This window comes from Euleptes europaea, unplaced genomic scaffold (genome assembly GCF_029931775.1).
Source record: "Euleptes europaea isolate rEulEur1 unplaced genomic scaffold, rEulEur1.hap1 scaffold_35, whole genome shotgun sequence".
Classification (NCBI taxonomy): Eukaryota; Metazoa; Chordata; class Lepidosauria; order Squamata; family Sphaerodactylidae; genus Euleptes; species Euleptes europaea.
This window is the reverse complement of record NW_026612296.1, coordinates 1-130,994: the sequence shown is the minus strand read 5'-3', so window position 1 is coordinate 130,994 and position 130,994 is coordinate 1. Positions and strand designations below refer to the sequence as shown.

The 130,994-nt window shown below is 43.8% G+C and overlaps 1 protein-coding gene across 1 annotated transcript; it reads right to left on the bottom strand.

The window, feature by feature from the left end:
• Positions 1–24,679: 24,679 nt before the first annotated feature.
• Positions 24,680–115,465, bottom strand: LOC130493145 (cotranscriptional regulator FAM172A homolog). The gene is made up of 4 exons (XM_056866866.1): positions 115,403–115,465; positions 110,120–110,236; positions 104,743–104,827; positions 24,680–24,822 (listed from the first exon to the last, which is right to left on the bottom strand). Exons 1-4 carry the CDS (start codon positions 115,463–115,465, stop codon positions 24,680–24,682), a joined length of 408 nt encoding a protein of 135 aa, XP_056722844.1.
• Positions 115,466–130,994: the final 15,529 nt, after the last annotated feature.

The window sequence follows — 130,994 nt, the reverse complement described above, 5'->3', positions numbered from 1 at the left end:
TCATGGGGGCTTATTTTTGAGTTTTGAGCATTTGAATGGGGGAAATGTGCGTCTAGAGAGTGGCACATCCAAGGCAAACCCCTCGGTGCATAAAAATGGCCTGAGTCAGCAGGACTCAATCGGCTGAAATCCGAGTCTTGTGGCTTCGGTGGCGCTGGCTTGTGGCTACAAGGAGGGCAAAGGAATCGCCTGCTAGATTTGCCCCCTCTTCTGGCAACGAGTTCATTTGATGCAAGGTGCCACCTGTAGAGGGGGTGGGAAGCGGTGGTGTCGGATGAGGGGGCCCCCGGTCTTATTATCTGTGCATTTCCCATCCATGTCTCTAGGGTGGAATAACTGGATAGAAAATCACTGGTCGGGCCTGGTGGAATAAATGGTAATACTAGAGGGGGGGGGGACTCAGAACTACTACAGCCTAAACGTATGCAGGATTACTCAGAAGTAAGCCTCATTGAACTGCATGTACCCGCTCCAAGATCGCAGCCTTAGGCTGGCGCTTTAAGAAAAGACGCACCTTCTCATGGCTGTGAATTGCATTTGTGTGTGGGGGGGTACGTCTTTCACACACACACACACCCTCCGCGGCTCACGTGGTTCCCATTAGAAACACAAAGCCATAACATGGAAAGGAGCAAATCGCTCTATAAATATAATTGCGAGGAACGAAGGCAAATTAACAAAGAGGACCGCGGGAAATTGGATCTCTTCCCCCCCTCTCCCCCCCATCTTGATCTCTTCCCCCTCTCTCTCCCCATCTTGATCTTTTCCCCCTCTCCCCCCATCTTGCAAAAGAAGGATAGCGTTAAGGATCACCAGCCTTTGAAAGCATCCCGGCCCGGGCTGACCAGGGGCTCCCTGGTAGGAACAGCCAGCGAGGCTGTGTAGTGAGGCCGATCCCCCTCCCCGGCAGCAGGGCTCTCGGCCGGCAAGAGGGCTCTCTCGGCCTGCTAACTTCAGCGTAGACACCGGCCCGGAGAGGGGAGGACTTCTGGAGAGGCGGAGGAGCCCTGGCTGCTGCGCCCCGTCCCGGTGTGTTGATTTAGGAAGACATTGGCCGTATCTAACGTTTAAGGCTGATCATATCGCCGCTCGGCCAGATAAAGGCAGCCTCGGCCAAACCGTGGGGTCAGTTATCGATCTCTCCGCTGGAGGAAAGGCCGGCGGGAACATGTGTGTGTCAGAGAGAGGGAGAGAAGCTGCGAACATAAAACCTTGTTAAGTGCCTGAGCCACCGCTCGCCTGAAGACCTTGAGGTTCCTTCGATCTGGTCTCATTGATACCTCTCCCCCCCCCCCCCCACAAACACACACACACTGGCCATTTATGCATGGGAGGTTTTGCCTTGGATTTGTTGCTATCTAGATGCACATTCCCCCCCATCCAAATCCTCAAAACTCAAAAATAAGCCCCCATGCAGAGTTTTGAGAATTCAGATGAGAAACATTTGCATTTACAAGGCAGCAAATCCAAGGCAAAACCTCCTGTACATAAACGGCCTCTGATGCCCTTATAAACCGATTCACAGCCGTTTGAGCAAAAGCCCTTGAGACGAGTCACCTATCCGTGGGCAGGGTGGGATCCAACCGGCTTCCGTCCAGCCCTTGGAGTTTTTACCCTGGAGAGCCGCTGCCGGCCTGAGTAGATGATACTGACTTGGATGGACCCAGGGGCTGGTTCAGTAGAAGGCCCTTTATGCGTCTGGCCAGGCCCAGATCAGCCTTTAGGGGTTCTTATGGGGCAGCAAAAGAAAGTGGGTGGGGGTCTGTTTATTTTGTGGTTCAGGGATCTTGTGGCTGGCCCCCGGCCTGCCTTGACAACTAACAGAGATATCCAGATCACTACTAGGCCTCCCTTCCTTTGGTCCTGCCACGTATGGAGGAGAACCCGGCTTCTGGGCAGCTTTCCCCCCCCCCCATCAGGGTCTTCAGGGGGCGTCCATCCCACCCGGCCCAAATCGCTGCCTCCCCTCCACTTGCCCTCCGTCCACGGTGGGGGGGCTGCTCAGAGAGGCTCCAGGGGTTGGAAACTTCAGCGCCTTTCCCGAAGGGCAGCCGGAGAAGGAGGGCCCTGGCCGGCCAGCTGCTCTGGCTCGGGTCTGGAGAGTCTCCCAGGGAGCCTGCTCTGGGGTGGGTGCTCGGACCCGTCTGGACGAAGGGGAGACGGGAGGGGCGATTCTCTGGTCTTAGTTGGGTCCTTTTGCCTTCTGCGTACTCTCCTTCCAAAGTTGTCTCCCCCCCACCCCTCGAATTGAATCGCTGGATCAGGGAGAGCTAAGCGAAAAAGAGAGGCGACTGGGGCGAGGAGGGTCTGCGTGCGTGACTTCCATCCCAACACCAGAAAGGATCCCAACTTTCCCTTCAAGGCTCCACTTTATAAACTTGCCGGGATGAAACACACGAAGGTTGGGACACACACACGCACACAAAGATCCTCGCCTCGCCTAAACGACGCCCACAAAACGGGTCATTTTCTTCTGGCAGCAAAGCGTACAAATTAGCCCCCCTTGACAGATGTTTGTCACTTAGTAACTTCTCTCCCAGTTCTCCCCCCCCCTTCGCCTCTCCTCTCCCCCTAAGCCCTTCTTTGGGGGCTCGCTTTGTTGTTGTTTAAAATATGCAGGCCTCTCACGAATGCCGGTCACGAGTCCAAACCTGGTGTCCAACCTCCCTTCTGCAATGACCCTTTTATAGGGATTCCCGATATGTCTCAATCTGCACTTCCACTCCCCGGGCCGGCCTTCGGGGGGCCACGGCTCCCTGCTCCCATAGAGCTCGGCCGCCAGGGCCGGCCACCTAAGGAGGAGGAGGGGGCCAGCTGCCCCCCGCCCCAGCCTCGTCTGGGGATGAAATACAGCAAGCAGGCAGGCAGCCAGCCAGCACAGGAGAAGGCCGCCTGCGAAGGGAGGGGGCCAGCCAGAGACAGACGGTGGGGGGTGGGGGCAACTTGGATGTCTTGGCTGCTGGTCCATGGCCTGCGACTACCAAGCAGGCCTGGCTAGCCAGGGCGGAGCGACTGGGCGAGGCACAGCTAAGAGAGACCCGAAGGAAGGCGACAGGCGGTGCCCAGAAGGCCAGCTCCAAAAGTAAGTGGCTGCTGGGTGTTCAGCCGGGGTCGTCGGGGGTGGGGGGGACGCATCATGCCCACCCCCACTGCTTGCAACCGATGGTAGAGGAGGGGGGACTGCGCAAGAGGGGGAGGGGGGACTGCGCAAGAGGCGAAGTGGGAAGGCGCATTTGACCCCAGGGGACCTTCTGAGAGAAATGTAGGGCGGTAGGGCGGCAGGCCGAGAAGACTGGAGCCTGCCTGTCGGAGAGGCTGGCCTGGGGGAGAGAGAGGCTATCTGGGCTCAGGAGAATGCAGGCGGGGGGGATCCTCGCTGGCGAGATGCCCAGGGGCCACTGGCCTGTTCCGGGACACACCTGGTCAGTTTCAAGCGGCCGGGGGGGGGGTAGGGGCCGGCTTTGAGCTCGCTTGGGTCCTTCATTGGCCGTTTATGCCATGGGAGGTTTTGCCTTGGATTTGCCACTCTCCAGATGCACATTTTTCCCATCCGAATTCTCCAAACTCAACAAGAAGCCCCCCATGCAGAGTTCTGAGAATTCGGATGGGGAACATGGGCATCTAGAGAGGGGCATATCCAAGGCAAAACCTCCCGTGCATAAATTGGCCAACGTTGTCGCCTGTTGGGGAACTTGCGCGGAGAGCGACTTTGGGACGCACAAACGAAGGAAATCGACTCCAGCGGCGCCGATCCCCCTGGATCCATCCCCATAAGATCATTCCCAGGCGGGGGAGGGGGAGATCGAGAGAAAGAAGCGACGCGCACCAGCCAAGTCCCGAACAGACTCTTCTTCTCCCCCCCTCCCGGTTGTCTTCTCACCGCCCCCCCTGGTCGCCCTTCCCAGCTGAACTTCCCAACTGCTGAGACACAGACGGGCTCTCCCCCCCCCCATCTCCACCCCCGCTCGCCCAGTCCTTCCCCTGCCAGTGACGTCAACCGCGGGCCGGCCTATCCGGGCGAAGGGGCGGGGCCCCCCTGCGCTCTCTGGATCGGGACCGGCTCCAAGAAGGAGGCTGCCCGGCGCCCTGGAGATGCCCCGGCCGGCCCAGGCGACCCCTCGCCCGGTGGGCCGCTGGGTCTGAGTCTCCCACCCCGCCAGGGGCGGCTGGAGAGAGCCGAGGACCGCTTGGTCTGCGCCCAAGGGGAGGCGCGCCAGATGGCTGGCGGTGGGGCTGCCGCAGCCGGCCAGATCCTGCATATAAACCGGGGGGGGGGGTACAGTCGCCTAAGACCCGTTTGACCTCTGTTCTGACGCGCATAGTTTCACGTAGCTTTAATTGATAAAAAGAAAGCAAGCCCTTCCCCCAGAGTTCTTCGAGACGGATATCCCAAGCATGCACACACCCTGCCAAGAAATGCTCCTCCGCGGAGTGATGTATAATAAAGAGTATCTGGATGTCTTCCTGGGATTAAGAAACCCGAGCCCGACTCTTTTCCAGTCAAAAGGAGGGTTTGTAAGTGGGGAGTTGGCACCGGTAGGCGGTGGACCCGATCCACGTCTCCTTCGCCCACCCAACCACCCACCTCGATTCCCAAGGCACATTTACTCCTAAAACCAAGATCAGGCCGAAAGACCGTAGGCGTCTGCATCATCCAGGCATGTTTATTCATTCTATTTGAACAAATCTCTGGGTGTCTGTTTATTAAACTTCCACCGATGTCTGTTTATTAAACTTCCACCGATTTTACGTTTGTGTGTGCGAGCGTGCGAGAGTGTGTTTTTTTCCTGACCGCAAACATTGCGGAACTATAAATATTGCATACTGTTAATTGTTATGCCGGAGAAGGCTCCGTTCCCTCCCCCCCCCCTCTCTTCGCCCTCCCATGTATTCTGGTCCCCGTGTAACTCAGTGCAAACAAGAACCTTTCTCAAACATATTAGTTAATGGGGCGAAAAGAGACGGGGGGGGGGAGGGGAGAGAGAAAACGCTGGGAATTCTTACACTCGATCACTCCGGAGGAAAAGAGAGGCTGGCTGGGGAACCCCCGCGGAAAATAGCCACCCCACCACCCCCGAGCAGCTAAAGAGGGCTGCTCCGAAGGCAAGGGGTTGGTGTGCAGCAAAACCTCTCAAGGCTTAAAAAAAAGCGCGGGGGGGGGAGACAAAAAACGATGCCTGATTCGTGTGATCTTGGCGTGGGGAGGGCGGCCAGGGCCTTCAGATCTGGGGTCGGTTCTTTCTGTAACCTCTTTTCAGAGAGAGAGAAAAAACACACACGTATACTAGGGCAGGCCTTAGGAAGGGGAAAAAAATATATCTCCACCAAGCACTTTCCCCCCTTGTCTGCAGGTGGTTCTCTCTCCCACTAGAACCTCCCCATCCCCTTTGCCCTGTTTTAAAGCAATTCTCTCGTTTATTTGATTTTGGTTGCTGTTGCAAAGCGCTCCCACACACACACACCCATGTTTATTTTATGGCTGAAAGATGTACTTGGATTGCGCTGCGAAGACTATAACGTGCCCAGGCTACTAGTCATTGAGCAGTGGACAGGACCAGGCTGGCTTCTTCCCAGCAGAGCTGGTCATAAAACAAGATGTGGGGAGCCTGTGTGTGTGTGTGTGTGTGTGTGTGTGTGTGTGTGTGTGTGTGTGAGAGAGAGAGAGAGAGAGAGAGAGAGAGAGAGAGAGAGAAAGAGAGAGAGAGAGAGAGAGAGAGAGAGAGAGAGAGAGAGAGAGAGAGACGAGGGGGGGAAATTAACATCTGCTTTTCTAAACTAAAATATGTCAAGGAGCTTTTTTTATTATGATGATCATGAATGCTTTCCCTCATTTGAAAAAGAAATATGTAGAGATAAACTGACATCCACATGTATCGCGTATTTATAATGGCGTTAGGATTTAAAGGTAGCTATTCATTGCATAAGCCATTTAGAACTGACGTTTTAAAAGCTACTTAACCTCAGACATCCTTGAATCTTAGCGAAGGATTGCCGACGATATTATTTAAAGAGGAATTTGCTGTAATTTAATTGCATCTCAAGGCGGAACCGAGGCGCGGGCCTTCCACCTTCTGCGGGGTTTAATAGCATTTTAACGGGCGTTTGATTCTCTCCCCGGCTCGGATGCCGTTTTCCGAAGGGCCACCGGAAAGCGGTGCCCGGGTGGGTGGCTGGCCTGGTCGCCTTTAGGGAGCCGGCCTCTCCCGTTTCCCCAGTGTAGGAGACAGGGCGAGGGGGTAACTGGGTTCATTGGGGGGCTTCACGATTTCTGCCCCCCCCAGCAAATGTCAGATGGGGGGCTCGCCCCTTCTCACTCAAATTGCAACTCTACCCCCCCCCCTCTCCAAGCCTATCCATAACCCTTCTATGCCGACATGGTGTCTTCACACTGCCTCCTCCCGCAGGGCCCGATCGGATTCTCTTCCTTTAGCCAAATGCCTGGGACTCAGTCAAACCACAGAGTGGGGTAGATTTGGGCAGGGACAGAATAAGCGCGGCTTAAATAGCTCGTGGATCGGGCTGCAGGCTTTTCAGCTCTTCCCCTCCCGGCAGCCTTTTGAGCACCGAGGAGAAAGGCGGCCTCGGCTTCGGGGGGGGGGGGGGGGAGCGTGCCACGTAGGCCCAGCCGCCTGGAGGAAGGGATCTGTCACCGGCGAAACGTGTTTCTTTTGCCCCAGCAGCGAGATCGGATCTCAGCAGAAGGCCTACAGAACAGATGGGCTGCTTGCCCCGCCGGTGGCAGACACCGACGGGGGGGGGGGGGTACCTTTCTCCAAGGAGCACAGGCGAGGTGCCTTCTTGCCATCGGGCTTCAAGGGAGCGATGAAGGAGAGGCCTTCTCGTGCGTAAAGAGGGGCATCGGCGGAGGGGGCTTCGGGGGCTTAGCTGCCTCCTCTCCAACAGTCCCAAGCGCACCAGGCGCAAGCAACCCTGCCGGTTCCTGTGGAGCTGGGGTTTTTTTTGGGGGGGGGGGAACCGGACACAGGTTACCGGCCGGAGCCACACCCAAGAGAATCCCCCCCCCGCAGGGACTGAAGCGGGGCTGCCACCCTTCACATGGGACGTGTCCACGAGACAGGAGAGCCGGAGACAGGAGAGCCGGAGTCACTCCGATTCTGAGCTCCAGCTTGTGAGAGCGTCTTAATTGGGCCCCCAGTCCCGGCCGTTTGGGAGCCTGGTCCCAGCAGGACCGGTGCCTGCGTGGAAGGGATCCCCCACTTCCAGAGAAGGCCAGAGTGAAAGCTTCCCCCTCCCCGCCATCTCCCCAGCTGCTTGAGGGCTGTTTGGGGCCGGTAGCCGCCGAGGCCAAGCCAAGCGTCAGGAGGAAGTGGTGATCTTTGCTGGGTCCTCGGCCCCCCTTGGCTGGAGATCTGGGGGTGGGGAGAGCTGGAGAGAGAGAGAGCTAGAGAGAGGCCGCCCGCCCGCCTGCCAGGAGAGAGAGAGAGGGGTGAAAGCAACGACCCTCCCTTCTCTGAGTGACAGGGCCCCATTCAAAGGGCAGCCAGAAAGAAATGCGCCTAATGTGAATGGGGTGGGGCGGCGAGCGCGGGCTTGGCCCCTTTGGGGCAGGATCCTGGCTGCATTTCCAAGCGCGGCCGGGGTCCAGGGAGCCGTCCCTTCTCAGTCAGAGGCGCGGGGATGGTCGCTCGGGACCCAGCGCTCTTCCCGAGCCTCAGTAGGGCCAGCTTCTCCCAAACCCCCCTTCCCCAGGGCCGTCACGTCTGAGCCGCTCCGGCCGGCCGGACAACAAGTGGGCCAGGCCCGCGGGGGGTCACCCTTCATGCTGGAAGGGGGTCTTTCTTTCAGGCCGGTGCATTTAGGGGCGGGAGGAAAGGGCATCTGGTACAAAGCTCTCCTCGGCCTCCCTGTCACATCTTCACTTCTGCCTGGCAAAAGGAGAGCCCTCCCCTCCTAGGCCGGCCTGTAAAGTGATTAAGGGAGGCCTCTGTGAGAAATGGGGTGGGGGGAGCCGGACCCCGAGCACATTCACACGCGCAGAGCCGCTCTCTCGGCCGGCCCTTTCAATAGCTCCTCTGTTGCCCCCGACAATCGGCCAGTCGCTTCCAAGCCCTTCCAAGACGCCTGCTTTAATATAGCTGTGGCTTGCCTGTCTAAATCGGTCGCCCCCCCCCCCCCAAGTTCCTGACCCACAGCTCTTCCGGCGCTTTCTCTCCCTCTCTCTGCCTGCCGCTTGGCCCCCTCACCCCACCCCACCCCGGAGAGACCCCGCGCCTCCTTCCCTGTGATAAGACGCTCCGAACTTTCTTTGGCAAGGGGGCGAGATGAAGCGCGCAGAGCGCAGATCAGTGCGGAGAAGCCAATGGCCTTTTAATGAGGACTAAAGGCAGCCCAAACGCAGATGAAGCGCACCGTCAAATGCGGCTTCAAAGTGCGGCCCGGTCCCTTGAGATCAGCCAGGCCCGAGTCTGGTAATTGGGGGTTTACAGCGCAGAGGTAAGGCAGCGTGATTGGGGGGGGGGGAGAGAGAGCGAGGGGTTTATTTTGCTTTCCAGATGAGCGCTGACTCCTCAACAATTGGTTCTGTTTCACCAGGGTGCAAAAAAAAAAAGCACCCGAGGAGATAAAGGGAGGGGGGCCTCTGCCCGCCCCCGCCCCTCTTTCAAAAAATCGGATTTTGGAGAAATCTGAAGGATCTTGGTCCCTGATCCCTGCCTCAATAGCACTGATTCTGAGGGGTTGCAGTGAGATTTCTCCACGCGATGTTTCTTGTGTCTTTTCCTGAGCGCAGCTTCTCAGGGAACTTCTCTCTGTGTCCCCCCCCCCACACACACACACACACAAACCAGGTTACAAGAGCGATAAATTCAGGGAAAGGGGGGGCAGAAGACAGATTTCCTCATCGATGTGTAATAAAGTTAAAGGACCCCGGTTTGTCAGGAAAGCGCTAAGTAGAAAATAAATCTTCGGGTCTGGGGAAACAAAACCGAGCGACGCTGGCGTGTGTGTAAATTTACTTTTAAGCGCAATAAATCAATGCTCATTTAAACAGCTGGGGAACCCCGTGGAGGAGCGGGTTTCCCGGGCAAGGCGAGCTGAAGGATGAGGCGCAGGGTGGAAGGAGCTGGCCGATCTCACACACACACCCTCCATGTTCTTCAGTTTGTCAGTGAACTTCAAAAACTGCAGAGAGCTCCAAACGGCCCTCGGCGATGCGAAGGGTCCCCGGCCCGGCCCTTCTTCCCACGGATTCCACAGGAGGAAACCTTCAGACCCCCCCAAAAGAAGAGGGTGTCGGCGGCAGAGCCGAATCCTCCGTTTCCATACCGTGAGGCAGGACTACAAATCAGCACCCTTGCAACTCGCGACATATAGGTATATCGAGAATGGAGAATTTCACTCTTTATTCAATGGCGTTTTTAATTGCCTGGGAAAGACACCGCCGGAAAGATCTGGGCAAGGCTGTGGCATCCGCCGAAACCTTCCAGTGCTGAATTTCTATAATGCATATTTCCAGATACGTTAGGCCAGCAAAAGAGGGGGGGAAAGGAACCCTGGCTCAATAAACAATATTTCGAAGAGTAGCCTTCTCCCTGGGAGATGTTTCAAAGATCTCAAATCAGTGTGACAAGAGCGATCCCTGACATTTGGGCTTCTCTGGGTTTGATTGAAACTCTGCAACGAACGTTTTCAGGCAGGTGCCAATAAAGAGATCTCAGGGCCAAAGGTGCGGCTTGTTTCTCTCGGTCTTTCTCTCTCTTTCCAAATACACGTGGGGACGATTTGGATGACGCCTTTCTAATGCTTCCTCTTTATTATGGCACCTTCGAGGCTCTTTGCGGAACGGCGACCGTTTCTTTCCAGCAAAATCATTTGGTGTCTTTGTTTAATTTTGCAGAACTAATGTAAACATGGCTTTCAAAAAAACGCAGGTCTCGTTTATTTGGTGTCTTTCTCTCTCCCTCCCCCACTCCCCCGTTTCTCACCTTCTGGCTGGGTATCCTGAAAGTTATATATAAAAAAAGAACTCTAATCAAATAGCAAAGAAGATTGAATATACCCCCTTGCCTTTGTTTTGCAGCCCTATGAAAGACAAGAAAATACACATTGGAGGGGATTGTTTTCCTTGAACGACAAAGCCATTTGAAATCCAAGTTTGATCAAAGACGCGACTCCTATTTCAGGGGAGCGTTTACACTCCCATATTGGGTGATATCAGCAAATCGCATTGTCTGGTGGGGTTGGGAGATCCAGGGTTACAGCGAAAGGACGGGATGTCCTTTCCGTATTGCCCATGATGACTTCACCACCAAGCACACCCTCTCCCCCCTGCTTTCCAGATGCTAGGTGAAGATAAGGAGCGCTGAAGGTTATTGCAGGCCAGCCAGGTGGATGTACCTGGGTGTATAAATACCAGAGAGGCCGGACAGAGCTCGATTAAGGATTGCCTTGATTAAGGGAAGAGCTGGAGAGTCTAATAAGCCGAAGAGCCAGCAAGGGAGGGGGACAGGAGAGCTGTTCCTCCAGAAGCAGACAGGGGAAGGGGGGAAAGGCTTCCACACTGGGTGTGGATTGTCTGCTGCTGGGGGGGGGAGAGAGCTCAGTCCAGGTGAAACTGACGAGGGAGTGTAAGTTTCCTGCTCCGTCTCTCGCTCTCCTGCCTTTCTCGCTGACTGCCCGAAGGGTCCTCTCTGACTCCTCGCCTTTGATTCTCGGTTTGTTGGCTAGATGGCGCTGTCTCTCTCAAGACATTCCCATTCAGCGCTGAAACGGCCCTTTTCGCATATTCCCCCCCCCTTCTCCCGCCACCGCCACCGAAATCAGATTCTTGCTCTCTTCTTTCTGGGGGGGGGGGGGGAATGCATCGTAGCTCCGGCCAAGAAGTGCTAATAAAATAATATGAAGAATTACACAGAGCCTATCAATATCCCGGTTAAAATAAAAGGCAGCTCAGAAACAAAATGTGAACTGTGGCGTCTCTACCCTGCCAATTCCTGTTGTAATCATGTTGTAATCTACTTAATGTCGGGATTTTTGTTTGGTGTGTGTGTGTGGGGGGGGGTGTTTGGTGGCCAGCTAGTCCAAAATGTAGCTAATTTGTGTTTGGAAGGGTCAACAAAAAATCGGTGATGTGAAACAAGTTCGCAACAGCGATAGCGCAAAGTAAATACAATGGGGAGGTCCGGCTTCTCCAGAAATAGGACTTAGTCGCATTAAGCTAGCCTCCTTCTCATTCTGTTACAAATGGATCAAAACAGTGATGAGAGATTTAAAGTTTTTAAAAGTCATAAAAATCAAAGACAGGTCTTATCTGGTCTTTTCTAGAATTTTGATGCTTGGGGGGGGGTCTATTCAATATTTCCTGAGTTTTAATTTTACTCTGCAGGAATTACCCTCTGTGCTCCAAGTGTATTCATTTAATTCAGAAAACCGTTTTGGAGTTTGAAAGACTTAGCAGTTTATATTGATTATATGGTTAAGGCATTCATTCCATGGCAAATCTCTCCCCAGAAAAGAACTCTGGACGTTCTATTAACACAATCAAGTCAAACAGCACGAGCATTATCTTTATCATGCTTATAGAAATATGAATAACTATATTTATAATGTTTTAAAGGACAGATGGGGTGTGGAATATTGATAATGGAATTTGTAGGGGAAATTTGCTGCACTCTCCATTCTGACTCAGTTTCTCCTAAATTTACGATCTTCTTCTGGTGGGGGGATGAGTTGGTTTGGTGTGACTGGTAACATTTGATAAATTACATGGTTATTATTTCATTTTCTCCCTTTTATTTAGAGCCTTTGTAAAACCTCGAAGTGTTAGGCTGTAACTAGGAGGCGCTGAAAACCTAAGGCGGAAAATTTACAACTTGATCAGCTCCAAACCACACACGCATAGAAGCACACACAAAAATGTGCTTCTGTTGCAGACAGATGTTCCGGATTAAGTTCAGCAAACGCTTCTTGTATAGCGCGGGCTGGAAAGCCGATAATGAAAATCTGAAATGCTGTAGAATTTGGCTCTGGGGTTGCAGTTCCAGTTTCACCTACAGAGACGCTTCCCTCTTCCGCAGAGGGAATTTTCGCTGCCTCGCCTTATCTTCTCTTGGCTGGAGTACTAAGACCACCTCGGCTTTGATTCGCTTCACACACACATGCACACTCTCTTAGCAATTCAAATCGCCCAGGGATCTGTTTCATTAGCAGCGGGCAGGTGAGAGCTATTCGAAAGAGCCCGCTTGGAAAGCAGAAGAATCTCTTCCCCCTTTGGCGCGCAGGCAAAACTGCCCTTGAAAAAAGGTGCCGAGCTGGTCTGTTGGATACTAGGGCACCCCCCCCCCTTCCCGCAGCACTTTGCTTGGGTAGCATGGTTATCAGAGGAATGGAGCTATCAGAAAGACATATTCCGGGGACTCTCCCGCATCGAGATCGATATTACTTTGCAAGGAGCCCAAATTATCAAGATTAATAAAGTGGAGGAGAGCGTAACTTGTTGTCCTTCTTGAGTTCACCTATTCTTCCAAAGTTCATTTTCATTTAAAAGAATGGAGACAGGTCCTCTTGAAGGAAGTAGAAAGCTACAGCATTTTAACAAGGAAATGTATTTGTCATACAATATGGATGGATGGATGGATGGATGGATGGATGGATGGATGGATGCATACACTGGGGCAGAAATATTATGGCAGCAGAGCTAAGAAGTAAGATCTCATGTCGGCCTCGGTGCTTCCAAATCCTGCCTAAAACCGACCATTCTTGACAACGTTTGATAAAAACCTCACTGACCTGAAGGACTATCACAAGGATTCTGCAATTTTATCTCAGAATATTACCTGAAAAGCTGGTTATTTACCCCCACAAATACCCCATGGGCATTTGGACATTTATGGGCACCTCTTGATTTCCAGAAAGCTCTGCTGAGGAGTCCTTTGATATCTTTAAGATATACACAAAGCGCTTCCATGTAACTATATAGCCCAGGTACTTTTGACGTTGACAAATGGCCAAAAGACAAGAAAAGTAATTTCGAACGACTTTGAAGGGTTACAGGAGGTAAGAGAGGGAGAAAGAGAGGGAGGAGGTTTTTCCGATCCTGCCAGGAATAAGAGAAAAAGAACATAATCACACACACACACACACAAAGCCGAGCTGGGAGAATAATTGAGAAGGAAATCATTGAGAAATACCATTCCCCCATGCTTTGCTGCAATATTTTGCATATGACCCCTATTAAAACTTATTTTTTAAAACTACTCCTCATAAATGCATAGGAAAAAACTGACCCCTAAACAGGAGCAAAACTACCGGAAGAAAGAGGAATTCGTAGCAACTGAGGCATTAAGATTTAGTGTCAAATTGGAAACAAGGTATTATCCGTAAAGCCGGCGGGGCAAACGCTTTAGGAATCCCGAATGTGATCAAAGAAAGGAACAAATGTTTCATTTCTAAGCAGGCAGCCCTCCTAACAACACCCCTTTAGCGTCTTGCTTCTCAATATGCAAACATCTTAACTGCATGTCGGCCAATTTGTTCACTTTCAAAACGCAAAGTCAGGGAGAGACAAAATTGCCTTCGCCCATCACAACAACGCCAATGACGAACGTGAATCAACTAGGATCAGACTGCAAAGGGGCTTTGCTGGGAAAAAGGTTCTAGAAAGGGCATGCCAAAAGTTCTGCAGATTCAACAGGTTGCCGAATCAAAGTTCCCTCCTGGGGATTCGGCTGTGGGGTCCCGCTCGCAAAAACGAAAGCGCCTTCCGCCCTTGCCCCGCAGGCTGTTGGTTGATTTTTTTGGGGGGGGGGGAGAGGGGTCCCTTCCCTTGACGTTTTTTTGTGACAGCCACGGAAGAGTAAAGAGAGTGGATCCGAGGGATCCCTCTGTGTTCGTACTCCTTCCTCATGTGAGAAACGAAAAAGAAAATCTGGCGACAGGTGGGAAGAGAAGGAAATAATTCATCCCGGCGCTCAAAACGCCGGTCTAAGTCGGGAGACTCGCCCGTTCCTCCTTTAGAACTTGCCCGGGAAACTGCTGCGAGAAAACGAATCATTTCGATCTTGCAAAGAAGCCCTTTTCATAAGCAAGCCTCGTCTCAAAGATTAGGCAGACAGATAAAAGGGACATCTTTGTGCACAAAGCCCTGAAACGCACACCTAAAGAACCGTTTCGCGGAGTCCGATCCGATCCCTTTGTAACTGTGGGGTGGTCGTGGGGAGAGACTCGCCCTTGTAAAGCCCCGACGCCGTTCGAAAGCAGTTGCTTTCCTAGCTTAGAAGTTTGTAGGGGCTGCAACTTTTGTTAGTTGTTCAGTTGGGGAGGGGGGAGGTTAAACTGAAACGCCGGACATTTTTTTTAAACTCCCCCCAACACCTCCTTGATCACTTTCCACGATTCGGACTTGATCAGAGGAGCGAATGTAAAAGGCTCCTGATCACCGGCGCGCCAAAGGCTGGGAGCGGCGACGTTTTTAATGAGCAACAAGCATCGCGTTGGGTTTTAACAGCGAACACGTAAATAGCTTGACTTTACAAGCTGTAAAGGCTCCAGGTTGTTTGCTAAAACGACAGGGATGTGATCAAAGAGAAAGAAACGAGACAATCAACCTCCCCCCACCCCATTTATGCATAACCTAAAAGAAGAAGAAAACGAGCAGGGCTTAAAGTCCCGTCGATCGCAGCAGGTGGTGCGACTGGAAGGGACGAGGTAAAGTTATGGGGCTGAGGCAGAGAATCCACGACCTTTGAGCAGAGGGGTGACGGACGGGGGGGGGGAGCGAGGCAGGGAGGGCTGTCAAGTGAGTTGCTGTCAGGCTCTTCGCTTCTTAGGTGGGGCCGAGGCTCCGGGGTGCCTCTCCGGAGGCCGCAATTAACCAGCTGTCTGGGAGTAGGATTGCGCAGAGTAGGCGCGCATCAAAGAAGGAGTGAGAATCGACTTTGCTACAGGTCAGGAGGCTCTTGGCTCGCCCAGCGTCGCCTCAGCGCCAGGCAGGCGGCGGTGGGCTGGCGAAGGGGAAGCAACCGGCGCGCACCCTCACGCACAATGGGCAGAGCAAATGGGAAAGCCCTTGAACAGACCAGCCAGTAAGCCAAGAGTGGGCATTTCTGGAATCATGAAGATTTATGCATGGGAGGTTTTGTCTTGGATTTGCCGCTCTCCAGATGAGCATTTCCCCCACCTGACTCCTCAAAACTCTGCATGGGGCTTATTTTGAGAATTCAGATGGGGAAAACGCGCATCTGGAGAGCGGCAAATCCAAAGCAAAACCTTCCATGCATAAACGGTCGGGGTTTCGTGGGTAACAGAAAGTGGAAACGAATCGGGGGTGGCGGCCGAGTGCGGGTGGATCAGGCCGGAAGAGGGTGGGGAGCCCGAGAAGGAAAGAAGGAAGGAAGGAACTGGTAACTCCCCCCATGGTGTTAGGGGGAGAGAAGTCATCCGTGGGCCCCCGTGTCAGTTTCTCTGGGAGCCGGGTGCTTTGGAGCAGGCGGAGGGAGAGGCGCGTTTGGGGCCGAGAGGGAGCGCAGAGCGAGGCGCTGTCCATGGTGCTACCGGGAGGGGACGGAGCAGATCCAGCTCGGCTTCGCTTTCCGGAGCTCCCGGCGAAGCAAGCCCTGCTGAAATCAGGCTGTCCCGGCCTCGATTTGCCTGACAAAATTTGTCGCCCCCACCCCCAACACAAGGAAAAGTTGAGGCGCCTCCTCCCCCTTTTGCGCAGCTCCTTCTGATTTTTCGGTTTTCTAAATTCTTCGCAATAAGCCAACTTTGGAGGAGGAGGAGAAAAATCATTCGGAGAATAACTTTCCACTCTAATTGGAGCAGGTGGAGAGAAAGCTGAAGGGCTGAGTCGATACCATCAGATTGACTTTCCAAATTTCAGTCTTTTTTACCCTCACACCTTCATGGGAGGTTAAAAAGGGAAACCCACAGTCTGATCCTGGTGCAAACTGATATTTAAAGAACAGAAAATGTAGAAAGAGTATTCTATCGGGATAGGTCAAGATTGCCAGCATTGGGGCGCCCTTGCTGCGGATTCCCCCCTCCCTTTAAAATGGCCTTAACGAAGTGCAAATACGTTGTCCTGAACGAAAGCATGATCAATGAGCAGTGATTAGATTATTATTCCTCACTTAGTTCTTCGTGTCCCATTTGAAGCTCCCCTGCAAATTGTTGCTTTGATCCCTACCAAAAGGACAGGACCGCCACACAGCAGCCGAAATCCACCTTACCAATTAATAGGATGCCCGTTAGAGGAATTAGTGCAAATATTGCTGTAAACCTTTCAGAGAAACTCTGAAATAGTAGGAGGGAGAATGTGAAACAATCATGAGTTGCACACTCATGGAAGAATTAATCTCACAAAAAAGCAGAGCGGTGAAAAAGTCACAGCTGTTGACACGATATTATTCACTATTGGTGTTTGCAAGAGACTTGTTAAAGTTGCTGTAGCAACACTGTTTTAGTCACAATTGTTTTAGCTACATGGAGGCAGAACTGGGCGGAAGGAAGAGTGTTCAGCCTTCTCGGAATCCAGGAGATCCGCTTTGCTACAACAAAGACATCTCCAGTATTCTTCGGTCATCTCAGGGAGAGGTGGAAATTACCTAGCCGGTTCGGAGTTATGATCCAGCGCTCCCCCGAACGGGATCTTGAAAGCAGAAGTTGAGTATTAGGAGTGGGTGGGCTGTTGGGGGGGGTGCAATTAGATGGGGGGAAACATGCAAATGACAGAGAAGCAACGGGGACCTTTGGTTTAAAGTTTCAAATCCCCCCTTCCAAGGATGAAGCGAGTTTGTCTCTGGACGAGGAGTACCCAACCTCTATAAACTCATTTAGACAAAGGCTCTGCTGTCAAGGGGAGCGACCTGATCCCCCTTTCTCGGCCGGAGCCTGCAAGAGGCAGGTAACCCGTTGCAGTCGAGCTCTTCGCAATCCATAGGCGGCCCTTTCATGGCTGAGGACTTGCTTGTTTATTCTCCTTCAGTCCCAGAAGGGAAGTTTTTTTCCCCTTCGAAAGGAAAACCAGGGCCACTTATGCATGGGAGGTTTTGCTTTGGATTTGCCACTCTCTAGATGCACATTTTCCCCATCCGAATTCTCAGAACTCAAGCCTCCATGCAGAGTGCTGAGAATTCACATGGGGGGAAAGTGCATCTAGAAAGCAGCAAATCCAAGGCAAAACCTCCCATGCATAAGTGGCCTTGCGGGTCTTCCAGTTAGGAGTGGGGCAGGCTCGTCCACCTGGATGGGGCTCCTACCTGGCAAAGCCATCATGGGCCGTCTCTCTCTCCCCCCGCCCCCAAGACTAATGGGACAGAAAGCGAGCAGAAAGTCTCTGCCTGCTCTTCACCCCGGGCTCCGACCAGCTCGTAGCTTTTTTTTTCTATGCGGCCTTGGCCAAAGAAGCGCACGGAGAAGGGTTAGGAAAGAGTCCGGGAGACTCCAAGAAAATGCCCTCCAACGTCTACAAAAGACGTCCAGGGCGGAGCAGCGACTCCCGATACGGTCTCCTAAGAACGGGGCCCAGCAGCCCTGGGTTTGCTCAGGCCGCACTGAAACCCGCCGCCTTTCCTCCTCCTAAAAACCTAGAGCTACCAAGCCAGCGTGGTTTCATGCAGCGTCGGAGTTTCCCTTTTTACATTACAACCTGGGGGGGGGGGTCAACACTTTCCCCCCAGTTGTCCTGCTGGCTCCTGGTCAGCCCCAAACCCACCCTTTCCTCCAACAACCCACGTTTACCAGATTGGAAATGCAGACTTCCTCGGTCCTTATGGCAACATGAGATTCTTAAGTATTGATGGGCCGCACCGACCTATTTTTTGGGGAGGGGATTTGAACAATATTTACAATTTATTTTAAATACAGTGTCTCGCCAGATCTCTCTCACCGGTACTTCTTAACCATTCCCCAAGGCCCAAATATAAATTATCTGGGTACGGTACAAACTCACAACACACACGAAGCCTGAAAAAGGGGGGGGGGAACTATTTTAATTCTGAAATGACAATAGCAGACCATACATAGGTTAAGGGTTTGCAGCCCGGTCCGCATTCCCCTGGACCTGAGAAAAGTGTACCCGTAACCCCCTTCCCAACCCCAGTTTGGCTCCCCCACACAGTGACCCTGCAAGAAATAGAAAGAAAGCCCCATCAGCCGAGTAACTCCGCCAAATATCCCACAAGCCTTCCCAAATGCTTTGGCCAGGAGCTCAGGCTTTTCGTTCTGGCAGCAAATGCGACTTACAGAATTTGGATCCAGCAAGTGGGGGAAATGCCTCCGAGCTCCTTTTTGGAAATCAACTGGGAAGTCACGCTGGAGGGTTTCTCTTTCTCGCCCCCCACCCCATCACTCCCCAGATCTCCGCGTTAATCTCTAGTTTTCCCCCCCTTCAAACAGAATTCGGTTACAAAGAGCTTGGAAAGATTTTTTGTGTGTGCCTCCATTCAAGAGGCGCCGCGTCTTTAATTTCCTGAGGAGTAAAAACTCCCCAAGAAACTTCATATAGCTTCTTAGGTTTTGCTTAGCATACGTGATAAAACATTGATTGTCGCAGTTTGGTGACCCATGAAATTTGGGGGTTAGTTTTCTCTTCAGACCAGAGCATATAATTATGCAAATAAAGAGCTGTCACTGATCTGGTGAAATGCTCACAAACACACGCAATCCGAAACTGGAGAGAAACGTGAAAATGGCGTGGGGGGGGAGGGGGGCCCGCTAGGAGCAATGGCCGCGTTTGCAAAGTTTGGGGAAGTTCGTTTTTCACACTTTGGGGACTCGGTCGACCATCAAAGCGGCGATTCTGTCAGACCTACAGTGGCCATTTATGCATGGGAGGTTTTGCCTTGGATTTGCTGCTCTCTGGGCGCACATTTTCCCCACCCACATTCTTAAAAACTCAAAAATAAGCCCCCATGTAGAGTTTTGATAATTCCGATGGGGAAAATGTGCATCTAGAGAGCGGCAAATCCAAGGCAAAACCTTCCATGCATATATGTCCTGTACAGAGAGCAACCCACCTTCTTTCGCAGATCTTGTTTTCATTATTGTTATTTTAAATTCAGCCGTAATGGAAAAATGAGCACTGGCATACAAACGATCTCCTTATATGACAGTTTTTTAGTTGTACTTGAGAATCAAACAGGGAGGGAGAGGAAGAACCCGGATCGGGCTGCTTTGGAGAAAAGAGATATTTAAACGGTCCCACTTCAGTTGGTTAGGAATCCATGTTACATTACTTATTAAAGCGAAGGCGCTGAGCTGTGTAAACGGCCTGGCTTGAGTCCCCCTACTGCTATTTCATCAACCCAAACAGATTTCCCCCTCCCAGGAAAAGAACAGAGTCTGTGGCGGGGCTCTCAGCCTCAGTTACCCATCTATAAAATGGGAACAGTTTAAGGAACAACCTCTCCAGGTGCTGGCAACATATAAACAAAGCTACGGAATCGGTGAAGTTATTTTTGTGACTGGACAACTGGTTTAAAGTCGTTGCAAGTTTCAGAATGACACAGGACTCCTTCTCATGTAAAAGGAGATGCCCAGAGGCAGATAAACTCATATGTGCGCATTCAGTTTAGACTCCCCCCCCCCCACGGAGGGCATTCTAGCCTCACCTTTGTAATCTAAACCGTGGAGGTAATTCCACTTTTATTTAGTTTGTATTTTGGTGTTTTCAGTATTCGTTTGCCCCGATTAACAGTTCTGAATAACTGGGAAGCTTGTTTCACCTTTGAACTACTGATGGGCATGATAAAAACATACCACCTCATCTTGGGAGTCAACGTGACGAAGGGAGCTTTGACTCTCGAAGGCTCATATCCCGAAACTCTTGTTGGTCCTTAAAGTGCTCCTGGGCCGGAATCCAGCTCTCCTGTTGCAGATGAACTCGCCCGCCCTCCTGAAACTATCCGTGTGTGTGTGTGTGTGTGTGTGTGTGTGTGTGTGTGTGTGTGTGTAGGGGTGGGCCTGCCTTGCTCTGGTTCAGCGAGTTAATTCGGTCCCAATTCGGAGAGGCTTTGGGCACTTTCACACATGCTGAATAATCCACTTTCACTCCACTTTCAATGCACTTTAAAGATAGGCCATTTATGCACAAGTTTTTTTGCCTTGGATTTGCAACTCTTTCGATGCACATTTTTCTCATCTAAAATCTCCAAACTCAACAATAAGCCCCCAGGCAGAGTTTTGAGAATTCAGATGGAGAAAATGTGCACCTAGAGAGCAGCAAATCCGAGGCAAAACCTCCCGTGCATAAATGGCCTTTGATAGTGTGACAGTACTAAGACTTTCTCAAGACCAATAACTTTCTCACGAGGGTGTCTCCTCCCTACTCCCGGACCCACCTCGCTGCCCCGGGCCCCCTCTCCGCCGTCCCCTGGCTGGTTTACGGCTGTGGGGGTGTTTGGCTATGCTGACAGCGGAGGCGGCTCATTCCAGACCTTCTGGCTGCCACAAGAAGCCACCCGGATGCGAAAAGCCCAGTGGTGTGAAACTTTAAAACCATCGATCCAAAGGAATCAATTAAACCAACATCCATCCCTCCGAAGTGTGCTTCAGAGCCATCACTGATACTTGGCGTTGTTGTTTTTTCCTTCCTCAGATCAGGGGCTGAGAGGAAAAACTGAAAGGTATTTGGGGGGGGCAATGTTCATCGACTGGGGGGGAGTTACCTGCCTTCTCTCCCCCCCCCCCAACAGCAGTTTACGATCACCGTTGCTAGTGGCTTTATCCTCTCATCCCTATTCGCCCTCTGCGGGGGAAGGGCTCTTCCGAGGCAGCAGGGGGAGGGGAGAGATTCAGCAGCACCCTATTGCCTAGCCTCCAAACGGGTCATGGCAGAGAACGAAGAGAGAAGAAGAGTTGGCTTTTATATGCCGACTTTCTCTACCACTTAAGGGAGACTCAAACCGGCTTACAATCGCCTTCCCTTCCCCTCCCCACAACAGACACCCTGTGAGGTAGGTGGGGCTGAGAGAGTGTGACTAGCCCAAGGTCACCCAGCTTGCTTCATGTGTAGGAGTGGGGAACCAAATCCAGTTCACCAGATTAGCCCCCGTCCGCCGCTCATGTGGAGGAGTGGGGAATCAAACCCGGTTCTCCAGATCAGACTCCACGAGAATTTCCACTGGTTTGCCTGGCGCAGCCCTTGGTCCGCTGCCCACCTCCACAAAGATCAAGGGACCTAGGATCAACACGCTCCATTAAGAAGCATTCAGTCGGGGCTGGGGGCAGTGGAGGGGGCAGCTTGACCCAAGCTCTGCCAGGCGAGCCTAGCTGACAGCCAGCACAAAGGAAGCGGCCCAAAGGGCGCCCCGTCCCATGGAAGGGCGCCCCCTCCAGCGCTTAGCGGAATGAGCCCCTCCCCCCAGACGCTGCCCCCCAGTATCCTTTTGCAGAAGTATTTTCAGGAGAGGCATCTCTGGTCAGTTAACTGGCAGGCTCTGAGCGGCCTGGTTGGTGTGTGAAGCAGCCTGCAACTAAAGCTCCGGTGTACGAGATCTTATGAAGCCATAGGCTGCAGTGAGAAGAGCAGCTGGGCGATAGATGCCACAGAAGAGTCGCTTGGAGGCTCTTTTGAATAAGCCTGTCCACCGGATCTCCATCCTATGGGGTTTAAGCCGAACAAAACTGGTGGGGACTGAATACTGTTGTCCTGGCCAAGAGGCTTACGGCCTGACCGAGGAAGTCAGGAAGGTTCCAACTCTCCAGGCTTTCCACAAACTATGCAAAACAGAATTATTCCAGAGGGCCTTTTTACGCAGCTAATAGGGTTGCACTGTACAAAATAGTTCACAGACTTACTTGGATAAACAATTAGGGACTGTGGTCTGTGGTCTGTGGTCTGGGGAATCAAACCCGGTTCTCCAGATCAAAGTCCACCCCTACAAACCACCGCTCTTGACCACTACACCACGCTGGCTCTCCATCTGTGCTGGGCCATCCCCTGCAGGTTGTGTCTTGTTTCTTCTGACCCAGCAAGAGTGGAGGGAGCCCATTGGACTGCTGCTCCTGCCCTGGGGCAGCCAACGGTCCTTAGCTGCTGGACTCAGCTTTCCTCCTTGCAAACCAGCAGCCACCTGGGGTGTGTGTGTGTGTGTGTGTCTGCACTTCCCCAGTCCCCTTGGCCAGACCAGACACAAGAAAGCCACACCTGCATCTTAGAAGAGAAATAATCTTTTATTGGTTCGGTGTAAACAGAAAAGAGAGCACACTCCCCGTCCCCCCCTGTGCTTTACAGTTCAGTCCAGAAGCAGCAAGGGAAAAACAAACAAACAACCCCAAAACAAAACACAAGCAACGGCAGAGTAAAAGGGTGTGTGTGTGCCAGGACCAGCAAGAGGAGGGTGAACATCTCTGGCCAGAGGCCTTTGGAGAGGGTTGGCACCTTGCAAAGCTCCCAAGGCTTTCCTAGGGGTCCCAAGGAGGTCCAAGGGTCGCCTCTTCCTTTGGTCCAGGAGAAGACAAGGATTTCCTAACTATGATGGAAACCCAGGGAGGAGACGGGGAAGACAACACCCCCACACACACACACCGGCCAGGGCACTCTACCCCGGGAGCAACATAGAGGCATGATGCCATGGAACAGTGACTGGGGGGAGATCAGTGGCTGGAATGGCCAGGGGTGCAAGTGTGGGATCCAACTTCAGTAGGAGAAATCTTGCACGCCTACAGGTAGCAGGGCATCAGCCCACCCCCATTTGCACAACACCCAGCTCCAGCACATCGTGGTCCTCTGGGCTAAAGAGAGCTCATGCCCTGCGGTTCCCAGGAACAAGGGCAGAAGCGTCCAGCCAAAAGGTGATGCGCTGGGCTGAGGATGTTGCCAATAGGACTGGAGCGCCTTGGCTCTGGGGAGTGGCCGGCCAAGATCACAGCGATGCCTCTCCTGGCCCTGAAAAGTGGGGCTGAAGCACATCGGGACAACCTACCCTGGATGGCAGTTTCCAATAAAGCCAAGGCCCCACCTCCCGCAACCCACCCTCCACTTGTTAAATTGCAGACAGCCCATTAAAAGGGGATCAGTCAAAGCAAACCCTTGCCTTTATTTCTCTGCTCGCTTTACAGGTGAGGCCCCGAAAAAAGAGATCCCGTTAAGGGGACCTCCCAGAAAGGTCATCTTCCAGTTAGTATCCCAGCCCGCCTACTCGGGAGCCAGCCAAGCCACAGGCTGCAATCGCCCCATCGCCTCCTGCAGGAGCCGGCCTCAAAGGGAACGGGCATTGCCAAAGTGCAACTCTCCACGGGAGGCTGGATCGTGGCCAGGGCTTTCAGCTGGGGGCCTGTCCAGAGCTTTGAGGCGGGTGGCAGGTGTCCCTGCCTCCACTGGCAAGCAGGTGGGGCTTCATTTCCATTCTGGTGAAGGCAGGAAGACAGAATTTATTTAATGTGTCGATTCTTGGAAAACATTCAGTGACAGACTATGGGATTTTAGGCCTACCTCGGACATGAAAAGAGCCACGCGTCATTAAAAGTGGCTGGAAATTGAAAGAAGGTGAAAATGAACTCATCTGGCTAATAATAAAAGTTCTTAGTGATGGCAGTGATTTTTTGTTTTGTTTTTGCTATCCATGTTTTTCACAGTGTCTCCAGGGGGTGAAACGCCCCTGGCTTCATTCAGGTAGAACTCCCTACCCAACGAAATTCAAGGCAGCGATGCGCCTTCCCAGCGAGAGAAGCGCTCCCCCCTCAATGTGCCCCCCCTTTCAGCAGGTGAGGAGATGCTCTGCAACACCCCCCCCCCCAATCTCAGATAAGGAAATGGCTGGGGGAGGGGGGGACACACACTGTCAGGCGCACTGTCTTGCTACCATCCAGCATTGTAAAAAAAATCATTAGGAAACCCATCGGTCACAAAATAGATATTCTGGTCGAATAAAAAATAAACGTTCCAACCAAGTAGCAGAAGCAACCCCCCCCCCCAAAAAAAAAACACCAACACTGGCGTTTGATCTACAATATATTTGTCGCTAAGGCGTCTTCCTAATTTTAAAATGACTCAGCAACCCGCCTCCGGAAGACCCCAACCCCCAATCCCTCCCCCCCCCAAGTAAAAGAGCGCTCAGTAGAAACAGGTCTGGGTGCAAAAGGAAGTCCTTTCCAGTGTCCAGATTTGCAGGAGCCTCGACGCCAGCCCGGGGCCCTTAAAAAGAGGGAGGGAGAAGCCCCCGGGGGGGAGGAGGGGGCAATCAGTTCAAAAGCCTAAAAGGGGACCGGGGGGAGAGGGCCCGGCCGGAGAGCTCCGAGTCCGGTGTGTGTGTGGGGGTTCCCTAAAGTAATGCACGACTAAGTCGAGGCGGCTCCGATTTGGTTTTTTTTGGGGTGGGGGTGGGGGAGGCAACTGGCGGCGGGACGGGGCCGGGCGGGCACTAGGACCCGGGCGGCGTCCCGCCACCAGCTGGGCGCCGGCCGCTGTCAGGGCAATTAGAGCCGCACCGGGGCCGCGCGGCGCGCCGCGGCTGTCAGCCCTAATCTGCGCGCTGACGGGCAGCCGGCGAGGCGAGCCGCAGCCCGCAGGAAGCGCAACCAGCGAGCCCGTATTGCTTTGACAGCTGCGCTCGCCCGGAAGTAATGCAAAACGCTACTTGGGTGTAGACGCGGCGACCCCTCTGCTCTCGGGAGAAAGCAATCTAATGAGGGGGCCGGGGCGGCCCGCCCCCCACGCTCCCCCCCCACCCCCGGCCCACCCCCAGCCGCGCGCTCCCCCTCCCGCCCGCCCGCCCGCCCCCTACAGCTCCTCGTAGCGGATCCTCTGCGAGCGCCGCGTCGGAGCCCCTCTGCCCGAGCTGTGCTTCGCCTCCAGCGCCTCGCCGAAGAACCGGAAGGCCGACGGGAAGCTCTTCCACGAGGTCAGCTCGTGCCTCTCCGTACCTGCCGGAGAGAAAGAGCAGCGCGTCACTGGCGGGTCCCGGCCTGGGGGGGGAAGGAAGGAGGAGGCGGTCGCTCTCCCCGCCCTCTACGGCAAGCCGCGGGGGTCACGCCCAGGAGCCGGACGCCCGCCGCGGGATCGCGCGGCCTTTCCCTCACAGCCGCTCCCTCGCGCGCGCGCGCACACTCCCCCCTCCCCCCCGTTAGCTCCTTGGCAAGGGAAATGGCTCGGAAAGGCCGTCCGGCTCCTGGGCGTGACCCCCGCGGCGTGCCGTAGAGGGCGGGGAGAGAGGGGGGGGTCACCAGTGACCCGGGGGTGTCGTCTCCAGGGCCTTTTTGCGCCTTAGCCCCCCCCCCCATGGCTAACCAGTTTTGAAAAACATGTAGAGGAAAAAAACATGTAGGAAAAATAAATAAATAAAAGCACAAAACGTTTTATAAGACGTTGCAATTAATTCTCTTCTGGCTCTGTCGACTCCTTAGGCCGCGCCCTTTCGGAAGGCCGCTTTCACGAGGCACTTCGATCGCGCTGTATTCCCCCCCTTTATTTAATATACAAATCCAATGCCTCTGTGACTGACATAATGCCTTTTTTACTAAGCGACAGGGACCCCAAGGCTACATCGTCAGCGGCAAGATGTGTTTCAGTCCTTATATCCCTCCGACACTAGATAGATGCTGCTCGAGATCAATGGATCAAGGAGCTTCTAAGGCAGGGGTGGGGAACCTTTTTTCCGCCAAGGGCCATTTGGATATTTATGACATCGTTCGCGGGCCATACAAAATTATCAACTTAAAAATTAGCCTGCTATATTTGGTCAAACGTTTAGCCAAGAGGCACCACCGGAGATGGCTCTCCGGAGATGGTCTGCCACGTAGAGCGACTCGCTTTTGAGCGGATCGCCAGGCTTAGATCCTTCTGAGCTAAAGATCTGCCAGGACCCACAGAGGGCCAGACCAAATGATTTCGCAGGCCTTATACGGCCCCCGGGCCTCATGTCCCCCACCCCTGTTCTAAGGGATAAAAAGGGGGAAAAAAGGAAAGGTTACAATTAATTCTGTCCCATAGCACTGTTGAGGTACTTACCTTCAAATTAAAATATATATATATAAATTGCCAGTTGCATTTCCCCCCCTAAGAAACTAATCTGTTTGAAACAGTGCCCCTCAGGCCAGTTCTGCGCCCCTCTGAGGTCTGCGCCCTAGGCGGCGCCTAGTTCACCTAATGGGAGCGCCGCCCTGGTCGTATCCACCACCACCACCACCCCGCCCCCACTGAGCTCCTTCCAAACCAAAACTCCACCCTGCCCAGGAACTGCCCCCAAACCTCCAGGAGTTTCCCATGCTGGAGTTGGCAACCCTACCTAAATCCAGACAAAGCGCAAGGGCCCGCTTTAAAACAGTCTGGGGTGCTTCCTCATATCTGAGCGCAGCCTCAAGGGCGGGATGTGGTTACGCCACAGCATTCTGCACATGCTCAAGACACTGCCCTCCTAAAGGGGGGGTGCTTCCTTGCCTCAGCCGGGAGAAGGACCTCTCTGATCAAAGCTCACTATTCCTTTTTTCTGCATCTTTCCCGGTAGGATTAATGATCTTCATTGACTCGTGTTGTAGGGGGAAAGATGCTTTCAGATCTGCATCCTTGCCTGTCCCTCACTCCCCAGGTTAGTCTCCCATTTTATTAGGATCGGAAAGGGGGACCATGTTGATCTGGCCTCAGCAAATCAACAGGCCAAGCCAGGCAGCGTCAGATCCAGCATAGGCACCTGCTGAACTGGGCTGCTTTAGGTGACCAGATGCGGAGGAAGATAGGGCTTATTTTGGGCAGGTGCAGACTTTCTCCTGACAAGTTGAACCTACCAAAATCCCATGTATGCAACTACCAAAGATACAGGAGTCCAGCCATCCTGGATTTTGAAAGAGGCACATTTTGGAAAGCTTAAAACAAATTTCCAGCAGCAGACAGGTATATGTTTGACCTCAGTTTAGGAAGCCAAACACAGCTTTAAGCAGAAGTGGTCCTTTTCTCCACTCTCTCCTGTAATAGCTGCTTAATTAAATACTTTCTCTGGGCTTTTATATATTTAAATACATTCTCTTATCAGTGATTTCACTACTGTGGGCCAGAATTCAGTAAACCAGCAGTGATTTTGCATAAAAATAGCAGATCCCCCCCCCCCCGCAAATTGCTGTTTAAAAAGCACGTGCCCGCCCAAGGAGTCTTCTGCAAAGAATTATGCACTTATAGTTCATACAGATATATGGCTAAACAACCTACCACTTTATACACAGTTCTGGTACCTTCACAGTCTGTATTCCAGAAAAAGGAGAGGGGTGTTCTGTTTTTGTTTTTTTCCTTAGGTTTCCTCTGTGTCACAGTTATTTGGATAAGGAGTCTCCCCCACACCAAAAAAAAACAACCTTTCACTACCCTGCAGTCTTTTTATTAACCAAACAGCAGCATTATATAATAATACTGTCCCCCCCATCCACACCCACTCCCTGGCAACCAGGTGCCCTGAAAGAGTTCAGAGCCCTTCGGAGATAACGCAATTATGCAGAGATGCTGCTGGGAAGCCTCCAGATCCCAGGCTCCTGTATGATACTTTAACATTGTTAATGATAATTCTCCACTCTGTAATAGTAGGTCATTGCTATGGTTACTCTACAATGGTGCAACACTTTGCTTTCCCCTTCAGCTATTCGCTGAGACCTGGTAACCACATTTGTTGCCTAGCAACAGTTTTGTGAGAGTATCACAATCTGGGAGTTACAACAATAAAGGACATGATGGCCCTGGCCTACCCTGAAGGAGAGCTTGCCTGACGGGTGGTTGGGTGTCTCTGGGATAGAGGAGATACACACACAGACACACACACACACACACACACACACACACAAAACATAACTCTGAGTCCCTGCTGGATCACAGCAGCGATGTGATATCAGCATACAATGGCAAAGCTTCCCCCATACAAAACCAACTTTCTTACTGCCCCCACAAAGAGATTCCCTCTCCAGAGGCAACCACCACACAAAGACCTGTCCACAGTTTATATACCTGTTTCAGCGGAGACATGCTTTGCAAATTCACTTCATGCATATATCCCCCAAACCCTTTTAACGCTTAAGACTGGCCACTTGAAACAAGGATAACTCTGCGCTTTATAAACGAGACAATCGTACATAAGCACCTTTTGCACAAAGAGTTTACATCACAGCCAAGGTCCTGGAGGCCTTCTTTTGAGAGCTCAAAGAATTCACTGACGCACAAAGAAAATGACAGATTCTGCTTTTGCAAAGGCACCTCAGCTGCCCACAGACACGTCTTGTGCACATATCTTGCACGTCAACACATGGTGTACCTTTTGGCGTACAGACTGTGAGCAGAAAGGCAATCAAGTGCCCTACATGCTGTCCTTTTAAACAGTAGTAGCGACACATTTTTCTCCCGGCTTTTGATTCCATTTAAACAGACACCATCAATAATCAATGTTCTCCATTCACAAATCTGCTTCATGTGCTATTCCATTCTGCACATTTGCGTGGTGGGGCGCTTCTCTGGACAAATGTTCTCCACACCTTTCCCCACCCACAGCACAAGAACATTCCCCCTTCCAGTTGTTACAGACCTCTTAATCCCTTTTCTCCCAGTATACGTTCATTTGCAAATATGGGCTTATGTATATACGGAGTTATTTGCAGAGAGAGTTGGATGCTTCGCTATTTATTTGAGACATTTTCCTTTTGTGAACAGCCATCTTCCAGCTACACATGACAAGAAAATAAGCGAGAGAAGCTATGTGCTAATTGTGCTCCTCGTCTTTTTTCCTTCACTATATAACCTATACTTTGCCTCGGGAGAGATCATCCTCACTCTAGCTTGTGTTACCGAGACTATGATCAACTTGTTAAGATTTCCAGCAGCAATACTCTTATGCCACCCTCTCCAAAACCAATTCAGGCTTTTGAATCTAGAGGGACCTGATGATTCAATGGGCTAAGGCAATTTGAACTCCCTCTCCTCATTGTCTCTTACTAGTAACAATCTCACTGATGGATGAACAATTTCCCTTGTGGTAAAATCACTTCGACGGCTTTTTACTTACTACAATTATGATGATCTTGTTGCTTGACTAGGATTGCTATGAAATCCTAGCACTCTCATCTTGTCAAGTATAAAGGCTGGCCCTTCATAACATTTGAGATGCCAGATTCTGCTCATAGATATTCACAGTCAACTGTCAAGGAAAAATAGGACTGTATTTCACAGCATGCAAAGATTATGACCACCATCTGTGGACGTGTCCAACTGTTCCCTTGTTATGCAATGATTTCACCAAATGGAAAGAGGTAAAAATAGAAGTCTGGGGTTGTTCTAACCAACAGTGAGATGACATGGGCATAGGACCATTGGTAGGGCAGTTGGCTGATTCTTGGAATATATATAAGGAGAAAAAATCTAGCTGAACCAGATAACACAGCTTGGGTATGAATATGGTCAATAAATGTAGATCCCCAAAACAGTCGCATATCCTCTGAGTCCAACCTCCTTCCCCCACAGGCCCCAGCCTGAATGGAAACTATATGCAATCCTGCTTTCCTTCCAGAATGCCATGCTGCCAGCTGCACTCTGCTACCAAAAACTAGGGAAGCAGGAGTGCAGCACGCATGCACACTCCTGGCCTCCTACCAGTATGGGTTATTGGGACGGTGCTGGTTTTGTAACCTGCGTCAAGTTTTTCCTGCATCTGAGGGGGACCCCCCTGAAGGCAGGAATTTGCTCACACTGTCTCCCTAGGCCTGTTTTGTCACCCAGAGCATCTACATGCAGTATACTCATTTTACTAGTAGCGGAGGTAAAATTAAGGAGACATTGGACTTTGGCTGCAGATTTCTAGGGACCAAGATGGAACCAACCAAGGCAACATCTAATTGGTATCCCAATTACTGGCTATAGGTTTCTATAGAGCAGCTTCATGAAACATTTGTTGGTTGGAAAAAGGAGGTAGTAGATGTCTATGATCAAAGACACTGATTACAATTTAGTGAGAGTTACTAAGAAGCATAATTGGGAGAGGCAGCTATTAGTATAAATTCTTTGCCAAGAGGCAGAATGGCTTGAAGAGAAGAAAATATGGAATATCTGAAATGGGTGAATAAAAACTGTTTAAATTTAATGCAAATGCACTGAGTAATGTATAGAATAACAGCCCAACAACTTTCAGAGATAAACCATAGGGGAATTAATCAGAGGACCATGATGTAATAAGCAAGTATATTAAAATCAATGAGTGGGTGAAGGCTAGAACATCCTGGAATATCCTAGAGTTAATTTTTCTCAGTTGCACCAGAAGCATAAATAGAAATATTACATCTAGTTTCACAAAAGAGTGCTCCAAGAGATGAGGATAGAAAACAGCTGCTTTGGAAAAGAAAGAAAAATTCTGAGGTAGCCAGTTTAAAAACGGGAAGTAATATTTAGGCAGGCAGTTTAAAGAGGAAACTTGAAAGAATGCAAAACAGTTCCAAATTTGTCAAAAGTATTACAAGGAATTGCAAGGCTTTTTAATACTAAGTGAAAATAAGTAATAATGACAAAATTGATCCATTAATGAATAAGATGAAATAGATTTTTTTATCTAAAAGGAGTATGATGGTATACAGTTTTAATATCAGTCTAATAATAAAAAGTAATACTGACAAACAATGAAGACCTTTTCAATATCACTGTTGAATTAGGGGGAAAGAAACAGATGAGGGAATACTTAGAAAAATTTAATATACAAATCATCAGGTCTGGATGACAAGCATCACAGAGTCGTAAGGGAATTAGTTAATGAATTTGCTGAACTACTGGCAATTATTTCTTAAAACTCATGCAGAATCAGGAAGATACCAGAGCACTGGCGTGGGTGGGAAACAACTATTGTATTACCTCAAAGTGAGAAAGAGAAGGAGGGAGAGAAATTACTGTGCTGTAAATTTAACTCCTGAAAAAAAATAACAGTGCAATCTTAAAAGGAAAAATACACATACACCTACAGATTAATGAGAAATTTAGAAATAAACTGAAGCAGATCTGTCAATAATTGTGTCAAGCACACTGGTTTTGACTGAATTACTAAAGACAAGCAAAGGATTATCCGAACGGGTGGTGCATGCATGCTTTTCCTGATATAAGACAGGCCACGCTGAAGTCATAGACAAAGAATTGCTGCTTTTATTAACCGAGGAGACCAAGGAGGTTCTGTTACCTGCCTGTTGTCAAAAGGCAGAGCTAGCAAGCTGTTGCATTCCAAGCAGTATAACAGATTGCCAGGGGCTGGGGCAGGATTCCCAGGACCGGAGAGTCACAGGCAGTGATCCTGAGCCAGAGAACCTAACATGTAGCAGTGGGAGGCATACAAGGATGTCCCTGCCTGTGATGGTATGATGGCACTGATCAGCCTATGTGGGGAAGGAGGAGAGTGATTAGAATCACCCACCCACTGTGGGTGCTGTTTTTTCAGAGTTGCCACAAATAGCACCTGCTCATGTGACTGTATACTGAATGTGTGTGTGGGGGGGGGGGTGCAGGGGTGCTACACTCCTTTGCATTTGAGTGGCCCAGTTCAGAAAGTGATCTAATGATTGTTCATGTTGAATCAGACAAGTGAATTTGAATTTTTTTAAAATTATTTTTTGCTCTGTACATGTGCTAAGCTTACAACTTACAAATGTTTTCTCAGCAATAAGGAGTATTGAGAATTAGCTGTACCACACATGATTATCCTAAATTTTGCTGTGCCGCCACAGAGATTTGTACCAATTGTTGCATCAACGCAATGAAACTCACTCCCAGATGGCACCAATGTCGCAGGCGGAGAAGCCTGTGCATGTGCGTAGGGGCCAGAATTTCAGAAACCTACAATGTCTATATTGAGATCAAGGGGACTATTTCCACAAGACAGGGATTCCATCAAAATTAAATGATAATTGTAAATACTGGTGTAATGGGCTGGGTTATGTGCGTGGAACTGCAAGAAGGAATGGTATTAGGCTCACATCTTAAAACATCATAATCTGGAAGCATGAGAAAATTCCACATTAATTCATTAAATTAATTAGTAAATGAGATATTAAATGAAAGGTAAGGCAAACATTATAAGGATGGATAAATTATAATGAGGTAAATTAGACATTAAACAGCAAACTGCTAAGTACAATTTGGTGCCATATTTCCTGTAATGGTGATAAAAAATGTGTGCATCAAGCAGATATTAGCCAATTTTCTTGAAATCATATTTATACTTGAGCTTTTCTGGATTTTTTTTTTCCAAACCAAGGAGAAAGAAAATCAACATATTTGGGGGAGGTGTGGGAAGCTGTTGACATTTTATTATATTTTTATTTTTTGGAGAAAAGCCGCTCCTTAAACTCCTGTTCCTCATCTTGAAAAGTGAGCAACTTCCTTTGATTCCAGGAGCAGAGTTTAGAACCTTTATAATTTACGCATGAAGTTTCTAGCTGGGCAGGTCTGAGACTCCTTCTTTGGGTATCTACCTACTGTGCAGGACAAAAAAGCTCCTTCCATGGAGTTTACAAGCTATGTAGAACAATGAGTTCTTCCTGTGGAGTGTTCAAGATGTGTAAAATAAAGGTTTCCCCTGCTGTGAAGAAGTGAAGCAATTTCGGTATACATCTACCTCTGTAGGGAACATGTCTAGGTTGATACATTTCATCTTAGATATTTACCAACCTTGCTACCAATTTGACCAGGTTCTGAGAAGACCAGCAATTTCAGGAGACTTCTATGACCATAATCTAAATCCAGTTCAGTTGTTTGCACTTTATTTGCAAGACAAACCTACTTGGTGTCATTGATTTATGGGAGAAAATGTCCTAGTTCAGAAGATTTTTTTAGTGTTGGCACGAATGTGGCGTACATCAATGATTTTTGTGTGTGTTTTGATAACTAGTCAACCATGAAGACAATGACCTGGTCAGAAAAGGGTTAAAGGTTCTGAGAATATTAGTTTTCAGAGAAGCAGTAGAAGTTTGTGACACAGAGAATTTCCCCATCTCCTTTCCCCCTCAAAATTCCTTTTATTTTGCAGTTCTCTATTTTATCTTCAGAGATAGAGGTCTCCCCTTCAGACTTTATGGGGTTCACCTGTGAGCAGCCCTGTCGAGAACCCAAGACAAGTCCTTTATACCCATTAACTCGCCAGGGAAACTATTTCAGAGTTTGATACCTGTGATATTAAAAGCCCTTTAAGCCTTCTGATTTCAAATGTGAAGTCAATGATCGCCGTACAGCCAACTTGCTTCAACCCAAGTACTTTCTCTCCCCTTTTCTATTACATTCCTCCCAGTTCATTTTTACTAAACTAAACAGGCAAAGGTTTTAAAATATCTTTCCATGATAAATCCTGTATTTCATAATCTTGACTGCTCTCCTTTGCACCTGTTCTGCCTTGAATTAATCCTTTGTAACATGGCTGATCGACGCCGGACACACTTCCAGGAGTAACCATGAGGTGGCTGTCCATAACCTTTAGCTCTGTGATCTATCCACCACACTCTAACAACCGCTTGGGAATCCAGGGAGGCCAGGGAATCCGGCAGGGCTGAGTTTAACATATGGCTGGAGGTTACAGATGAGGCCCTCCATGTGCTGAGAGCAATCACGTGGGTCATACTTGTCTGCTTTTAAACCATACAGCCACTTCGCACATTACCATTTTCACTCACATGTGCTGGAGAAGTTAAAGGCTCAGGAACAAGGGGGTGAGGAGGGCATTTTGGGGGCAAACGGAGAAAAAAACAACCTTCTTATGAAACTCTTTAAGAATGGTGAGTAAAATGCTTTTAAGACAAAGTTTCAAAACGTTGTTTAAGCTATACTTTATTACTTCAGTGTCTGGTAACGATGTAACACCTACACAAGGCAACCTACAGTATTAGGCAACTACTATTGTGATAATCTCTCTAGTCCTCTCAGCTGCCTCTGATTCCACAATGTCTTCTGCAGCATGTAAACAACAACACCAACAGGTCTATATTTACAGTGGATAGCCGTGTAAGTCTGTCTGCAGTAGTAGAAAAGGGCAAGAGTCCAATAGCTGTGGCTCACAAAAGCTCCTACCCTACCAGAAAATATTTTTGTTAGTCTTTAAGGTGCTACTGGACTCTTGCCCTTTTCTACTAGGTCTATATTTAGAAAGACATACATCAGAGCAACAAACAAGGTAGCATGAAAGAATAGACCCATGCAAACCTTCAGCTTTTTGGAGATGGAAAATTCAACACTGCAAGCTGTTGATCGTGTACTTCTTATAAATTAATGTGTGGGAAACACAACATTTTTCATTTTAATCATGATTCATGTCTGTCATTGTACGTCTTTAATTATTCATAACCCCTGATCCAACTAATCATAAGTATCCTTTTTATATTTTATATTTTAATTGAATCTTTAATTTCAGTGTTTCAGTGTTTGATCACCTTTTTCTTACTGTGCTCTCTTACAGATTGTTTTTCTCGCCATTCTAGGGTATTTTGGTCACCGGGCCCTTTTCATGGAACAGCTTACCACCAGATGGACTCTGAAGGCTGCCCAGAGAGCTTGCATCAGTTCAGGGGGCCTTTGCCTGAGATTGTTGGTACTGTACCTTTGTAAAGTTGTATAGGAGGGCTAAGTAGGATGTTTTATTGTATAAAAACAGTTAATAATTGTCACTTTATGATACCTTTTTTGCCACTTTCTTAACAACCTTAAAGACGGGATATAGATTATTTTAATAAATATAAATAAGTACATCTTCACAAACTGATTCTGGCCACTGTGTAAACAGACTGCTAGACTTGGTCTGATCCCACATGGCTTTTCTTATGGAGAAAGAAACAAAATGGTAGTATTTTAAAGGATAGGTTGCTGTATTATATTACGTGAGCTGATAAGGGCTGGGATAATAATTTTGTCTGCAGTTACTCTAAAACATTTTGTGTGATCATATAATACTGACTTAAATGTTATTATAATGTTTACAATATCTAGATTTCACCGTAGTCCATAGTACTATGATTGTTCAGCTGCAGGCAGATTCTATTTTATCTCAGTTGGAAGGAGGGATTGTTTCTTGAGGTGTGTATACACATCCCACCGTAAGTTCTAATAAACAGGTGTTGCAGGTTTCTGTATTGTTTCTATTTCTGGTAAATGTTGACTGTATAGAGAGAAGAATAAAGAGATCCTTTTGTTTACTACAGTGTTGATGGCTTCTATTTCTCAGTGGTTATTTTTATTTGTGTCCTATTCTCCCAACTGGTAAAAACTAGGATATGTTTAGCTGCTCCAGCTGTAGCACCAGAATATTTGTAATTATTGTTTGGATAAAACTAAAGCATTTATACCTTTAGATTTTGTAATATACCAAACAGTTCTCTTTTATGTGCTAACTTATATATAATGCTTTTTTGAGCCAGTGTGGTGTAGTGGTTAAGAGCGTCATACTAGTATCCAGGAGACCCAGGTTCAAATCCCTGCTTGTGCAATGGAAACTTGGGCCAGTCACAGTTTCTCAGCCCAACCTACCTCACAGGGGTGTTGTGAGGATTAAATGGAGGTGAGGAGAACGATGTAAGCTGCTTTTGGGTCCCCATTGGGGAGAAAGGTAGGGCGCAAATGAATTAAATGAATTAAATAATGCTTAATGTTTTTTTCCCTTAAAAGAATGCTTTTAGAGCGGATTGAAATATATCCAATACTTATTTTCCCAACTCCTCCCAGAGTTTTGTGTTTGAACAACCCACCAGAATGGCCATCACCTTCCCAATTCTTTCCACGGCTTCAAAAACTTTGAATTTGCTACTAGCATTTGCACAATTGTGCATTCAATGACACATACAGGATATGGATACATATGACAGGGATCCAGGACTGGCTGGGCACCACGTGTCATCTGAACTGGTCTTCAGCCTGACCACAACAGGAGTTAACAATAACATAATACACAGCAGGGCTAGATCCAATAAAACTAGTTTGCGTGAAACAGAATGTAATGCCTGAATTCTTCTAAAGAGAAATTTGCTCCTTGACAAAGGCTCTGAACCGCTGAATCCAACAGTCGTGCCATAGGCCTGATTGACTCTGACCGTCTTCTCAAAATGAGTATCTCAAAGAGAAACCTCATTCCTCTTCGTGGTGGAGCACTGCTCATGTGGATATGCTGTTCGTGTGACCCAGATAGTAATTCACAAATGCTGTGAATCACGCAAATGTGGGGCTCCAAAAAGGGATGTCATGCATGTGCTACTGTGGAGGCACCAGTTAATATAAATGGTGCCTCTGCATGCAGGGTTGCCAACCTCCATGTACTAGCTGGAGATCTCCTGCTATTACAACTGATCTCCAGCCAACAGAGATCAGTTCACCTGGAGAAAATGGCCGCTTTGGCAATTGGACTCTATGGCATTGAAGTCTCTCCCCTCCCCAGACCCCTCCCTCTTCAGGTTCCACCCCAAAAACCTCCCGCCGGTGGCAAAGAGGAACCTGGCAACCCTATCTGCATGAGTTCTGTTTCTTTGCAAGACCAGCAGGGGCTTGCACACTGCCAAGGAAGTTTGATTGGGGGGCACCAGTAAGCGTGTTATAGGGTGTGATGAAGTCACATGATTGGGACTCACTCAGAAAGAGAACACTGGGTAACTTCAGTTTTTCAGACTTCTTGGGAACTGTGTGGGTGGGTTTTCTTTAAAAGCCACAATGCTATAACCACAGTCAATTAATTCACTTATGGCTCTTCAATGAAAAGCAAAAAAGCCCAGAACCAATAAGGGATTTCAAAACCTGTCATTTATTCCTAAATCTTTAAAGATATATTTACAGTTTGATTCTAAAACCTGCAGTAGCTACTATATGCATGATATTATGAGCAGTCACCTTGATGAAGTGCATCGTGGTTTAAAACTTTTGCAGATCAGGTTGTTACATAAGGCATAACAGAGATATGATCTTTAAAATACTGAATCTTGAGAAATGTGACCAAATTACAGGGCCAAATGTATGGTTAGAATTAGATGTCATATGTGAAAATATCTCTACAACACTTTAGCAGCATTTATACTTTATTTGATTTTTGTTAAAACACTCAGGGCTGTTTAGCTTGGAAAGAAGGCAGTTAAGGGGAGACATGATAGAGGTCTGTAAAATAATGCATGGTATGGAGACAGTGGACAGGGAGAAGGTTTTCTCCCTCTCTCATAATTCTAGAATGCGGGGTCATCTGCTGAAGCTGGAGGGTGAGAGATTCAAAACAGAGAAAAGGAAGTATTTCTTCACACAACACATAGTAAAAATATGGAACTCCCTGCCCCAGGATGTGGTGTTGGCTGCCTACTTGGAAGGCTTTAAGAGGGGAGTGGACATGTTCATGGAGGATAGGGCTATCCATGGCTAGTTGTCAAAATGAATACTAGTCATGATGCATACCTATTCTTTCCAGGATCTGAGGAGCATGCCTATTATATTAGGTGCTGTGAAACACAGGCAGGATGCAATCTGGTGAACCAGGTTGCTTTCCCCACTCCTACACATAAGGCCAGCTGGGTGACCTTGGGCTAGTCACAGCTCTCTCAGCCCCACCTAGCTCACAGGTTGTCTGTTGTAGGGAAGGGAAGGTGATTGTAAGCTGGTTTGATTCTCCCTTAAGTGGTAAAGAAAGTTGGAAAATAAAAACCAACTCTTCTTCTCTAACTATTGAAGTCAGTGGGCTAAAATGGTGTAATTGAGCTTAGGACTGCATGGTCAGTTGCACACACTCACAAAAAGAGAATTTCAGCAGGTGCTGCTTCTCCTACCATGGCAATGCTCTGACAGAAGAAATGCCATCTGATACAATGCTACCTTTTTTGCAAATATCGTGTTTGTATGTAAAGTGCCATCAAGTTGCAGCCGACTTCTGGCGACCCACTAGGCGTTTCAAGGCAAGAGACTAACAGAGGGGGTTCAAAGGCATAGAAAACCTAATGACACCAAATCTGCCCACTTTATTCAGCACCTTGTTTTAAAACCAATCTGTCTGAAAACGCTGTGCTTATTCTTGTAAGCGTTTTATAGCTTGATAAATACACATGGATCGTTTATCCTTAAAATCAACTTAAACAATTGGTAACCTAAGTTCATATTAGGTATAGACAGACAAGATAATATTTCATTTGCACAGTTCCCCAATCAAATGAAATTATGTACAGCGTCAGAGACCATCTGAGCATCACCCAGTCACTGCTTGAGACATATGGGGAGGGGGGGATACTCACAGCAGCAAAGACAATGGCACAAAATGGCAGCTGCTGTATAAAAGGGACATTAGCAAAGATGATATTTTGAAATGCTACATTGTATGTCAAAGGGGAATTTCTTTAAAGACAAACACAATGATGAAAACTAAGGTCATAAATAATTGGCAGATCAAGGACAGCCTTGAGAACCCTCTTTGAAAACAAATGTCTTGCTTTTCTTACGTGGCAGGATTTGAATTTTGAAGCAGGATTTTCCTTGAAGATAATAGCGGCATTGTTAACCAAAAAAAAAGGGTGCTCCTGGAGTATTGCTTTCTGTGCCGTTACAAGGGCAAGTCTGTGGCCTTCATAATTGAGAGGGGGTGTGAGAGGGTATTTAATGGTGCACTGATATATATTTAGAAGACGAATTCTATCCCGATGTCAGATCAGCATCAAATGCTTCGTTCTAGTCGTGCCTGTATACATCTATAAGCAGTGTACCTGCTCCTGTTTCCTCTCTGTTTCTTTACTGACGCACATCCCACACAGGGCAAGAGATCATGTTCGTCCCACGTTTCTTTGAATCGTTTTCCTTGCAGTGCCGCAACATGGAGATTCACAGTGTACCTTTAAATTCTCCAGATGCAGACAAATAAAATAAAAGGCAGCTGTGGTTTCGCCTGTTCCTTCCTCCTCTGGCTCTATCACCTACCCCTTCCCTGGCCTGCTAGGCAGCTGTCAGGATCCTGCTTTTTATGACCCGTATGTGTGTGGGAGAACGGCCACAGCTTTGTCATCTCTTGCAGCACTGGGGCATTTAAAGGTACCGTATGTTGCAATGGGATAATACCATTTGTATATGGCATGCTTCTTGGTCTGTGCATGCCTTGCACCGACATCGCAACTCCTCTCATCCTTCTTTATGCATATGAAGTATGGGAGATTTTCAACTTTAGTAAGTCTGTTTAAGTCCCTTATATTTGGAAGTCTATACATTGGTAACTATTTTAAAAAAGTATCTGAGAATACTGGCATGTATCCAAACATCTTCAGACTTTGCAGAGTGGGACTTTCCTGCTGCAACCCACTGAGCCGCGCACACACCCCGTTTCATTCCTGGGGGGGTCATTGGATCACCAGGAACAACATAGAAGCAAAGTGGGGTTCTGCAATGAGAAGGGGGGAATCAGTGGAAATTACAGCCCACTCTTCCATAAACAGAATCGCTATTCCCTTGGAAGAACTGCATGGTTGGGTATTTGCCACAGTACACAAAGTACTCCATTACGAGTAATGTGCTGTGGGGTTCATAAATCCATTCATGCGTACACTTAGAATGGGTGACTTTCTTACTTCTAATATGTCTTAATAATGACACTTGAAATATGAAAATATACAAAAGATTGGCCACACAGAATACAGCATAAAACATAATAAAATTTATCAAAGTAAAAATGGTACTTTTCAAGATGGAGATATAGTTAGGCAAATCATAATTATGAGATAATTTATAATCCTTAACATTTACTTGCACAAACTGTCTCTTACTGTTCTTGCATACTCATTTAGCAACACTGCATAGACAAAACGTCAATGCTCAACCTTGAACATCTCAATAGTCCAAGTAACTATTTATACCTTATATACATTACATGGTAAAGCAAGATATGATCTAAGCACACGGACAAAACCATGAAGACAGAGGCATCTTTTTTAAAGCACCTTTCCAAATATTGAAAAGGACTAGTTTGCAGTTTTAGGCCCCAGAAACCCTTCAGAGAGAATCAAAATGTACATTGTGCCAGTAACAGTTTCAGCCATAGGAAACGTAATGAAGGCAAAAAACCTGAGGACTGAATCACCACCAGGTCATTCTCAACATTATGGTCATGCCAGGCACATAGGCAGGAGGGCTGTGGGGTAGGGTTTCCCTGGAGAAAAATTAATAAGAATCAGCCTTGTTTATTTACAGGAAGTCCTTACCATAGAGATCCTGGCAATTCCTAGAACTACCCAGGAATGGCAAGGTGTAGCTCTAGGAATTGCTGGAAACTCTATGGTAGGAACTTCTGGTTCTAGCATAGAGTTTCTAGAGCTAGCCTTTGTCACTTACAGCAACTCCATAATAAGAACTTCCTATAACTAGACAAGGCCTTATTTTTCTTTTAATTTTTCTCCTGTAGAAACAATGGTGGGCAACAGGACCTGGGGGCAGGGGATGCTCTGCCCCCACTAGGGGTTGGCAACCCTATTATATAGCCTGATATGCCCTCATATTTTGTCAAAAGTCAAAGTTTATGATCTATGCCAAATTAATGGATTCTGTATTCCCCTTGAAGCCCCCTCAGTCCTTGATGACCAGTTCTCATACATGCTAAAAAGTGTTTTTCCAGTAACCAACTGTCCTCAAAGCATTCAGCCTTGAGTAGTATATCATGTCTGCTAAAACCTTCATTTTAGCAGACATAAACCCTATCTCCACCCACACATATGCTGTGGGATTTTTTGATGGTGCTCCTAGCAAGGAGCTACATAATTTATTATGGGGTACTTTGAAAACTTGCCTATGGTCCAGTCCTCACAGCTTATAACTTAGTAACAACCTCTATCTAGGAAAACCTTGAGAAAATTTACGTTTTCCTCCTCTAGTGAATCAAAAACGCAGACCTGCTTGGATTGACCTAGCAGCTTTCAACTTAGCTATAGCCAGATGGTAACTTCATAAACATTTTTGTGAAAACCAAACCCTCTAGTAGCTGAAATTTGTAACTTGCAAATTGATGTCCTTCTAAGAAACATTTTGTGCCACTGAGGACAGATTCTGAACATTAAAATTTTGCTCTTTTTATAGTTCAGATGTAACTATTCTCTTGACTCACAATTCCATAGTGCTTCAGCAAGTGCCTCAGTCCAAGCTTGGTAGGTCTTGGAGTAAAAATACCCTATCCACAAATGATGTGCAGAGAAAAACTGATATTGTGTACAGGAGAGTTTGTACTGGCGATTTAATACATATCCCCTGGACATATTCTTCTAGATTAGTTTACCGAAAGATCTAACCCAGGGATGTCGAACTCAATTCTAACCCAGGGATGTCGAACTCAATTGTTATGAGGGCTGGATATGACATAAATGTAACTTGGTTGGGCTGGGCGATGCCTCGCCAGCCCAGATCAAAGGGGGGATAACTGCCTCGGCTAGCTTGCATGCCGGATAAGAGCTCTAAAGGGGCTGGATCTGGCCCGCGGGCCTTATGTTTGATACTCCTGATCTAACCAACCATACTGTGATAAAAGCAGGTTGTGTACTAAATCACATTACAAATGGAGAGAGAAACATTACTTTTGAATCATTTGAATCATTAAATAAGACCCCATGTCATATTTGTCATTTTTAAACAGTGTCATGATGGAGCAGGGACATTGCTGCCCAGTGACTTGAAAAATTCTGCTTTGGATGCTCGCTTCTGACAATATGCTGAGGTGTAAATATGCTAAAAATATGCTCACATTAGACGCTTACTAGGGTAAGCAGTACTGTGGGAACCTTAAACTTATAAAAGATTGCAGCATCTCTTCTGCCAACAAAATTTTGTAAGTTGTCATGTATGCCTTCCGCCCCCGTTCAAAACTACTTGCTTACTGTGATGCCCGGGACAGATATGTAATTTGGGGTAGCTTTCCAGAATTTCTCTCTCCAGAAGGCCCATCTTAATGATCGTATCTGATATACTTCTACAATCATTATGACTACTCCACTTCAGTGATAAGAATCCTCCTTTGAAAAAGAAAGCATCGAGTTAGCTCTTGTACATTCTCCCAAATTGGTATACATTATCTACAAAATATATTCATCCTAGATATATAGTTCTGCTGTTCTAGCTAGGGCAGGATAACTTTGTTTTTCCACCAAAGAAATTTACATCAATACAGTGAATACCGAACATCTGTTTATTAGAGCTGCGGTCTTTGCTAATGAATATTACTGGAAATGCCAGATGATGGTAATCTAGTCTGTGATTTTATGGACAGTGAACATTGCTGTGGGTCAAGTACTGAAACAGTGCAATAATAAAGTTAATAACCTCTACCAGACGAACGTTACATCTGAGTATCTCTTAAGAACATTGCTTCTTTTAATGCATTGCCTTTTGAGATATATTACTTATCATTGTGAAGCAGAAAGATCCCTCCCAGTATTTACAGGAATCAATACAACTGGGCCCATTATAATCTAAACAGGCACAGAGTGAGCAAAACCTACATAAAACTGCAGCTCTGCAAATTAATCTGTAGTTTACATGAAATGTACAAAATGTGTACTGCAGAAGCACATAGAAAACTATGGCTCCTGTAGTTAGATGATGGAGCTATAATATATGAGTATTTTTGTCTCATGAATTTATCCTTTTAGATTCTAATTTCCAATGTATCAAGAACTTTTCACGCAACAATATTATTTGTGCCTCTTGAAACACATTAAAACCTTTTAGATGTGGATTGCATCAAATACAGTTAAAAATGGAAATTAGCACATGTGGCTGAAAGCATTCATTGTATTAATCCATTCATTAATCACAATTTTAAAATGGGGATTATTTAACTGAAGCTGTACTTTGTGAAAGGGTGTTTTGTTCTGATGGCATTGTCATATACAATCTGTTTGCATCTCTGGAGTCAAACAATGTGTTCAAGCTTGTTTTCTAAATGGCAAATTCTTACCCGTCAAAGGAAACTAATATTTTGATTGCATATTAGCAACTGAGTATTTTATCTGAGATTTGATAAAGAATCTAAAAGGTGACTGAAGTTGTCCTTTTTCTGGCAGTTTCAGTCTGGAGCATGTAAAATACAAATAACTAGAATACTCTGGAAGAAGGCATCAGTTGGAGTTTTAATGCACAGTACATCATGATGACTGCATCAAAATTAAAGGAATTGCCACAATTGTGGTGGGCCTGTTTCCCCTTCCAGTGGAAATAAGCATTCCAAACATGAAACATGAGAATCAAGACCCAAGAAATAAATTGGTGAAATAACAATAATTATTTTAATACTTTCCCCATGTATTTTCAGATACCAAGTGGTTTGGTTCCTTGCTCTGGCCAGGATTTCCTGGGTTATTTCTGACATCTGTTCCCTGAGAATGGTCAGCTCAACAGGGTTTATAGCCTTTTGAATATTCAAATAAATTCCTTCATGAACTTAGCCTACTGTAGAGCTGACTTGCCCTTGCCACATCTGAGTTTCATTAGATGCCATCATCATATCAGTGGGATACAATGTGCTAGTAGTATTCATAGTGCTGAACATAGAGTTTACAACTCCTACTGGTGGATCATTAGATATAAAGATTTAATACCTTGTACTGTTTCAGAGGGTAGTCATGTTGGTCTGCAGTAGAACAGCTAGATATGAGTCCAGTAGCACCTTAGAGTCCAACATGATTTTCGGGGTATAAACTTTCGAGAGTCAAAGCTCCCTTTGTTAGATACCTTGGACCACGTTTGAAGCCGACCAAACTCTTAAAATCGGCTCCTTTTCTTACAGGATTGTTTTTGGTAACATTCTCCATTGTTTGATAAGGTTGAAATTCGGTTGAGTATGCCACATTTCAAGTCAATATTTTTTTTGTCAACCGCCTGATGAGGATCTTAAAGAAGCCTAACTCTTTTATACCTTGGGAAAGTCCCCTGAGTCTACAGTAGGGTTGCCAGGTTGCTCTTTGCCACTGGCGAGAGGTTTTTGGGGCAGACCCTGAGGAGGGCGGGGTTTGGGGAAGGGAGGGACTTCAATGCCATAGAGTCCAATTGCCAAAGTGGCCATTTTCTCCAGGTGATCTCTGTCAGCTGGAGATCAGTTGTAATCGCAGATCTCCAGCTAGTACCTGGAGGTTGGCAACCCTAGTCTACAGTCTCCTTTACTGTGTCTGAGGATGGTCCCATTTTGCTGTCCTTCTGACACAGGACTGCCATGTTTACTACTGGAAGGAGTGACTAAAATCTCAGGTTTTAGTACAATTAAAATCAAAAGATTGCGATGAATAAGTTATCTGCTAAGAATTACTGAACGGGAATCCTATATAATCTTCTACTAAGTGTATAATATCCAGCCACAATCAATCTACAACTACTATATTAGCAAAACACTCACGAAAAGCAGTTGTGTTTAGCATATAGCTTTCCAGCTGCCTAATACCCATGGTTCAGTTTTTGTTCTACTTTCTCTAACAAGTCCCAGACAAGAAAGTTTTCCATTTTATATTTTACAGATAGGTTTGGAGTGAGGAGTATGCTGCCATGGAAACAGAATAATGTCTGGAGGGGCCAAATGTGAAATATTCTTTGTTTTGAGTTTCAGCCAGTATCAATTGCTGATGCCATAAAGGGAATAAGGCAGATTTGTGTGCTGCACCCTTTCCCTTGACAGGTGCTGAGGGCCAGCAGAGAAGCATCTGAAAAATTCATTGTTTTTCATCAAGAGGCAGAGTACAAGCTTTTTGAAAGAATTTCGGTATACTTAGGAAAACAATTCCTGATGTTCACCTTCCTATGTATCTATTATTGATATTAAACAAAGGCAAGCTGCGGATAATTGAGTCCTATATTGTCACTATGTCTGACCCACATTGGGGCAGTAAAACCTTGGTGGGTAAATGATCTTGAGTGAGAACTTCTACAGGAGATTTAACCCAATCAAACCTGAAATGATGGCCACATGCTATGGAAAGCGAGCAAAGGAAGGATGTGGCCATTGGCCCGTATTGCAGTTGTAGAGATCAGAATTCTTGAGTCCATTGTTGAAAGTAATTGTACTTGTTTAACTTGGACAGTTTGCACATATGAGGTTTTAAAACTGCAGGTTCTTGGCCATTCTTGGCTGCTCAGGCATTAGATGTGGTCTTAAGAACTGTCCTGATTGATTAAACTAAAACTCACTCAGACTAGATTTATGTCCTCAGCAGTGGAAAGACACAGCTGAAAGCTCACAAACAAGTCAAAAGGTAACAGTTCTGTCCTGTAATCCCAGCCTCTGGTGCCCACTGCCAATGACTATGGAGAATCTGTTCAACTACCGTGGTGAATGTTAGTCCTATTCTTCAAGAACATTCAGAAACCAATGATTGAAAAACATGAATTACGTGTATAGGAAACAGTAAGAACACAAGAACCTCTGTGCAGGATCAGACCAAAGGTCCTAATCCAGCATTCTGTTTCCACATGGGCTAGCTGGATACCTATGGAAATCTTATAAACAGGGAATGAAAGCAATTGCTCTTTCTTATTATCTATTCCTTGGTGCTTGAAGGTATACTGTCTCTGAATGTGGAGGCTCCTTTAGCTATTATGGCTGATTGTTGACAAATTTATCCTCCAAGATTTTGTCTAATCCATCAATGCTTGTGGCCATTACCACACTTTCTGGTATGACATTTTGTAAGTTAATTATGCATTGTGTGATGAAATCATTTTCTTTTATCCATCTTGAAGTTACAGCCAAGTAGGTTCGGTGGGTGACCCACATTTCTAGTATTATAAAAAGAGAAACATTTTTTTCCAAGTTATCTCTACACATTATTCATAATTTTATACATCTCTTGATATTCCATTTAGTTATTTCTACACACGGAGGCTAGATTTAAGTTGATATTACTCTAAATCATCATGGCTAACAAATAAGATCACTCATGGAGTTTGGTAGCCACCTTGGTGGCTCTAATAAGGGCAGAAAGGTGAGGTATACATTTTGTAAATAAATAAATCTAAACAACATTGCCAAGAGGAAAGAGAAAGGAAGGACAGCAAATCTATGATGTGAGCACTATAAAAACACAAACTTTAAGAATAATTTAAATGCTATAATCATCATGTGTTCAGTATGAAATGCTCAACTTTCCAATCAGTATTTTTAATCTCTGTCCCCCCCACCCCGACTAAGAACAAGATGAAATAGTTCCAATGTGTCGCCTGTTTTTGGACAGCCTTCTACATCTTTATTTAGATCTCATGCCAAAATGACTAAGATGCTTTGCACTGACAGTTCTTAGTGGTATGATAGTTACTATTTTTGGTAGCCCATTGAGTGTTTGCTAACTGAACATTAAAAATATGATATGCCATATGTTACAGTTTCATTTTTGCTCACTCTACATCTCAGAAAAAATCCTCAGAAAAACAGACTTTTTAATGAGGAGTAAAGACCACGGATCACAATACTTGATCTGAAGGTGATCAAAGTCTTATATGTGCCATATCAGTTAATAGGTCCATAGTATTAAAGGAAGCATCAACTGTCTCTTATTTGACCCTCTTCTCCATGTGATACCCCAAAATTGGTTTAAATCACCAGGATGACTACAATAACTACAAATCTGTATACCAGTTCAGATATGCTAGGACTTAGTCAACCTGAGGTACTTAAAATGGTTGGAATTGCTTGGAAATTTCCCTTTAAAAACGTGAATCCTGCCCTGCTTCTTTTGCAGTTCCCCACAGTTCATAAAAACATAAGAAAGGCCCTGCTGGATCAGACCAAGGCCCATCAAGTCCAGCAGTCTGTTCACACAGTGGACAACCAGGGGCCTCTAGGAAGCCCATTTGTATCATGATGTTGGCTTACTCATTATATGATCTGCGTTTGGGGCTGAGGACAGGAAAAGGACTCTAGGACCTGCCAACTTGCAGGAGTTGAGTCTGGAAATTGCCACTCCTGTGGAGTGGCAAATTTCTGCTCAGTTACACAGACGTTGTCCCACAGAAATCAACAAAATTTTAGCATACATAGCTGGATGCAGAATTGCAGTTTTGCCAAATAAATTCAGCAGAAAATTTTCCTGCCTGCAAGATTAAAGCCTCTATTCCAGAAAGGAGGAGTGGTTGCAGGATTCCCTTTCCTGTACAGAGCAGGCAGAGGCCTGGAAATGTGGAAAAAGGGAATGGACCGATGGCATGAGTAGGAACGAACCAGTGAGGATTTGCCTGCCTACAATTCTTGGCAAATGCTTGTTCGTAACAAAATAATGGTACCCTTTGCCATTGAGGGAAGGCCAGAGAAGACTTGACTATCTTTTTCTAAACCTCCAGACTAAATATCGGTATAAACTATGGGGAGGGATTCTATATGACAACAGATGGTTTCTTGTGACCAGAAGACTACCAATTCCATGGGTTCTGCTGTAACCAGGTTCACAAAATGGGTCTCTCCTGTCAAAAATATTGTGTCTTTACAAGGAAAAATTGACAACCAGATCTTTCTTGATTAAAAAAACAACATAAATCAACAACTGCTTTCTCCGTTGTGGCTCCCACCTCATGGAATGGTCTGCCCAAGAAGCTTATACCCCCCAAACCTTGTTGGTCTCAAAGGTGCTACTGGATTCAAATCTAGATTTTCTACTGCAGGCCAACATGGCTACTCTCCTAGGGTTGCCAACCTCCAGGTACTAGCTCCTGGTATTACAACTGATCTCCAGCCGATAGAGATCAGTTCACCTGGAGAAAATGGCTGCTTTGGCAATTGAACAATATGGCATTGAAGTCCCTCCCCTCCCCAAACCCCGCCCTCCTCAGGCTCCACCCCAAAAACCTCCCGCTGGTGGCAAAGAGGGACTTGGCAACCCTATACCCTCCTGAAACTATATTTGTGTATTTAAAAATATGCTCCTATGAAACAATATAGAGCAGAGGTAAACTGTATAAAGGAGGTTCAGGTAAGACAGGATGCGTTATAAACATTTTAATAAACAAATATGTGATACCCAAAGAGGCTATTCAGTACCCTACATGAAAACAGATTCTAGGCATTATACTTTTTTTGTCTAAATGCTTTTAAACTGAAACAATGACAGTGAAGTTTGCACAGTCTGTTTCTTTTTACAGGAGAGTGTATATCTGTAGCATATTATGGCTGTAATCTTCATACTACTGCTTTCAGAAGTCAACAACGACATTTTAAAATAAGTTGACTGAGAACTGTGGCCTTTAAATAATCACATATATTTGAGTTCAGTTATGATGGTGAATAAGATCATTATACACATAAAGAAATCTGCTTGCTACCTACAGTGTTTTTATTTTGTCATATAATTATATTATGTACATCTCTTCACAGATGTATAAAATATATTTTCAGGAAAACTGCCACAAAGTGTTGTTAATATGTTGAAGATAGTGGTATATTTGTGTACTAGGTACTATAATCATAGATGTGAAACATATTTGTATTCATAGATACCTGCCAAATATTCAGTTTTGTTACTGTACAAACAGGTTGATATTATTAGAGTGAATTGCCACTTAACTTATCTGATTATTTTTTTCAAAGCAAAAAGCCTTACTGGGCTTGTGGTAATCCAATAGAATTTTTAATTTCTTCTTTTTGAATGTGGCCCCCAAACTGCTTTGAAAAGAAAAAGACCTCCCCATGGCCTGATGAGCACTGAATATATTCCAGAAAGAATGGATTGTTGAGGGTAGCTGCGTGCCAGTTTAAGGAAAAATAGGAAGGATGGAGGAAAGTTAGTCTGCTCAAGCCCTAAGAGTGTAGACAATCTTTAAGGGGGATATTTTGAGTGGTGGAAGTTTCCAAACAGTTTCCCCCATGTGATTCCTTGTGGGCCCCCACTGTCACTATATCTAATAATGAACACCCCCGTTGTGATCATGAAAGCAGCAAAACCAGGCCACACAGAGACTAGGGATTTCTACATGCTAGGGACTGGGGTAGCCTGGCGACCGAATATGCTCGAGGAGCACAAAAGGCTGAGAATGGATGAATGTCACTTAAAGGCTGCAAGAAGAAATGAGCCTGCTCAGACCCGCAGGTTTACAGTGGAAGATTTGGGGAGGTGGGATTTCCAAGTTGCTCCCTCATGGGCCCTCAGCTTGTCACTCCTAATAACAAACTTGTTGGTCCCATGCATATCAGCTGGCAGTGAAACGGGCCAATCGCAAATGGTAAGGGTTTTCTTCAACCTCATGAGTTTTCTTGGTATGCAGGCATATATTTATTTTTAAATGAAAACAAAGAACACCCCCCTACACACACACACACACACATTCTGTCATTGTGTCATATCATACTGAGCATCCTCCAGGAACGATGGACTGCTGAGGGCAACTGAGCATCAGTAAGAGTGGGGGAGGAAAATGGGTTTGTGGGAGGCTTGTTTCTAGATACGAATATGCCTTGTGAGAATTATGGGGCTGCAAAGAGGAGAGGCAGGCTTGCCACCTGTTCTTTATTCCAAATGTTAATTAAAAAAACTCATGGGGAAAATGTGCTATAAATGCAAAACTTTAATAAAAGTACTTGGTACTTCGCAGTTGCACCACTTGAAGTCAATGGGCTTAGAAGTGGGCAGCTCTGCTTTGGACCGCTAATATATTAGAAGGGTGACATTTTCTCATAAAATGCAGTTAATATTTCAACATACCTAAACATACTTTTCTTACAGTCTTACAGCAATTCCTTATTTTGGAGCTCTTCAGGAGGCAATCCTAAAGAACAGTGACTCTTGATTGAATCCTAGACATGGCTTCTGGATTCAACTGTGAAACCTGATGAATTACATTAAGAGCCAGCCTAGATGTTAACAGTACTGAACTGGAAAGAGGCCACATGAAAGGAGCTCCCATGCCGATCAGATAAGATGTAACTACAACCACGAGGATTTCTGTGTCAGCCTTCTAACACACCAGTTACTTATGCTTACCCTGAACTGGCTTCTGCTTCGTTAGTATGTGGGCATGCCCATGACATCATAGTAAGATTACATACTGTGCCTGTGTAAAGTGCCTTCAAGTCGCAGCCGACTTATGGTGACCCCTTTTGGGGTTTTCATGGCAAGAGACTAACAGAGGTGGTTTGCCAGTGCCTTCCTCTGCACAGCAACCCTGGTATTCCTTGGTGGTCTCCCATCCAAATACTAACCAGGGCTGACCCTGCTTAGCTTCTGAGATCTGACGAGATCAGGCTAGCCTGCAACAAAAACCAGCCCATGTAGCAAAGGTTCAGCCACTTTGACAAGTAACTGCCATTCTAATTCATACCAGCAGTCCTAGCAACAATGTGACCAACACCAACAAAACATTTCCATACACCAACACTTTGGACTACACCACATAACACATGTGCAAGAATACAAAAGCACAGGCATTTTGGTGCAGGAATTACTGCCATCTCTAGAAAGAACTTTCATCTTCTTGTGCCAGTGGCTGAAATCTGGCCTTTCCGCAGAAAAATACGGCAAGAATCAAAACGCCCAAAGAGTTCTGCACTGAATTCTTCCATTCTGCCCAACAGGACACGTTCAAGAAATAATTGAAATCCTGCAACATAAAAACAAAAGTGGGGCATTCCCCCCCCCCCCAAGAAACTAGTTGGGTATTTAAAATATCAAAATAACTAGGTATCAAGGGAATGAAATCAATTTCAACCTATTAGCACTAATATAATTCCCAGAGGCAAGTTTTTAAAAGCAAGCAAGCAAAATGGTTCTGTATTTGAATGCCAACAACAGAGCCAAAAGTGTGTATCAATAGGAATACAGGGGAAAGATTGCAAAGGGAGATATCAAATTAGTACAAAACAATTTTACCAATGTAGAGAAAACAGGAGTTTTAATACTTATAAATATACGCAGACATGTTAACAATATTCTTTCTAGCTATGACCTTGGTTACCAGCCATTCAACAGCAGGTTGGTCCCAAATGTCTACACTGAAGCTGACCTGACGGATCAAATCCTGTGGGTCTTAAATTTCCATTTCACAAGCTTAGTATCCTATCTCATTGATGATCAACCTTGTGTAACTAAAAGACAGTTGTAGCTTAACAACTTTACTTTAGTGAGGATAACTGGGGCTCTGAAAATTGCATTAGAAAATGTACTTACAACACAGCTGCTAATGGGCCTTAATGATTCTTGATTATGTTTCAATGAAAGACAACTGACTAACAGGCTACTGATCTTGTAGATCAAACAGCGTTTTCTACTGCCTCTATGAAGATTGCAGCTGCTGCCTATTTCTCATGCCAGTACAAACATATTTACAAAATGGACGGATGTACAATAAATATCTCAAGTGACAGAACCTAACACTGTAATATTTAAAGCAGCTCAGCATGATTCTGTAGCAACACTAGCAATTCCACACATTAAGACAACAAGAACCTTGCAGTGCAAACTGAAATGTCTCTTCCTTGCTAGAGGTTGCAGAGAGTGATTTGGTCCAATAATTCATGAAATAAAGAGAGATTTCAAATATGGTAATTTTAACACCCAGGAGTGGACACTGCCATCTCACAGATTTGTATGGGTTTTTGAACGTTTCTGATAAAAGAGAGGCATTATTAATAATCCAAACAGTCACAATATGGATTTTGTTCAAACATTCTAAAAGCATGCCATTGGCAGAATTTTATTTTAACTCTGTAGACTACAAGTAAATAACGATAAGGCATCCTAGGCTGTCTGATAATCTTTGACAACAATTCTAACAGTGTCATTGTGGCCACTGGAGAAACCGGCATGTACTAAACCCTGACCCACCGAGCCTTTTATCTGCGTGTGTACTCTCCACAGGCCAAGCAAATAAAGGCCAACTGATAATTTACACATGAATGAACTTTCTCTGCAGAGTAGGCACCAGAGACATTTCTTTTCTCTGTTACTGAGAGAAAAGCAGCCAGGTCTGAGCTTGTCTCACCAGAAATCATACAAGTGAAACAGTGATATGTTCGAAAATGGCAGATCAGCAAAGGGAAACTGTTCTGAATGCCTGATAAAAATGGCAGCCACAAAGGACTAGAAGAATATTTCGCTTGGAACAGGGCTGATGGTAACAATAGGTCTTTATCCTCCTCCGAACAGGTAGTACCTTACAAACTGCAGTGGAGATACAATCCTGATAGAAGATTACACAAGATACCTGAATGGGTATCTTTAAGGAATTTAGTCTGCACTTTAATGAAGAATGAACCAGGAGCTCCTTGAGATCTAACGGTCATTATCAAGACCTCAGATGACTTGCAGAAAAAATATAAATCATTCTTCTTGGCTCGTTATTTATTTGGATTTTGAAATGCTGCCCTGAAATGTTTACAATTGGTTACAATACATTTTAAAAAACGAGTCACAAATAACATATTAAAACATGTAAAAACATGTAAAGCACAACTCTTAAAAATCTCAAAATACAAAAATATTTACTAGCCCAATTTTTTTTTTCCAAATGCCATTTTGCCTGTGATCACTAAAAGTCTATCTGGACAGAAAAATGTTCCACACCTTCTGTAAGATGCTATAGCTGAAGGGAAGGAGTGCCTAAACACGGCATCCGCCATCCAATATTTTGATGTACATGCTCTTATGCACAACCTTGTCTAAAAGCCTCATCTACATGCTGAAAGTGTATGTGCTGATGACCAGAACAGGACCATGTGAAATCCCAGGTGAGGATTACACAGAGGTGATGAGCCATGCCCATCATCTTCAACCAAGAATGAATTCCGGGTCTTAAAGGCTGCGGCCGTGGCTAAGGCATAACAAGCTGACACTGAATCCAGACAGGACAGATGGAATGCTGCATGGGAAGGCTGATGCTTGGGAATGTTTGGATACACTAGTGGTGGAGGATGGAGTGGACTTGGCATGTGCAAAGCACATAAGCAGAGTCCTGCTGGATCAGACCAGTGGTCCATCGAGTCCAGCATCTTGTTTCACACACTGGGCAATCAGTTGCCCTGGAGGGCCAATAAACAGGGTATAGAGGCCAGTTCTCTCCAGCGTGGTGTAGTGGTTAAGAGTCAGCGTGGTGGTTAGGAGCCAGTGTGGTGTAGTGGTTAAAGGCGGTGGTTTGGCGCAGTTGACTCTAATCTGGGTTTGATTCGCCACTCCTCCACATGAGCGGCGGAGGTTAATCTGGTGAACCGGGTTGGTTTCCCCACTCCTACACACAAAGCCAGCTGGGTGACCTTGGGCAAGTTACAGCTCTGTTAGAGCTCTCTCAGCCGCACCTACCTCACAGGGTGTCTGTTGTGGGGAGGGGAAGGGAAAGTGATTGTAAGCCGGTTTGCGTCTCCCTTAAGTGGTAGAGAAAGTCAGCATATAAAAACCAACTCCTCTTCTTATTTCCTAGACACAGCCAACCTGGCTACACTAATCCATGGTTTTGTAACCTCATGGTTGGATTACTGTGACCCTCTCTATAGTGGAATGCTCTTGAAGACAACCCAGAAATTGCAACTGGTGCAGAATGTGGCAGTTTGATTGTTGTTAGGGGCTGGCTGCCAGCAAAACATCTTGCCTAATTCAAAACACTTTCATTGGCTGGTAGTTGATTTCTCAGATCAATTCAAGGTGCTGGTTATGATCTATAAAGCCCTTCATGGCCTGGGATTCACATATTTAAAGAATAATCTTTCCCCCGTATGTCCCTTTGCTTCAGCTAGAGACCTCATATTGATGAGCGTTCACTAGTTTTTTTCTAGCTATCATCAGAGACCTAAGCAAGCTCCTCCCAAGGCTCTCTCAGCCTGGATGTTAGTTTCTCGAGTGTCCTCATAGTTCCTTCCCTGGTGATGCTTTAATTAGCTTGTCTGGATGGGGGAGGTCCTTTGGGATACGCAAGATGAGAGAAAGCAGAAGAATTAGAAAAAAGAACTGTTATGCAGCAAAATGAATCAATGCGGTCTTCTAGTCTACACTTGATATCTAGATATAGTAATTACCTTCTGGCATGCCTGCCCAACAGCTCTCTTTCACAATGACGCTGTCCATTATCTATCCAAGATGAAAGACACTGATTTTCTTACTTCCTGTGTCTCCTTAAATTTCTTTCTGCCCTCCCGCCAAGTTTGGCAAAGATATGGCTTATACTACAGATATAATAGAATTGTTGTTATAGATATGCTGGTAGCTAGAAATAGCTATCGTTATTATATGTTAGAATCAGGGAAAATGTAAATAAAAAATTGCTACATCTATTGTAAATATTGTAATATTTCTTTCCAACAAAAACATCACAATTGGTAAGACATCTATTTCCAATTTCCTAGGAATATTTACAGCCTCTATCTCCATAGGAAAGAAGAAGAGTTGGTTTTTATATGCCGACTTTCTCTACCACTTAAGGGAGACTCAAACCTGCTTACAATCACCTTCCCTTCCCTTCCCCACAACAGACACCCTGTGAGGTAGGTGGGGCTGAGAGAATATGAGTAGCCCAAGATCACCCAACTGGCTTCATGTGTAGGAGTAGAGAAACAAATCCAGTTCACCGGATTAGCATCAGCTGCTCATGTGGAGGAGTGCAGAATCAAACCCGGTTCTCCAGATCAGACTCCACCGCTCCAAACCACCGCTCTTAACCACTACACCGGCATGGCAAAATTAGTATGAGTTTGTTAACCAGCAAAAAGCTTGAAGATTTGTGTGCTCCAAATTCATACTCATTTTTAACACTATTTTTATAGTCCAAAGACTGTGACAGAGAACGGACAAAGTTTGTATTCTAAGATTTCTTATTTTCTTATGTGCTGCAGAATGTTCTGATGTGACTTAGGTCATGTAAGTGATACATGTAGAAGAAGGATGAGTAAACAGTATGAGAAAGCCAGAGTTTGGTTTCAGAAATATGAGCCTATGTCTAACACTAGTTTTCCTTTCATGTCAGCTGGTGAGGCCATGCTGTTACCATCCCATTTCATAATGATGCTTGACTTAGCTTGTCTGGATGGAGCCAATGAGGTGGATCCAAACAACTTTTTCTCTCATTATTGCCCATTTCCCATCCTTAATACAGCCCCTTTCCTACATGGCTTTTGTCTACACAGGCCTCATGATCCCCAGCACAATCTTTTTGGGTGGCCTCCCTTTTTTATAAGCGGAAAAGCTGGTTAGATCCACCCCAATGCTTCTTACACTTAGCCAGCATTGCACCATAGGACCACAAGCTTTCCCTATTTGTGTTCCTATTTCCCTTTATACACCTTGCCACTGACCCTACTTACAAATAACTGCAAGGTCAGCTACCTCTTCACTTTCATCTCACATCAGGCCAACAGGAAGAGCGGCCTAGGCTCAGATCAGGAGAGGGGTATGCACATGCTGCAGAGAGACCAGCCGGAGACCTGGTATCCATAAATGAATGAACCAATAAATATGGATTTGTAAAAGTTTTTTTCCTTACTCTTTCTTGAAGTATTACAGGAGAATTAATCTGTGTGATTAGTAGACTAGTTTGCTGACAATCCCACAGTGCCTTTTAAATGGGATCATCTAAAACATGTTTGGTTTATGAACATTTTTTTGTAATGGATGACCTGTCTATCTCAAAGCTCCATGGTATCATATGTCCTATACATTACCACAGCCCAAATGACTCTTTGGCTGCTAGACTCTATTAATAAGAGCTAGGCTGTATTAATCTATTAATAAAAACAGAGAGTTCTGTTTCAGAAACTAGGTAAAAGGAAGGTATGTCTATTATGTTGTTGATAAAGATTGCTAGGACCCAACAGATTAGTACAAAGGCTTTTAATGAAGGCTTTTAATGAACTGGTTACATTTACATAATTGTACTGAACAATTCAGTAGTTAAAAGTCTGAATTTCATTTGTTTCCCTCAACATCCTGTCTTTGGTGTATGTCCAATAATCTAGCCTTACATTTTGTGTGACGTTTATGTGGGAGAAAATAATGGAACAAATCAGGTGTTGTTCATATATTCCATATGTCTAAAAGCTTTTGCTTTTGAAAGTTTTCTTATCCTCTAACACAAACAGAGCTTATCTCTGTGCCTGTCTGATATCTTCATTGAACAGCTAATTATTCAAGCTACACAGAAAGGCCATTCCTGGCTTGGCATATCCCAAAAACATACTTCACCTTCCTGTTAAGCTTTCTTGAGAAGATGGAAAAGGCACCATTTATAACAAGCTAAGTCTCAAATATAGACATTTGGCAGAAAAGAGTGGCGTGATGGGGAAAGGAAACTAGTTAAAGAGGACTCTATCACTGTTCCATGTGACAATAACTATCTATCGCAACACTTTACCAGTCATAAACTATTGAACTGACTGAACTATGAAAAAAAATTCTGGAAAGGGGTAACGGAGCACTGCATAGTTGTTATCTCCACTAACTCTGCTGAGAATCTAATATGATTTTTAAGGATGGAGAGTCATAAGTGCAAAGTTATAGTTTGTAGTGGGTGGGGAGACAGAAGAAGGAAGGTTATCAGTCCCTCCTTTTCCCCTCCAGTATTCATATAGTGAGCATTACAGAAACCTGGCGGAAGGGACAGAACCAGTGTGGTACAGTTATTCCTGGATACAAATGCTATAGAAATGACAGGGAAGGGCATATTGGGTGGGTAGGTGTTGCTATATACATCAAGGAGGGCATAGAGTCTAATAAATTAGAAACCATAAAAAGGGCAGACTCATCCACAGAATCCTTGTGGGTAACAATACCGGACCCCAAAGGTAATTTAGTACTGGGGGTGTTCTATTGGCCCCCTTAACAAAAGGCTCAGGTTAATCTAGAGATGGAGAATGAAATCAGAGACGCATCCAAAGGTGATGATGTAGTAAGAATGGGAGACTTTAACTACTCTCATATAGACTAGATAAATGCATGCTCCAGTCAAGCCAAACAGTTAAAATTTCTAGACATTAGCAGTGACTGTGCCCATGAACCCAACCAGAGGGGAGGCGATCCTGGATTTAATACTAAGTGGTGCTGCCAGCAACTTACAGCCCATTCCTGAGCTGGCAGGGTGAAAGTCCTCAAGGGCCCACACTGGCATCCATGCTGCTTGTGCTGGCACCTGTGCCATGGCACAGACACCGGCATTGGGGTGCTCATGCCTGCCTCCCTGCGCTGCCATGACAGCGTGACCCATCTCGGCACAGGGGGAGTTCCGGGAAGGAGCTGCCTTTAGGCGGCTTCCTAACCCCCCTTCAGTCCTCTGGTACAAAGGCTGATCTTAAGGGACATGATCCGTATCATCGTTAGAAGTTCAGCAATTTCCCATTTGAGAACTCTAGGATGAATACTATCTGATGGGATCTGTGCTGGCAGTGACATCCCAAGAAAGGGATCTTGGGGTGGTAGTGGATAGCTCAATGAAGATGTCAACCCAATGTGCAACTGCTGTGAAAAAGGCAAATTCCCTGAGAGACCCCACTGAGACGTTGAAGGGGGGAAGGAAACAAAAATATAAATGAGCATTTCTGTATTTATCAGCCTTTCATTATTTGAGGCCTTAAGTTGTAACTTACTTAGTTTGTGCATAAATCTAGTTCTTCAAACCAGAGTGCTTTTCTAGTTAGGATTGCCAACTCCAGTTTGGGAAATTACTGAAGATTTGAAGGTAGAGCTTGGGGAGGGCGAGGTTTGGAATAATCTGGAGTTCGCCCTCCAGAGCAGCCAATTTCTCCAGGGGAACTGATTGCTGTAGTTTGAAGGTCAGTTGTTATTCCAGGAGATCTCCGCACCCCAGCTGGAGGCTTGCCTATCTATTTTTTCCTCATCATAGAGTACATGTCCACACACATCTAACATTAAGGGAAAGAATTTCCAAGTCTGAAAGGGCAACTGTGAGAAAGCCTGAAGGTCACAACCTCCTACAAAGCTTACATATTTATTGCTTTTTTTAGAAAAACCTGTTGCTAGTGCACATGAGGAGGGAGTAAGGGCCCCACCCTCCTGCCTCTCTTTGCATGAATGCTGAGAGGAGCAACAGGAGGATGGCAAAGGCCACTTAATGGTGGAGAGGATTCCTTTCTATTGTAGGCAGCTTCAGATACTCTGGCTCCACCCCATGCGACTGTGATGTTCTGTGACTACTTGTCACATGCTTGCCATTCAGTGGATCTCATGCAGCCACCTGAGGGTTAAAGGTGGGTCTCGGGTCTGAAATGTTTGAAGTCCATTGTTCTAGATGAGCTATGGCAAGAGTTTCAAATAATCAGAAGAGCAGGTTGTTGAAATTCTCTATTAATCTGGGAGGCAGGGATATGGAGGATGCCATCGGTGAGACATTGTTACGTCACCTCCATGGGAGACCCGGAAGTGATGTCACACCTCTCTCCTAGAGAGGCATGATGTCATTTCTGGGTTTTCTCCAGCAGTGATGTAACATCATTGTACTAATGGCTATTTTCACTTTATTTTTCTCCTGCTGGCTGCTGGAGCAGTGACAGGCAATGGGAGCTGAGATGGGAGACCTCCTGCCTCCAGTGGGCAAATGGCAAGCCTACTCATAACTATTCCTCTAGTGAGTTGACAGGTTTTGGATACTAATTTGGGAGCCTTCAAGAAGGAAAGGAACACACCAGAAATAAAAAATACAAAATGTAAAGCCAAGAAGGTGCAGTCGTTTCTACTGCAGGTGGATCTATTTAAATGCTATTATAAAATATTCCTGCCAGAAGCTATACATACGGGGGAACTCTGAGGAATCTTACAAATGATTTTGGGACCACAAAAGTGACACTCATCTGATGAGATTAGGTTATAAACCTCATCGTAAACCTACAGGCCTTTTTTCATATGTCATAACAATAAATGAATGAATAAAAACTTCACAGACGTAAAGTTTCTGGCTTTAGAAAGAATTTACGATCCTAATGGCATTGTTATTGATAAAAGAAGCCCAATTCATCCTAAAACAACACAGTATGCACCCTAAAAAGGTTAAATGATGATCTTGAGCTTGTTGAGATATCTTTGCTCATTCTATTATCTTCTATTATTTTCTTTCAGCCTCTCATACTGATTCAGTGACTATTAGCAATCATATTTGGAAACACATGTTCTCTATAAATGTCTCATCAGAAGGAGATACAATATCTACCTAAACATTGAACATGTGAGTTTCTTCTTTGGGTTAAGGATAAATAATATGTTTTTGCCTTACCTATTTTAGAGATATAGGCCTCAATAAATATAAACAAATTTATTGGCAGTATTGGTTTGTTTTGTTAAATGTAGGAAGCAGTAAGTCCTGGGTAATTCATGCAAGTCTTGTGATTTGAAGTTGCTGGTGATTGCTGCCAGGTCTGGACCTGAGGAGTACTCCTTCAAAGGCCAAAACAGCCCTGGAAAGAGGCTTGCCCTTCCCTCTGTCTTTTATGGATAGAAACTAAGTCTTGAAGTCTGGCAATATTGATGTGGTTGCCTAACAATGGCCACTGCAGTGAGCATTTGTTTCTTACAGGTGCTCCCTCTATTATTTTGGTTGTTTTTTTTTAATTCCTCGATTTATTTTTTTTAAGATTTCAGATTTTTCTGCAAAACTGGGACTTTTCTCGGGGTTGTAGAAATATCTATCTTGTCTGTTCATGGCTCCAATCTCTAGATTTAAGTATCCACAGAGAGATATATTGATATCTTTTACAGAGCAATCCTAAACTGTTATACACTATAATAAGCCCATTGACTTCAATGGATTTATAGCGGTGTAACTCTTCTTAGGATTGCACTTTTAAACATGTCTACTTTCTTTGTCTCCTCTCTGATTTTATCCAGTTAACTTTCACCTTTCCTTTTCTTTTTCAGAAAGACAGCCTCAAAGAACCATGGTGGTTCCAAGTAGAAGTCCACCTAGGACAAAACGTATACTGAGTCAGCTAGATGTCTCCTCTAATGTATTTTGATTGATATTTAGTTAGAGATTTCTGTTTTATTTCTACCTTAATTTGTTTTTCACATTCCTGAAAATATATATTAAAGTTGGAAAGATATGGACATCTTTGTAATTTCTCTCCAAGCTGATTATTGCCAAGTCTTTTTTCCAGTTTAGAATTGTATATCATGTTTCTACTGGAATATTACTCCCATTCTGTATTTAATCTATATTTCAAATATTTGTATGAAATCAATACAACACAGCTAGATTAAGGAAAGTAAACATAACAGGATAAAAAGGACCTTAATATAGAACAAGTAGACTGGAATTACCAATTGGGATATCCAAGTGTTTAGAATTTAAAAAAGAGTTTTTTTATGTGACTAATGGTATTGTCAGGATGCTTCACAATGATGATGGTCCCTTGTGGATATAATTTCCAGGTAGAACATTGCATACACCCTGATTGTATACCACAATGCACGGGACAGTCTGTTTCATGAGAACCCATCAACAATCCTATGACATGGGCATGCAACAAAATAGGCAAATGTGCATTTGCCTTATGTGACTGTTAGTTAGACAGTCGATATGCAAATTCCTATACAGAAGCTGCATCTGTGAAGGAAGGTCCTATACCTGAAATGCCCCCCAATCAAAAGGAGAGTTATGAAAGGGAAGGATCAATTAGGAAACAGTACAAAAACGGGATGCATGAGGATTAGATCGCAAGGTTGAGACCATCCAGCATGGGGATAAAATGTGTCTGCTCAAGTTCTGATTGCTAACCACAGCAAACACGTTTGGGCCTAAAATGCTGTGTATCACCAGGTTGTTCTCCACACTGGAAACCCACTTGTTTTAAAAGAAATAAATACAGGATTCTTCATAAGTAAGCATATTTAGGGTTACATAAGAACATAAGTTACATAAGAAAGGCCCTGCTGGATCAGACCAAGGCCCATCAAGTCTAGCAGTCTGTTCACACAGTGGCCAACCAGGTGCCTCTAGGAAGCCACTAACAAAACGAGTGCAGCAGCACCATCCTGCCTGTGTTCCACCGCACCCAAAATAATAGGCATGCTCCACTGATACTAGAGAGAATAGGTATGCAGCATGACTAGTATCCATTCTAACAGCCATGAATACCCCTCTCCTCCATGAATATGTCCACTCCCCTCTTAAAGCCCTCCAAGCTGACAGCCATCACCACATCCTGGGGCAGGGAGTTCCACAATTTAACTATGCGTTGTGTGAAAAAATACTTCCTTTTATCTGTTTTGAATCTCTCACCTTCCAGCTTTAGCAGATGACCCTGTTCAGAGAGAGAGAGAGAGAGAGAGAGAGAGAGAGAGAGAGAGAGAGAATGCACAACATAGAGCATAACTTTGACAATCTAAAGCCCTGTCCTCTAAGAGAATATTGGGAAGATTCAGTACACTTATGATAATCACACCTGCATTCCTTTTCGTTACTCTACCTTACTAGTTAAACTGCACCTTGGGGCAGAAGATTCACCTAGGCCTTCATCGCTGTTCTCCTTCTTGAACCAGGTCTTAAGCAGAGTTTTAGTTGTCACCGTTCACTGAGAATCCATAGGATAATTTCCACACTATACAGAGCCTTTCGGCCTGCCGAACTACAGTCATGAATTATTTCTTCAAATATGTTTCCAGCGTGACAATGCTACTTTATTTTATAAGATGTACTGGAGCTGAAAAAACCCAGCAGGGTCAACTGCAGTTGGCAGCTGTCCTAGAAAAAAATAATAAAAGGAGCAGAAGTTGTGCATGCACCATCAGTAACACCAAGTGCCATGAAACAGTTGTCAAAGATGAAATATATGTTTGCATGGAAGGGACAGAATAGTCCTAATGGAGAAATATTTTAAAAGATTGTCAGGCAGGGGATATTTTTCTTCTTAATAAGGATTAAAAGACAAAGTCAGGAATGTGCCTGTGGTCAGCTGCTCTAAATGCATGGCTAGGAAATGAATGAATGCACAACTGTGGAATTTGTGTGATTCCAGCATGTAGGACCACTTGCTTTTTAGTCTTCCCTCCTTTGATATTACTGTTCTCCCGTCTTTAAAATACTCAAACTGAAACTTGCAAATCCACACCCCACTTGTTTGTAGGCAGGCCTACAAATTATACAATTTGAAAACTGGGAAATGTTTCACACAGTACGACGGAAACATGCTAAATATTGCTTTTGTAAGGTGAAAATATATCTTGCAGCAAAAACTGCTCGAGGTACAATTCAAATTAGTTTAAAGTGCAAAATATTTGCATTCAATCTGATTTAGATGTTGGGTGAAAATAAATCATTGAGAAGAAAATGTTCTTTCGACTGGCAAGGTTCCTCGCTGCTGTTTCTCATCTTATGACGCCAAACTGCATGTTTCTGCTATACATTTGGCACAATATGGGCACAATGCTGGGGTATCAAAGCCCTCTAAACCTACCCCCAAAATACATAGTCTGTGAAAAAATTTGTTTATGTTACATATACAATTTATCTACAGCAGTCTTGAACAAATGATGAAGAGATTTTAAAACAACAGCAGGGTTATTCATCACATAATGAGAGGTTTGTTTTGGGAAACAGAATATAAAACCATTTCCTCAAGATATTTTGTGTTTAGCATAAAATATTTAAAATGTCTCATTCCCAAGAAATCTGGTGGGAGTTCATGACAGATGTGTTAAACACCCCCCCCATTTTTATACAACATTATTGTGTCTAATTAGTTCAGTTGATTTACCCATGACAGTATGAAACTTCGTAAGAGGAAAGAAAAAGTGGATCACTGTATTCGAAGCAGAGAACAGTCTGCAGTCAGATGAAGAAAGGCCCTGATTTTAGGTGTTTTACAACAAAGTCCTCAAGTAGCCCACAGAGTTTTCACTTATTTATGCACCACCATATGATACAGCCTCTTGCCTGTAGCATTACAAATCACAGACAGGCTTGATACAAAATGTTCTCCAGGTGTTAGCAGACCAACTGTGCCACTATTTCTTATTTATGTACTGTCTAGTAATAGAAGACAAATAGCGATAGATGAGGCAAAATGTGATTAAAGAGGTTTTCAGAAGTCCAGAAGGGAGACACAGTTACCTCATATGACCCTTTCTGTAGTCCTGGAACTTCATTTGTTAAGACGAATGTGAAATAAAAATGTACAATCATTTATTTACAAGCTTGCAGCTGGAACTTTAAGTTCTATTTTGTCCCGAGAATTCAGGCCCTCTGGCAATGGGACTAGAAAAAAAAGTTGTTCACAATATTCCTTAAAGTGCTTTTCCTGTTTTCTCCCAGCAATGTTAAATGGCTATAAATGGGGAACGCAGTAACAAGATAGAATATATAAAGTTAACACACCATGTAACTGTCAGAAGAAACAAAGATGGCGAGCCAACATGGCACTTGGAAATATTGACCTGATCTACATCAAGAAGGAATAAAATTAAGACGAGTTAAGTTTTTCTTTAAAAGTTTCAATTAAAACAGAGACACTATTTCTTTCACCTGATTGTAGCCCCATATGGCAAGGTCAGCCCTTTCAGTGAACAAACAGCTCAGTCGCCTCCAGTGTAGCTGTTATCTTCCTCAACAAGGGGAGACATTTGGCACAGCCTAAAGCTGGGGCATGAACCCTGGCTAAGCTTAAGACATTTATCTGACAGCATCAGCTGACACTCCACAAACACATTTGCTCTCCATGACCCCAGAGCATTTGTGATTAATCAAAAATGTATCTTGAATCTTGAGAACAAGCTACAAGCAGGCACACATACAAAAAAAAAAGAATATGCTCTCGATCTCGCTTATCGACTCAAGAGGTATATTGAATTTAGAAATAGCAAATAGAATAAAATGATCAATATGTTCTCACTTGTCCATGGAAGAGCAAACTTTATCCCTCAAGCAACAAACATTGATCATGTAAATGTTTCAGAGCTGATTTTTTTTTTTTAGTTTAAAAACAGCAAAAACATGATTGGGGGGAAGGCAAGGAGGGGAGGACTAGAGAGGCAAGTTACCCATGACAGTGCTGAAATGTGCAGAAATAGTGCTGGAAGATATGTATATGCTCGTGAGCTACTGCTGAAGTTTTTTGTGTTGTTGTTTTTTTTTAAATCCAGCTATGTACTGCTCAAGCACAGGTTTTTGTAGGCAGTTGCCAAAAGATCTTAATAAAACATTATAAAGGGGATTTTAAAACTTAATGAAGTCACATAATCTGCTTCAGAGAAAGCTCCCTGACTTAATTTAAATGAGACACAGTTATAACATATCCCCTATGCGCTGTTTACAATTTATAATTTATGTGTCTGTTCAAAATATGCTCCTTTCTGCAGTCATCTGCTAAGTGATATGATTAGCATTTGGAGATTGTAATATACTACTTTTCAAAAGTGAGATCAGGCTTTCAGTGTTTTCATTTACTTTTTCAAAATAATACTGTACGTAAGTAATTAATAATGAGAAAAATATCACGCACCGTACTCAGGTTCGTTACAAAAGGGATACAACTTTATTAATACTCTCTACAATGGCAGTTATTCAGTCTCACTTTTTTTGGAATTTCCTACTGCTTAAGCTACAAGCCTTTTTGTGTTGCTACACAGTTCTTCTCATTCTAGCAGGAATTCATGTATGTCCTTTGGTCTCTGTTGACAAGACAAACAAACTTTCATAGCATGTGCTCTCCATAAAATGGTGGTACTAATTAGAAGATATAAACTCATGCTGAGGCATAATATGAATTGGCGTTATGCATCTACTAAGCTCACAGCAGTACTAGATTTATGGTGCCGATGCCTTCAACTAATATTCAGCTATCATCCTCCCCCCACCACTACAAAATTTCCAATCTACCCGGAAATAAGGAAAAAGCGACTCTATGACTTAATGTAGCTGAATCCAGTCTCAGTAGTCCACAATGTAGTAATCTGCAATTTAAAAAAAACAGCTTTAAGAGATTCACTACCGTGGCTTTTCTGCACTGTAATGCTGAAGAGGAGGCCCATACCTGAAGAAATCCAGTACTGATGCAGGAAAATGAAGTGTCAAAGACTATTGGAAAAATTAAGGGATTTGTCTGGTACCTCAGTCCAAAACACAGTACCCCAGATCCAGGGGGCCTGTTGCTATGCTTACACAGTGCCCCACTTTCCCTGCCTAACAGCTCTTTCACCTATTGGGAGAGAGGAAAGGAAAGATATTTGAGTCTAGTGCCCCCTCTCCCTCCCCAGCCAACAGGTCACTGGTACTTAGGATAGCCAACCTCCAGGTACTAGGTGGAGATGTCCAGCCAACAGAGATCAGTTCACCTGGAGAAAATGGCTGCTTTGGCAACGAATAGGGTTGCCAACCTCCAGGTAGTAGCTGGAGATCTGCTATTACAACTGATCTCCAGCCGATAGAAATCAGCTCACCTGGAGAAAATGGCTGCTTTGGCAATTGAACTCTATGGCATTGAAGTCCCTCCCCTCCCCAAACCCCGCCCTCCTCTGGCTCTGCCCCCAAAATCTCCCGCCGATGGCAAAGTGGGACCTGGCAACCCTATTAACACACTCCCTTCTCCTGCATCCAAATAGTTACTCTGCAACGCTCTGCAAAACTCAGGAGTTTCAAATGATTTCTGATTAAGAAATTCTAGTGAATCTTGATGTGATTTTATCAGACAGGTATTACATGGGCCCCTGAGAATAACAGATACTAAACACATCAATTGAAATCGCTTGTTGTACCAACCTCTGTTACGATAAACATGCATCTCCTGATGAAGGGTTCTGTGTAAATCAAAACCATCCTCCTCCTCCACCAATAGTATCTGGCCTAATGAAGATACCTATTTTATTTCTGTACATTAGTGACGCTCACAAAATGTTCATGGTGTATATACAGGTTGCATGATGGTCGCTCCCTACGTGCTTATCTTACAGAAACTGACATGAATCGAAGCAGCAGACATCCCAGCTGTATGTTTTGGCATCCATGGTGAAAATGAGCAGAAAATCTAGCTGTTCCATATCAAGAAGTATTTTTACTAGTGCTAATGTGCCTTAAATACCTTGTTCCACAGATGAGTGGTCTGGCACCTGCTGCATGAGAAATAGCCAATTACTGTTCAGTGCCTCTAATTTTCTGATTCAATTAGCATGCTTCAGAGCTTTCCAGTTTAATTGCAAACTACTTCAGTTAGCTCTCTGATTAATCATTGCCCATCTGCAAGCCATCGGAAAACTTAGTGGAACAAATTTGTGTACTTTGGAATGCTGGGAGCTTAGCAAATCAAACTTGTTTTGGTATATAAAGCTTTAATTTTGTTTGCCCTTTTCAGCTGCACTTGTAAGAAGCTCTGTACTGATTAAACAGGAAGTCCAGACAATAATATGCTACATTATGCATATAATTACTGTAAATACAGCCGAGACTGGAGAAACATCATTTAAGGTTAGGCACTAACATGTATGGAGTAGGGGGTCAAGACAACACATTTGGAACCAATTTCTCCCCATTACGAAAGAAAATAAATAACACAAAAACAATCACGCTTCGCCACTCTAATACCTGTACTCCAAGGGATGTCTATTATTTTAAATACATGGAATGATAAATGATTCTGACTGCTTTTAGCCTATGCATATCTGTGTACAAGCTCCATGGATTCGGGAGAGCCATGAACAAGTAAGGCTTTGAAGGTTTTGGTCTGTGATGGAGACTCTACTTCTAGTTAATCATAGCATGTCTCCTATTCTATGCTTTAGGATAGGCAGTTGGTTTTTATATCCCAATTTTCTCTACCTTTTATGGAATCTCAAACCAGTTTACAATCACCTTCCTTTCCTCTCCCCACAACAGACACCTTATGAGGTAGATGAGGCTGAGAGAGCTTTAGGACAGGCACTGGAGACTCTACTTCTAGTTAATCATAGCATGTCTCTTATTCTATGTTTTAGGATAGGCACTGGATTTTGGCTTCTGGCAAAGTGTTTCCCAAGAAAAGTAGGTTTAGTATTTTCTGGCTTTCAGAGCCAGAAGATAAAGGGGCAAGCCATAGAATATTAGGACAGAATTCCCACTATAAGCACACATACATCACAAGAAGAAAAAGAAGAGCTTGTTTTTATACCCCGATTTTCTCTACCTTTTATGGAGTCTCAAACCAGCTTACAATCACCTTCCTTTCCTCTCCCCACAACAGACACCTTGTGAGGTAGGCGGAGCTGAGAGAGTTCGGAGAGAACTTTGACTAGCCCAAGGTCACCCAGCAGGCTTCATGTGTAGGAGTGGGGAAACCAACCTGGTTCACCAGATTAGCGTCGTTCACTCATGTGGAGGAATGGGGAATCAAACCTGGTTCTCCAGATTAGAGTCCATCGCTCTTAACCACTACTCCACGCTGGCTCTCAAAAGGCAAAGTAACGCCTCAGATCTGGAATGAAGAAAATGATGGGATCTTTGTAGTTGCCTTTTTGATGGTTGACATTTTAAGTTATGTTTCCAAAGAGTCCTACACAGGTTTGAAGGTTAAGAAAAGTGCCCCACAAAACAAAGGCTGAGAAAAATGTAAACTGCTACATTTGAGCAGATTTATAGGCCAACAATGAGACTTCACAATCCAGCACAGAATGGAAACAATACAGATTAGGGCTTTCTATGCATACATCAGTGATCACAAACATACCCCAAAAAGGAATTAATATTTAATTACCTATGAAGTGGCCAATATTTTTTCTTTACCAACTCCAAGTCATGTGTTTCCTGTATTTCTTGTAATATGTTCCTTTTCCTCCTTTTTTTTTTATACAGGATGCAATCCTGATCTATGCTGGGAAATGGTTTGTAAAGTACAGATTGCAGCAGTGATAGAACTGAGATCTACTTCTTCTTTCTGAATGATTCCATTATATTAAATGCCTGTGGGCGAAGTCAAAAAGTGAATGTTTGTCAATAAATAAGCTAGTTTTCAGGTAAACTTACAGATAGGAAATTAATGGTTCTGGAAATGGAGTCTGCTGAGAAGCCTACAGTGCTACTTCAGCGCATCACAGCAAACAATATAGGTAGAACTGTACAACCCTTTAGCCAACACAAAGAGAAGGATAAATATTAAGAAATCCATCAAGGTGGAGATTTTATTTATATTGTAAGTCCCCTTGAGTTCTGCAAGGTAGAAAGACAGTTAATAAACATTTTAAACAGAGTTCAGTAGCACCTTAAAGACTAACAAAAATATTTTCTGGTAGGGTAGGAGCTTTCGTGAGCCACAGCTCACTTCTTCAGATACAGCTAGAATGTATCTGAATGTATCATTCTAGCTGTATCTGAAGAAGCGAGCTGTGGCTCACGAAAGCTCCTATCCTACCAGAAAATATTTTTATTAGTCTTTAAGGTGCTACTGGACTCTTGCCCTTTTCTACTACTGCAGACAGACTAACACGGCTACCCACTGTGAATTATTTTAAACAGACAAACACATAAATAAAATAGAAAAATGACATGCATTAGAAGAGGTGGAAAACTGGGAAATGCTTTGGCAGGACTGTGAAAATGAAATTCCTTACTATAAATTCCTATTCTCTATGACTTCCACAGGTGGATTGCCAGGTCCCTCTTCGCCACCGGCAGGAGATTTTTGGGGTGGAGCCTGAGGAGGGCGGGGTTTGGGGGGGGAGGGACTTCAATGCTATAGAGTTCAATTGCCAAAGCGGCCATTTTTCTCCAGGTGATCTGATCTCTATCGGCTGGAGATCAGTTGAATTAGCAGGAGATCTCCTGCTACTACCTGGCAGTTGAAATTCAAAATATGGCACAAGACAAATATTTCCAAAATAGGAAAATAACAATGCAATTCTTGCTATTAGAAGAACGTATTGAGAACAAATAAGATACAAATACACTTCTGGAGCAACAAATATGTGACAATGGGTCAAAATTGATCCCAAAATAAACACAAAATATAAGAATATACCAGCGCAAAGGCTCAGTTCATATCAAATACATTGTAAATTGAGTTCATAGATATTGCATCACATGGCAACGGAAACATGATGTGGTACAATGGAAATCCAGTATAATTCCATTTCGTATAAACTTTCTCAAGTCTTTAGTCTTTTCGTGCAAAATTCTGTAGGGAAATGCATGAATCTATAATGTGCCATCCGTTGTAAAGTGCTAATAAATAGAATAAATATATAAATATATAATTAAAACAACATACCATTCAACGCTTAAAGGAGTGTACCTTTCCTATGTCTTTGGACGGCAATAGTAAGACGTCTGAATCACACAACGAGCCACGTCATTAAGAAGGGTCTCAGAGCAAGCAAGTTCATTACTGTAATACCACTAAAAGTGGTGCCCTGCCTTTTAAAGTGCCACGTGTATTAAAGTTAAAGCTGCACAGTACTATTATAAATAACTCGATAGGTCCATGAACGTATTGAGCCCATTAGGTATTAGGGAATTAAACATAAATATAAACATAAATATAAATATAGAGTTCAATTGCCAAAGCGACCATTTTTCTCCAGGTGATCTGATCTCTATCGGCTGGAGATCAGTTGAATTAGCAGGAGATCTCCTGCTACTACCTGGCAGTTGGCAACCCTATCCACAGGGCACCCTACAGAACAATGGAAGAGCCTCTCCCCTTGGTTCAGGAGGCAGAGTTCAACTCCAGGAAAACTCCTCCTACGGGCGAGCATAACCTAGCCCCCACCCCCAGACTATATTGGAAGAGCAGAAGAACCGTCTCAGTCCTTGAAGAAAGAGCAAAACATTTCCAGGCGTGACAAGAAATTTAACCCGTAAAATACGAACTTTTAAAGAGAAAGGGGAAATCCCCCTCCTGTCCCTAGGTCCATTTTGCAGATCTAGCGATTATATTCTAACTTGTGGGGAGGCATCTCATTCCCCCCACTATTTCCTCTTTACCTTCCCTGAACCCCCCCCCCCAACTTCTCTCCTTTTCCTGCTTACTTCTCTCCTTCCCACCCATCAGTAGGGTTGCCAGGTCCCTCTTTGCCACTGGCAGGAGGTTTTTGGGGCAGCGCCAAAAGGAGGGTGCGGTTTGGGAAGGGGAGGGACTTCAGTGCCACAGAGTCCATTTGCCAAAGCGGCCATTTTTTCCAGGTGAACTGATCTCTATTGGCTGGATATCAGTTGTAATAGCAAGAGATCTCCAGCTAGGACCTGGAAGTTGGCAACCCTACCCATCAGCCAACCGAGATTCATCTGCCTCTGTCTTCAGCTTTCCCTCCTTTCTTCCCCTGGTAGCCTTCCCCTGGGAAAATTATGACCGAGTTACGCAGCGGTGGCCACTAGGCTGGGCCCAGTTGCACATTAGTGGCTGTTGGACCAGTTGCGCAATAAGGAAACTGCAACGCCTTGTGGGAGTCAATTCATTCCCCCTTGTATCCCCATCCTCACACTATTTTTCTTTCCCTGGTAACCCCATAGCTTTCACCCTTTCCCTGCTTCCTTCTTTCCTCCCCACTCATCAACCATCCTTTCTTTTACCTGCCCCCCAAGTCTTCAACTGTACTTATTATTTATTTACTTCATTTATACCCCACCTTTCTCCACAATGGAAACCCTAAGCAGCTTAGGTGATTCTCCTCTCCTCCATTTTATCCTAACAACAACCCTGTGAAGTAATTTAGGCTAAGAGTGTACGACTAGCCCAAAGTCACCCAGTGAGCTTCCACAGCAGAATGGGGATTCAAACTTAGGTCTCCCAGATACTAATCTGAAACTTTTAACTGCTGCATCATATTGAGTTTTGTGGGGTGTCTGCTGTTGAACAGTAGCAAGCAGCCACCCTTACTGAGTAATGCAGATTGCATGGTAGCAAGTCCTGGCTCTGAGATCCTTTTGACCAAAAATAATGGTTACCAGAAAAGAGGCCACTACACCACTACACCTCTACAGTGTGGTGTAGTGGTTAAGAGCAGTGGTTTGGAGCGGTGGGCTCTGATCTGGAGAACCAGGTTGGATTCCCCACTCCTCCACATGAGCGGTGGGGAGGGGAAGGGAAGGTGATTGTAAGCCGGTTTGATTCTTCCTTAAGTGGGAGACAAAGTTGGCATATAAAAACCAAGTCTACTTTTTTGTCCCTTTGAATGAAGAATCTCAAAAAAGGATGATTGCCTTTGTATGCCAGATGTCTTGCCTTGGGGCCATACAGATGGTTCCATTTGATGCATGGTGACCTGTAGGGCTGCTGGGGGCTCAAAAATACTGCTTATGCTTGACTGTGCAGTCATCTTTCTTAGTAATAATTAGGAATTTCTTTTTTGTCATTGGCCTCAACCCAGATATCTTCTAAAGGATTACCTAAAGGTCCAGAGTCAGCAAACCTAGTGCTAGCTAACCCTCTTTATTTTTATCTGGCTAAGGGCTGTAAATAAATTATCTATCTAGCTAACCCTCTTTGTGATCGGAGGCTGACATTAAAGCTACAGAGCCGCATGTTTCTTCTGGCCACAGTGCTGGCTGTCATGACTCCAAACTGAAGCTGGAAGGCTTCCTAGGAAAAAAGAGCTACAAGAGATACTGAATGGAAAAGTCTGCTTAGTCCATCTGTATGTGGCTTAGACTACCTTGTTGATAGGGTTGCCAACCTCCACGTACTAGCTGGAAATCTCCTGCTATTACAACTAATCTCCAGCTGACAGATCAGTTCACCTGGAGAAAATGGCTGCTTTGGCAATTGGACTCTATAGCATTGAAGTCCCCTCCCCAAACCCCGCCCTCCTCAGGCTCTGCCCCAAAAATCTCCTGCCGGTGGCAAAAAGGGACCTGGCAACCCTACTTGTTGAACAGTAAGTTGATGGCCAAGGTGCAAAAGGTGACTGTCGAAGCCTTGGAGGTTTGGCAAGTGTTGCTTTCATAGAATCATAGAGTTGGAATGGACCACCAGGGCCATCAAGTCCAACCCCCTGCACAATGCAGGAAATTCACAACTACCTCCCCCCTCCACACCCCTAGTGACCAGAAGATGGCCAAGATGCCCTCCCTCTCAGCATCTGCCTAAGGTCACAGAATCAGCATTGCTGACAGATGGCCATCTAACCTCTTCTTAAAATCCTCTAGGGAAGGAGAGCTTACCACCTCCCGAGGAAGCCTGTTCCACTTTCGTTCTCTCCTGACAAGGTCATTGACCAGTGCCTTCTTCACCCACTGGGGATACTTCATGCATTGTTGTTTCTGGTGCCTTGTTGACAGTGGCCCAAAAGCTGTGCTGCGATCCTGTCCATGCTATGCATAAGAGGGAGTCAGGATCTGCATCTTTCTCAGGCAGCAACCAGCACTTGTAATACTGCAACACCTTCAGTTCAGTTCAGTTTATTAATACAGTGATTGCCAGCAAAAGAGAACAAACATACATACTGCAACACCTTGCTGCTTCTGATCACTGCTTTGGGCTTGAGGAAAGGAATAACTGGTGGGACAACAGCTCAACAGGTGCAACTTCTAATAAAATGATGTTTAATTAGGGGCAAGCACAAAGCTAGGAAGGGTCAGCCCTTTTTAGTATTTGGATGGGAGACCACCAAGGAATACCAGGGTTGCTGTGCAGAGGAAGGCACTGACAAACCACCTCTGTTAGTCTCTTGCCATGAAAACCCCAAAAGGGGTCTCCATAAGTTGGCTGCGACTTGATGGCACTTTACACACACACACACACACACACACACACACACAGTAAAAATTGGTTATATAAATATCAGATGGGTGAAACCTGGCTGGGTAGTACCACCTGTGAAAAGGATTTGGGGGTTCTGCTGGACTACACACTCAATATGAGTCAGCAGTATGATAAGGTAGTAAAAAAGGTTAATGCGATGTTAGGCTTTTAGCAGATTTCGGCAGGTGTAATGTCAAGGTCATGCAAGGTAATCGTTTTGCTGTATACTGCTTTGGTTAGACCTCACTTGGAGTACTGGGTTCAGTTTTGGGAACCACAGTTTAGGAAGGATGTCCAGCAGAGGGCAACAAAGCCGGTGAGGAGTCTGAAGACCATGTCCTATGAGGAGAGGCTGAAGGAGCTGGGAATCTCTGCACTGGGGAAGAGATTATCGTGAGGTGATATGGCTGCCACCTCCTGATACCTAAAGGATGCCATGTGGAAGATGGGGCAGATATGTTTTCAGTCGTGTTGGATGACAGGGCATGGACTAATAGGATATAAATTACAGCAAAGGAGGTTTTGTCTAAATTTGAGGAAGAACTTCCTGATGGTGTGTCTGACACTGGAACAATCTTCCTTTGTGAGGTTTGCTGTTGTAAGTTTTTAAGGATCAACTGGATACTTATTTGTTGGGGATATTACAGCTGTAGTTCCTGACTGGCTGAGGGTAGGACTATATGAACCTGGAGGTCCCTTCCAACTATGAGATTAAACAAACAAACAAACCTATCCCTAGCTATGATGCATTGGGAGTGGGAGAAAGAGGATAAAACCACAATTTAAATAGAAATTTAAAAGGAATTAGAAGGATGAGCTACATGGAACTCTGCCTAATAGGCTGAGATGCTCTGGGAGGACAGGGGGAGATCATTCCTTAGAGGGGGAGACCATTCCTTAGTCTATGGCTGGAGCCTTCCTTTCCTCAAAAGATGTAGATTATGCTCTGAAAGGGAGAATGTGTGTGATAGTAAGAGAGGACTGCATATTGGGAAAGGTGGCAAACAAGAGCAGGAGCAGGACTAACCAAGCAGTTACAGGGCTGTTAATTGACGATTAGTAGAGAAACAGTTTGCAAGGAAAACAGAAGTAATGAGAACAATGGAGGAACCCATATAATGGAGACTCACCAGTCATGAAAGAATTCCTACACAGAAAGCACATGTAGAAAACACCATGCAACCAATGTGTACAATTATCGTATGTGACAACTGAATATGGATGCCTTTTGCTTTGTGTTCATGCTGATTCTCTGCGGTGAAGCTGGAGGCAGCACTTGATGAGATAAGCCAAGGTTTGGCATGGTCTGTATTTGTCATCTGGCAATGTCTTATAACACTACAGGAAGATAAAGTCACACCAGTAGGTAGAAAAAAAAAGGAACAAAGTGCAAGGTAGAATCTTCACGGCCGCGAAACTTCTGTGGAGGTGCTATGGCGCCACCGCAGCCACGCCATTCCCAGCCGCTGCTGGTTTCAGGAATGGGCTGTTAGTCACCATGACCTGATAAGTATAGCAAGGCCAGCTCTTGTTCATCCCATACAGGGCCAAAGATTACAGTCTTACAGGCCATTCCTGAAATTGCGGTGTGCGGAGTTGGCGGGGAAGAGGCACGGTGGCGCCTCTTCCTATGCTGAATCATGCACGCTGCAAAACCAAAAATAGCCATTTTGCGGCTTTTTTTTTTTTTTTTACCGGGACCTTTTGCCCCATAGGGAACAGTGAGGCTGTGCCTGCTAAAAAGCAAGTGCAGCACAGCCATTACCAGTGCCAGTGGCGAGGGCCAAAACGGGATAGGAGCCTCTCCCGGAACGCCCCCCCTACGCCAGCGGGCCTCTCTACGCCGTGGCCTGCAGAGGGGGGAGGTGCAGTTCCGCGGCACTTGGCCGCTGGCGGGACTGGCCTCACCACCAGCGTAAGTGCATGTAATCGCGCAATTACACACACTTATGCTGGCGGCGAAGTCACGCCACCTCCAAAGAACTTTCGTCCAGTTCTCAGGAATGGACTGCTAGTATCCATTCACCCTCCCTTCTCATTAATAAGCAATATCAAATAATGCAATTTCTTTTGCTGTCAAGTCACATCTGACTTATGGTGATCCCTGTTGGGGTTTTCAAGGCAAGAGACATTCAGAAGTGATTTGCCATTGCCTGCCTTCGCATCACGACCCTGGTATTCCTTGGAGGTCTTCCATCCAAATACTTGCCAGGGTTGACCCTGCTTAGCTTCTGAGATTTGACGAGATCATGCTAGGCTGGGCTATCCAGGTAATATCCAAATATTTATAAATCCTATTAATGGAAAACAGAACCTAGAGAAATGTGGGTTTTATTGAATGTAACATGATAATTACTTAGTGCATGCATAAAGAAAAATCAAGTGCATACTGTATACTAATTGTTCAAGTGTTCACTGTAACTTCTGAACAGACTATAGACTACAACTAATGAACTGAAGTTCTGTACATTAACTAGCCTTTGGGAAAGATAAAAATGTAAATGTGCCCAACTTTCTGAAAACATATTTCTTAAAGAACATTCATTTATGATCATAAACATGTTGGTGCAAACATGCATTGTTCCGTCTTCTGAATTGCAAAACATGGATAATGCTAGGAAAATACAGTGAGCTGTACCCAAATGCAGAATAGTAAGTTGTAAGATTGCTGTGAACACAAACACTGAGGAGAATAATGTGGTAATAGATCATAGTGAGCTGTGATGAAGACACCTCTCTGTGAAGTTGTATATGACCAAAAAAAGGGGGGGTTGATTAGCCAGTAATCCCCTGGATTTATCCAGCTTGGTCAAGGACTCAGACACGGAGCATTTGGCACCCTGTTTTGATATGCTTATCATATAGAAACCAAATGCTACATTACTGTGGTATTTGATGTGTTATGAACAGACAAAACTCAACCTTTGATGTGCTTTCTATTTTAAACCCCCTAGCTTTTGACAATGGAAAGTGGAATAAACCACTCAAGTACCTTATACCAAACAAGGGAGGTGAAGGGACCCATCAAGGGAGAGAGAGCAGCAATAGACCACATACAGCTAAATATTTTGAAAGCTGGATGCAACAGGAACTAGTAAAATAAAATGGCATATTATGAATGCTGCCTAATATAGAAATAGCTACAGATATATATAAACTGATTTGACAACTGGCTTTGATAGCGGAATGTGTGCAAATTTCATATCAGTTTCTCTGGCCACAGATACTGACTTTCTTTAGGTCAGACAAAGAGGGACCAGGAAGCAAAACCAGGTAAAATCTGAAAGTCAGATCCCATTATCGTGACTTCTTTTAAGCATAGCTTTGTGCAGACGACTGTATATTTCAATTTCCCATATATAAAATCAGGATACTGAAACTTACCCCATGGATATATTTCGTTGCAATAAGAATTTTTCTGTACATATTTTAATTAATCTGATCTTGTTTCCACTCATGTCAATGACAAAGTTCATATTTTGTTGGGCATTAGGACAGGTACCTCCTTTGTCATTTTCAACTGCGTAGGTTTAACGCAGTTCATTTAACAAGTCAGTGCAATTTTCAATCTACAGATACAAACTTCACTTTTGTTCATGTGAAGCTGACAAGTCTCCCAATAGCAGACTAAAAGCCCAGGGCCGGTGTTAACATGTAATGAGCTGTTTGTCTAAACTGGGCCTCAGTCTAGACTGTGTTAAAGGTCAACAAACAGTTAAAGGTCAGCGGACAAATAGTGCTGCTTTGGAGTTCAGCTGCGGTAATATCAGAAAACAAATCTTTACCATTTGTATGTATTACTTCCAAATTATCTAAGAAAGTAAACAATAACTTCTTGAATTGCCTCATGACAGTATGGCAATGTAACTGCTTGTAAATAGATAGTATTGCACCTGCAGTTTACAAATGTACAGACTGAAAATGTTAACTTAAAATTAACCAGCAGAGCAATTTTCATTGAACATTTTCCACACCTGTAAATCTTTTCATCTTAAGAGAAAATTAGTTCCTGCTTCTCTGTGTTTAAGAAGATGACTATTAGCGGTAGATGAATATCTATTTGTGAATATCCTGTTGATTTGAGAAAATGTTATACTAACATGCCCCATGTGTTATTTCACCACAATTTGCATTGTTATAATGGGTTATTGACGTCTTTTAGGTTTAAAGGACTAAGGTAGTATTCAGTAATGACTCTGTGCTACAAGTTTATTGCATACGCCCAAGGTTCATTCACCCCAAGCCATTTGGTCAATAACCAATTTTTATACTTCTATCTCCTTCAAAATTCCAAACCAATAATCCCTAGTGCTTTTTTTAATTATTTCAGTATCAGACTAACATTTCCCATGGAAATCAATATGGGTACGATCTATTAGCCCAAAATCTGCAGCACTGCAATGCAAACATATTAAAAATATTGATTTCACAAGCTACTGATGTTTTGATTGACTTTAATGTTTGTAAGCAGCAATAACAGAATTTCAATGACTGAAACAAAGTTTTGATTAAAATTATAGATTTTTTTTAAAAATTGACTATTTTACTGTTTAAAGGGTATCACATGCTTTACTTGTCTGCCATAAAATGAGCACAGTGGTAAATACATATCTGTAAATGTTTTAGTCTGCTATATCATACACAACCAGCTTTGAATAGCTTGTGACATTTCCTTTCCAGTTGGTTTGATGTCCAATGCCAAGTTTTACTAGGCACGTTTTTGTGTTGTCTTCTTTCTGTTGTTCCCTTGGGTTTCCTAATCCAAAGTGGTAAGGTTTGGCCTCATTACTGTGCCCCAATCAGTTCTCAAAAAGACTGGGAAGATTTAACAAAGAACAATATACATTTTCTAGAATGCTACATTTTCTATTTGATGACTTCTTGTTGCAAAAGGAAGTCTATGAAACTCTTTGGCTAGTGCTTCTAACAGTATTTTTGAGAATGAGGAGCTTTTCCATTATCTTTTTACATTGTAGGAAGATCTCCTAGAGAGCCACAATTCCTAAAAAGTTACCTGCTTCAGCATAACGACGATGTTTACATCTAAGGGTCTGAACCTTATTTTAGTCACTACCAGTGACTAAAAGTTTCTACAGTGTCCCAAGAGTGGTGAATTACGCACTCTTGTTCTACTGTAGCCAACATACTACAATGATTCCAAGTTCTTTAACTCAGTTACACTGCCAACCGTACATGGCAGGAACAGAACATTTATATATGCATGTATATAGGTAGAAAAAGAAAATTAATGTGGCAGCTGCTTCAAAGTACAAACCACATGCCAACCACAAGCTGCACAAGGCAATGGCCTTGCAACGTTACTGGAACACAGGGCCATTGCCACACTGGAGAATGGTCCTCAGAAGAGCCACATATGGCATGTCAAAGAGCCGCACAAGGCTCTCGGCCACTGAATGTGTATCACTGGTATAAACCAACTTCCAGGGCACTCTTAAGCAAGTTCACTTGCTTGACTTCAATGGATTTAGAAGGCTGTAACTCTGCTTAGGATTGCATTGTTAATGAAAAGTATAATCCCTGCACTGTCCTCATCCCACTCTCCTGTTATGCTAACCCGTTCAACAAGCTGTCATCTCCAACTGACTATTTCAAATTGACAAAGCTCAACTGTCACATCTAACTGATTCTGCTTCACAGCACAGCTCCTGTTGGTTGTTGGAGCCTTGTACTTACTGAGTACTATGTTGCTGGGTGGTTTTTACTCTTCTGTCGATCATGCATATGTCAGAAAGGGATCTTCAACTTGTACTGCGGCCACCTTCATAAGAGTAAATCATTCTTGATATAACTTTGCCAGCCTCTCTATAAACACTTCTAGAGAAGAAGGGTCCATACACTTTATATGCGATAGATAGACAGACAGACAGACAGACAGATAGATAGATAATACACTCACAGCCACCTTATATTAATCCACCTAACTCTGCATTCCCTATTCTGGTCATGGCCCTGAAAACCTTTAACCAGAAGTGACAGACGTTGTCACATCTGTCATGGAACTTTTGGCACATAAGCCATGCTCAATTCTACTGCATCACAGTCCTTCACACCATAAAACAGCACAGCTATACTGCACGATTCCCAAGTTATTTTGATTTACAGTATGGAGACCAATATGAATCTCCTCACTCAATCAGAAACAAAATGTCTGCTCTCATTTCTTAAATGAGATACATTATAGTTTAATCCGTGTTATATTGTGCAATAAGACATGTCCACAAACTATTAATAATCTACTTAGATTATAAAGACACATTAGAAATCACTGTCAGGCATCTTTCCCATAAATGGAACCTTGGATACTCACCAGGAGGGTTCCTTCTGCTCTGAGGTAAGGAGGGCATCTTAATCTTGGGTGATTCCCACTGGTTGCTCGGGAAGGCAGGACTAATTTTGTCACCCAAGATCAAGATGCCCTCCTCCTCAGAGTGAGAACTCGGTATCAAACAGGAAAAACTACCCTGTAATTAAAAGAAACTATATACAATTCGGAAAAACAACCCTTTCTGATACCAAAGTAGGTGGCTTGGACACCTGCACTTACAAGTCCATTGTGAGTGTTAAATTCTATCAAGAATTACTACTTTCAAGCACGGCTGGTGATTTAGTACAGCAGTACTTAAGAAACCTTCAATCAGACAGTTCTATCACCACACATTTTCTAAAGCATCCCTACTGTCAAAATTCACAGGACTTTGGAGAATCTAACCTTTGGAAAGGTTAAAAATGTCTGAAACTGCCTTTTGATCACTAAACATCTTTGTTTAAAACAAAATTTCCACTTGTACGTTTGTGTCAGAATTCTTGCCTCCAAGTTCAGTTTCAACGTGCTCAGAAACAATTGTCTAAAAGAAAATTAAAATAAGGAACGTTGCCCTCAACATCATGTGAGTGTCAATTCATTACATTAGAAAACATTCACAAAAATATTTAAGTACCAGTTCATTACACTATGATTACTTTCGGGCCCAAAAGATCTATGTAAATGAACATGCATATTATACCCCACTCTGCAGCAACTTCATTGGCTGCCCATCAGTTACTGGGCTGAGTTCAAGGTAACTGACATATAAGGCCCTTCATGGCCTTGGACCCTCATATCTGCAGGACTGCCTCCCTCCCTATTCCCTGCCATGACAGCTTCATACATCTGAGCTGGGTATTCTGCAAGTATGCCCTGAAAATGGGTGAGATCAACAACTGCCTGTACACATTTTATTTACTTTATTTATATCCCGCCTTTCACACCAATGGGGGGGCCAACATGGCTTATATAGGGTTGCCAGGTCCATCTTCACCACCGGCGGGAGGTTTTTGGGCAGAGCCTAAGGAGGGCATGGTTTGGGGAGGGGAGTGACTTCAATGCCATAGAGTCCAATTGCCAAAGCAGCCATTTTCTCTAGGTGAACTGATCTCTATCAGCTGGAGATCAGTTGTAATAGCAGGAGATCTCCAGGTAGTACCTGGAGGTGGGCAACCCTAGGCTTATATCATTCTCCTCACCTCCATTTTATCCTCACAACAACCTGGTGAGGTAGGTTAGGCTGAGAGTGTGTGACTGGTCTGAGGTCACCCAGCAAGCTTCCCTGGCACAAGCGGGGATTTGACCCTGGATTTCTCAGATCCGACATTTTAACCACTATGCCACACTGGCTCTCTACACCACACATGCATTCGTGGTTGTAGCCCCCATTTTATGGAATGGCCTGCCTGAGGTCAGGATGGCCCCCATACTTCTAGCGTTCTGCAAACCATGTAAAAAGAAAAGGCATTCAGGAAGACACTTTTACAAAGGCAATAGGACTATGTTATGATGCAATGGTTCAAAAAGGTGATTTAATAAAGGGAAAGGACTGTAGGCTATGCTACTGTGTATAGCAGGGGTCCCCGACCTTTTTGAGCCTGTAGGCACCTTTGGAATTCTGACAGTGGATGATGGACGCAACCTGAAAATGGCTGCCACGAGCAGTGGAGCGAACCACAAAATTTCAGTGAGTGAAGTCATGCATAACTCTAATAGTAACTCTTCAACATTTCAGGCAAAAGCTCTGTTTAACAGGATTTTAGCATGAACTCACAGTTTAAAAACACTTCTTTGCATATACACAGTCTTAAGTCTTACAGTGAAGATTCTTGTGCTGTAGCAACAGCTGCCACCAAAGCACTGTAAAACAAAACAAAACAGCCAATGAGATCTCCAATGGCCAATCAGAAGCCATGTTGGACAAAAGCCTTCCCTGGCCCAGCCCACTTTCTAAAAACACTCGGTGGGTGCCAGGAAAGGTGATGGTGGGTGCCATGGCACCCCCAGCCACCATATTGGGGAACCCTGGTGATTATATTATCTGTTTGCCACACGTATTGTCTTGCTCTCACTACATTATCTATCTATCTATGTAATTCCACCTTTTGCCATTGTTAGCATATAACGTCTAATACTTATGCTTTGTTTTTAGATTTCTGTAGTCCTAGTCCTATTACTTCACTTCTCAGATGTCTGTTTCTATTGCTTGCACTGATTTATGCTGTGTAATCCGCCTTGTCCCTCAATGAGTAAGGCAGACGATAAATAAATATATAATTTATAGATATGCTGATGGGCTCAGAGCTAGTGGGATCATGGAGGAAAGCTCAATGAAAATTTTGACTCAGTGTGCAGCAGTGATGAAAAAGCAAATACTATACCAGGATTATTAGGGAAGGGACTGAAAATGGAACAAGCAGAATCATAACGCAGTTGTATAGATCTATGGAGCGGTTGCATACTGTGTGAACAGACTGCTGGACTTGACGGGCCTTGGTCTGATCCAGCAGGGCCTTCTTATGTTCTTCTGCATTTGGAATACCAATAGGACTAGTCATTCAACTCATGTTGTAGAGCTGCACAAGATGCAGAAAAGGACAATCAACTTGAATTTTGAACTTACCTACAAGGAAAAGTTGAAGAGTTTGGGATTGCTCCATTTATTAAAAAAGAGGACTAGCAGCTACATGATAGAGGCTTATAAAATTATGGATGGAGTTGAGAAAGTGGACAGACAGAAACTGCTCCCCTAATACAAGAAGTCAAGGGCACCCAAAAGTTGCCAGGCAGTCAATCTGGGGACAGCAGAGGAAAGTGCACATAGTACAGAGTTAACTTACTGAATTCACTGCCACAGATCTAGGCAGAGACACTAGTTTAGAAGTAAAAAAAAAAAAAGAATTACCGTATTTTTCCGTGTATAAGACGACCTTTCCTTTCTTTCTAAAAATATTTAGAAAAAAATTGGGGGTTGTCTTATACACGGAAGGTCCCGCTCTTTCCCACGCCCGTCAGCTGATGGGCAGGAAAGAGAGTGGGCAGGGAAGAGCTCGGTTGCCCTGGCCAGCTGGCAACTGGCCTTCCCAGGGTCCCCACTCTCTTACCTGCTGGTCAGCCGATGGGCAGGGAAGAGAGCGGGTCGGGAACAGCCTGGTTGCCCTGGCCGGCCAGTGGCTGGCCTTCCCATGGTCCCCGTTCTCTTTCCCGCCCGTATTTTTTCATACGCCCCCATGTATAAGACAACCCGATTTCTTAATTTTGGGTTAAAAAATATAGGGGTTGTCTTATACATGGGGGTGTCTTATACACTGAAAAATATGGTAGATAGATCTATAGAGGAGAGGTTCAGCAAGACTATTAGCTATGATGGCTAAACAGAACATCTTCAGAGACAGTGCATCTCTTCACACCAGTTCCCGGGGTACAACAACGGGGGGGCGGGAGGGCATTGGCTTCCATCTCTTGCTTATAGGTTTTCTGGGGCATATGGTTGGCCAATGAAGAAAGCAGGATGTTGGGCTAAATGGATCTTTGCTCTAATTCCACAGTTTGGTTCTTATATTTTAGGACCAATAAACGTATCTAAAGATACTTTTAAAATCCATTCAAATCTCATTTTCTTTACTAATTTTACTAGAACTTGTCCACTAAGCTTTAAACTCATGCCTTTATTTAGTTTCTTCCCCGATCTCTTTCTCCTTTGCCCTTTTAACCATTTCTCTCTCATTAGCTCCAGAAACTGAAACATATTTGTGTTGTAGGTCACTTTGGGTCTCCAGTGAGGAGACAGGTGGGGTATGAATGAAGTAAAATTTAATTAAATTAAAATTTCCATAGATTCTCTTTCCAGGTGAAGCCCCCTGATGCTACATCTCATGGTGTTCCAAAAGGTCTCCTGAACTCCAGGAGCAGCTTTTCTTATAGGATGAAGGGTTGCAATAGGAAGGAGAAGGTGAAAGAGCCTCCTTGCAAGGTCAGACCTCCACCAAGCGGTGCTTCTGGTGCAGACTATTTTTATGCTTTTTTTATTTTGTACTGGGGTGAGGGGGAAGCATATGTCCTTGTCTTTTACTCTTTTCACACACTCAGTCATGCCACACGTACAGGTTCACACCAACTGCCTTACATTAATTCATCCAGGAATGAGTGAACTTTGAAGAGTGACGGAATAAAATCAGAAGGAAAGCGGAACAGTTTTACACAATACAACCCTTATGTCAGAACACAGGTCTTTAGTTTTATTTGATTGTCCTCACATGGATGACAGGACATTTTAGGGAATAATCCTTATCCTTTCCTGGAGTTCAAAATATCACATCCATGAATCTTCAGTTCTGTTTGGGAGCTCAGTGGTTTCTCCATAGCATGTTCTGACAGTAGCTGCCATCATAGCTCATTATGGTCATCTGATTAGATGCACTTTTAGATGATAGATAGATAGATAGATAGATAGATAGATAGATAGATAGACAGACAGACAGACAGACAGACAGACAGACAGACAGACAGATGGGAAAAAGTGGTCTGAAAACACCCACACACCCACATATATATAATTGAGATAGGGTAGAGTGAGAGAAAAAAAGTGGTCTGAACATGTGAAGCTGCCTGACCTGGGATCAGAACAGTCCTGCTGGGCTCTACTGGAAACAACCCCCCACGATCACAGGCAGAGGTCTTTTGTAGCTCTGCCACCTGAGACCCTACAGGTGATGGGGATTAAACTGGAGACGTTGCATGTGTAAAGTATGTGCCCTCATACTGTGTTTATGGGCCCTCCCCATGAGTAAACCACGTTGGAAAGTGTTGCTGGAAATGACTGAAGAGAAAGCTTGTGTCATGCGCACAGAAGATGTGATTGTGCTCGCAAACTGTCTCTCTAACATTATAGGTTTTTAAGATACCGGATCAATTATTTTACTTTTGTTGCCATAGCCCTGTCTGATTTTGAATTATTTCCTCTTGTAATTGAAGTTTTTTTCACCCCTTCAGAGAATTAAATAAATGCGGTTAGAAAACGAACTATTTGTAATCTGCTGAGGGGATCTCACTACATTTCTTCACACACACAAATGACTCTAGGTACGGATTTTTCCCTTTGCACCTTGCTGTATGTAACAGAGCAACATAATTAGCCACTGGTAGGTAGTGTTTATGTTAGTTCTCAAAAGGTTAAGAAGCTGATTATAACTAAAATCAGCTTTGCCTGGGGCTTTGGTGACTCTGGGTAATCAAATTAGACAAGGAGGGCACAGTGTCACCTAACATAAACCAGTGGCACTTTCCTCTTTACTTTGACCTTTATTATGAGACAAGGAAGTCAGAGTTTATTTTATTCCAAAGAGTTTTTAAAGCTTCGTTTCTAATAAACTCTTTATGATAACAGTAGCATCCATCCCAATGATTTTAATAAACGATACAGTATGAATGGCCAAAGAAATTGGAATGATGTTATGTCTGTTCCTCCCATCCCTAGATAGGACCTTTTTACTCTTAACAAAAAGCACCTGACTTTAAACATTTGAATGGGCGGATCCACCTATCCCACTGAACTGCTAGCCCAACATCCTGTAACGATTCATAAGCACTGTGGTCAATTTGCCATATCTTAAAGAACGCATAACAAGTAACAGGATCAGTCTTCGAAAATACTATTTCAAATTGAAAATATTATTTCAAATGACAGCATACAATATTTATTCTGTTATTTACATGATTTTTTTTAATGCCATCTTTCCTCCAAATTGCTTAGGGTAGTATACAGTATACAGAGAGTCTCTCATGTTGTCCACAGAACAACCCAGCAAGATACATTAGGACGAAAGACAGGGCTGCCGAGGCCCAGACAAAGATTCCATCCAGGCCCCTCACTCCAGATGACCCTGATTCAAACTAAATATCATAACAAAACAAATGACTTGGCTTCCTGATGCTATCAACAGAATAATGATTGTTCATTAGCTAAGAAACAGTAAAGGAAAAAAAGACGAGGTTATTAAATAAAACTTTTTATTTAATGTATGGTTTACACTGGGCAAAATGCTATAGGATATGGTGCAATAAAACAGCAAGCAGAATCAGAAATACTCCTCAGCCAAGGAGCCTAGCTTGAATACACTTGAGTACACTATAAATTAAATACACTATAAATTAAATACAGATGAGACCCAAATTACCTAGGAATAAGGCCCATTGACTAAAGTGAGACATCAGTCTCTCTCAAAAAGTACTCAAATGAAAAGATTCTTTAAAATATTTCTACTCACTCAAAACAAAAAAGCAAGCTCACAGCAAAGTTAAAATACTTAATGGGGAAGGAAAATTGGGGAGATGTGGAAAGTCGGTTGTATCTTCCATGGAGAAGAGGCACATTAGCTGAGTCCCCAGATGGTTTTACTTTTTTGTGTGTAATGGCACAAGTTTTTGTTTGTTTGTTTTGCCACAGCAGATTAACATGGCCACCACTTTAGAATCGGTCTCTACCACTATTGACCTTCACAACTACGAAATTCAGCTTCTGCCAAGATTTCACTAGGGCTTAGCCCAAGAGTTTGTTTTCAGCACAAGCAGAGTCCTGGAAGAAAAATACTTTTGGGCATGCACAGAATGCCTTCCCCTCAACCCTGGAAAACTGCAGTCTCCTTTTCCGCCCACACGCTTTAATCATTAAGTAGCATACTTAAATAAAACTCAGAAGCAGTGGAATCACTGAATTATTTTTTAAATCCCTCTGTAAAAATGAGGATAAGCATGGTAGCTTTCATAGGAATAAAATCCATGAGAATAAATTTCTCTGAAACCCTAGCTTTCATTAAAAACACAAATTTCTATCCCACTGCAGAGATATAAGGAGATCAGCATCTCTCCACAATGAAAAGGGCTGGAGACATACTTTCTTTTTTAATTCAAAGAACCTAACACACATGGGCCTCTTGAATTTTGCCCCCCCCCCATCCTGCCCTTCCCGTCACCCTGATGGTATCACTTTAATATGCTCTGGTTAGATCTCACTTGGAGTACTGTGTTCAGTTTTGGGCACCACCGTTTAAGAAGGATGTAGACAAGCTGAAACGTGTCCAGAGGAGGGCAACGAAGATGGTGAGGGGTCTGGAGACCAAGTCCTATGAGGAAAGGTTGAAGGAGTTCGGTATGTTTAGCCTGGAGAGGAGATGACTAAGAGATGATACGATAACAATCTTCAAGTACTCGAAGGGCTGTCAAATAGAGGATGGAGCTAGGGTTGCCAGGTCCTTCTTTGCCACCAGTGGGAGGTTTTTGCGGTGGAGCCTGAGGAGGGTGGGGTTTGGGGAGGGGATTGCCAATTGCCAAAGCGGCCATTTTCTCTGGGTGAAGTGATCTCTATAAGCAGGAGATCAGTTGTAATAGCAGGAGATCTCCAGCTACTACCTGGAGGTTGGCAATCCTAGATGGAGCAGAGTTGTTTTCTGTTGCCCCAGAAGGTCACACCAGAACCAACAGGTTGAAATTAAATCAAAAGAGTTTTCGGCTAAACATTAGGAAGAACTTTCTGACAGTTAGAACAGTTCCTCAGGCTTCCTTAAGAGGTGGTGGGCTCTTCTTCTTGGAGGTTTTTAAGCAGAGTCAAGATGGCCATCTGACAGCAATGCTGATTCTGTGAACTTAAGCAGATCATAAGAGGGCGGTCAGGAAGGGATAAGTCCGTGCTCAGCTCTCATGGCCCTTTCCTTTCCTTTTATCCCTTAGAAGCTCTTTGATCAATTGATCTTGAGCAGCATATATCTGGAGGGATATAAGGACTGAAACAAATCTTGCCACTGACAATGTAGCCTTGGGGTCCCTATCACTTAGTAAAAAAGGCATTATGTCGGTCACAGAGGCATTGGATTTGTATATTAAAAGGGGGGAAATATAGTGCGATCGAAGTTCCTAGTAAAAGTGGCATTCCAAAAGGGCATGGGCTAATGAGTCAAAAGAGCCAGAAGAGCAAGGGCAGATCCTGTCTGAGTATGGTATATTCAGAACTCTGCCCTGCATTACCATAGAAGGGTTAGCATTCAATCGAGCCAAGCAAAAAGCTCTACAGAGACGAGGAGTTGTTAGATAATATGTATAGGCAGGCAGACCACGTGGAGGGGGTATTCTGAAGAACTGGGATGAACAGACCCGACGAGCACGAAAAGTAGTGCTGTTATAATCGAGCTCTTTAATGCGCTTTTTAATTTTGGCAAAAGCTTCAGTTTTCCCAAGATCTGATAACATATCCTGCGAGAAGCCCCTCATGGCCCTTTCTTACATGCCCAAGGTAATGCCGATCAACACTTTAGAGTCCGGAAGCAATTTTCCTCCAGGCCTGATTGGCCAGGGATCCTGGAGGGTTTTTTTTTTTTTTTTTTTTTGCCTTCCTCTGGGCATAGAGCAAGGGTCACTGGGGGACTGGAGGGGGTAGTTGTGAATTCCCTGTGTTGTGCAGGGGGTTGGACTAGATGACCCTCGACATCCCTTCTAGCTCTATGCTCCAAAAGGAAGTGGCTTGGGTCAGATGTCATGGTTTAATTAAACTAGTTATGGTTAATATGATTGCCCAAATACAGGTCAGTCTACTAATGCTGATTAATTAAGGAATAGTAAAGTAGGAACTGAAATCATTATTTGAAGTTGACTTATTAACCATAGTTAGTCTTAACTAAGGTTTTAGGAGACATACATATTCAGACAGCATAGCTCATTCCCCAGTCTTCTTTGCAATGCAGGAGGGAAACTAACCAGGCCTCTGCAGGTTAAAACAGTAAAGGCAACTAAGGCAGTATTTGTCGAGGTAAACCAGGATTTGAATGATTGCCTAAGACCCAAATCCTGATTTCACAAATAATAACAGTTAAGTCAACCATGATTTCATATTATGCCTGAACTGAGCCATTATCTGGCTTAAGATCATCTAGTGAAGCAGAAAACATTTGAACCTGGATCTTCCCAGTCTTTAACTGCCACCTTGACTACTGCACCATACTGTCTCTATCAAACAGAGTTCCTATTTTTGGATAGCATAAGAGCATCCACATAAAGACCACGGCTTCTTCATCATCCAATAACCAATAGAAAACTGTATAAATATGTCAGATAATGCAGAAGCATTTCTAAGAAATTGTACTTAACCTACTTGAGACAGTTACCGCTCTCCATCTTTACAACAGTTATACTCTTTGAAGTCAAATAAAATAAAAATGATGTATTTAAAGATGTTTAATAAAGTATAGAGGAGAGCTTCATGTAGGAGGAAATTTCCCACTGTGCTATATCCAAACTACATTTAAATGCAGTATGCAGCACTTGTCGCTTCCTTAATCTTTGAACACAAAGGATATAAAAGATTAAACAGAAAATGTACATACAAAAAAGTAGACTAATTTAAAGAAAACACCTTGAAGGAACATATAGCTTCAGCAATGTTATGCACAAATGTAAAGGGGGGGGGGGGAATTGGCAGCTATTGTTTTCTTCCTTTACTGTTCTGGTGTTTTAACAAGTTCAAGGGCTGCCCATAGACAACTTATCTGGATAGAGATCACAGAAGAACAAGTGAGAACAAACGTTAAGTTCTGCAACTGCAAATATAGTTTGTCAGAAAAATGCTGGTCCCTTTTAACTAATAAAGAGTGGCAGACATATGTTAGCAGAGCCACATGGCTGCAACTAGTATATAACAGACTTAACAAATTCACAAGCAACTGGCCTGTCTTGTCAGAGCAATGGACCACATTTCTGTTGTAAGTGGAACAAAAAGTATGCTAAGTTTAACAAAAGGAAAAGGCACATGATGCCCTTCTGTATTTTCAATTTCTCAAATGGTTTTGCCGTTCATTTATGGTAGGGAAATGTATTCTTTTAAGCAAAAACAACAACAACCCTCAACAATGAAGCAAAATAAATGAATTCAAAGATGTTGCATATGGCTCTCTAACAACAATTTGTTTCAAACACACTGACATTTTGATTGTATAATCAGCCAGCTTGAAAGTAGTTTTTTATCTTAAAAAAACACACACAAGCACAAACCAAAGGCATGTTCTTTAGACAGAACATACCCTTGCTGTACATTTTTTTTACATCCAGCAGAAAGCCCCTGTGCACTTCCCCCCTTTTTATGTCACTTTTAAAGAGACAATATCTTTTTCAACGGAATGCATTACATTCATTCATTGGCACCTATTACCAGTCATTCATCTGAAACAGTTAGTTAACAGCCACCAAGTTTCTGGTACTTTAAATCTTCATTTATTGCTTCAGCTCTCCATTATGTGAGCAAGCAGATTAGGATGTAAAAACCCTCCGAATGAGGTAGGAGTGGTCATGAACCAATAGGTCAGCGCAGAACTGGGCCACGGCTGCCTTCTGAGCTCAGCGGGGTGGAACTAAGTGTGGCCAAACAACAAGCCGATTGGACTCTTGCCAAGAGGTTCAAAATTGCTGACTGTTGCCACATTCTTTCAATTTTAATAGAACAGGCTGGCTCAAGCATTTGCTAGCGCGCCAGCTGCACTTGCAGAGTAAAAAAAAAAAGACACAGAAAAAGAGTACAAATTAAGCAAAGACATTTCCCTTCACATAGGATCACTTCTTTTGCCAGTAATTTCTCTTCATTGCATCGAGGGCCTGTAAATGAATTAATGGCACAGCTCCAGGGACCATGTCACAGATCTCTGCTGAACATATAAACGGTTCCATGAAGCACACTGAAAGGATCTCACTTGTTCCCTAACTTTCTATTAACATGTCATTTACAAGACAAATTTTATTTCAAGATTAATGTTCCACCTTAAAAAAGCTGAGGCGTAAAAATTCCCGATCAGAAAATAAGAATGGAACCATTTTAAACATTGAATAATATTAGTACCACAATAAATTACCATTTCAGTACCTTCTTAGTACTGTCAAATGCAAAAGTCTCTTTACTGCAGATGAATGGGTATGCTGACAAAAAAAATCACATATTAAGACTGAAACAACTAATTGGTGTAGCTGATGAACTATATTTGGTTTTAGACTGATGTGTTGGGATGACCATAAGCGAATGCTCTGGAACTCTCGAAAGGCCGGCTCCCACGCAAGTCACACAGATGTGTCCGTTTCATCATCTCCGTGCCAAGTTTGACGAAATAGAAATTTAATGTTGGCTTTCCTTTCTGGCTTATATCCAAAGCCAGCAGACAGTATGAAATTTTAAGCTATTTTACACTGAAGAGGAATGTCCTCTTCCTTCAGGCAGTTCAAGAAAACCCATTCATTAAGGGCTTGAAATATGTAAATGTATTTAAATTTAATTTAGGGACAGATTAAATTGTGTAAAAGTCAGTTAGTTTCCTCCCCCCAAAAAAGTGTAATCAATTGATAGCTTTACCTAACATACAATCGCCTCCTCAATTTTTTTCCAGCTAATAAGAAGAAAAAATTACAGCAACAAGTGATTACCGCTGACCAATTATCTTCTAATGCTAGTTCAGGGGTGCACATCAGTCTGTCATTTTGAAAGTCAGCTGTGGTGGCAAATCACTACCAACAATTATACAGAACAAATTTAGAAATCTGTTTTACAAAATGCATACATTAGAACAACACTGAGTTTAGCAGCGTTCTGTCTTTTAAAAAATCATGTTACCAATAGCATCAACTCTGTCTCAAGACTTACTGAAGACGCACTGCAAATACAAGTTCTCTGGTCATTTCTTCAAGGAAGATATTATTTATCAAAAGCTATGTGATCATATCATTTGAGGGAAGATATCATTTATCAAAAGCTATGTGATCATATCATTTGAGGGCTAACCTTCAGTGGAATGCAGCCCTGACACTTCTCACGAGACGTTTCGTTACAGTAGACAGACGAAACTGCAAAAAGAGTAAGACCCACAACAATTGATCCTCAAGTTTAATGTGTTTAAATTGTCACTTTATTACTTGCATATTTAATTTAGAATTTAGTTTGGCATTTAGAATAATATTTAATTCAAACAGTGTTTTCCCCTCCCTTTAAACAGAGGGTAGGAAGTGGATGGATATAACTTAGTGAAGCTGCTAAGATGAGTTGTTGGCAGGGTGAAGTGGTAGGTTTTAGTAATAGCTGGAAGCTGTAAGTGGTTCTGCGCTTTGAAGTCAGTACGGCTTTGATGTAGTACTCCCCTAGTTAATCGCAAGATAGTCTTGAAAGAAAAGATTTTCCAAATACTATTCTTAGTGTCACTGCTTGAAAAATCCTTGTATGATTTTTTTTTCCAGTAGTGATCTTCAAATCTGGTCTCAGACAGCTTTCTCCTCTTTCATTCTCCCACTCTTTTAAAAGGCCTTTAAAATTTAAATTGTAATTAAAGCCAAACCTCATTTACTTGGCTGTGTATTACTTTGTAAAAGTGACTTCAGGCAGTAGGCCTGTGGTGCTCAAACACATTCAGAAAGTGTATTGCTGGGACCCAGAGAGTGAAAAAGTAGGAGGGGGCCATAATTTCTTGCACATGTTCTCTCTCTCTCTCTCTCTCTCTCTCTCTCTCTCTCTCTCTCTCTCTCTCTCCCTCCCTTCCCTCTCTGTGTGTATGTCTGTCTTGAAAGAGTCCCCAGTCTTAGGAGAATGCATCACAACTAAGTAAAGTGAAATATTATTAGGAGGGAGACAATACAGGAAAAACACTCTTACCTTACAGTTGTATTAAACTTTTAGTGAAGGCAACCTATGACTTACAGACATGTGTGAAACTGACAAGAATTAAGACTAACTTGGGAGAAAAATCAAATTATTTATAAGTGGTAGCTGAAAGCAGTATTCATTTCTGCTGCAGATAACATCAGTGCCATGCCGTTGTGAAGCATAAACGCCTGTGAAATCATACAATTCTGTATCCTTAACAGTTTGTTACAGCTTGTTCTATACTCATTGTTAAACATCACCTACAAATCAGACTGCGTGGGGTAGCAAACAACTGTTAGTCCAGTGGGGGCAGAATGAGAACGTTCGAGCAGTTAAACGATAATCTTTTATCCGTGCTAAAGGGCTGATCATCTGGGCACATTTGTACATGAACTCTAAAACGAAGCTGCCATTCACAAAGTCCTATGCTCATCTAAACAGACGGGAATAAAGAACATGGCATGTGATCAGTGAATTATGAGAGAGCAACACCTCAAGGTTAGAGGTCGCTGAAGATTTCAACAAATCTCACTAGATATGGCAACAGATTAAGCAAGGAGACAGATTGCCCTCCAACCTCAACCTGTTAAGACCTTTGAAGTCTTATGGTGACCCCTATTCTGCTCTTTCATATTAGTTGTTAGTTACACTAATTACAGCCTAATAGTATCCTGGTGCCAGACATTTTTTTTTTCAAAAGCCAACCAGTGAAAGAATGGCGACTGCTCTAGCCAAATTGCACTGTGCATATCACAAGCACTCACCCCCAGCTTTTAACAGACCTCCTGAACATCATCGACAACAATGGGAATTACGGGAATAGCATTGTTAAACTTTGTATAGGATACACGTATCTCGCTGCAAGAAATCCAACAAACTATGTTTATATAACAGCTATGTAAACGCTCAGAGGAGGTTTTGTTCTAGCACAATGGGAAGTTAGGGGGAATTTCTCTGAAGCGCAAGGTAGTTTTGGGATGACAAATTATCTTGAACCAGCCATGGCTTCGATCATTTGTGGTCTGATATTTAGAAAGAAGGAAAGACAGTAGTTTCATACTGAAAGACAAAATGATATGCTACCTTTGAATACAAATCGTAAGGAAAATCTATCTTTAAGAACATTGGAAAGAGGGTGCTGGGGCACTACAGTGGCTTGGGTTCAGATGCAATGCAAAGCTACGGTTACATTAAGAACATAAGAACATAAGAAAAGCCCTGCTAGATCAGACCAAGGCCCATCAAGTCCAGCAGTCTGTTCACACAGTGGCCAACCAGGTGCCTCTAGGAAGCCACAAACAAGACGAGTGCAGCAGCACCATCCTGCCTGTGTTCCACCTCACCCAAAATAATAGGCATGCTCCTCTGATACTAGAGAGAATAGGTATGCAGCATGACCAGCATCCATTCTAACTAATAACCATGAATACCCCTTTCCTCCATGAATATGTCCACTCCCCTCTTAAAGCCCTCCAAGCAGGCAGCCATCACCACATTTTGGGGCAGCCATAACCACAATTTAACTATGCGTTGTGTGAAAAAATACTTCCTTTTATCCGTTTTGAATCTCTCACCCTCCAGCTTCAGCAGATGACCCCGCGTTCTAGTATTATGGGAGAGAGAGAAAAACTTCTCCCTGTCCACTCTCTCCAAACAATGCATAATTTTAGACCTCTATAATGTCTCCCCTCAGCTGCCTTCTTTCCAAGCTAAACAGCCCTAAGCCCTAAACCGCTCCTCATAGGGCAGTTGCTCTAGTCCCCTAATCATTTTGGTTGCTCTTCTCTGAACCTTCTCAAGCTCTGTAATATCCTTTTTTCGGTGTGGTGACCAGAACTGTACACAGTATTCCAAGTGTGGTCTCACCATAGATTTGTACAAGGGCAGTATGATTAAACTAACCATAGTTAATCAATCATCTAAATATGGGCCAGTACACAAACTATGGTTAGCAAGGGTCCATCGAGCCTGGATCTGACAGTTTATTGACAATTGTTAGTCTTAACCATGGATTTGCATAATGCACAAGCATGGTACCCTGGCTTAATCCTGGTTTGTTTTCCCCCATTGCTTTGCCCCTATCCTAGCTACAGAGACTCCTGGTAAGAGCGGTTCAAAATAAAAACTGCTCTCGACTTTAGCCAATTCGCACTACTGTACAGCCCCCTGTTGCTACTGTGACCACCAAGACTCCCATTCCTTTGCATAAGCCACCCATACAAGAACCTACCGTTTTGGCCATAGAGTTCCCCCATCCCTTTGCACATCATTGTGGATTTTATTAGTTTATTTGCTTCATTTATACCTTAGAGTCATAGAATCATAGAGTTGGAAGGGACCACCAGGGTCATCATGTCCAACCCCCCACACAATGCAGGAAATTCATAACTACCACCCCCCACACCCCTAGTGACCAGAAGATGGCCAAGATGTCCTCCCTCTCATCATCTGCCGAAGGTCACAGAATCAGCATTGCTGACAGATGGCCATCTAACCTCTTCTTAAAAACCTCCAGGGAAGGAGAGCTTACCACCTCCCGAGGAAGCCTGTTCCACTGAGGAACCGCTCTGTTAGAAAATTCTTCCTAATGTCTAGACGGAAACTCTTTTGATTTAATTTCAACCCGTTGGTTCTGGTCCGACCCTCTTGGGCAACAGAAAACAACTCAGCACCTTCCTCTATATGACTTTCTCTCCAGTCCGGACTCAAAGTTGCTTGCATCACTGTCTTCTCACTGTGATCGTGTGACTGGCCCAGGGTCAACCAGCGAGCTTCCATAGCAGAGGAGGGATTTGAACTTGGGGTCTCCCAGAGCCTAGTCTGACACTCTTACCACCAGATGTGGCTTATGATTGAGTAAACACTTTGGGCAGCATTTGGTACACCCAGGTGGGTAAGGCAGGGAGTTTTGGCTGCCTCCTGAACAAACAGCTTGGATAATTAGTGGATATGAGGAAGAGGGCAAGTCTGAGGAAGTTCCTGAGGATACACTGGACCCTGCAGTACTTCATGGAGCTCTTTGAGGATCCTCACCTGGAGAAGACACCTCCTTTTTTTGAAGAATACTAAACACTGTCTTTCTTGATCAGGGTAATGGAAGTGCTACACTAGTGAGCCAGGCAAGCCTGGGTGAAGATAAAGTTCAACACAATCAACACTCACTTCTTTTTCTCTCCCAGTCCTTCTTTCCCAACCCACCTATGCAATTTTGATACGGGCCCAATCTCCACCAGAGTATGCTGGCATAAATTTATGCTGGGGGGAGAAAATAATGTTCCCCAAGCCCTCCAGCTACCCCTACAAAAAAAGGCTGTCTATCAGTCTAGCTCCAGCCTTTTACTGAATTCATTTTAGTTTTTCCCTGGAATACTAAGATGTGGCCTAAAACCTATGCAAAACTTTGTGAAGATCTATGCTAAATATGCTTGAATATGCTTTACTTTTATTCAAGTCAAATATGTTCAAGTTAAATTGACTAACCGAGCAATCCTGAAGGGGGCCCTGGAGCTATTCAGGAGCCGGCATGACCTCTACACTGGCATAAGTGCCAGCTGTACTGACAAAGGTGGCACAGATGCCGGCACAGGGATACTTGAGCGCCGGCACTGTCTCTCTAGCAGCGTTTTTCCAGCTCAAGGCCTCATGCCGGCGTTGATGGGAGCATTCCTGGGGCATTCTCAGGGGCAGAGCTGATGTTAGTCAGCTCCCAAAGCCCTTTTGGCCTGAGAACGCCCCTTTTTGCAGATGGCTACTTGTGCCTGAAAAATAGCTGGCATAGCCCTGTGAAACCCAATGGAAGAGTTTCACAGGGTTTTGTGCAGATCGCCACTTTTTTATTTAGGGCTGGGAAGCCTCTCAGGAGGCGGTACAGCTGCGCCGTCCCTGGGAGTCCTCTAACTACCCCCCCCCCCCGGAGGAGTGCTCTGCCCATCTGCACATTTCTAAAAATGTCTTCTTTCCCAGCAGAGGTGAACCACAGTGCACTTCTGGGGAGGAAGAGGAGCAAGAATTACTTTTGTGCTGGTGAAAGGTGCATGCTGAAGACTGAAATAGTCACATGGAGGCAGGGGTGGCTGAAGCTGTGTGAGAAGAGCCCATGGGAGGTGAAGGGGAGAATGCTGGCGAGCTACAGCACGCATCTAACAGAGGCCCTCACTGCCAGCCAATAGTAGGGGTGGATGATGTGCTTTGCCCTCAACTGGGCACTGTGAAGCAGGTTGAAACACTGGTTGCATCTCAGGTAGGGAGGAGAGGAAAAGAATGAAGGTGAAACCAAATGATAACTGCAGCTAGAATGGTCTTTGCTAGGCAGTGGAATAAGAAAGCCTCCCCTAGGACACATGATTGGATATCAAAAATGAAAGAGGTCTATATTTTAGTAAAGTTAACTGCTTACCAAAAAATAACGATATTAATAGTGTAGACCTTTTATGGACAAGAACGATTCAAAGAATGGAGATGTCCATTTCATACAAAGTTATAGTTTTGGTTAAGTGAGAAGGGGTTACTGATGCAGAGCTGTAAAGTACTTTACGTGATTTTATGTGATTATGCGGCTATTTGTTTTTAGTTTATGTACGTATCTATGGTGGCCGTCCATTTTTATTAATATTTTTTTAAAAACAAGTGAAGGTGAAACCATGATTTGCAAAGACAAGCCAGGATTCAGTGATCATCTGTGTGTTGAATCTTGGTTTCCCAAACTAACCACAATTATAATTAACCATGGTTTTGCATTACATTTGAGCCAATCTACTGGGTCCTTCTTTTGTCCTGAGTAGAACAAACAACAGCCTTTGCTTGTTAATAACTCCAATGATGCATCTGACGTAAATTTTAATTCATGATAAAAACTTTGGCCAATTAATCACACTGACTAATCATTTAACATTTGTATACCTGTTAACAAGGGAGTGGAAAGATGGATTAATTGGTGGGGGAAATTGTCCTTCCAGACATTAAAAGAATACTAATATTAATAACCAGGACAGTCAAACAGAAAATCCTGGATATTCTTAACAGGATCCAAGAGCTACTTTAAACATGCACAAGAGCCAGCAGATGCCCAATGGGATTATTTCCTCCTTGTTTTTCCTCTTTGAACAGCAGTTCCATATGCCATGTCACAAACTGCATCTGAAACTCTGCTGAATTTCAAATGTAATTTGCCGATCTGCATAGGGTACTGCTATTCAACACAAGTTCACAGTCCATTGGGTTTGCAGAACTAATTGCATGGTTCTTTGGGAACTGGCCAACAACGACTGCTTCTTCCTTTTTACATTAATTTTTAAAGCAATTAATTTTTAAAAAATTATTAAATACATTAACCATTGCAAGAGTACACAACTCTTTCATTAAAAAACAGACTGTACAACACCTGAGACTCAGGCAAGCAAATGGCTGAATCCATACCACTTCCATGAAAAACATTTTAATCCAATAAAAATCACCTTCTGATGGAAGGATTAGAGGAATCTGGTCAGAGATAGTCAGCCTCATAACTATCAAGTTCTTGACGAATGTGATTCCTTATCCCAATCAACTAGTAGTGTGATTTAGCATAACATTACTTCATCTAACCGTGTAGACTACTTTAGATATACCGCTGACAACAGCTTAACATCAAGGTTCTCTGGACCAGTTCTTCAAGAACACAGCCTTCCAATTTGGTAACAATACCATTGGTTCAGAGGAGATACTGAAAAGGAATCCAGGAATAAATGTCCAGACTAACAGTGCATTCCTGAAAGGAATGCCTGCGCTGGTCTTTGGAGGCAACATGGCTGCGCTGCTTCAAAAGGAGGTTTCGGCCCTGCCAGTTCCAGGTTGGGAAATGCCTGGAGATTTTGCAGTTGGAGCCTGAGGAAGGCGGGATTTGGGGAGGGACTTCTTCAATGCCATGGAGTCCAATTGCCAAAGCAGCCATTTTCTCCAGGGGAACCGATCTCTATTGGCTGGAGATCAGTTGTAATGTGGTATCAGTGCAGTGGTGTTTATTTTGGTTGCTTGACCTCCAGGTACTAGCTGGAAATTCATGGATATTCATGGAGGAGAGGGGTATTCATGGCTGTTAGTTAGAATGGATAATAGTCATGCTGCATACCTATTCTCTCTAGTATCAGAGGAGCATGCCTATTATTTTGGGTGCGGTGGAACACAGGCAGGATGGTGCTGCTGCACTCGTCTTGTTAGTGGCTTCCTAGAGGCACCTGGTTGGCCATTGTGTGAACAGACTGCTGGACTTGATGGGCCTTGGTCTGATCCAGCAGGGCTGTTCTTATGTTCTTAAATCTTCTGCTATTACGAGTGATCTCCAGCCGATAGAGATCAGTTCACCTGGAGAAAATGGCCGCTTTGGCAACTAGACTCTATGACATTGAAGTCCCTCCCCTCCTCAAACCCCGCCCCAAAAATATCTCCAGATATTTCCCTACCCGGAGCTAGCAATGATGCTCCAATGCTTTCTTATAGCAATACATTGCTATCAGGTGAGTGTTGGTAAGGGATGAAAATTCCTTATAACCAAGGCAGTGTGTGCATGTATTGTGTGTGTGGGGGGGGGGGGGAGGATGACACAGGGAAGGGTCGTCCACCATTCACAGTCCAGTCAGCAGAAAGCAGGAGGAACCAACAAAAGTGCAGGAAACATAATACATGAGACCAAATGTGACTCAATATCAGTTGTTAAAAAAGATCAGGGTAAAAGAGAACCCAAAAGAATCAGGAAGAAAAAGTGAACACTAATAGGAGGGGGGGAACTAATGGTTGAAGAGAATGTGTGGAAGCCATAGGAATAAACTGAAGCAGTTTGAGGCCAGAACCCACACGATAACGCCTATAATATCAACAGATAACGAACGACCAAAATGGTTAGTAATGCTAGCGCATACAGTTTTCTCGTGTTTAGTTTGGCTGTTATGACATACAGCTCACAAGCTGAGAACATATTTTCTGGGCCAGGAAAAATGCCAGATTGCATAGCTGGAGACATCAACACAGCATTAAATGAACCCAGTGTGGCAGCTAACAATTTTTAAAAAGCTGCCTGTAGATTCAGCTCTAACCTCGTCTTTTCTTAAAAGTATTTACACACACAACAAGATTTTTGTTCTAAGCAAGTTACTGTTTTTTTTTTTTTTTGTAAGGGCAGTCCAAACACAAGGAAATAATGGGAAGTCATTGATGTGATCAGAGTGGTTGACAACGCTGGTTAACATAAAGTGACAACAGGGTTCGCATATCACTTCCACAGAAAAGGTCAAGCCTTCCAAACATAGAAGCTTCCCATCATATTATGAGTCCTAGTGTGCAATCATGCTTGCAAGGAAAAGCATCTAAAATGGGGAGTTGCAAAAACTCCACCTGATATACCTAAGGCAGTGTTTTTTTTCTCTCAGTAGTAATAATGACTTTCTTGCAGCCCACGAGACATACAGCTAATTCACACTTGCAGTTTCCCAGTCCACCAATCCACCTTCAGATGAAGTGTGAACCCAGCTGCTCAGGAGTAATTGTCCCCTAATTCTTAGCAATTTGCACTTCATTAATGAAGTGAGAATTAACCCTTCCTGCCACCTTGCTGAACTGCATGCGGATCTGGCTCCGCTTCTGGTTCCTCGGGATCACTGAGGTGGAGCGAAACTGGCCATTTTTGTACGTTCTTTGGGAAGAAGCACAGAACAACCTGCTAGAAACAGTATTCCACAGCAATGGGTGAGTGTGTGTATGTACAAACAGGGCACAAGGGGAAGGGGATGCTTAGTGCTTAGGGACAACAAAAATGCTTCCTGACAAGGTGTTAAATGTGTCCATTTCTATCAAAAGAACTGTAGGCAGGTAGTCCTCAGATAATATGCTTTTGACAAATGAACAGAAGTGTTAGGATCTGGCTGTTTTGTTCTCACAGTATAATACTCAAGACTGATAGTATGGTGATCAGAATCGGCAGGCAGAACAGAAGGAAGGTAAGCACAGTACAAGGGGCACGGTGAAGTAAATTTCCACTCACACTCAAGGATAGCAAACCTAATTTCAGAAGCAAATATGACAGTGTGGACTGGACCATCTCCTATGTTGTATATGCAGGCAAAAGTACCATGTAACAGAATAGAAAGTGTAAGCAGGGAATCTGCAAGGAGTTGCAGGTATCACTTTATATTCCCCATATCCCCTTCCCCACACTATTTTCTCTTTCTTTCCTCCTGGCAGCCCTCATATCTGCTCCCTTTCCCCTGCTTCCTTCTCTCCTTCCCACTCATCAACCAACCTTTATTTTATCTGCCCTCTGTCTGGAGCTTCATTTATTATTTATTTACTTCACTGTACCCCATTTTTTCTCCACAATGGGGACCCAAAACAGCTTACATCATTCTCCTGTCCTCCATTTATCCTCACAGCAACCCTACGAGGTAGATTACACTGAGAGAGAATTACTGGCTCAAGGTCATGCAGCAAACTTCTATGGCAGAGTAGGGTTTTGAACCTGAGTGTCCCAGATCTTAGTCTGACACTGTAAACAGTACATCACACTGTCCATCAGCTTTTCCTTCTTCTCTCCTGTTGGCAGCCTCTCCAGAGAAAAGGCTGGTAAGGTTGCAAAACTTGTGTGGTAGCAAGTTGCTCGGGTGAGTTGTGTGGTGGCCACTGCCAGGCCCAGCCAAGTAATGCAAGTTGTGTGGAGGCTGCTTCTGGATGCTGGCAAGTTGTGTGCCATCAAGTCATCTGGTAGCCACTATTGCACCTTGGTTAATTGCCCAGATTTCATGGTACCAAGTTGCCCAGTGGTTGCTGCTGGGGCTGGCCCCAATGAGTCCTCCCTCCAAGGTAGGGTGGAAGGTAGTGGGAGTGGACTGGGAGGTCAAAATAGTCCTGCAAAGGATCCTCCTCCCACCTTTCATTGACAAAACTAAGGTCTGAAGGTTGGCAATAGTGTGGTTGCTTAGCAACTTCCACAATCGTCACTGAGATCTCCTTTCTTAAAGGTACAGGCACTGTTTCTATTACTTTGAGTGGTTTAATCCCCATTTTATTTTTTTTAGATTTCAGATTTTTCTGCAAAAATGGGGCTGTTCTTAGGTATGTAGAAAGATCTGTCTCGTATGTTCATGGCTCCAGTCTCTAGATTTAAATATCCACAGATGGGGCCATGTTGATAATTACATAAATTGATTTTGTGGATTCAGCATGGAATAATGCTGCATATCATACTTTACTATTATTATTTAATGACAGGTCATCATTCAGTTAGCTGTGTGTTCACACCTGCCAATTATTATAAGCCTTTAAAATTAACTTGCACCTGTGCAATCAGCCATTTTTAAAGCTTTTTTTTTTACATTACTCTGATGCAACTACACTGGCATGGAATGCAAAAATGGTTTGTTATACGTGATCCTTTAAAAAGAAGTGCAGAGAACCAAATGAGTGCCTCTGCTGAGAGACAGAGGTGGCTATGGAGGCAATCTGAGGCTAGCGGCTAATGGACATACTTTGCCTGCAATGGCTAGTAGCATGCCTCTGTGCAGCTTACAAGCAGGATATAAAACCATTATGCCCGGAGACTGTACAGTCCATACTGTGACACTGGAAAGGCCTTGTAGGATGGTTGTGAGTTGTGAGTTTTCTCCTGTTCCTTCCCAGCATCTGATAATTAAAGAGGCAAAGAGAGAAGGTGTGTGTGTTATGTGTGGCTGTATGTGTGCACGAGAGAGGGGAGACTTGTCATTTCTCAGGCTTTGATGTCATTAGGGTTGCCAACCTCCAGGTAGTAGCTGGAGATCTCCAGCTATTAAAACTGATCTCCAGCCGATAGAGATCAATTCACCTGGAGAAAATGGCCGCTTTGGCAATTGGACCCTATGGCATTGAAGCCCCTCCCCTGCCCAAACCCCGCTCTCCTCAGGCTCCACCCTAAAAATCTCCAGGTATTTCCCTACCCGGAGCTGGCAACCCTAGATGTTATGCTTCCCATTTTTGTTTTCTAGAAAGCCTTCTAGTTGCTTAGTCCATTGATCATATACTACCTAACATGTGTGACTTCATCTGAAGTCTTTGGCTTGGCTCACTTTCTTAAAGTATGTGCCTGGCATAATGATTACTTCCTGATTTCCAGTTGTGGCACAGTTGCAGTCTAGATTGTGCTAGACTGATCTACCATGGCCATATATCATCTCGATGGTACTGCTTGGTGAACAGAACATTTCCTCTAGGCTCTGCCTCCTGACCTACCAGATGTTTTACCTCTTCATCTTGACTAGGGGCACCAACTGGCCTGCAGAAAAAAAAAGTCCTGTCCCTTTAATAGAGGCTTAATGTGTAGAAATGGGCATTTGAAGCTTTTGATGGTTGGAGATAAAGAACTCACTCTGGTAAATAACATCCCATTAAGCCTCTATTTTAAAAAATGACATTTTTTCCCTGGCCTGTTGGCAACCCTACCCTTGACCTACCAGGATGTACATCTTGATTTGCTAGGCTTTGCTTCTTGACCCTTAACCTTCAATTTCAAAAGCATTTGGCATGTGGGGGTAGGCTACCATTAACTCCCCCCCACTAAATAAAAAGTCCTTTGGATTAATGAAACTAGGTTCATGTCTCTGAATCTTGGCCTTATGATTTGTGATCTCATTAGTGAATATTTCATAATCATGCTTAAAGTTCCAGGATCTTTGTTTGGTAATATTTTTGAGTATAGCCTTTATGCCTATATTAATATTTTTTTCCATTTTGCTGCTTGGTATCGTATTGCATGAATGTACATGCACTGAGGAACATTTCTATAAATGCCCAGTTTACACAACTCCCATTAAACTTTACTTCATAACTTTTCCTTATACATTGACAATTTGTGTGCTTCTGTGCTAAGCTAATCAGAACTAGGGATAAAAGGAGTACATACAACAAATCAGTGGAAATCATCAGAAATAAGTAGTTGGAAAAATAACTGGGGGGAAAAGAATAATATAAGCAAAATATTGTCGAAGGCTTTCACGGTCAGAGTTCATTGGTTCTTGTAGGTTATCCGGGTTGTGTAACCGTGGTCTTGGAATTTTCTTTCCTGACGTTTCGCCAGCAACTGTGGCAGGCATCTTCAGAGTAGTAACACTGAAGGACAGTGTCTCTCAGTGTCAAGGGTGTAGGAAGAGTAATATATAGTCAGAAAGGGTTGGGTTTGAGCTGAGTATTGTCCTGCAAAAGTATTGTCCTGTAAGTATCAAGATAATGTGCTAATGAGGGTATGGTATGTTAATATGGAACCATTGTATCCTGAAGTGATCTGTTAATGTGTGTAATCCAAAGCTAATCTGTATGGCTATTGTTGAATGTTGTCTTTGTCTGGAGGTTTTTCAGGGCAGGAAGCCAAGCCTTATTCATTCTTAAACTCTCCTCTTTTCTGTTAAAGTTGTGCTGATGTTTATGAATTTCAATGGCTTCTCTGTGCAATCTGACAAAATAGTTGGTAGAATTGTCCAGTCTTTCAGTGTCTTGGAATAAGACCCTGTGTCCTGTTTGTGTCAGTCCATGTTCAGCCACTGCTGATTTCTCAGGTTGGCCAAGTCTGCAGTATCTTTCATGTTCTTTTATCCTTGTTTGTATGCTGCGTTTTGTGGTCCCGATGTAAACTTCTCCACAGCTGCAAGGTATACGATATACTCCTGCAGAGGTGAGGGGGTCTCTTTTGTCTTTTGCTGATCGTAGCATTTGTTGTATTTTCTTGGTGGGTTTAAACACTGTTTGTAGGTTATGTTTTTTCAAAAGTTTCTCCATCCTATCAGTGACTCCTTTAATAAATGGCAAGAATACCTTTCCTATGGGAGACTGTTTTTCTTGAGTTTTCTGATTTTTGTTTGGTTCAATGGCCCTTCTGATTTCATTCTTGGAGTAGCCGTTTGCTAGCAGTGCGTGATTTAGATGGTTAGTTTCTTCCTTGAGAAACTGTGGTTCACAGATCCGTCTTGCACGGTCCATTAATGTTTTGATTATTCCTCTTTTCTGTCGGGGGTGGTGGTTGGAGTTTTTGTGTAAGTAGCGATCTGTGTGAGTTGGTTTCCGGTAGACCTTGTGACCTAACTGAAGGTTTGTTTTACGGATGACAAGGGTAAACTCCCATTTCTTGATACCCTTGTCATCCGTAAAACAAACCTTCAGTTAGGTCACAAGGTCTACCGGAAACCAACTCACACAGATCGCTACTTACACAAAAACTCCAACCACCACCCCCGACAGAAAAGAGGAATAATCAAAACATTAATGGACCGTGCAAGACGGATCTGTGAACCACAGTTTCTCAAGGAAGAAACTAACCATCTAAATCACGCACTGCTAGCAAACGGCTACTCCAAGAATGAAATCAGAAGGGCCATTGAACCAAACAAAAATCAGAAAACTCAAGAAAAACAGTCTCCCATAGGAAAGGTATTCTTGCCATTTATTAAAGGAGTCACTGATAGGATGGAGAAACTTTTGAAAAAACATAACCTACAAACAGTGTTTAAACCCACCAAGAAAATACAACAAATGCTACGATCAGCAAAAGACAAAAGAGACCCCCTCACCTCTGCAGGAGTATATCGTATACCTTGCAGCTGTGGAGAAGTTTACATCGGGACCACAAAACGCAGCATACAAACAAGGATAAAAGAACATGAAAGATACTGCAGACTTGGCCAACCTGAGAAATCAGCAGTGGCTGAACATGGACTGACACAAACAGGACACAGGGTCTTATTCCAAGACACTGAAAGACTGGACAATTCTACCAACTATTTTGTCAGATTGCACAGAGAAGCCATTGAAATTCATAAACATCAGCACAACTTTAACAGAAAAGAGGAGAGTTTAAGAATGAATAAGGCTTGGCTTCCTGCCCTGAAAAACCTCCAGACAAAGACAACATTCAACAATAGCCATACAGATTAGCTTTGGATTACACACATTAACAGATCACTTCAGGATACAATGGTTCCATATTAACATACCATACCCTCATTAGCACATTATCTTGATACTTACAGGACAATACTTTTGCAGGACAATACTCAGCTCAAACCCAACCCTTTCTGACTATATATTACTCTTCCTACACCCTTGACACTGAGAGACACTGTCCTTCAGTGTTACTACTCTGAAGATGCCTGCCACAGTTGCTGGCGAAACGTCAGGAAAGAAAATTCCAAGACCACGGTTACACAACCCGGATAACCTACAAGAACCAATAATATAAGCATTTATGTTTATTGATGTCTTAGAGGTATAATAAAATAAAAATAAACCAGTGACCACATTTCAAACAAAAGGTTTACTACTACTGATTACCAGTGTTTGCATACCTGCAGAGACACGTGGGCAGTCTGGTAACATGGATTCAACTGATGTATCCAGTGGTTCTGAACTCGATACCCAGTTACAACAGTTCTGTAAATTTAAGGAAGACAATTTTAATCAATATTACACACACACACACATATAGAAAGTCTTAGTGCCAGAGTGCAGGGGCTCAGGCACAGGGGTCCCAATACAACAGCAAGGCCATAGCTCACATTATGGGCAAAAGCAGCCATCAGCAGTGATATATTTATGCATAGTGTTGCCAGTTCCCCAGAGAGGGATCCCCAGCTGCCCCTCTTGTTTCCTGCCACCGGTCAGAGTGGCAGCAAGAGAACATTTTTAAAAAATGACCAGCAGGCCAATGGTGGGACATCACTTCCAGGAAAACCTCAGAACTGTTGTCACACCTCTCTAGGAATTGTTGGAAACTCAGTAGAAAACCATAGAGATTTTGGCTATTCCTAGAAAACAGTGACATCACTTCTGGGGGAAACCCGGAAGTGATGTCAGTCATCTCTAGGAATTGCTGGAAAATCTGTGGTTTTATCAGTTTCCAGCAATCCCTAGAGAGGTACAACATCAAAAGTGATGCCACGGCCACTTCCCCACGTTGCTGCTCCTCTGGTCTCCCATCATGCCCTAAACCCCAACACAAAAGTGCTGCTAAGGGATGCATGTGTAGTGCAGATGAACAGTGCAACCCTAAGGACATTTTCCTGAGAGTAAGCCTCATTGAATAGACCCAAGTAAGGTTCTTAGTAGACCTGCTTAGGGTTGTTCTTGAAAAAAGATAGAATCATAGAGTTGTAAGGGACCACTAGGGTCATCTAGTCCATCATCCAGCACAATGCAGGAAATTCACTGCCTCCCCCCACAAGTGACCCCTACTCCATGCCCAGAAGATGGCCTTCAAAAAAATTGTTTGTGGCTTCAGAGCCAATGTAAGCCACAAAGGTTGGCAATACCATGCCCCAGCATCATCCACTAGTGAAGGCAGGGACCACATGGTTGCTCAGCAAGTAGTTACACAGGCATATCATTGTTTTGTCACTGAAACTAGAACAAATACATTACTCCAAGCTGCGAATTCTATTTTTTGCAAAGAATTAAAGATTTCATTGACCTGACCTCATGTACAAACATTTTATTGAACAGGGCACAGCCTATACAAATATACCAATGGAGAACAAAAGAGAACAAAGAGGATGGGTTTATCTTTTTGACAACACACAAGAAACTAAATGTACGCCAGATTTTGTTTCAAAGTACTCCAATGTGAAAGTTTTCCTTTTACTTGAGAATTTCTTTTCTTTTCTCTGCTTCATGTATATTTTTTATTTTTTAAAATTTTCTATTTATTTTATTTTCTATTTAAAACATTTTTATGCCACCTCTCCACCTGCTCAGGGTCTACAAGGTGGTGGGCATAAAAACATTAAAACATTTGAGCAATTAAAAATACAGTTAAACTCATATAAAATTCAATTACAAACATACAATCCGCCTTTCTCGCTGAGACTCAAGGCAGGGCTCCCTACGTAGCTTGTGAAAGAACAGAGTTAAACCTGCTAGGGTAGAAAACTGTCATTTTACAGATTAATGCTGAGAAGAGAAGAGGTAAATCTCACTCTCTGTGGAGGTATGCTGTGTGTTTACATTATCTGTTCCAGCCTCCCTCTTTGGATAACTAGTGCCAATTATGTTGTTTTACTTTCCAACTTAAATTCAAAATTAACGTTTTAAAATGTTAAGCATGCTTCTAAAACTGTTACACACTTGTTTCTTGTAATTCATCATAGATTTAAATTATCTACACTGCTTTTGTTAAAATATGAATAAAGCTGTTCATTGTTCCTCCCCCCTCCCAATTAAATAGCTACATTAAGGGGGGAGGGGGACACACAAGCAATTTCTAATCTTGCCCTCTATAAATAAATACTTTTAAAAAATCCCATTAATCATTGTTTCAAAATGGCCGATTGTTCCTCTGGCAAACAAACATGCATTGTGTATTTTTAGATGCTTGCTGCTCTAGTTGTGCACTATGGAATCCATCCTCAATGTGGAAAGATCCTTGACTGGTAGATCAAGTGTTTTATTGTAGTTCCTTAATTCATTCTGTCTGGAAGAAGATGTCAGCTGTGTTGCAGTGAGGAGAGAATTTCAAAGGCTCCAATCCCCACCAATAAAGGCAGAGGAATGGCTTTTGAATAGATTTGTCAAGGCAACCCTACTGTTCTGGGACCAGGGAGAGCAGGAAGAACATAAAGGAAGAGTTGCTGTATGAGATTAGAAAGTGAAGTTCACAAAGCAAGGCAGATTTTTGTAAGAAACTGTAGATCAGTGAAACCATTGAACTGTATGAAAAACCCATGAAAACATTTAAAAATATTACTGACTAGAGTATTTGTTATCTTTTCATGAAAATGGTTGAAATGGTTCTATTTCTCTATTTCACACAAAGGGTTTAAGATGCACATTTTGTAATTTGCATTCCAGATTTTAATTAACTGCTGAATGTGGTACTGTAACATGGTAGAGAATTACAAAAGCACGTAGAATTTTTTTAATGAAATATTCATTTGATATAGGTAAAATTAATATTACTACGGATGGAGCATTACATCAGAGAATTTAAGATAATACTAAAGATTTGCACACAATTAACTAGTTTTATATACAATTTGCCACTTGCCTGTAAGAACTAAGTATTCTCAAATGCAGGGTGAAGATATGAAAAGGGAAAATTTGTTTTATCAGTCACCACAGTGCCTAATACATTCAAAATTATGACTTCTATTGGCACTAAAAATAGGCAGCCAACGATGGAGGGTAGATAGATGCAATGAAAAATTGCTATTTTAACAATTCATTCTTTCAATGACAGCAATTAGCACTACACACACAAAGCCATCGAGAGAAGATTTTAATTATTATTCATTCTACCACTAGACCTAAGCCCAATGAAGTAAAAATCTACCCAGGTGACATGATGCTGTCTTAGTAACAATCACCTAAAATTCACACAGTGTAAAAATACTACTTAGATGAGGTTTTTTAACATCTTATCCCCATTTTAATTCTCTTGCCATTATTCCTATTCTTTAAGATCTACTTTCTGAAAATGAAATCAAAGATAATGAACTTGTCATGTTCCAACATTTTTGAAGAACAATTAGTTATCAGATTCAAAATAAGGGCTTAATTTTTTTCATAGTGACATGTATTTCATGTTCTGATTTCTCTTAGGGGTTACTATTTTTTATATATTTTAGGTCAGAGCTGACAGTCTATTATACCAGGTGACTTCTCTTTTCCCATTAGACATGGCCTATAAACCTACAAGGTTAAGTCAAAAATACGAGGTCTACCAATATAACTATTGGAAACATCACTGGACACTGTCATCATATCCGTATTGTTTTCAAATTCCAAAATAGAGGTAAAAGAAAATTAAACTGGAAAACTATGATTTTATTTTATTAGAAAAATCTACAGCAAAAAACAGTACACCTCATCTTATGAATTCTGCTAGTTTTCACATCTGCATTGCCATGATTAAGAGTTAAAATGGACTCTTCGAAAAGTTTACTCTGAGTACAATCTACTGAGTACCTTTACATACCCAAGGACTTGCTGGTGTCTAATTGCGATCCACAAAGTTCCAAAACTGGCTTTTATGTATGAAGTAGGGGCTAAAAAGAAGGTACAAGCCCTATTAGGTACGTGGAGTTTTTTTATAGTAGTCTTTCCGTACAATCTGGGGGGGGGGATAGCTGCGCTGCGGTTGGCACAGCCACAGTGCAGCCACACAGCTGACGCGGAAGCCAGCGGATTGGCAGTCTGTCCAGGATAACACCATCAGAAAGTCCTCTGCTACTTAGAAAAGTGTAGTTTATTTCACAGTGCAAAGATATAATACAGATACTTCTTACACACTCTCCGCTCATAGCATCCCACACAGAGCTTCAGTTCCACTCCATTATATACACCTGGTGGACGCAGCCACCAATCACAGTAGATGCCTAGTCATTCTGACATGGCTCCTGTATTGCATCAGCCTCCTGGTCATAACTGGATCAGGCCAGCTCCCTCTAGCTCTCCAGGGACTTTCCAGGCTGATTGCATCATTACTAGATCCATCTGATCTAACCTGCACCTGTCAAACTAATCTGACAGCCTTGTAATCTTGACAGCCGCCTCCTAAGCGCCTTGCTGCACCGCGGCTAGCAACCTGACAGGAATGCTCCCCCACCCCTTTGGAACTGCTGTATGCAGCTCCATGGGCTGTGCTACATTTTTGCTGGCATAAATCCACGCCGGCAAATGTGAGCGGTCCAGTGCTGAAAGTGCTCAGGGAGCTGACTAATGCCACCCTGCCCCCAGACATGGCCCCTTTGCTGGTGTGCCAGCATGTGCTGCCACTGTAGCTGCACCAGTGCCCATGCGTGTTGCTGCTGCTCCGCATCCATGTGCCGGTGTAAGTACCCCAGCACCATCATAAATGCCCCTTACACCGCGCAAGCGGTATTTACACCAACGCTGGGGTCACGCCACTTCCTCAGCACTTCTCCCCCCCTTGTGGATGGTGCTGTTTGTCTATTAACTAGCATCAATTAAAACTGGGACCTATTACCAGTTACCGTTCCATTCTTTCAGTTTTTTAATGAAAGCTCTCATCTGGTGATCCTTTGTAACACAAGAGGTTGTGTCCAGGTATCTGCGGCAAAAAACCTGTTTGCTATAGAGATGGTCAGTGCTAGCTGCACATCAGCTGCTGGGAGGATACAAGAAGAGGATACCTGATCTCAATTTCTTCGTTTGCAAAATAATACCTGGTATTGCAGGATGGTTGATGCCATTTGAGCTGAAAACATCAACCACATGAACAGTAAAAACACACATAGTCCTGGTTCATCAAGTAGTGCGTCATGACTATACATTTATTTACAATAAAGTTGCACCTGCGTTCAAGGAGCCATAAAGAACGTACAGTTATTTCCTTTAGTGAAAGGGCACTTAAGTGGCTGAATCAAAGTAGGGACCAAGGAACCTTGAAGTGACTCTGCTAAAATAATCAGGCTATTTTCTTTGTTTTCAGGTCTACACCAATATACCTGTTGCACAATTAAATGGCAATCATTACATTTAGACCATATGTTTAATTTTAAACCTGACTCGCACAAATGAGTAAATACTGTGACAAAAAGCAGGATAACAGTACAGTCCTAAACCAAGTTACATCCTTCTATGGCCATTGACTTCAATGACCTTAGAAGAGTATAACTCTGCATAGGATTGCACTGTAAAACACAGGGGAAATGAGAGTTGTCAGTTCAAGAACCTGCAGACATTTTCACCCCCAAAATCTAGTCTCACCTCGCGCATCCACTCCCGAATAGTTTTGCCAGCTTCCTGATGCCACACGTTGTGAACGGAATCTGTTAACGCCACAGCTGTAACTTTGTTTTTTACTTCTGCTTCTCGTTGAATCATCTGTGGAAAATACAAACCCCAAAACTTTTTAAAGTGCAAAACGTTCCTAACTCTGAACTCACTGCTCAGTTTTTTCCCCATTTTTCATGGGGCTTGACATTTCAAGGATTAAAAGTTATAGTGGGAAAGTGGAATATTTCCTGGGGACATCTTTTATAAGATTTTTCACAAGTTCTTATTTCTGTGCTTCAGGTGAAACTGGCCCCCATGGCTAATTATAAGGTACCTCATGTCTATAACCTATTAACTTTCGGTAGCTTGCATATCAGTAATCTTAACTTGTCTAGTCTGGCAATGTTTGCTCCCACTTTCCAGTAAATTTAACCACGCTGCACTTTTGCTCTGAAATGCTTTATTTTTCACCCATATAATCACTAATACTGAATGTGGGCAGTATTTTTCATGCTTCCAGTTTACCATTTGTGTTTTTGAATTTATGATTTAAGAATATCAAACTAATGACATTAAAAAAGCAAATCACCAATCAAGCAATAAGGGCAGGCAACAGATAATACAATATTAGTAAGAGAGCAAGAATAAAAGAATGAATACTCTGCTGAAATAAGGAATAAAATAATGGTCAAAAAGCAAGAATATTTACAACCTAAACCTTTGCGGAAATGGCTCAAAGCACCTCTTTCTTTGCACATTTTCGATGAACTGTGCTTAATGTTCATTGCATTTTCTGTGAAGGCTATCAGCATTTCTAAATCACTATATTTTGTGGAATATGACTGCACTTAAGACCTTTAAAATCAATTTAACACTGTAGCTAAACAGAAAACAAACACCATCACTATAATGTTAAGTAAACATAGGTATTTTTATGTCACATCAGAGCAGTGGCCCATTTATCTAAACAAGAATCCTTGTGATTATATACAAAGGGTGAGTTTACACAATCAATATATGTGGCTATATATTTGTGGCAATTGCCTGTTTTTTGAAGCAGAATCTGTAGGTTCTGCTTCCTCTCTGGATGAGAACATGTGGTTCATGTTCTGAATACTGGGTAATGCTTGTATTGGATTACTAGGTGCTGAGTGCTGATATAGTGGAGTACCAAATGATAGAATACATTAGCCAGCACAGAAAAAAAGAACCAAATCAGTTATTCTGCCATTAATATAAACCACCTCCTGAATTGTAACTTTTACACAATACCCCGTTCTAAGTTTATTGAGCCCCTCATACTGAGAATGGGACCCAACAGGGAAAGAGAAAAGATAGAAAAGCTCTTACAAAGAGATAATCTCTCAATCACCTCTCAGGTTGCAAAAATTTTTACGGCAGCAATGAAAATTCGTTGCCAAATGGCAGATGTAACTTGGATGTTATTTTTTTAATTATTTTTTTTAAGTGATTTAAGACTCGGACTGTAAACCTTTGTTGGTAAGACCATTTTAGTCCATGTATCTTGTTTTATCTGGCCAAGGGCCGCAAATAAACTGTCTGTCTGTCTGTCTGTCTGTCTGTCTGTCTGTCTGTCTGTCTGTCTGTCTATCTATCTATCTATCTATCTATCTATCTATCTAACTAACTAACTAACTAACTAACTAACTATCACCTTTTTAGATCAGGCCAAAGGCCCATCTAATCAAATTCTTTCCAAATCTGACCAGCCCAGTGATTTGGGGAAGCTCCCATTGGAGATAGTATCAGAAGGATTCAAAGTGGATTGCCATGACTGAAACACCAGTGGGTTGTCAGTAGGGTGTGCATATCAGTATCCCGAAATTTAAAAAAACAAAAAACAAAAATACCTTTCAGGGGTTTTTAAACCGATATTTTAAACAGCGGAAATAACGGGAGCTGAAAAAAGTGGATCCCAAATAATGCCAATTTATTTTGGCATTATTTGGGCCCCTTTGGCCCTGCCACCATTTCCCCTCATCCCTCCCCCATCTTCCCTTTCCTACTTACCTGCCTCTGATAATAATCCAGCCCATGCTGCTTCTCTGGAATCCAGAGAAGCAGCGCGGGCTGGATTGGTGTCAGTCCCCCCCCCCCCCCCGGCTTCTCCGGGATCCAGATTTGAAACCAATCCAGCCCATATCTCTTCTCCAGACTCTGGAGAAGTGGCATGGGCTGGATTGCTTGCAGATCCACCCTCAGGATTCTCTGGACCTGGGAGAAGCCTGGGGGGGGGGGAACTCTGATAGATCTGGATTTTTTGGGGGTATTTTTGGGTTTGAGTTTATCAAACCCATTTTTTTTAAAATCCAGGTTTTCCAGATTGTTTTGAAAATTTCTGGGTTTGATCAACCTGAACCCAAAAAATTAACCCCCCCCCCAATTGGTGCACACCCCTAGTTGTAAGCAGTTTTCAATCTAGAGAAAAGAGAATCTTACATACTCAACAACTTAAACCCTCTTAAATGTTTCCATTGTAACATTTTTCTGTAGGGAGAACAGGTTTCTTCATAAAACTCTCTGCAGCAGAACTTGTCCATAAGTTTGCCCCTATTTATTTCTTCTTTTATCTAAGAAAACAAAGGGTGCATTTGTGAAATGGTGTAGCAGAAAGTAGAAAATGCTGCCAAAAAGAATAAGTGAAGGCAGTTTTTCATCCACTTCACTTAAAGAACCAAACAGCCCATTCCTGAGAATGAGGCTGAAAGTAGATGGAAGGAGCCTGACCTCGCCGCCCGCGTAAATGTGTGTAATCACGCGATTACACGCATTCACGCCAGCGGCAAGGCCAGTCCTGGAGGCGGCCAAGTGCCGTGGGACTGTGGCTCCCCCGTCCGCCGGCACAGCCTCTCTGTGGCGCTGGCAACAGCGTGGAGAGGCCACGCAGGTGCAGGGGGGCATTCTGGGGGTGGGCCAGGGGGAGGAGCCGCCGCTTGGTCGGCTTCCTACCCCCTTTTGGCCACTTGCGCCAGCAGCTGGAACAGCGTTGCTGCGCCTGCTATTTAGCAGGCGCAGCCTCGCTGTTTTCAATGGGGTGAAAAGCCCCAGTTAAACAAACAAAAAGCCGCAAAACAGCTTTTTTTTTTTTGTTTAACAGTGTCAGGGAAATGGCTTAGGATTGTTTAACGCCGTCAGGGAAATGGCTTAGAAAAAGGCCGCTGCGCCTCTTCCCTGGCATCCCCATACGCCTCAGCTCAGGAATGGGCTGAAACTGTATTACAACAGTTTTTAGGTCTAACAGGGCAGTGCTGAAGTTTATTTTTAACTATGAAAAATCAGCACAAGCAGCCCACCATATGCTGAGGAAAGATAAGTCTTTTGGTGAGGGTATGGGGGATCATATGGAATAAAATAGTTGACATATAGTTGGAAAACGGAGGACATCTAGCAATGATTGAATAAAAGAACACAAAACAAGTTTAGTGGTCAAATAATTGACGATACAAACTTGATAAACAACGTAGCCCAAGACTTGCAAATGCTCAGTAATCTCTAGTCAGCTCAGGTCTACCTTTTGATACGTAATCAAAGGCAAGCATAGGAAGAAGCCTCCAGAATGGGGCACACTGACGCTAACCTGCTAGACGGTTGCAGCGGGGCCTTTCTGCATCCCAAAGTGGCAGTTGTCTAGGCCTGGCTTGCTATCTCCTGTGCTGTGTCCCTTCCTCCGACAGCCCTCTGTGTGTGTTGGTCTTGCAGGGATGGGTGCAGGGCAGCTCAGCTCGCACATGCTGCGGAGGACTGAGTGGGGAGAGGGCCAAGCATCCCAGTTTGGGAGCAGCTGCTAGGTGTGACCCTGACTGGTGTCAGCCTGCCCCACAGTGGCTTCTGTGTCAAGCAGGGTGTGTGAGGCCAGAGCTTCTGAGGCAGCTGCCTGGGATGGAGTGCACACGGAGGACAGCCAGAAGCAGGCTCCTCCAGGCGCGCAAGTGGGAGAAACTTCTGTGTCTCGGGGGGCCAACTGAAGTGCACTGAGCAGGTAGCCACTCCTGTCCGGTCCCCGAGGAAAAGCACTCTGTAGCCACCGCCAGCAGGAGCAGCTGCCGCTCCCTCTGTGGTGCCCCCCTTTGGCCCCCCTAGATCCAGCCCTGAAAGATGGTTTGCCATGGCCTTCCTCTGCAGAGTCTTCCTTGGTGGGCTTCCTTTAGGGTTGCCAGGTCCCTCTTTGCCACCAGTGGGAGGTTTTTGGGGTGGAGCCTGAGGAGGGTGGGGATTGGGAGGGGAGAGGCTTCAATGCCATAGAGTCCAATTGCCAAAGTGGCCATTTTCTCCAGGTGAACTGATCTCTATCGGCTGGAGATCAGTTGTAATAGCAGGACATCTCCAGCTAGTACCTGGGGGTTGGAAACCTAGCTCCCTTCCAAGTACTGACTCTGCTTAGGTTCCAAGATCAGATGAGATCGAGTTATACCATTCTGCCTTTCCTCCAATTATAAATTACTTGCTGTTTTTATATAGCGGGCTGGATTAAATCTGTTGCTCCTTTTATTTTTCCTGGTATCCCCCCCACCCCGGTTGATGCAGCTCTTCTTGGATTTTTAATTATTGCTTTTCTGTGCTGGGCAGGGTTAAATTCTGGTGCTTTTAAATGGTGTTTTAGCTGGTATTTATGATATGCTGGATGCGTTGTGATAATTTGATTATATTTTGTAATTTAACTTGTTTATTGTAATATATATTTTTTTGAAACGTTTTTCGGTTTGCATTTGGGAGGGGAACTGTCTCAGGCAGAAAGGCAGTATAGAAATATTTTCAGTTCCTTCACACTCATTTTAGCATGACGTACTATTTTATAAAGAAGTATGCCCATTTCATTTCAACATTCCAGCCACTATTCATGGACTTATTATTCTGGGCTAGCTCATGCACAGCACCATAACTGAAACAGTCATAATTTAGAAAATCATACAAGAAAAGGCCTATGGGGTTCAACTGTCCCTTGCTAACTCAGTTAAGAGCCTAGAGGTCATACTGGACTTAGAATCATTGCCGGAGAAGCAAGTTAACACAGCTGCAAAAAAAAAAAAAAAAAAAAAAAAAAAAAGCTTTCCTCCTTCTTCAGATGGCTTTTTACCTAGACTCAGCCCAACTGGGCACATGGATCCATGCCATGCCATGGTAAGCTCCAGACTAGACTACTGTAATGCTCTTTACATGGGTCTGACCTTGAGGCCAACTTGGAAACTCCAGCTGGTACAGAATGCTGCAGCTCAGTTACTATAGAAGTTACTAGTCCGACAGCCCATTCCTGACCTTTCGGCGGCAGGGGATGGCGTGGCCGCCGCCACAGCACTGCTGCAGCACCTCCAAAGCCATTTCCCGGCCACCGAAAGGCTTCAAAAAGCCTTTCGCTGGCTTTTTAAATTTAAAATGGGGCATTTTGCCCCATTGAGAACAGTGAGGCTGCGCCTTCAAAAAAGCTGGCGCAGCAACTCTGTTCTCCCCGCTGGAGTGCTGGGCCGAAAGGGGACAGGAAGCTGCCTACTGGCAGCTCCGCCCCACCCGGCACGCCTCGGGAACGCCCCCTGGGATGCCGGCATGGGGTTTTGCACTGGTGGGATGCCGGCGGAAGGCCCAGCCAGCGTCCCTGGGTAGTGCCAAGGCAACGCCGGGAAACAGGCGTCCGGGCCTCCTTGGAGGTCAGGAATGGGCTGTAAATATACATATTACATTTATTCTGCAGTCACTCCACTGGTTCTCAATTAGTTAGTTCAAAGGACTGGTTATCACTAAAAAGCAGTCCTGAAGATATTTTCCCCACAACAGCTTCATTCGTCTGAGCAAAGCCTTCTGAAGGTACCACCCTACAGATGGGTAAGATCAGCAGCTGCCTGTACCAAGGCATTCTCTGTTGTGGGTCCCACCTTGGAAAATGGTCTGTCCGAGGAGATCAGGAAGGCTCCCACAAGTCTGGCCTTCCACAAACTATGAAAAACAGGAGAGCATTCTATAAAGGTAATACGTAGGGTTGCCAACTGCCAGGTAGTTACAATACAAAATAGGCACCTCCGTGCCAATACCAATGGTTAGAAAATCTGCAACGGAGTCTCCAGTACAAAAGTAGCAAAAAATTCTTATTGGTGCTTACACATATGACATCAACAATACAAGAGTGAAAGATACATATAAGAACAATCAAAGTTATATACAGTATGTACAATCTAAGTAAGGTACAGTCTCAGTGCACCAATTGCCATGTTCTTTCAATCAGTCCAATAGTAGGTACTATCCCAAAAGCACACTTTTGGGGAAAAGGTGTGCTTTTGGGATAGTACCTACTATTGGACTGTTTGAAGAAAATACAACATTTACTTGAAAGAACATGGCAATTGGTGCACTGAGACTGCACCTTACTTAGATTGTACATACTGTATATAACTTTGATTGTTCTTATATGTATCTTTCACTCTTGTATTGTTGATGTCCTATGTGTAAGCACCAATAAGAATTTTTTGCTACTTTTGTACTGGAGACTCCGTTGCAGAACTGCCAGGTAGTAGCAGGAGATCTCCTGCTAATTCAACTGATCTCCAGCCGATAGAGATCAGATCACCTGGAGAAAAATGGCCGCTTTGGCAATTGAACTCTATGGCATTGAAGCCCCTCCCCAAACCCCGCCCTCCTCAGTCTCCGCCCCAAAAATCTCCCGCTGGTGGCGAAGAGGGACCTGGCAACCCTAGTAATAAGACTACAGTATAATGGAGGGAACAGGATTGCAGTCTATCATACTGTTTATTGTATCTATTACCCTGTTCTTACTACATTGACTTTGACTTTTGTAATCCATTCTCTACATTGTTTACAGTATGTTGTCTTACACTTTTTTTTGTTTGCACTGCTTGCTGATCTTGTAATCCTAGTCCTATTGCATTATTTATTGGATGCCTTATGCTGTTTGACTGCATTGTTTTTATATTTTGTAATCTACCTGGAGTCTCAGTGAGAAAGAAGGGCTATAAATAAAATAAACAAATAAAAGGCCTCTCCACAGGAAACAAACCTGTAATTTCTACAATGATTCACCTTTAGATGTGTACCTAACAACATGAAATTCTGATCTGGTTTTTCATTCATTTTTATTATCATGAGAGTAGCTACAAAATGGACATACCAAACAATGGTTTTGTAAAGAACACACATTACATTTAAGTAAGAAAACAATAAACAATACTACTGTGATACCAGACATTCGGGTGTGTGTGTGTGAACATGTACATTTACACATGCACGCACACACATGTTAAATGAGCTGCTTTATACTGAGTTAAGCCAATAGATCATCTAGATCACTAAAATCAATAACTTGTGTCCAGAGTTATAAAGAGATGTTTCCAGCCTTCTTGTCAGACATACTTTAAGTAAACATACTAGACAGAACTAGAGTTTCCAAATTCCAGGTGGGGCCTCCTGGAATTACAACTGATCTCCAGATGACAGAGATCAGTTCCCCTGCAGAAAAAGGCTGCTTGGAGGGTGGATTCTATGGCATTATACCCTGTTGTGGTCCCTCCCCAAACCCTGCTCTCTTACCTCTAACTACGCAGGAATTTCCCAACCTGGAGATGGCAACCCTTGACACAACACAGCCATGGTTACATTCCCTACATTTAGTTTGTATTGGTTGATAAACATTTCAGGTATGCATATTTTAGGCTTTAGATTTGTATCAGCTGCAGCAATTTCTTATAGTTAATGAGAGGGTTGTATCCAGTTTTTCCCCTCCCACAGCACCTCCCTTGGGGTTCGAGGACCTGCCAGGAACAGCACTGGGCATAATGTGGGGGTCTGTGGTTGGAAGGAGGTGATTTCCATCTCCCCTCCTCTGATGGCAGAAGTCTTCCACTGGCAAAACCAACTATGGGATACAAGTCATAGTCTTTTGAAACATTTTTACACCCCCTTGTTTATTTCTTCTTATAAGACATTACCTTGTAGGTTATTGAATAAATTTCCTCAAATTTACATTTAAAATAAATAATTTAATGTTGACATTCAAATTTTTGACTTTCAAATTATATATTATATTTCTAAACTGTTTTGCAAGTTTGATATGATCTTGTGCTGCATAGAAGGCATACAGAGCACCAAAATGCAAATTATTCAAATAGCAATAACTTACCATTTTTCATAGCACAGAAGACATATCTCAGGTTTTTACTACTACTGTTTTAGGTGTTTGATCTCAGAAAATATGTGAGTATGTAACATATTCTTTTAGTTTTTTGGCTCCCTCATCTACAAATATTACATGTACTATACAAAATATGTTCGCAAATTTGAAGGTTTAGTTCCAAGGAAGAGGTGAGTTACAGGTCTTGCATTTTCCTGCTTGCACAAATGAGACATTAGTTCTTTTTAGAAAGTATCAAGAGTTCAAAACTGAAGCACGACTTGGAGTATAGCGCTCCAAACCTCACAGATGGACATGAAATCTTCCACTCCTGCTGTTTAAACACTGCCAGCTGGATTTCTACTAAGGCGACAGGATAGAACAACATCCACTTTTCCTGTACTTTGAAGCTCCCTCTTCCATTCTTTCATTTTTTGCCTAATTTCAGGAAGGAAAAGTTCTTCCATGAGGAAGACCATTATGGGGAAGTGAATGTAAACTGAAAAGTCTTGGGTCATATCATCTCATGAAGAGAATTCTGTAGTCACTGGTAAGGAAAAGAAAGTTTGTAATTTATTATTTCAGGCAACGAGAGGCAAGTAGTAATAACTTCCTTTCCTGCACAATACCAGGCATGCTCCATCACCAATAAAAATTCAAGAACAAACGACCCCTCCTTTTGACTGACATCCTGGAAACTGAGACACAAAAAGGCAGCTACTATTAGAAGAAATGATCAAGTAGGAAATGACAATTCAAGCACATGCAGGAAATACTGAATTGATGTCTATTTTTTAGAGGAAATTTCTAAAACTGAAAGTATTCAAGAGCAGAAACCTTACAGACAGGACACTTGTGAAGAAAGCTATTTAAAAATATGTTGGCTTAAAAACTGCAAAAATATAATTTTCATAAAGTCCATAAACAAATGCTTTAATCCACCTAATCCAGGTAGGAGAGCCAGAATAGTGCAGTGGTTCGAATGTTGGCTAGGAACTGGGAGACCCAAGTTCAAATCTCTTCTCTGCCATGGAAGCTTTCTGGGTGACCTCATGCCAGTCACGCATACTCAGCCTAACCTACCTCACAGGGTTGTTATGAAGATAAAATGGAGGAGGGGAGAATATTGTAAGCCACTTTGGGTCCCGATTAGAGAGAGTAGTGGGTTATAAAAGAAGTAAACAAAGAGAAATGCGACAAAGAGCCACTGGAATCTAACGCAATAAGTAGGTCAATCAATCAATCAAGTTTTATTTCAATACAATATCAGCTCTGAATAAAAATCAAAGTTAGGTTAAAATAATAAAATAAAATAATAAAAGTTGATGATTCTGGGACGGATGATTTGAAGAAGAGGAGGAACGATCTTCTATGGGGAAAGGTTTTCAATTAGCCGTTTACAAATCCCACTAGACCGGAGGCAAAATTTGGCCACTTGAATGGTTATCTCCTAAGAGGAGTCTGTTAAGAGAAGGGAAACTTTAGCTTCTTCCGATCTCCCAGGAAAGGATGACAATATGGGGAGAATGTACTGCGATCTTGTGTCGTTGTAGAAGGGACATTGCAGCAGAACATGTTCTACTGTTTCCACTTTCTCTGCTTTGCATGGGCATAGTCGTTGGTGAAAGGAGTACGGAGATATCTGCCTTCCAGGAGAGGTGAGGGTAAGGCACTGAAATGTGCAAGAGTAAGGGCAATAAGTAGGTGGGTTTGAGTCCTTAACTATTAAATTTTACTACTGCTATCCAAAGAATATTCATAGGCTGAAAAATACAGTACGAGTGTTAGCAATTCCTATATTCACCTTTGGGCATCTGCACAGAACGCTCTTAGGACACTGATGAGAATACTGAGAATACTAATAGGCTTTGGGCATTATAAAAAAACACTGACAAGGAGATGTATGCCTGGTGTTTTTGTTTTCAGCGATTTAGCTGTAAAAATCCAAAGGGGAACTCAACGCAGTGAAGATACACATACTTTAGATGCATGTACTGCATTATTCACAGGCTGCAAAATGCACACTGCTGTTAAAGAGTACTTAACCAGAAGGAGGATTAGCACAAAATTATTTATTTAAAATACTTGTATACTGCCTCTCCATGACAAGTCCCCAAGGCAGAGCACAAGCAAGGGGTTGGATCCCACAGCTCATCAACAGAAGGCACAGGCTGTGGATTTTTTCTACTTTCCCTTCCCAGAGCAGCCATTTCAGACCCTGGGAGAGTTGATTTCCTGGGGTTGCAGGACTTGTGTGGACATAACAGCTGTGCAAGGTAGTGGGCTGCAGTGAAGAGGGGAAGAGGTAATGATCTTCATTTGCTTTTAGTCTTTGGCTGACCTGGTTGGTTTTTGTATTGGACAATGCTGTTATTATCAGTCAAAGCAGCACGAAGAGGTTAAGCAAAAGAGAAGACGGATAGAGGAGCAAATCACAAGAGAGCTTGTTGCACTAAGAAAAGTGAGGAGAGGAAGCAGAACATTTATACAGAGGAGGCAAAAGTGAGGGTCGGCCAATCAGGCTGGAAAATTATGATTCACTGGCTCTCAAGCCTTCCCTGGTGTTTGCTCGTCCGCTGGGGAATTTTTTAAATTTTAATTTCCAAAGAAAAGAAACCAAGCTCACAGTCAGGTAAACCTGACATTGGACTTATTCAAAGAACTTTAGTGATTTCCTTCATCAAAGGCTGAAGGAAGCATTTTCAAGGGTGAAATAGTAATACACAGAAGCTTTGTTCTCCAAAGGTTGCAGAATCTCTCTTGTACTTCACTTTCGAAGACAGAATGTAACTCCCTGAAGTACTTTGCCATTAAAAGGATCCCTGAAGAGGGATAAAAAAAGAGGCTGGGAATTGGCAAATGCTAATACATTTCCAAAATCTATTGGTTTATAGTCATAAATTGTCAGTCCTGGAAGACAGACAATTGGCCTCCCAGAGGCTAGGGGCGTCCTATTTTTCTGCTCATTGGCAATAAAAAAAAGCTGATAAAAACATCAGAGTGCAAAACGAGAGTTCAAAGCAATTTTTTTCATATGACTCTTCGATTGCAGAGAGACATGAAGAAAATAAGGTGATCAGTGAATACAGCAACTTCCCAGTAGTGCTTAAGGGCCAAACTAGACATGACACAGAACACCCGCTATCAAGGTGTCTTTTTGTTTTGTTTTTAAGTTCAGAGCATCTGTGAGGGCCCTGAATCAAATCAGGGAAGTTGCCCTGGGGGAGAGAGATGTTTAACCTTTCCCCTGTGTGCTGTCTTCCCAATCTAAACACCTTCCAAAGTTACTATTTATCCTACGGGAGAAAACATACAGACAACACTGAGTGATCAGTTTCTTCCCACAGTGCAAATATTATCAATTTAAAAAAATATTCTATCCCATCTTTCCGTTTATGAGATCCACAAAGTTGCTTGCAGCAATACATAAGGAACAATTAAAATGCAAAATTCAAAAATTCAAACAGAATGACAAATTAAAAAAAAAGTCTGATGACATTATTTCCTGAGCTTATTGACACCTGCAAACAATTCTTTATTGGAGACTGCTACTATCTCTATTTAGTGTAAGTTTTACTCAGCAGCCAATCACATCACAGACACTGACAGGAAGTGTGCTGTTCTACTTAGCATCTGTGGGGCAGCCACCTTTGACTTGGCACAGTCTCATCTAGCATCAGCTCAACTTGCTGACACTTCTTATGGGGATATCCTAACTTGAGAACATTTTTCACCACAGCTGTCTGAGACAGCAGAACGTAAAGCGAAAGCAGGGGCCAACAGAAAGAGTACCTTTCCTACATTGCTTAATTACAGCACCTAGCACAATACCGCAATTTCCCCAAACTTGGAGATGCTGTACAATCGCTTGGTCTGTGGGCTGCATGACAAAGCCGTGAACAGGTGCCTCTTCGCAGAAGGGAAAAAAGCCCTCATTGCAAAACACAAACGAGGAAGCAATGGCTTCTGTAATAGCAACAGTAAGCTCCCTTGAAATGCATTTGGCAAGGACCCAACCTTACCCCAAGACCCAGTTGACCAGAAATCCAGATCTGCCACTAGTAGGTATTCATTTGGTGCAGCACATCACCCCACAATTGGAACAATTGCTGTGGGGAAGTAGAGACCTCTAATGCAATGTGAAATCTGTTGAGGACCCATGAACAATGAGGCTACCATTTTAGAAATGTAGGGTTACTTTGTACATGGATTAGACCTATTGAGCAAGGGTTTAGGCCAGGGTGACACCTGGCCACCTCCACTACAGCAGTAAGGAAGCCAGCTTTGGACCACAGGGTAGCTGCACAACATGAACTGCAGACCCCTGCCACAGAAGATACTGTTAACTATTTACTGTTAACTTATCCTGCAAGTCCGAAGAAACTGACAGCAACAGCAACCATTATTGCAGAAATTCCCCACCACATTATTCCATGCAAGAACCCAGAGATGACCACTTTCCATTCCAAACATGCTGATCAGGTACTAGTACAGGGTGTCTGTAAAGTTGAAGCACAGTGCCACTGCCAAACATTCCATAAGATTTTATGGCTACCAGTTGTTCAAGGACGTCACACTCGTTTTCTTGGCTTGGACTGGTTTGAGTCACTGAGAAGTGTACTCATGAACATCTACCAAACTGATGATTCAATAGTCTACAACAGCAGTTCCCAAACTGAGCTCCACGGAGCACTTGGTGCTCCGCGAAACATCTCCTAGTGCTCAGTGGATTGGAAAGAAAAATACTGCTGTCATTTGGTTTAGTATATAGGTGCTAGGTGAAAATTAGTGCTCTGTGACGAATTTCTCTCCTGAAAAGTGCTCCATGACTCAAAAAGGTTGGGAACCGCTGGTCTACAACATTCTAACAGGGTTTGTTTGCTGAGGAACTGAGAGGTCATGGCTTCATATGAACATTGCTTGCTAATAGCTGATCATATTCCAAATATTTGGAAGTAATTCCTGTTTCACCAATGACATCCAGAGTTATCAAATCCTTACCTTAACTTTTCACAGCATGTGGACTGCCACATGATATCTTCTCAATTCACATCAAAGGATTTTTCCTTTTTCCTCCCTTCTAGTGCCCTAGGTCAATGAGTGTAAAGTGCTGTCAAGTCACAGCTGACTTACGGCAACCCAGTAGGGGTTTTCAAGGCAAGAGACTAACAAAGATAGTTTGCCATTGCCTGTCTCTTGGTAGCAACTCTATAGACTTCCTTGGTGGTCTCCTATTCAGGTACTAGCTAGGACCAACCCTGCTTAGCTTCTGAGATCTGATGAGATCAGGTAGGGTATGTGTGAGCATGTGTGAAGACGAACCTCCTTCTCTCTTCTCATCCTGAGCTAACCCTCTGGGTCTTCGTACTTCTGGGTCATGATATTTCTGTGTGGATGAGCATCTAGGCACATAAATAAGAGCAGTCAGCTCACACAGTCAGCACAAAGAGAATATCTTGTTAATCCTAAACTGACTAGTGTTTTACCGTGACATTTTCCTCTTGGAAAATGGACTCAAGTGAAGTAGAAAATTAACAAAACCTGCTCCAACCATTGAAACAGGATTCAGGTTTTATACTCCCAGTTCCTTCTCTTTGACACACATTGCTATGTGGGACAAATTGTCAAATCTAGGAATTGACCCCAGGCTGCTAATACTTTTAAAGAAATTACACTTAAATACCACCTGCCAAGTTAAATACTCACCTAATGGTGGACTGACTAAGAAAATCTTAATTCAAAGAGGCGTTAAACAAGGGTGTGTTTTAGCTCCCCTACTTTTTAATATTTTTCTTTCTGATCTAGCGCAATCATTGGGTTCAGTTAATGGTCATCCACCTAAATTAGGGTCCCAGTCTTTACCTCTACTTCTTTATGCGGACGACACCGTCATTCTTTCTTTCACTAAAGTAGGCCTCCAACGATATTTAGATGCTTTTAATATTTATTGCCATTTTAATTTACTTTCTATTAACTCCTCCAAATCAAAAGTAGTGGTATTTTCCAAAAAATGGTCCTCATACAAATGGCACATTGGGAAGGATTCAATTGAACAAGTTAAAAGCTATAAGTATTTGGGAATTACTTATAACTATAATCTCAATTGGTCTATACATCGACAAAATACTATTAAAGCCACCAGGATTTCCTTAAATCAACTCAAGCAGTTTTTCTACGCGAAGGGGAATCAGTGTGTTCCTGCAGTGATAAAAATCCTGAATTTGAAAATATTCCTCCAACTTCTGTTTGGAGTTCCCTTATGGCTTGGAACTCTTAATCAAGAAGTGGAGAACATCCAAGCCATATTTCTTAGACAAATATTGGGGATACCTAAATGTGTCTCATATTTCACAATTTGTTATGAAACTGGACAAAACTTGATTGCCACCAAAGCCTGGATTCAAACAATAAGATATTGGCTCAAATTATATTTTCAAACTGAGCCAGGTTCCCTTTTATATTTCTTGAAAAGTGAACTTCATTATTTCTCATGGGACATATTGATTAGATCTAGACTCTGTCAAATTGGAATTGATTTAGATAATCTTGCTCTGGCCAATGAATCTTACATCTTTAAAAGAATCAAGCAACGTCTCCTTGATGTAGAATTGCAGAATTTTAACCCAGCTCTTCCCCCCATCTGCTCTCCGGCGGCCCTAGGCCTTAATAATGGATCGGGTAAAATGGCTAGGTATCTAGATAACCTAGAGATACCTTCTCAACGCCGCGCTTTTCTATTAGCTAGGTTTAATGCATTCCCATCTAGGATGCTCTTAGGCCGATACCTCCAGATCCCTAGACATGAATGCCTATGCACATGCGGTTTAAACTTGTTAGATACAATTGACCACATCCTTTTAGATTGCCCCTTCTATGTGACTCTGCGGGATAAATTGCTATCTACTTTGCTCCAGTACAAGACATACAGGAGTAATGAAGTGAAATGCAAATTTCTTTTGAGTGACCATGATCCCAAAATTACTGCTACCGTGGCTGAATTTCTTACAGGAGTTCTTAAAGAACAAGAAAAGTTTTATTAACCCGACTGTAACTTATATGTATTGCCCTTTGGAGGTATTTTGTTGTTGTTTTTTCTATCTCTGTCTTTGGTATGCCAATAAAGGTTAATGAAATGAAATGACACACATTGCTAAATCGAGTTGACACTTTGTTTCCAGCTTGGGAGGGTCTTTGAGGACCCCGTCAGACTCTTTGGTTTTTGCTACACTCTTCACCAAACCCAACAGACCAACGATTCCCAACAATAGTACCTTTGCATATTGAGTTCCTTCTTTGCAATACCCCTCCCACCTTCTGATGGGTATATAAGGACTCAGAAATCTCCATTCCAGCTCATATCTAAGGAAGCTTTGACTTTGGAAAGCTACACCCCTACCCCCAAATCTTGTTGGTCTCTAAGGTGCCGCTGGACTCAAATCTAAATGAGGAACTGTATACTTTAGTCACCGCCTTCCCTTTTAAGTGCTAGTGAGGCTTCAGAAGTAGGGAGTATTGAGGCAGCAGCTGCCCAGAAACCCAGGCAAGGATGTATTGACCCAGAATGTGTCAGACCCACAAGAGCCCACGGAAGCATCAAGTATCACTCTGTCAACCCCAGTACATATTTTGGGTCAGGCACCTTAGACCAGAGCCCATTTCCACTATCTTCAAGGTCAAGTGACACAAGGGGGAAATGCAGTGCATTTTATTTATTTTTATTGTTTATATTTATACCCCGCCAACCCCTCCATAGCAGGTCTGAGGGTAGCTCACAATTATAAATATAATACAATATGCTTAAAACTGTTAATACTACAACACTAAATACACTTCATTGAATCTAAAACAACATAGTGATGGCAATAAAAAGACAACCCCACCAAACCATACAAAACCGAAGGGTGTGTGTGTGCAATCGCTGTTGATAGCCCAGGTAGTAATCGGGGGGGGGGGGGAAATGAAGCGGATAGACCAGAGGGTGAACAATAGGGATGGCAAACAATGGAGGGGATCCCATGATCCAGGTCGGCACACGATGTTAACCATATAGACTATATAAACTATCGCTGTCCTCAACTACAGGTCTGGTGGAACGTCTCCTTCTCGCAGGCCTGGTGGAACTGCGCTGGGTCTTTTATGGTCCAGGTCTCCCTCGACAGAGAGTTCCACCAACCAGGGATTACAGCTGAAAAGACTCTGGCCTTTGTCAAGGACAGCCAGATGGCCTTTGGGCCCGGGACCACCAGTAACTTGCCCATAGATGAACAAAGCACTCTTTGGGGGGGGCGGTATATTGGAGAAGGTGGTCCCAAAGGTACCGTTCTGGCTTGCCATACCAGAAAGTGCTGGAATTCAACCTTTTAGCAAAAGCAGTTTCACTTTCTAGTTGAGCTCTTGCTAGAACCACTTAAATCGCAGGTTTCCTTCCAATGTGCCCTTGTGGGTAAAATAAAGTTCCTCTTGGTTAGGTACCTTCTGTGTGATCTCTTCTTCGTGATAAAACAGGAGTCTACTTACCTGTAACTGATGTACATCGACTGGTCACCTGTGAAGTCTCACATGGATACTGTGCATGTGCAGGCCTGCTGCGGAAATTGCAAAAGGTCCCAAAAACACATCAGGCCCTCCCCTCCCCCACACTGGCTTCCTGCTTTTGTGTGTGTGTGAAAAAGAGAGCACCTCTCCCTCAGTTCCTTGAGGCTGCTGCTGGAGAAAGTAGACTAGGCAACAGAGGGAAAAGCAAATAGAGCTCACAGCAGAGCTGCAGGGAGGGATGTGTCACTGCACAGGTGACCACTCAATGAAAAACAGTTACAGGTAACTGGAACCCTGTTTTCATCATTTTGGTCACTGTGCAGTCCCACATGGGAGAACAGTGAGCCGACTTACCACGGTAGGAGGAAGGCAGGTGTGAGCTCTTAGCTGAAAAAAGTCTGTAGTACCACCCTTCCAATTTGTGTTTCTTTTGCAGCATTGATAGCCATGGAATAGTGCTTAGCAAAAGTAGAGAAAGAAGATCAGGCAGCTGCTCCACAAACTGTGTCAATGGATAGTCCACGACAAAAAGCTGCGGAGGTCACTTGTGCACTAGTGGAATGCACAGAGATCTTGAAAGGACCATCAATCATGAACCACTTGTAGCAAAGACAAATAGAGGGATCAATCCTTCAAGAGACAGACTGCTAAAATCTCTCAAACTTTATTGAGGCCACTAAATGAAATAAACAATTTGGATCCTTTCTAAAGTGTCTTGTTCTGCCAAGGAAGAAAAGCAATGCCCACCTCACATGTAATTAATGGAGAGAGCATTTGCCAATGTCCTTGGGTTGCAGAAAAACACTGGGAGTGAAATATCGTTAATATGGAAGGAGGAGATAACCTTCAATAGGAGTTAGGTGGAGGACCATTCATGTGTCACATACCTTGAGGAATGCTGGGCCATGCCTCAGAGCTTGTAATTCACTAACCCTATGGCTACCAGGAAAAAGGTTTTGGGAGGAGTCTGTACTTTTAAAGCAGATTCTCTGGGCAAGTTCTAGATGGGATTTGGCAAAGTTGATCTGGAGTTGAAGGCCTTTGAGAGTGAGAGAAATCAGTTTGACATGTGATAGCAGTGTGTCTCGCAAACTGGCTACTATGAACCAGTCACCAAGACAAGGGAAAATGTTACACCCCAATCTTCTTAGATGAGCTATAACCATGGCCATAATCTCTGTAAAGACCCTGGGGTTGTAGCAAGGCTGAAAGGTACAACTGTGTATTGGAAAAAGCCAGGACTACATTAGAAGAAGAGGTATTTTTTGAACCCTTGAGCGATAGAAATGTGGAAATATGCACCCACTAGATCTAGAGTCACAAACCAGATGCTTAAGTGCAAAAGAAGAAGTACATCTAATAGAGAAATAATTCCAATTTTTTATTAGAAGAATCACATTTAGATTCCTGAAATTCAGGATAGGCCCCATCCCCACCCCTTTTTTCTATTCAGAAACATCTGGAATAGAAGTCTGGAGACTATTCCATCACAGACACTCGTTCAAAGGAATTTTTTTAGTTAGAAGTGTGTTTACCTCCATCAGAAGCTGAGGTGAGGATGTGGGGGGGGTCCATGGGGGAACAATTCTCTGGAAGAGAACTGAACTCAAGGGTGTAACCTTTTGGAACAGTGGACACAACCCAGTGGTCTGTAGTTACATCCTCCCACTCGAGAAGAACGCTTGGGGTCTTCTCGGAAGAGTGGAGGAGGGCACGTGGTTGTCGATAAGATTGCTTTGAGGCTTGGGTAGGCTTAGGCAGTTGAGCCCTGCCCCTTTGGGAGTGAAACCTCCTTCTCTGCTGTTGCAGAAGATGGGAATATTGAGAGCCAGGAGTTCTAAAGTTTGACTGATGTTGGTAACCCCTACCTCTGTAGAACACCTGTTGTGGCCTGTAATAGGGCCCAGGCCTTTGGAAAAGCTGCTGGGAAGGGATAACCCAGAAGGTCTTGGCAGTGAGCTTATTTTTCCTGATTCACTAAAGCTTATTCTGTCTTACAAGACATCTGTGCCTTCAAAACACAAGTCCTCTATCCTGGCCCGAGTCTCATTACGAAGGGCAGTGGAATTTCGCCAGGAACACCTCCTGAGAGAGATGGCAGTGGCAAGACCATATGCAGAGCAATCCTCAACATGTTTTGCTGACCTAATTTGGTGTTTGCCGTGTTTACAAGCTTCTAATTGCAGTAACTTAGACTGTATTCTGCCATAATAAGGTCTAAGTATTGAGAAACTTTTTCCCAGAGAAATAACAGATACTGGGTCACAACAGCCTGATAACGCACTGTCCTGAGTGAAAGGGCCAAGGAAGCACAGGCTTTCCTGTCAATGTTGTCTAATTTACAGCCTTATCTATGGGGCAGGATGATGGGTGACTTGTTTCTACCCTGGATGGAATCTACAACTAAAGAGTTATGGGATGGTCGAAAAGGAAGTGACATCCTTCCAGCTTGGTTCTGTATGTGTTTTCCACCCTCTTGGTGGAAGGAGGCACAGAGGCAGGCCAAACAGACAAACAAACACGCCAAGGGCCTGTGGTCACTTCTAACAGGCCGCCCATTATGAGAAGCTCCACAGGACCAAAACTGCATAAGTGCCGGGTCAGTGGCAGGCAGAGGGGCACAAGACACTTCAGTTTCCAGAGGGTGAGCCGTGAGTAGAACCTGCATGCTATAAAAGCGGCAATCTTCACTTGGGGACACAGAAGTAGGTTTCTCCACTGTATTCTCTGTAGGACTGTCGATTCGGTTCGTCCCGAACCAAAAAACAGCCGAATTTCCCCTGATTAGGCAGTTTTTAGTTCGGATGGAACCAAACTCAAAAAAGGCGGGGAAACGGGGAGCCGAATTCAGTGAATTCGGAGTGATCAGTGAATAAATCCGGCAAATTCAGGGTTCGGCGCAGCAGCATAACCGTCAGTTAGTAAGCAGCATTCTCCTGCAGCCAATCGGTGGCCAAGCTGGGTCTTCTTCTGGCCAATCAGTTTGAGCGATTGAGTGCATGAGCCCAGCTGCTGCGCAGTCCGGGAAAAGAGAGAGTATCTGTTTGTGTGTGTGAGAGAAATCCCCGTGGGGGGGTGCTTGTGCACATTTGCTCCTTTCTGTGGCTGCAGGGGGCGCATTTTTTGGGGTAGAGACCCCAAACTTTCAGCAGAGCTTCAAAGGACCCTTCTTGCGAGACCCCCCAAGTTTTGTAAATATTGGGTCAGGAGGTCCCAAGATATGGGGCCCGAAAGGGGTCCTCTCCTTAATGTGCATTTTTATTCCATTTAAAGCACACATTCACTCCTTTTCGTGGCTGCAGGGGGTGCATTTTTGGGGGTAGAGACCCCAAACTTTCAGCAGAGCTTCAAAGGATTCTTCTTGCGAGACCCCCCAAGTTTTGTAAACATTGGGTCAGGGGGTCCCGAGATATGGGGTCCCCCCCTTTTCCCTATTGGGATGAATGGGATCAGCCAATCCTGTGTGCATCTCGAGAGCGGCAAATCCAAGGCAAAACCTCCCGTGCTTAAATGGAATCATATTGGATTATCCAGTCCTCCCAGTCCCTCCTGATGGAACAGAAGACATCCACAGTAAGACCCCTTTGGGGGCTTTAATCTATAATTTTTCTCCTGTGTGTGTGGGGGAGGAGCAGAGTCTGTGTGTGTGGGGGAGGGAGCAATTTCTGTGGGTGGGAAGCCAAAGGGGGCTTTCGTCCGTTCTGCCTGGGTGTGTGTGTGCCCCCTCGAGTCTCTCTCTCCCTGGTTTGAGGGGGGGGGCTTCAGTTGTGTGTCCTCAGGTTTTCCCTCATTCATAAAATCGGTTAGGTCTATTTTGATGCTTGCTCAAAAATTGTTTTCAAATTGTGACTTAAAGAATGCATTTGCCTGGTCCCGAGTCCGATGCAAAAGGGGAAATTCCACCCCTCCTGCTCCTGATGCTTAGCTAGCATGCCTCTGTCCTTTTCCATGGTTTGCAAACTCCCAGGCATCAGGTGTTGCTTTGCATGGTTGCAAACGTGTTGCTTTGCATGGTTGTGTTGCTTTGCATGGTTTGCAAACTTCTTCTGTTCCTTTCCATGGTTTGCAAACTCCCAGGCGTCAGGTGTTGCTTTGCATGGTTGCAAACGTGATGGTTTGCATGGTTGTGTTGCTTTTCATGGTTTGCAAACTTCTTCGTTCCTGCCCCGCCCTTGCTTCCCGCAGCTCAGCTGTTTGTCG

Coding starts and splice junctions, on each gene's coding strand:
- LOC130493145 (XM_056866866.1), bottom strand. CDS start 115,465: ATGGCTTTGGAGGTGCTGCAGCAGTGCTGTGGCGGCGGCCACGCCATC. Junction 110,237..115,402: donor CCATCCCCTGCCGCCGAAAG/GTCAGGAATGGG, acceptor TATTTTCCACAG/ATGATTCAACGAGAAGCAGA. Junction 24,823..104,742: donor CTGCCCACGTGTCTCTGCAG/GTATGCAAACAC, acceptor TCTCTCCGGCAG/GTACGGAGAGGCACGAGCTG.